Source organism: Lepus europaeus, chromosome 8 (genome assembly GCF_033115175.1).
Source record: "Lepus europaeus isolate LE1 chromosome 8, mLepTim1.pri, whole genome shotgun sequence".
NCBI classification, from domain to species: Eukaryota; Metazoa; Chordata; class Mammalia; order Lagomorpha; family Leporidae; genus Lepus; species Lepus europaeus.
Genome location: NC_084834.1, coordinates 71,455,769 through 71,593,969, shown reverse-complemented (window position 1 = coordinate 71,593,969; position 138,201 = coordinate 71,455,769). Strand labels below are relative to the sequence as shown.

The window sequence follows — 138,201 nt, the reverse complement described above, 5'->3', positions numbered from 1 at the left end:
GGTCTGTTCTTGAGTATATGGCACTATTATTATATCGGGATCCTTTCCAAAATACTGGCGGGAAAGGGAGCGAGCCTTAATGATTAATGAAGTGGTTTGGGAAGAGTATACAGAAATTACCTTAGACGAGGAGGTGGGGAGATGGACCCAGAAAAGAGGTTGACCCTTTTTACCAGGTGTGAGGGCCTTTTGCCAAAACACTCCAGTGGGCGTGTGTGGTGTGGCTAAGACAATAAAAGTTAAAGGGAGGGTATACGAAATTTGAGAGACAAATTGTTGGCTGATGGCTTGTGTTACTTGGTTTAACGCCTCTCTCGCAGCCGGGGTGAGTTCACGGGGGGAAGAGGGATCTGAGTTTCCTCGAAGGATGTCGTAAAGGGGCAAGAGAGTGTTGTTAGGGACCTTTATATAGGGCCTGAGCCACTGAATATCTCCTAAAAGTTTTTGAAAGTCGTTAAGGGTATGGAGGCAGTCTAAGCGAAACTGGATGCGAGGCACGAAAACCTCGTTTTGTTGTAATTTTAAGCCTAAATAGGTAAAGGGGTCTTGTAACTGAACCTTATCAGGGGCAATTTGTAAACCAAGGGCGAGAAGGGTTTTAGTAAGGTCCGTGAAGCAACGAAATAGGTTTGATTTATTTTGGGCTGCCAATAGAATATCATCCATATAATGTAAAATATAAAGATGTGGCCAGCGTAAACGAATTGGGTCTACTGCTTGTGCCACAAATTTTTGACAAAGGGTGGGGCTATTGGCCATTCCTTGGGGTAAGACCTTCCATTGAAATCTTTGCATTGGTCCCTGGAAGTTAACACGGGGAAGGCTAAAGGCGAAGAAAGGACGGTCATCAGGGTGTAAAGGAATAGTAAAAAAGCAACCCTTAAGATCTATAATTATTTTAAAATAACCATTTGGAATGGCTACAGGGGTGGGGATGCCAGGTTGGAGGGCACCCATGGGTGCCATGACCTTATTAACGGCACGCAAGTCCTGTAAAAGGCGCCATTTGCCAGATTTTTTCTTTATGACAAAAATGGGTGTATTCCAGGGAGAATTAGAAGGCTCTAAGTGTCCAGCCTCGAGCTGCTCCTGTACAAGCGCTGTAGCGGCATTTAGTTTTTCTTGAGTAAGCGGCCACTGGTCCACCCAAACAGGAGTTTGAGTATTCCATGTGATTTTATCTGCATGGGGTACAGGAAGGCCAGTGGCCGTTGCTAAAAATCCGAATATCCGAGCCCGTGTTTATCTGTTTTAGAGGGAGTTGTAATGGGTTGAGTTATGCCCTGTCTTGTTTTTCCAAGTCCCGTGCCAGGCACATAATCCATGCGCAGCATTTGTTGTGTGACCACGTTACTAGGGCTGCACAGGATAACTTCCATTTGGGAGAGAATGTCACGTCCCCACAGATTAACAGGAAGGCCTGGTAATACAAAAGGAGTTACAGTGCCCTGATTGCCTTCACTATCCTTCCAGTGTAATACCTTTGAGCTGACTTGGGGGTTATTAGATTGGCCTATACCTTGTAAGTCAGTAAAAGATGCGGTCAGCGGCCAGTGGGTGGGCCAATGATCTTGAGATATGACCGTGGCATCCGCCCCCGTATCTAGAATGCCCTTAAAATCCTTTCCTTCAATAGTAAGGGTTAGTGTAGGTCTATTTTTTGTGATTGGCTGGACCCAATAGGCATCCGAGGAGCCCAAAGGGGTAATGCCTCGGGGCCTGGAGGAAATTGAGGATGTATTTTTAGTAATTAAAGGCATAAGAATTAGTTGTGCTAGGCGGGTGCCCTGTGGAACGGCAGCCACTCCGTTAATAGCGGCTGCTAGAATCTTTATTTGTCCGGTAAAATCACCGTCAATAATGCCAGGAAAAACTTGAATGCCCTTAAGGGTGGCTGATGCTCTACCAAGAATAAGAGCACAGGTACCCGAAGGCAGAGGGCCCCACACCCCTGTAGGGATAATTTGTGGGCCCTGGGTGGAATCTAATATTGTATCGGAGGCGGCACAGAGGTCCAGTCCTGCGCTACCTGGGGTTGCTCGTTGGAGGGAAGTAATTGTTGAGGCATTTGAGGAACTTGTTGTTGGGCTTGGGCCTGAGGAGGGACAAACCGTATCGCCCCAGGGTTTGTCCTTGGATAATTTGGGGCCAGGGGCTGGCCCCTCTGGGAGTTTCCCGGCAGCCTAGGAGGGAGGGGCTGGCCTGAAGAATTAGTCTTTGACCTACATTCATTTGCCCAGTGATAACCCCTATGGCATCGAGGGCACAGGGTGGAAGGAAGTGGCCTACCTGGAGGGGATGGGGTTATATTTTGTGCCATAGGCCTGGTTGATGAGGCAGTGGGACAATCACGGGCAAAATGTCCAGGCTGTTTACAAGCATAGCAAGTGGAGGTTTTTGCGGAGGGGTTGTGAGCCGATTTAAATGCAGCTCCGATAGCCAGACCCATAGCGTGGGCTGATCCCACGCCAGCGCAGAGCCTCACGAATTCTGAAAGGTCATTTTTATGTTTATGAGGCCGAAGAACGTCCTTACAAACTGGATTGGCGTTTTCAAAGGCAAGGTGTGTAACGAACGCGCTTCCACTCTCTCCCGGGCCGACGAGTCTCTCAGCTGCCATATTAAGGCGCGAAACGAAATCACTATAAGGCTCGTCGGGCCCTTGTTGAACTTTAGCTAAAGAGGCGGTGACCGCTCCTCTCTGAGGGAGTTTTCTCCATGCCCCCATGCCGGCAGTGCTAATTTGTGTTAGTAACCCAGTAGGGAATTGGGCTTGTAAATTATTGGAGTTATACGGGGGATCTCCCAAAAGTTTTTTGAGGGTCCAATGTTTTGATGAGACTTTAGTAAGGTTTTGTTGAGCTAACTCTTTACAAATTTGAACATAATCAGCCCTCCACAGGACGTAATCACCCCCGCTGAGAGTGGCTCGGGCAAGAAAATCCCAATCATTAGGCGTGAACCAGCGGGTTTTTTGGTTTTCTAATAAGGCCTGAGTGTACGGGGCGGTGGGGCCGTATTGGGTGCAAGCTGTTTTAAGTTTTTCAATAAATTTGAGACTAAGCCTTTTGTAAGATGACGGTTGTCCATCTCCCGGTCCCTGATGGGGGGCCTGATCCTCTCCCTCTGACCCCGGATCCTCACTGTCTTCCTCATGTTGGTGGGGTGAATTATCCTCATCCTCATCTTCCCCATCAGTGGTAGGGTCGGACTGGCCTTGGGCTTGTCTCCTGGTTACAGGGAAAGCCAGAAGGGGTTGGGTTTTGGGCTTGGTGTTATTTTGCTTAGATCGTGGAAGGGGTCGTTCCAAGGCGAGATGGCGGAGCTCATCATCGAGGGTTCTTAGTTCTTTAAGGAGCTGGATGTGCTCCCGCCTGGCTTGAAGTGACTGCCGCAGAGCCGACAAGTCAGGTATAGGTGGGTTAAGATCGTGGAAGGAGGGGGCGCAAACGGTAAGGGGTAGGTGAGGATTATATGGCGGGGGTTTAGGGGGATCTGGGGCACTATGGGCAGTCTCCTCTCTCTCTTCAAAGGCTGACCGGTCTCGAATAACAGGATATAATTGGCCCGTCTTGTTGGAGAGGGAAGGGGTGGGCTCCTCGATCACATCTGGGGGGTCATCTGGGGTGCCATTATCAGAAACAGGGGGCATATCTAGAATGACAGAAGGGCATCTAGAGGGGGGTTGGGAGCATCGCCGTAGCGTCTCCTCGCCTTCCCTCACCAGGGCGTCGACAGCTTTATCTGTATGCCGGGTTTTTATAATATCATTAATTAGATTCCAATATGAAAAGATGGTAATAGGCACCTTGGCAGGGCCAAAAGTCTCATGGAAATCTTTTAGACAACTTCCAACTCTATTCCACTTAACCTCGTCGATTGTGCCTTCCTTGGGAAACCAGGGACACAGTCTTTCTATATGATCAAAAAACACTTTTAAATCTTTCTTTTTAACCCGAACTCCTCGTGTCTTGAGAGTATCTTTGAGGCTTTTAATGAACATTTCCCGTGACGATAATGCCTGCCCCATGGCTGTCACTTACCTTGCGCCGTCTTCGCTCCTCAGCGTCGACCGATGCTGATGATCTCGGGTGGGCAGTTCCGAGCTGGTCGCACAATCACTTGGATCCAAGTTTTCCTCCTGGAAGGCGGCGTTTCTCCAATCTTACAGGCACTTCGAGCCCCAAGGGCCACACTCGAGCCCCACGTTGGGCGCCAGATGTCCCGACCCGCGGGACAGCAACTGGGGTCGAGTACCTAGAAGGAGAAATGAGAGGGGCAGGAGACACAAGGATGGCAGCAAGACAAGTGCTGATCAAGCTGCAACTTTATTTTTTGAACTGCTCACTATATATCATTGAGGCATGGGAAAGAGGAAGGGCTTGTCTTCGCTACTGCAGTGCTGACGCAATCAAGAAAAACCCGCGGGGCCCTATTACGGGAAGGGGCCCTGTTACGGGAAGCTACAAGATTAGGGAAGGGGGGTAGGGCGGTTACAGGCGCATGGCTTCTACAAGATTAGGGAGGGAGGCAGGGCGGTTACAGGCGCATGGCTTATAGTACATTTTATCTGACACGCCAGGTTTTTCTATTACCAAGAGGTAAGGCCACCTACTGCATGGTCCCTGACAAGGTACCCTTTAATTACCCATAGAAATATTTTTTAACTATCAGTATAGATGATTTGTTTATTATTATTTAATGGTTTGATACTATTAACTATGAGCTTTTTTTAAAGATTTATTTATTTGTTTGAAAGGCAGAGTTATAGACAGAGAGAGGGAGGGACAGAGACAAAGATCTTCCATACACTAGTTCACTTCCCAAATGGCTGCAATGGCTGGACCTGAGCCATCCAAAGCCAAGACCCACGAGCTTCTTCCCAGTCTCCCACATGGGCGCTTATTTGGGGAAACAAATCTCAGTCATTAGAAATTAAAGCATTTTTCCACTGGGATCTCATTCGCAGAGATCTTTCATTGAGGTTTGGTTTTGTTTTTTGTTTTTTGTTTTTTTTTTTTTTTGCCAGAGTGTCTTGCCTTTCCATGCCTAAAATACTCTCATGGGCTCTTCAGCCAGATCTAAATGACGTAAGAGCTGATTCTGAGGCCAGAGTGCTATTTAGGACATCTGCCATTCTATGAGTCTGCTGTGTATCCTGCTTCCCATGTTGGATCGTTTTTTCCCTTTTTGATTCTATCAGTTAGTATTAGCAGACACTAGTCTTGTTTGTGTGATCCCTTTGACTCTTAGACCTATCAGTGTGATCCATTGTGAACTGAAATTGATCACTTGGACTAGTGAGATGGCATTGGTACATGCCACCTTGATGGGATTGTATTGGAATCCCCTGGCACGTTTCTAACTCCACCATTTGGGGCAAGTCCGATTGAGCATGTCCCAAATTGTACATCTCCTCCCTCTCTTTTTCCCACTCTTATATTTAACAGGGATCACTTTTCAGTTAAAATTTAACTAGAACAAAAAAAAAATACTAAAAAGGATAAAGTATTACATTGTACATCAACAGTCAGAACAAGAGCTGATCAAGTCACTGTTTCTTATAGTGTCGATTTCACTTCAACAGGTTTCCCTTTTGGTGCTCAGTTAGTTGTCGCCGATCAGGGAAAACAAATGATATTTGTCTCTTTTGGACTGGCTTAACTCACTCAACATGATGTTTTCCAGATTCCTCCATCTTGTTGCAAATGACTGGATTTCATTGTTTTTGACTGCTGTATAGTATTCTATAGAGTACATGTCCCATAATTTCTTTATCCAGTCTACTGTTGATGGGCATTTGGGTTGGTTCCAGGTCTTAGCTATTGTGAATTGAGCTGCAATAAACATTAATGTGCAGGTGGCTTTTTTGTTTGCCAAATTAATTTCCTTTGGGTAAATTCCAAGGAGTGGGATGGTAAGGTTATATTCAGGTTTCTGAGGAATCTCCAGACTGACTTCCATAGTGGCTTAACCAGTTTGCATTCCCACCAACAGTGGGTTAGTGTCCCTTTTTCTCCACATCCTCTCCAGCATCTATTGTTGGTAGATTTTTGAATGTGAGCCATTCTAACTGGGGTGAGATGAAACCTCATTGTGGTTTTGATTTGCATTTCTCTGATTGCTAGCGATCTTGAACATTTTCTCATGTGTCTGTTGGCCATTTGAATTTCCTCTTTGGAAAAATGTCTATTGAGGTCCTTGGCCCATCTCTTAAGTGGGTTGTTTGTTTTATTGTTGTGGAGTTTCTTGATTTCTTTGTAGATCCTGGTTATCAACCCTTTATCTGTAGCATAGTTTGCAAATATTTTTTCCCATTCTGTCTGTTGCCTAATCACTTTCCTGTTTCTTTTGAAGTACAGAAACTTCTCAATTTGATGCAATCCCAAATGTTAATTTTGGTTTTGACTGCCTGTGCTTCTGGGGTCTTTTCCAAGAAGTCTTTGCCTGTGCCTATATCTTGCAGGGTTTCTCCAGTGCTCTCTAATAATTTTAGGCATGGAAAGCCAAAACACTCTGGCAAAAAAAAAAAAAAAAAAAAAAAACAACTAAATGAAAGATCTCTGCAAGTGAGATCCCAGTGGAAAGAATGGGGCCATCAAAGAAGGAGGTACCTTTCTCTGAAAGGAGGAGAGAACTTCCACTTTGACTATGACCCTATCAGAATAAGATCAAAGTCAGCGAACCCTAAAGGCTTCCATAGCCTTGGCAACTCATGACTAGAGCCTAGGGAGATTTCTGACGCCATAAACAAGAGTGTCAAATTGTTAAGTCAACAACAGAAGTCACTGTGTACTTACATCTCATGTGGGATCTGTCCTTAATGTGTTGTCCAATGTGAAGTGATGCTATAACTAGTACTAAAGCAGTATTTTTACACTTTGTGTTTCTGTGTGGGTGCAAACTGATAAAATCTTTACTTAGTATATACTGAATCGATCTTCTGTATATAAAGATAATTAAAAATGAAAAAAAAAAACCTTGGTGTTAAATTGGAAATTGCATAGAAAATTAATCAATTTTTTTCACTTTTTTTTAATTTAATAAATGTGAATTTACAAAGTGCAATTTTTGTATTGTTGTGGCTTCCCCCCCCCCAACCTCCCTCCCTCCCGTGGCCCTCCCCTCTCCCTCTCCCATCTCGCCCTTTATCGAGTTTCATTTTCAATTGCCTTCATATACAATTTTTAAAAAATATCATGTAGGATCTCTGTCCTTAATGTGCTGTACACTGTTATTTAATGCTATAACTAGTACTCCAATAGTATTTTTCACTTTGTGTTGCTATGTGGGGGCAAACTGCTGAAATCTTTACTCAATATATACTAAACTGATCTTCTGTATATAAAGAGAATTGAAAATGAATCTTGATGTGAATGGAAGGGGAGAGGGAGCGGGAAAGGGGAGGGTTGCAGGTGGGAGGGAAGTTATGGGTGGGGGGGAGCCATTGTAATCCATAAGCTGTACTTTGGAAATTTATATTCATTAAATAAAAGTTAAAAAAAGAAATTAAAGCATTTTTAAGGGCACACATGCAAAATCATATATAATTACACATTAGGTCCCATTTTAAACATTTTGGCTATAGGTGTTGCCTACTTCATGGTTCAAGTAAATTGCTATTAATAGAACATCACATACTGAAACCCGTTTTTCTAGTGACTTTAAGAATGAAGGTCACAGGAGAGAAAATCCTGTGAAGTGATCATAAAAAAGAAATCGCAATAAAGCCACATATTTGAAAATTACAGCTTTTTAAAAATAGACCCAATGAAAAGTAATTTGGAGTCTGAATAGCAATTTCTAATTACTCTGAAAATACAGGTTTGTTGTCGAACAGCTAGAATATGTGACTAAACAAAAAGTACAAAATTTTTTAATTCATTATGTGGATACTTTTTGTATACCCTCTTAGGCTTTGTGTTGTACATGCACATACATGCACAAACTGAACAAACACTAATATAGTACTTACATGTACTAGGCACTATTCTAAGCCCCTACAAATAATATTTCATTTATTCTTTTATGTCATTTAATTCCCATAATGACTCTATGAGCTATATACCATTAGTAATCTCATTTTATAGACACTAATGCTAAGATTACACACTTAAAACAGACCTGGATTTGAACCCAGCCAGTAATTGGCAAAGATATGTCTCTTTGGCAATCCTATTAGAATTGGTAGGGATAATCTATAAGAAAAAAATCTTAGTGCCTTTATGCAAGAAAGATGTGTTTGTCACTCACACTACATACCCATCCAAAATACTATGACTAGTCCACATTGTCTTCACAGCATGACCCAGCTGGACTAACTAGCCTCTATCAAGAACACAGCTGGTCTCCTGGCAAGGGAAAAAGAGGCATGGCAAACTACCAGCTAGCTATTGAAGACTTGACACAGATGTGATACATACCGCTTCTTTGTCTCACTGGCTAATGCAAGTTACATAGTCTTTCCTGAGTTTAATAGGATGGGGATATGTACTTGTGCATGTATGATTTCCACAAATTCATGAGAAATGTGTATTATGAAGAGTATGCATGGATTTAAAAAATATTTTGCACCAAAATAAAATTCTTTTAAATCTACGTTTCTTTGAACTGTTTAAAATACCCTCATATAATAGCATAAAGTAGATAAAGTAGGATGAGGGAAAGGAAGAAGGAAACAACAGAAAGAAAAGACCCTATTCCAATTTAGAGTTAGAGATTCTGAATGCCATTGATTTATGTTGGGTATTCTATTAATCCATCGAGGAGAATGATGACATACGCCACTAGCACTTCCTGTTATTGCTCTGAGAATTTTCAGTTATCGTTGGAAAAGATTTTTTCACAAAAAACACTCAGTGGAATTGTTTATTATTATAGACATTTGCAGAACTATGCAACAGGGTTTCAAATTTGCAAACTCTGCTTTATACATTAAAGGACTTGATCTTTAATGCCAAATATTACTTTATGAAGATTATATTCCTACTAAGAATATATGAATATTTATTTCCTAGCATCCTTAATCAATAAAAGCATTGTCAGAGCTTTTGGCCAGTTTGACAGGCCAAAAAAAGTTATTTTGATTTTAATTTTTTAAATTATTTATATGATTGCATACTTTTTTCATGTTTATTGGCCACATGTTCTGTGAGTCACTGCTCAATCATGAATTTATTTTAATGAACACATTTATTGAACTTTGAAGACAGGCATTGTGTTTATGTCCCCTGATCATTTTTTATCTGGTACTTTCATCTTTTATATAAATTAATAAATGTTTATTTGTGAGTTAAAGACTGTTGTTAATTATGCTTTTAAGAGGATACTTTGTTATTTTTATTCTGTTCTTATACATTTTAAAATACACATGTGTACATTGTATGTTACTCTTTTCCTTGTGGCTTCTATTTAAAAATTTTCTGACCACCCACAGATAAAATATTAAAAATTTTTATATTCTTTTTTTTTTACTTTTATTTAATGAATATAAATTTCCAGTGTACAGCTTATGGATTACAATGGCTTCCCCCTCCCATAACTTCCCTCCCACCGGCAACCCTCCCCTCTCCCGCTCCCTCTCCCCTTCCATTTGCATCAAGATTCATTTTCAAATCTCTTTATATACAGAAGATCAATTTAGTATAAAGATTTGCACCCACATAGAAACACAAAGTGAAACATACTGTTTGAGTACTAGTTATAGCATTAAATCAAAATGTACAGCACATTAAGGACAGAGATCCCACATGAGGGGCAAGTGCACAGTGGCTCCTGTTGTTGACCCAACAAATTGACACTCTAGTTTATGGCGCCAGTAACCATCCTAGGCTGTCGTCATGAGTTGCCAAGGCTATGGAAGCCTTCCAAGTTTGCCGACTCTGATCATATTTAGACAAGGTCATAAAAGACAGAGTGAGGATAGTAACCAATGATCCTAAGAGTGGCATTTACCAGGTTTGAACAATTATACAGTATGAAGTGGGGAAGAGGACCATCAGTACACACAGGTTGGGAGTAGAGCCATTGGTGGTAGAGTAGAGGTTATGATTACAAAGGAATGAGGCCCGAGTGCACTAGACAGGGCCTAGAACAAAGGACAGAGTCATTATTAGAGGAGCTAAGAAAGGTGCTGTCTAAGCTACAAGTAATTTTTCTGATTGAGAGGCAAATAGAACCATCTGATAGAAGGGGCTTGATAATAATCTGGTGGGCTTTAGGTCTTGTAAATTCAGAGGCCCAGACCTATCTATCTCTTCACATGGGGTATATCCTAAGGGAGGTGTGAACCTCCTTGGGGAAGGCACTCTGTTGACTTTCATTACTTGGCTGGCCTGGGAGGAGAGCTGGCCAGGTAAAGGCAGGTGGCATCTCTAACAAGAAATTTACAGTTCTGCCTGCAATGTTGCTGACCCTACTTGACCATCCCCTCAGCTGCAGTGGTCACTTTGGAAGTTGGGCTGAGTGAAGGGCTTTTCAGCTTAGAGCCAATAAGATCTGTGGCTCTGACCTGGGCATCCTTCGACTCCAGGGCAGGTCCATTTCCAGTGATCCAACTCTTGGCAGAGCTGCCAGGGCTCAAGAATAATTTTAGTTTTTACTAAATCCTTCAACCAGACAGAATTTCTGCTGGTGGGTGGTTTGAGATAGAAATATAGTATTTCTTTTGATGTTATTAATTTACTTTTTATAATACTATTGTAAAAAGTCAACTTTTGGGACCGGCACTGTGGCCTAGCAGGTAAAGCCGCCTCCTGCAATGCTGGCATCCCAAATGAGCACCGGTTCGAATCCTGGCTACTCTACTTCCAATCCAGCTCTCTGCTATGGCCTGGGAAAGCAGTAGAAGATGGCTCAAGTCCTTGGGCCCCAGCACCCCATGGGAGACCCAGAAAAAGCTCCTGGCTCCTGGCTTTGGATCTGCTCAGCTGCAACCATTGCAGCCATCTGGAGAGTGAACCAATGGATCAAAGTCCTCTCTCTCTCTCTCTCTCTCTGCCTCTGCTTCTCTGTACTCTGCCTTTCAAATAAAATAAATAGATCTTTTAAAATAATTCAACTTTTTACAATTACTTTGAGATTCTTTTATCAATACTAAGTATACTTGCCATTTTCTTCACATTAATTCTGTTCTTGTACTACAACCACACATTAAATTATTGTGTTAAGTTAAATATATTAAATTATATAAAATTAAAATGGTTTATTGTGACATCTACTGGTCTGTGTTTTACATTTGTAATCATGACAGACCATAGCTTTAAAAAAAAAAAAAAGATTTATTTATTTATTTGAAGTCTGAGTTACAGAGAGAGGGAAGAGACAAAGAGAAAGAGAGAGAGATCCTCAATCCGCTGGTGCACACCCCAAATGGCCACATTGGCCAGGGCTGGGACAGGCCAATAGTTTTAATTAAATTCTCAAAAAGACCCTGGGGCTGTATCTGTGGCGCAGCGGGTTAATGCCCTGGCCTGAAGTGCAGGCATCCCATGTGGGCACCGGTTCTATCCTGGCTGCTCCTCTTCCAATCTAGCTCTCTGCTATGGCCTGGGAAAGCAGTGGAAGATGGCCCAGGTCTTTGGGCCCCTGCACCCACATGGGAGACCCGGAGGAGGCTCCTGGCTCCTGGCTTCAGATGGGTGCAGCTCCAGCTGTTGCAGCCATCTGGGGAGTGAACCAGCGGATGGAAGACCTCTCTCTCTGTCTCTACCTCTCTCTCTAACTCTCTTTCAAATAAATAAAATAAATCTTTAAAAAAAAAAAAAAAAAAAAGGACCCTGACCCAAAATAACACTAAGTGTCACTAATCTAAACGAAGCAGAACCATGGTAACAGAACTCAATGTTTTGCACTAAAGAATTAACCAAATATTGAAACCTTTACCCAATATTTACAATTAAAAAATCATTATTTGCCTTTGCAGGACTCCTTTTTTACAACAGTCTTAAAAAGCCAGGTTTTATGCATTAGTGTTTGTTTGCTTTTAGGACTAGTATTTAATCTAGCTAGAAAACAAAATTCAGCAGCCAACAGAAGAGTGTACTCACAGGATGAATCATCTAAAAAGTCCTGAAAATGTCCATAATGTCAGTCGGATAGTGCGTCCACCTCATCACCTACCAGAAGTCCTGCTGGCCGACTAGAGTTGCATTTCCCAGTTACTCCCTTCAGCCCCAAAATATGTTTGGGTATGTTTCTTGTGTTTTCCTTACTAGCATTTAAGTAGTTTTTTTTTTTTTTTTATAATCACTGTTATACTTTCAAACATAATCCAGTGTCTGACATAGTAAGAACTCAATAAACTTAGCATGTGTATTGTATTTTAACACCTTCCATGAGGGTGGCTTACCTTATGTAGAATTCATATTGTTTTGGTTTATATTGTTTTTTTTATGTTGTTTAATGTCCTTACAACATATTTAGAAAGTCTAGTGCTAAAGAAGACTAAGGAGTGGTGGTTACTAGTTTCTGTCATTCAAATGAAGTAGATCCTGGTCACTTATGTTCCCTGTCCACGGAGGAAAAAGCGAAAGGAAATGAGTTTACACTAAAGTGAAGAGCGAAATGTTAGTTTGATGTGTGCTGTCCCAAACCTGTCCCAGAACAGAGCATCACTTATGCTACATGCTTATTAACGCTGTGCTGTGTGAGAGAGACCGAATGACCATCAAGGAAATAGAGTGGATGTGCAGTCTTCAGGGGAGGCCGCTCCTCTGGCCTTGCAGCGTCTTCAGAGATGTCTGATAAGCCCGTCACATGACTGGTAAGCCTGTCACATGACTGGTAAGGGGCCTCAGGAATGGATCGCTCCTCCTCACCCACCTGTGTTTCAGTCAGGGGAGCATATGCAAACCTTGGAGTCCTCTAATTTTCATACTAGATTAATTTTATTTTTATATTATTTATATTATATTTATAGATTATAATATGTATTAACACATTACTTTATATTAATGTAATTTTCCTACTAGATTAAATTTCCTGCTTGTTTTCTTACTAGACTAATTTTCCTGCTAAGTGCTTTCTCCTTTTCAAACAGCTAACTCAATTATCTGAGGATACTAGACAACTCATTATAACTTTGGGATGCAGCAGATATTTTGTTGAGAGCAACTTTCTCTCTTAAGTTCTCAGTAATTAGGAAAGATAAGCTAGAACCTCTTGGATGGGCAAAGGAACCCAACCTAGGGATGAAGATTTATCATAGAGTTGAAGCAATGGTTTATGTCCATAAACAACTAGCAGTTGACAAAGTATGTATCAGTAAAGTAATTTTTATACACAATTAAATATACTTCATTGAGACTTTGTAGATGGTCAGCTTGGTTATTTCCTTGATTGAAACCTATTCTTCAGGCCAGGCCATGGCTCACTAGGCTAATCCTCTGCCTGCAGCGCCGGTACTCCAAGTTCTAGTCCCAGTTAGGGCGCCGCATTCTGTCCCAGTTGCCCCTCTTCCAGTCCAGCTCTCTGCTGTGGCCCAGGAAGGCAGTGGAGGATGGCCCAAGTGCTTGGGCTCTGCACCCACATGGGGGACCAGGAGGAAGGCTCCTGGCTTTGGATCAGCACGGTGCGCTGGCCACAGCGGCCATTTGCGGGGTGAACCAATGGAAGGAAGACTTTTCTGTCTCTCTCACTGTTTAACTCTGCCTGTCAAAAAAAAAAAAAAAAAAGGAAATCTATTCTTCATATTAAGTCTTTCATAAATCATCCCACAATTGACTTTAAGAAACCTGAAAATTTCTAAGTACATTTCTGTATGTGTATAGGGACTGCTCCCCGTTATTATTTTTTGAGTTTAGTGCTGCCACAATGCACTGGTGACATTGAGACTCTTTAAATAGGCTTTTCAGGGATGACTTGGAGGTGTGTTCCTGGCTGAATTAAGAACTGTCAACATGTAGTCACTTTTTTTTTATAATTGAATGAAAATAGCATTTTTAAGTTCCTCTGTTCTTAGTCTTGCAAGTATAAGCTGAAAACTCAAACCAGAGTAGTTTTCCCCTTCCTCTTAAAATAAAAATTATTTTACTGTTAACTATTTTTTAGTCAATTGAAAATGGATTTGTTTTTAAAGATTTATTTATTTGAAAATCAGAGACAGAGATCTTCCCTCCCCCAAATAACTGCAACAGCCAGGGCCTGGATCAGGCCAAAGCCAGGAGCCAGAAGCTTCATCCACGTCTTCCACATGGGTGCAAGAGTCCTTGGGCCATCTTCTGCTACTTTCCCAAGCACATTAGCAGGGAGCTGGATCAGAAGCAGAGCAGCCAGGGCCCAAAACACGCCCATATGGGATACCTGCATCTCAGGCAGTGGCTTAAATTGTTACACCAACAGCGCTAACCATGGCTGTGATATTTTCTAATTGTAAGCATGTCAACAGCTGCCTGTGCCTTTGTCCATTATTAATTTTGTGGCAAAACAGTCTCTTTTTTTGATAAAGAAATAAGAAAGCTATGTTCTTTGGGTTTGAAAGGCCATTTGCAAGTGACATATTACCAACTAGTCTGTGGGATTTTGTGGTGTGTGTGTGTGTGTGTGTATTAAACATTGCTTTTCCTTACACTAAATGCATTATTTTCTTGAATAAGTATCCTTTCACTGGGACATATAATATTAAAGCTGACTGTTGAAATGTTAAAAAAAAAAAAAAGCCAATTGCTTTGGGAAAGTTATATGTGTGTATCTGGGGAAGTGAACAGAGGTGACAGGGAGAGAGGAAACAATGCATCTAATGTTCCACAGCCTGATTTTCCCCTCAGTCTTACCCTAAAAGAGCATGGTTGGATTAGTTCTGGAACTGTACAAGTGGAAATAATTCCTGAAGCCAATTATTAATTTCAACAACTTTATTACATAAATCTCTCAATCCGCTTTTTAAAGACATCTAGAGCAAGATACCCTGCCTTCTCTCTCAACAACTTTTAGTATATTTACCATTATCTCACCTCAACAAGATTCTATTTAAGCCAAATTCCTCATGCTATATTTAAAATGCTTCTCAGGTACTTACGGCGGAAAAGGACAAGAGTTGTGAACTGACTGCCCTTGCTTCAAAGTGAACTGTACTTCAAAAGTTCGACTTCTAAACTGTCTTTGTTTGTTATTGTTTAGTATTGGAGAGTAGTGTTAGAATTATCATCAGACAAAATAGTTCTGATTTTACTCTTGGTCTTATTTCCTAGGTCTTTCAATACTTCTAAGGCTCTCTTCCGAATCCAACACTTTCTTTTCACTTTCTCTTGGATGCATTACAGAACTTAAAAATAATATGAACAGAATAATTAGTGCCAGTTAGTCTCTTAATTACCGGAAGCTCTGCGAGTCTTGAGATCTGGCAGAGTGAAGCCCTGCCCTGTGCTGCTTCCTCAGAATAGTTCTGGCTATTCTTGCCCTTTTGCTCTTCTATCTAAAATTAAGATCTGCTTGTCATGTTCCATGAAAAAGTCTTTAGGAATTTTTTTTAGTGGCGTTAAACTGAATTTAGAGATTAGTTAAGAAAGAATTGACATCTTAAAAATGTTCATGTTCTTAATCCTAAGTATGGTATATATGAATAAGGTAGTTCCCTTCAATTCCAACTGTATTGTGAATAGATTGCCAATTCTAACAAATGCCTTTTCTTTCTTTTTTTCTCTTAGAATTTTTGATGATACTTCATTAGTAAATTTTCTAATGTAAAATGGTTCTCATATTCCTGGAAAAAATAAAATAGTTCAAGATTAAGTTTCTTCCCAGTTACTGATATTTTATTTTTAACTTTATTATCTTTGTTCCTAAGTGTGATTGGACTTTCTGATGTTGTGCTGATCTATTTTGGATCTCAAGATCAAAGTTATTCTAGCACCACTGACTGAGCTGAAAAAAATATTTTCTCTATTCTTTAGAACTGTTTTTTATAAGACAGGGCTTTTCTTTCTCAAATGCTTTGTTCACAGGCTTATAAAACCATCCAGCGTATTTGCGGACAAGAGAATAGGAGTCAGATTTTAAGCTACTTAGTAAATTTCCTAGATGATTACTGATATATTATTTTCCATTTCTTCTTGAATTGCTTTTCTAAGGGTGTATTTTTCTAAGATATTGTCTGGGCTGATCTCTTTATTTCTTTATCTAGGCTGTTGATGAAAATTTAGGAGACAAAAGGCGAGGCCACTACCTGACTTTGACAAACACCTTGTATTATTTTTTGTCCCTATAGCAATTTGTGTTCTCATCTAATAGTTATGCTAGCTGGACCATATTTTCTAAATTTATGGCCTCATACAACTGAATCACCTCACCTCCCAAGAGCCAAGATAAATTAGAGCTATCTGTTTTTCTTGATCTACCTGGAACTCTTATCCTAACAGATGAGGTTAGTCTGACAGTGTTTATTCTTCTTGGAGACTTGCAGGCGGCTGATCTGCAAAGTGCTTATAAGATTGTTCTCTCAATGTACAGTATTTACTGTATAGAATTTAAACTCACATATCTGTTACTCTCTGAGACTTTTATTGTGAATATCATCAAGAGAGCTTTTCAGGAACAGAAATAGAAACTAAGTAATAGAAAAAACACAATAGAATGAGCCTTGAACAGATTCCTTAAGAAGACATGGTAGGCTGTAGGCAGAGCAAAATCTAATATTCAATCCTGTGTATTTTCCTATTTCCCAGTGATAAATTAAAATGTACTTTAAATTTAAGTCACTGGCAAGAAGCACTGATGAATGTCTCTGATGATGTGCCAAACAGTTAAAAGCAGACTGGCGGTTGCCATCAGATACAACTTAAAAGATTATTATCAAATGTGACAGGAGGGAAGGATCATTTTAGTGGTTTCTTGTTCCGTCCTAGACATTCCAGAGAAAGGAAGATATAGCAACTGCTGCTCTTTTACAATATATTTGTATGGCTTCCACAGCGTGTGTATTGGTGTGTACTGAGGACTTCCGAAGTGTATAACTACTGCCAGCCAGTTCTAGATAAAATTAATTCACAGGTGGTCAGATTACAACCCAAAGGCCAAAGCCATTCCACAATCTATTTTTGAAAATAAAGTTTTATTAGAACACAACTATGCTCATGTGTTTACATATTTACTATGGCTGATTTTGCACTACAATTTCAGTTTCAAAACTGAGTAGTTTTAATAGACTGACTCCCACAGCTAAAAATAGGTACTGTCTTGCCCTTTATAGGAAAAATTTGCTTGTCCCTATTTAAATCATTAAGTCTCAAGAAAGCTGGTGAATAGCTATTTTAGGACAAGTGTTCTTAAACTAGGGCTCATAGATAGGTATCTGGGCCCTATCATTCCAAGAAACGATTTGTACTGTTTATTGTATGTCTATGTTTCACTGACAAGAGGCTTCAATGGCTTTCATCATATCTTCAAGGGGACCTTGTGCCCCAAAATATTCTAAGAGCTAATGCTATACATGAATATTGTTCATTTATTCTCTTGACGGCTTCTGATGTGAAATAGAAGAAATGGCTTTCACAAAACTCACCCCAAAGGAGGTAGCAGATGATGGCTCAAGTATCTGGGTGCCTGCCACCCACAAGGGAGATCTGGATAGAGTTACTGGCTCCTGACTTCAGCCTTCAGCCTGGCCGAGCCCCGGCTCTTGTGGGCATTTGAAGAGTGAACCAGCAAATAAGAAAGTCTTTCTCTCTCCCTCTCTCTCACTTTAAAAAAAAAAATGGACCCAAAAGGTTTCCTGAACTGATGAAAAATGTATAAAAATTTATAAATACTGTCAGCTCAGGGATTTTTTAACATGAAAATTTTTGTAATTCTTGTTATTTATTTTTACTGACTATATAAGTCACACATCATTCATTATCTCTGATTTTCACAGTCTTGCCTGGTGGTTACTAATCTCTCATTTTACGTACACAGTTGCTGAGGCTCCCTGAAGATACATAATTTATTCTAAATATAACTAGTGATAGCAAAGCAAAGATCTGAAACTAGGTGTAATCCCTAAGACCACACATCACAGTGCCTCCTCACTGAAGATTCTTAAATTATTGAGTTGTCTATGACGTTTAATTAGGTAATGTTTGCCATCTGTTTTTTTTTTTTTTTTTTTTTTTTTTTGACAGAGTGGATAGTGAGAGAGTGACAGAAAGGTCTTCCTTTTTGCCATTGGTTCACCCTCCAATGGCCGCCATGGCCGGCGCATCTCGCTGATCCGATGGCAGGAGCCAGGTGCTTCTCCCGGTCTCCCATGCGGGTGCAGGGCCCAAGCACTTGGGCCATCCTCCACTGCCTTCCTGGGCCACAGCAGAGAGCTGGCCTGGAAGAGGGGCAACCGGGATAGAATCCGGCTCCCCAACCGGGACTAGAACCCGGTGTGCCGGCACCGCAAGGCAGAGGATTAGCCTGTTAAGCCACGGTGCCGGCCCGTTTGCCATCTTTAAGTTGAGGAAAATCTTAGCTTATTGCTGCACGGGTACCCTCTGTGCTAGAGGTCCATTCTCACCAGGTATATCACCCAGCTCTCCCCTATGAAATCAAATCACACCCTCAGAGTGCAGTATGAGGCTCCCATCCATGAGGGACTCCTGGCTTTCCTGAGCCTGTGGAAGATTTCCCTCTTACCTGTGCCCTTCCTCAAAGAGATCCGTTTCTCTCCTCTCCTTGTCCTTGCTAAGCTTTGCCTGAACTACAGCTCAAACTTTTGGAAAAGGTAGAAAAAGACAAGTTGCTTCTGCTAAAACCCTCAACAGATGCCCCAAAATTATAAGCCTGGCACCCTTCTCCCTTTTTGTGGAGTGAGAGAGAGAGTGATAATAAGTACTGGTTGGTAAAAAGAACCAATCCACAAACGAATATCTGAATATATGATTCTGTGACAGTCTTAATTACAATGAGAAGCCTTTCAGTTCTTAGGGGAGGGTAGTCATGGATTGAGATGTTATTTTAAGAAACAGGAAACACCTATGTATTTGTGGCAAATTAACACTTGGCCATCTCACAACAGAACAGATACAGATTACCCTCACCAGTGAGGGACAGAAAATGGAGCTTCCAAAGAGCTTGCTACTATGGCCAAAATAGATGGACTGGTGCAAATTAAACAGAACAAAAGAGCTAATGACTATCTATACTTCAGTCTTCTAGAGATTTTCTTGGGCTCCAGGGATTGTAAAGGCAAAGGAGTAACCCAAGGGGAGAGAATATTATGTATCCAATTCCTACCAACAGTCTCTTAATCTTCAGATGACCCCAAATTTATATATATGATGAAAGCTGAAATTGTTATGAAATAGTTTACTTAGGTTATCTGAAAATAATTGCAAATACACAAATGGCCAATATTTACCTTCACTTGCACCTTGCAAATAGAATAGTATTGAATGGGCTTCCCTACACTTTTTCTGATTTTCCCATGAAGAAAGGAGGAACATTTACCTTTTCTACTGGAGATTGCTATTTTAGTACATCAGTCTCTTAAGACTAGTAACTATATATTTATCTGTGGTACCAGTGTTCCAATGTAACTTTTCAACTGTTTTCTTGGTAAACGGCTACTGCTTTCTGGATTTACAAATCAATTGTATGATGTGCAATCTATCATCCTGGGTCAAATTGTCTTTATATCACTTTTCTTGAAGAACATAAGGTCCTGGCAGTGATGTTTGTGCTTCTTGAAGAAGGGAACAGCCCTTCTGGGTAACCTTTCATGAAATCGCAGGAATGGCAGCTGCCCTAATACTAGTCCTAGAGGCAATGACATTTGAGCTGCTGTCGTCTTCATCTTGCAACATCTCAAAGCCAATTATTCATCCAGGTTGTCCGTAGCTTTAATGATGATTACTTTTGTTTCTTGCTGAATTCATAAAACGTATCTTGGCATTTCCAATTACTGAAGCTCAAAAAGACAAGTTTTGTGTGAGTATTGACTGAGGCCCACATCCATCCTAATAATAGAGATCCTATAACTACTAGCCAACTCCCTATAATAAGAAAGAATAAATCAAGTCATTTATTAATCCTATTATTTTAATCACTAAAATCAAATTTTGGATTACCTAAATGAAGGAAGCAATTTACAGCTAATCCAAAATATCATTTTATATTAGACTTGGCTCCTTGCTTACAATTTTACTGTGAATAATATGAAAACTGACAGGAGATAATATAAAAGGATATAATTCTTTCAGCTGAAATTTAGTAGAAATAAAGAATAAAAACGTGTTTGTAACCAAAAACCAAGTTTAAATATGAAAGCAGTCATGGATCCACAAAGTAAAAAGTCTGTGGATAAAAAATGGAGTATAGTTTGAAATACCCACTGTAATCAGCCCTCAAGGCATTCGGATCTGTCTTAAAAGCCCATGAGAGTTTCGCAGGCAAGGAAAGCCAAGATACTGTGGCAAGAAAAATGACCTAAATGAAAGATCTCTGCGAGTGAGATCCCAGTAGAAAGTACGGGCCATCAAAGAAGGAGGTACCTTTCTCTGAAGGGAGGAGAGAACTTCCACTTTGACGATGACCCTATCGGAATAAAGATCAGAGTTGGTGAACTCAAGAGGCTTCCATAGCCTTGGCAGCTCACGACAAGAGCCTCGGGTGATTACTGACGTCATAAATAAGGTGTCAACTGTTAAATCAACAACAGGAGTCACTGTGCACTTACTCCCCATGTAGGATCTCTGTCCTTAATGTGTTATACTGTACGAATTAACGGTAAAACTACTACTCAAACAGTACTTTGTGTGTCTGTGTGGGTGCAGTCTGTTGAAATCTTTGCTTAGTATATACTAAGTTGAGCTTCTGTATATAAAGATAATTGAAAATGAATCATGATGAAGAATGGGATGGGAGAGGGAGTGGGAGATGGGATGGTTGCGGGTGGGAGGGAGGTTATGGGGGGAAAAGCCGCTATAATTCAAAAGTTGTACTTTGGAAATTTATATTTATTAAATAAAAGTTGAAAAAAAAAAAAAAAAAGAAACACCCACTGTAACTGTCTTTTAGATTCTGCTGGTTTAGAGCGTTCCTGTGTTTCCTTAAATTGCGCACACATTCCCTATCCATTCTCTGCCTTGCGGATGCCATCAAGAAGCCGACTCAGGGGAGCACTGGCAGGAACGCAGAAGGCGGGACAAATGAGAGGGAGGCAGACACTGCTCCTGGCCTCCCGCTTTAGCTCAGGCGCCTTCACAACTACAGCTCTGGCCCTTCCCCCACGATCCAGGGCCTATGGCTTCTGCCTTACTCCTTTACACCCAGGACTGTTGACCTGCTTCCCACTTTTGCTAGCCTCTTAACGTCTCACCATCTTTTTTTTTTATTATTCCTTCAACCTGCCTATACCTGTCTGTGCTCCTTGCATTAAGGTCTTATCACTTGAACCATGCTATGGTCTGTGTGTCCTCCAAAATTCCTGTGTTGGAACTTACTTGCCATGTGATAATATTAAAAGGTGGAGCCTTTCGCAGTGATTACGTCATGTCCACCCTTGTGAATGAGACCATTGCCTTCTAAAAGAAGTGTCACATGGCATTTGCCCCTTTCACCATTCTGCCATTCTGCCATGATGCAGCAACTTGTGCCATCTCGGAAGAAGAGAGCAGCCCTCATCAGACACTGACTCTGTGGGTGCCTTGACCTTGGACTTTTCAGCTTCAAAACTTCAAGAAAATCCTCTTCTTTATAAATTATCCATGGGCCAGCACTATGGCATAGCAGGTAAAGCTGCCGCCTACAGTGCCGGCGTCCCTTATGGGCACAGGTTCAAGTCCCAGCTGCTCCACTTCTGATCCAGCTCTCTACTGTGGCCTGGGAAAGCAGTAGAAGATGGCCCAAGTCCTTAGGCCCCTGCACCCACATGGGAGACCCGAAAGAAGCTCCTGGCTCCCAGCTTCAGATCAGCCCAGTTCCAGCTGTTGTGGCCGTTTGGGAGTCAACCAGTGGATGGAAGACCTCTTTCTTCCTCTGCCTTTCTGTATCCCTGCCTTTCAAATAAATAAGGAAATCTTTTTAAAAAATATAAATTATACAGTCCTTATTTCATTATAGTAGCAGGAATGGACTAAGAAAAATCACCTGATGCTGTTACCTGCTGGAACTCTCATCATATTGATAGAGAGAAATAAAAATACTTCCTTTTACTGATTTGAACTTAGCTTTTTTGTGGGACATAGACATTTTTATTTATTTTTAAGCATTTTTATTAATATAAAAGAAGAGTTCATGTATTTCATACATATGATTCTAAGAATATAAGGATTATCAATTTTAGTTTTTACTGGCTAAATTGGAATATAAGTGTTGATAGTGGAAAAAAAATGTGATGAAGGTTCTAATTTACAAATTAAATAATTATGATTTACCCATGCATAGACCTTCATTAATACTTATCCTTACTGTCTCCTAGTGATCCATTTCTTCGACTTAGTTCAAATTACCTTTCCCATTTGAATTTTTAGTATAACCAAGATTTTTCACATACTTTATGTTGGGAAATCATTACTCTGTAATTATTCAAAGGGAAGTAGAGTATATGTCTGCTGCAACCATATAATGTCTTTTTGTAAGTCTCAGCGTTAATAGGTAATAAAAATACTTCAGCATATATTTCGAATCACTATACATTACAGTGGTTGTTTTAAAATTTCTTAAAGGACAAATCAAAGTAAATAATAGGACTCAAATATTTGCATAAGCAAGGTGAACTTTAATTCACATATGATTTTTTCTTAATTTGTACAGATGTCTATGGTTAATCAATCAAGCACCAATGTTAATTTGTTAAAACCTACTCAATATAATGTATTGTAACTACATCTACTATGTATGAATACTCTTCTTGTCAACATATACGTTTCAATCTACATATATATATATACATATATATGTTTTAGAGAAGATGTTTTAAAACTATAGTTAAAAAACAGAAACATTTCTCAAAGTGTAAAATCAGAGTTTTTTCCAAGTCAAATTGATCCCTAAGAAACATTTTTTTGCTTGCTTTCACTCTGACACACTGCTTCTGTAGACTGCCTAGTTTTCAGAGTTGCCTGGAGGGTATTTTATAAACACAGATCACTAGGTTCTATCTCCGTTCTGTGAAGGCTGAAGAGGGATGGGACTATGCCTGATTCATTGAACATTGTGCACCTATCATACAACCTAAGACCCTTGATAATCATTTGTTCAATGAATGAATCAGAATAGCTGTAGGAAGAGTCTAGGAGCTTGTACTTTTGGATGTCCCCAAGCTCCCAATAATTCTGTTGTCCATTCACTTCCAAAAAACACTGGACTTTAACTTAGAATTTTATATCTAGAGGATTTTGTAGGCATTGTCTAACTCTATCATCTCTCTCTCTCTCTCTCTCTCTCTCTTTCTCTCTTTTTGATGGCAAGACCTTCTTTCCACTATTCATTCCTCAGATGACCACAACAGCAGAATCTTGGCCAGGTGGAAGCCAGGACCCAGGAACATATGTGATGGAGATCCAAATAGTTTGATCATCTTCTGCTACATTCCAAGACACATTAGCAGGAAGCTGGATCTGAAGAAGATCAGTTGGGAACTCAAAATAACACTCTAATATGCGATGCTGACTTAACCCGCTGTGCCACTATGTTGGCCCCTCATTCTTTCATGGCTGAATAACATGCCATTGTGTTCTTTGATCCGTTCATCCATCAATGCACACCTACTTGATTCTGTATCTTGGTTATTGTGAATAGTGCTGTAGTGTACATGGAAGTGCAGGTATCTCTTTGATATCTGATTTCATTTCCTTCAGGTATGTACTCAGAGTTGGGTCATGTGGAATATCGATTTTTAGTTTTTTGAGGAACCTTCATACTGTTCTCCATAATGGGTGCCCTAATTTATTTTCCCACCAACAGTGAGCTCACTTTTCTGCAATAAGAAATGCAATTTTGAAAAATTAAAATTCGTTGCTGTGTAATTTTAAAAGGGTTGTCCAAGTATGGCAAAATAAATTAAAGCAGCACGAAAAGATACACCATTGAAGGTAAGACTCTGTTTTCCCTTCCAGTACCCCTGGTGCCACTCCCCAAAAGTAACTATCAATCAATTGTGAATGCTTTCCCTGCAAGTAGCAAAAACCATACTGACATTGTTGTCATTGTTAATTCACACAAGAAGTTCAGATATAGGTGGTCTCAGAGTTCCTGACAATCAAGAACCCTCCCTCATTCACAGTTGCCAGCAATATCACACCTCATTGTCACGGGTGGCTAACACAGCTCCAGACAGCACATTTTTCTTTTAACTTTTATTTAATGAATATAAATTTCCAAAGTACAGCCTATGGATTACAATGGCTTTTTACCCTCCCATAACTTCCCACCCACCTGCAACCCTCCCCTCTCCCACTACCTCTCACCTTCCATTCACATCAAGATTCATTTTCAATTATCTTTATATTCAGAAGATCAATTTAGTATATATTAAGTAAAGATTTCAACAGTTTGCATCCACACAGAAATACAAAGTGAAAAATACTGTTTGAGTACTAGTTATAGCATTAAATCACAATGTACAGCACATTAAGGACAGAGATCCTACATGAGGAGTAAGTGTACAGTGACTCCTGTTGTTGACTTAACAAATTGACACTCTTGTTTATGGTGTCAGTAATCTCCCTAGGCTCTTGTCATGAGTTGGCAAGGCTATGGAAGCCTTTTGAGTTCGCTGACTCTGATCATATTTAGACAAGGTCATAGTCAAAGTGGAAGTACTCTCCTCCCTTCAGAGAAAGTTACCTCCTTCTTTGATGACCTGTTCTTTCCACTGGGATCTCACTCACAGAGAACTTTCATTTAGGTCATTTTTTTTCCCAGAGTGTCTTGGCTTTCCATGCCTGAAATACTCTCATGGGTTTTTCAGCCGGATCCGAATGCCTTAAGGGCTGATTCTGAGGCCAGAGTGCTGTTTAGGACATCTGCTATTCTGAGTCTGCTGTGTATCCCGCTTCCCATGTTGGATTGTTCTCTCCCCTTTTTTTTTTATTCTATCGGTTAGTATTTTCAGACACTAGTCTTGTTTATGTGATCTCTTTGACTCTTAGTCCTATCATTATGATCAAGTGTGAACAGAAATTGATCACTTGGACTAGTGAGATGGCATTGGTACATGCCACCTTGATGGGATTGAATCGGAATCCCCTGGTATGTTTCCAAGTCTACCATTTGGGGCAAGTCTGATTGAGCACAGACAGCACATTTTCAGATGAAAGTTTCCTAAGCAGAAAGGTAATGGATACAGTAAATAAGCTTTCTTTCATGCACATTTCTATTTCATGAGGAAGATAGTCCTCCCCAGAAGTCCCATGCAGATCTCCCCTTATCCTTCACTACTCAGGCAAAAACTGAGTCACTTGCCTATCCCTAAACTCACCATTGGCAAAAGAGAGTGAATTTGGCTTGACTGATCTGATCAATCATAATTCATCACCTGCTGTGTTGGCAAGAGAGAAGGGGAATGGCTACGATGTGGGCAAATACCTGTGATTACCTCAATATTAAATGTGTCTTAATGTCACCCAGAAATTTGCTTTTCATATTTAAGTATATACATCATAAATATTATACATTATCTACTTGTCCTAATATTATATAATTATTAGTATTATAATTTTATGTTAGTACACACTTTACATAATTTACATGCATAAGTTACATGCATCTGGAAAGTTCACAGGCAAACAGGATGTTAGGAGTGGCCAAAACAGCTGAAGAAATTTCAGGAAGATTATAACCCCATAGTACTCAACCAATGAGGAACTGGGGGAGGTACCTGCATGCTACAAAATAAATAACTTGCCGTAACCCACCAGGCACCCAATCTTACAAGACTGTTGCAGCAGACACTCAATCTTGCAAGATCGTTAATAAAGTCTCACTTTTCCTGTACTTCCTGACTCTGAGTCCACTCTTTGGGTGCATTGGTGAGGCCGTTTCTCAGTCAGTTGAGCCATCACCACTGCTTCCCAGGGTCCACATTATCAAGAAGCTGGATCAGGAGCTGGAGCCTGGAGTTGAACACAGGTCCCCCAATGTGGAATGCAGGCATCCTAACCACTAAGCCAAATGCCCACCCTACATTGTTTTAGATAAATGGGGTATTCTATGTACATAGTAAGTACTTTTGCAATGCTAATTGCTATATTTTTTATTATTACTTGTAGTCTTTAAAAAAGAATGAAGGGGGCCAGCTCTGTGGTGTAGCGGGTAAAGCCGCCACCTGCAGTGCCAGAATCCCAGAACCAGAAGAGTTCGAGTCTCAGCTGCTCCACTTCCAATCTAGCTCTCTGCTATGGCCTGGGAAAGCAGTAGAAGATGGCCCAACTCCTTGGGCCCCTGCACCCATGTCAGAGACTCAGAAGAAGCTCCTGGCTCTTGGCTTCAAATCAGCACAGCTCTGGCCTTTGTAGCCATTTGGGAAATGAACCAGCAGATGGAAGACCCGTCTCTCTCTCTCTCTCTCTCTCTCTCTCTCTCTCTCTCTCTGCCTCCCTGTAACTCTGCCTTTTAAATAATAAAATAAATAAATCTTTAAAAAAAGAGTGATTCATCACTTTACCAAAAAAAAAAAAAAAAAAAAAGGAATGAGGATCATTTTCAAGCAGATACTAAGTTTTACTTGACCAGTACATTAAACAATGATACCATCATATTTATTTTGGGCTATTGAATATTCTTGAAGATATTATTTACAGAATTTCTTAAAAAGATATAAGAATTACTGTGGTCTGCATAAAATTCCATTTAAACATAGTGAAATAATTTTGTGACCCACAGCTAGGTGACTAAATGTTTACTCTGATGAATATCTAGCCACAAATATTTTCTATCATGTTAATATGCAGGCAGAAGTAAGAGGGCTAGGCATTACACATTTTTGGTGTATTTGCACAAAATATCATGTTAGCAAGTAAATTTTAAATTATTGACAGACTTCTGGAGAGAAAAATAGCTTCAAATACTATTTGCCTAATTTGTCCTGCACTGAGAAGATGAAAGTTGTTCACAAGATTCTTATGGAAAAGAAGGCCAATAGAGATATTCCAAGTAAAAACAAAGCACTTTTCTTCTAGTATTTGACATAACTGGATGACAAGCATTGGGAGAAAATGAATTGGAGAGATGAGATTCTGATCAAGGGTCTAAGGTAGGTGAATTCAGATTGCCCTTAGCATAGATGACCCATAGTCTTCAAGATCAACTTGTAAAACAGTTTCCACATTTTTAGTGAAAGCTGTAGTTTTAGTTCCATTTTCTCATATGTCTCTTGTAATTTGTCCCCAAATCTTTTACTACATATAAAAATATTTCAACTGTACATAACAAATTATTTAATCAGACTTCATGAACTCTAGCATCTAAACAAGTTGGTGTACGAGGCTAGCATTGTTGCACAGTGGGTTAAGCTGCTGCTTGCGATGCCAGCATCCCATATCGAAGCAATGGTTTGAATCACAGATGCTTCACTTCCAAACCAGCATCCTCCTAATGTGCCTGGGAAGAAAATGGAAGATGACACAAGGCCTGGGTTGGAGTTCCTGGTTCCTGGATTCTGGTTTTGCCTAGCCTAGATCTAGTTGTTGGGGCCATTTCAGGAGATGATCAGAGAATATCAGCCGAAGTGTTGACCAGGGTTTCTCAAAAACAAAACAAAAAAACTTTATACTAACTCAATTGACCCATCAATTTGCCACTATGGACCTAGGGGAAAAATTAGAATAATCATTCAGAATATACTTGTACAGGACTGGAAATGAACAGAAGTCAATACCCTGACGTACTACATGGAAAAGTAACAACATATCACAAAAAACCTGTTACCCCTGTCCTCATCAATAATATTTACATTCAATAGATATAGAGTGAACAATAGCATTGGAGAAAAATAAATAATCCCAGTCTTAATACGAAGAATTTGGATCAAGAGAATCACATGCCACTCCTGATATTGCTACTACTGAGCACATCCCAAGCAACAGCCTGGAGGTAGGAAATGTGGTCCCTTACACCCACTCCTTCACTAAGTTTTGTTGAGTTTTTCTTGGTTGAGGTTCTTTACATTTCTTTACAGTTCCCTGTACTCTTTTATAACTATAATAGCCTCCTTTCCAGATTTTCAATTTTCCAATTCACTTATTCATAGCTATCATAATCATCTTTCTTAAAGACCTTTGTCATCATAATATTCCCTACCTAAGATCTACTGAGGAATTGAAATAAACACTTGAACAAATGGAGACATTAAAAAATCAATCATTAAATGACAAATGATGGAACTCCTTTCTTTTTTCTTTCATTAAAGAGTTATCCATTTATTTGAAAAGCAGAGTTTCAGAGAGAGGGAGAGGGGATAGGTGTGTGTGGGAGAGAGTTCTTCCACCCACTGTTTTGCTTTCCAAATGACCACAGTGGTCAGAGCTGGGCCAGTCCAAACCTAGGAGCCAGGAACTCCATCCTGATCTCCCACATGGGAATCCTTTTTTTTCTAGTGAGATATTCTTTCAAATTTCCTTTTTATTTCACTTGTGTGTGTAAATTTAAATAAATGTAATAACCATAGGTTTGTTTAAAATATTTGATTTATTAATTTAGATACCTAAATCACAAATATGAAATTATAAATTAATTAACTTAAAAATGTTACTTCTTCTTAACACTTAAGGAAAAATATTTCAGTGCTTCCCATACATGTTCTACATCAGTGTTCTTTCATCTTTAGAACCACTTCTTGTCATCCATTAAAAGCAGACAAGCAGATGCCCTCTGGGAGACTCCACTCAAGGAAGATGGTAACTGACAGCCTGAAGTGAGAGGCAACAGGAATACTTTTAACTGGTTCCATCCATGACTCTTCGCCTTAATACATAGACAGTGCTAAAACTTAAATATTCTTATTAGTCTTCACTTTGTACCTATCAGCTGAGTCTAAATGACTTTGGAGCTCTTCTTCAGTAAGAGTCCCCAAATGGAGGTTGGTGTGTGGCACAGAGATTGAGCCACTGCTTAGCACACCATCATTCCACACTGGAGTGCCTGCTGTGAGTCCTGGCTACTCCACTTCTGACCCAGCGTCCTGCTAATACTACTGTGAAGGCAGCAGAAGATGGCTCAGGTACTTTGGGCCCCTGCCACCCACCTGGCTGGACTTCTGGGCTCCTGGCTTGGGCTTGACTCAGCTGTGGTTGTTAGGCGTTTGAGGAGTGAACCAGTAGATGGAGAATCTCTCTCTGTCTGTTTGTCTCTTTCTCTCTTGTCTCTGCCTTTCAAATAAAATCTTTGAAAACTTTTTTTAAATCCAAAAGCATGAAGCAATATTCCTTTCACCATACCTTTAATAATACTAAAGAGCTGAATAGCTTTTAGGTTGTTATTTGCAATCATGCTGCAATATCTACTTTAGCTATAATAATTCAAACCTAATGAGGGTTTACCATACACGGTTCTACAGGCAATATATTATTAGCTCTTTTCTCCTTCTTCACAGGAGAAAATGGGCTTTCTCAAGGTTACACAGAGTATAAGTTTGTAATAATGGAGTGAGAGCTTTCCCACCATGCCAGCATGCTCACATATGCACACATGCACTCAAAGCAGAGCCTATAAATTGGATTATGCTCAGGCGGCAAGATGGCGGAATAGGCAGGGAGCACACTTAGTCCGGGGGGAGAGAAAGTTTAATATAAGTGGAGATACTGCAGGGTCAAGGAAGAGTAGGGGATGAAACAGCAGAGGAAACTCTTCCGGAACTAGTGATTCACAGTGGACCTGCGTGGAGAGCGTGGGAGCCCAAGTTCGGGACACCAGCGGCAGACTCAACGCACCAGCGCTGGAACGCGAGGTGAGCCGAACCTCCATAGCCCGAGATACCAGCAGGCAAGCGGAAAGAGGAGGCTAGAGGGAACGAGGCTTGAAACTCCGTGGGGAAAAGTTCACCAGGCTAACTAGAAGAGAGAGAAAAAAAATAAAAAAAGTGACTGATACAGACACAAGTTTCTCTCTCTCTGCTCACCTCTCAAAGGCGAGCAAGACAGAGCAGGCGCCATTTTGGACATACGTCATAAGCAGGGCGACCTCAGGTCTGCACCAGCCCTGAGCCTAGCAGAAAAACCTGACTCTGGGGGGAGGGGTGAAATAACAGGAGATTAGCATCTAACTTGGCAACCCAGTGGGAGACTGCAGGAGAATTGGAGCCCACACTGAGGGCAGCAGAGATTCCCTGTGTGGTCCTTGGGAAAGAGCTTCCGATCCCTGGCTCCTGTGGGTATATCATTTGCCTGCTAACTACCTCCAATTACGTTCAGCTGTGCGGAATTACTTCCCTTTTAAATCAAAAAAAGAAAGAGAGATTTACCACACCTAACCTGGGAGTGTCATCCTTGACACACCCTCAACCCTGAGGAACCAAACACAGCTCTCAGTCCACACTCATCTCAAGCCTCTAAGGCTCCACTGAAAGCAGACAGTCCACTTAATATAGAGCCATAGTGTAACAAGAAAAAACACCACAGTGAAGAAACCAAATATCTCCAACATGCCAAACAACAAACGCAAAAACCAAGCTAACAAGAACAAGGAAGAAACTATGACGCCCCCAAATGAAAAAGACACCCCAATTCAAGATTATGAAGATGATGAGATCGAAGAAATGCAAGAAGCGGATCTCAAAAAATTGATAAGAACATTAAGAAGTTCTCAAAAACAAATTCTTGAACTACAGAAATCCTTCATGGACAAGATAGAAAATCTCTCTCGTGAAAGTGAAATATTAAGGAGGAATCAAAATGAAATGAAACAACTAGTGGAACAAGAAACTCTGATAGTGACTAGAAATCATAATGAAATGAAGAGTTCAATAGATCAAATGACAAACACATTAGAGAGCCTTAAAAACAGAATGGGTGAAGCAGAAGAGAGAATATCAGACTTAGAAGACAGAGAACAGGAAAGGAAACAGGCAAACCAAAGAAAAGAAGAAGAAATTAGAAATCTAAAAAATATTGTCGGGAATCTACAGGATACTATTAAAAAACCCAACATTCGGGTTCTAGGAGTTCCTGAAGGCATGGAGAGGGAGAAAGGATTAGAAGGCATTTTCAGTGAGATACTAGCAGAAAATTTCCCAGGTTTGGAGAAGGACAGAGGCATCTTAGTACAGGAAGCTTATAGAACCCCTAATAAACATGACCAAAAGAGATCCTCACCACGACACGTTGTAATCAAACTCACCACAGTGAAACATAAAGAAAAGATCCTAAAAGGTGCAAGAGAGAAACGTCAGATCACTCTTAGAGGATCTCCAATTAGATTCACAGCAGACTTCTCATCAGAAACCCTACAAGCTAGAAGGGAATGGCGAGACATAGCCCAGGTACTAAGAGAGAAAAACTGCCAGCCCAGAATACTATATCCTGCAAAGCTCTCATTTGTGAATGAAGGTGAAATTAAGACTTTTCATAGCAAACAGAAACTGAAAGAATTTGTTGCCACTCATCCTGCCCTGCAAAAGATGCTTAAAGATGTCTTACACACAGAAACACAGAAACATGGTCACCAATATGAAAGAAGGTAAAGGAAGGAAACCTCACAGCAAAAGATCACTGGAAGCTCAATTTCTCTTTGACATAGAATTAAACTCTGATTCTCTGTTAAAGCAATGTGTTAAAGTAATCTATTATGTTCTCTTGATGTCTGTTAAATTCTAATTGTTCAAAAACAGCTGAATTTTTATTAAGAGCTATGGGTTATTTAAATATGTGTTTTTTTCAAAAATTTGAATAATCACCTTGTAACAATGATCAAATTTGGTCTATGTTATGTCATGATTTTAAGAAATCTTATTTCAACCAGATATATTGGATTTTGAGCCTTCTTGGCATTCTTGACAGGCATTCAAAAAATCAAAGTTTCAAACAATCTGGTCTCTAAAATTTCCAGTAAATCCTGGACTTTGGTTTTTCCAGTTTGGGCCCAACTGAAAAAATCGAAGGACCTATGTCTCTCATCTTATAGAGACACCAACTAATCAGTCTATTTGGAGTATATTAGAAGGACTGTCAAGATGTGATGTGGTACCAGACTTTAAGTTTCTATAATGGAAAATGCTATTAATACAAATGTTTGAGAATTAAAAAGTCTAATGATCTTGTGTTACTAGACATGATAGTTATCCTAATGAGAAAGCCCCAGAGGCTTAAAGGGTTAAATACTTGTAAAATCCTACAGGTGCTTTCAAAAATACTGTGAAGTAAGCAAGTGCCTCTTGTTGGTTGATGAGTTTATAATTTTAAACATGGCGACTTAAAGTCTTTTGTCATCCACAGTTATATATGATCTGCTGCTCATAAAACTAAAGCGTTGTTGGTTCTGTGTTTAGCTGTCCTCCTATAGGTTCCTATGGACTTTTTCCAGCCACTTTTATTGTATTCAGTATTTTGGGATGGCTCTGTAAACAGATGAAGCCAATAATGTATTAACAGTACCAACTGAGAGAAAGTATGGTTAACTGAGGTTACTAAAAAGAAAAAGCAATTCAAATCAATTGGCAATCTACAAAAAGAGTTAAAGATTTTAAAAGCTATTATTAAAATTGCTATATTGGTCTATTATGCTATGTTATATGTGTGTACATATTGTATGTCCACATGGGGAAATTTTATTAAGAGTTTTATTTTAAATGGCTTATAGATAAGATTGTCCATAAATTTAAGCTGCTAAAATCAATCAAAGATATATTTTAATTTGTGGGACCTGAATCTGTGTATCATATGTTTTAGACTTATTGGTAGAAAGAAACTAAAAACATTTTAGATGGTTGTGCTTAAGTTTACTGGCTAAACAAACTACACCATGTTAGATATTTAAGAGGTGTTTTCAAATACATGATTCTTAAAATTTATAGAAGGCATTGGACCTTCTGGTAAATGTTTTCTTAAGTTGTTATCTAATGGTTGAAACGGTTTGCTAAGTATTCATGTGATATTGCTATTGTCAGCAAGCGATCTAGGACTTGCTCCCTCATTTCTCTATTCTAAGCCCAACTTGTTCTTTCATTTCTCTATTCTCTTCAAGGTAGGAAACTAATTCTATTATGAAGGAATCTGTAGGATGCACAATTTAATCTTTAGACCTTATAAAAGAGATGGCTAACATTTTTCTGCAATAGCATAGCCAAAATAAGAACTCAAATAATAATCTCATAGCTAGATTCACTTCGCCATCAGCGAAGTATACAGTAAGTAGAAAAAACCTCCCTTTCAGACCAAAGGGAAAGAAAGTTTTAAAGTGAGAATATAATTTTCCTCATGGGCATTGTCTACCTTAGAAAAACTACTACAGAACATGCCTGTGACTATAGACTTGTAGTTCAGGCCACCGAAGATTAGAGATGGGACACGGGCACTCCCTTGACTTGCATCCTCTGGTCTGCTTTAACACAAACCAGGAGGAAAAGAAAGCTCGGCATCAGAAGCAATGGGTGGCAGGCCTATTAATGGCTGATCTGTACAGTGATCTGCCCTCAAGGAGACCCAACAGGCCAGTCCACTGCAGTGGCTTTCAATGTGGAAAGCCTGGGCTTCAGCAGAAGTCAGCTTGTGAAGAGCCCTGGCAGCTCTGCCAAGAGTTGGATCACTGGAAATGGACCTGCCCTGGAGTCGAAGGATGCCCAGGTCAGAGCCACAGATCTTATTGGCTCTAAGCTGAAAAGCCCTTCACTCAGCCCAACTTCCAAAGTGACCACTGCAGCTGAGGGGATGGTCAAGTAGGGTCAGCAACATTGCAGGCAGAACTGTAAATTTCTTGTTAGAGATGCCCCCTGCCTTTACCTGGACAGCTCTCCTCCCAGGCCAGCCAAGTAATGAAAGTCAACAGAGTGCCTTCCCCTAGGAGGTTCACACCTCCCCTAGGATATACCCCATGTGAAGAGATAGATAGGTCTGGGCCTCTTAACTTACAAGGCCTAAAGCCCACCAGATTATTATCAAGCCCCTTCTATCAGGTTCTATTTGCCTCTCAATCAGAAAACTTAATTGTAGCTTAGACAGCACCTTTCTTAGCTCCTCTAATAATGACTCTGTCCTTTGTTCTAGGCCCTGTCTAGTGCACTCGGGCCTCATTCCTTTGTAATCATAACCTCTACTCTACCACCAATGGCTCTACTCCCAACATGTGTGTACTGATGTTTCCTCTTCCCCACTTAATGCTGTATAATTGTTCAAACCTGGTAAATGCCACTCTTAGGATCATTGGTTACTATCCCCACTCTGTCTTTTATGACCTTGTCTAAATATGATCAGAGTCGGTGAACTTGGAAGGCTTCCATAGCCTTGGCAACTCATGACGACAGCCTAGGGTGGTTACTGGCGCCATAAACTAGAGCGTCAATTTGTTGGGTCAACAACAGGAGCCACTGTGCACTTGCTCCTCATGTGGGATCTCTGTCCTTAATGTGCTGTACATTTTGATTTAATGCTATAACTAGTACTCAAACAGTATGTTTCACTTTGTGTTTCTATGTGGGTGCAAACTGTTGAAATCTTTATACTAAATTGATCTTCTGTATATAAAGAGAATTGAAAATGAATCTTGACGCAAATTGAAGGGGAGAGGGAGCGGGAGAGGGGAGGGTTGCGGGTGGGAGGGAAGTTATGGGGGGGGAAGCCATTGTAATCCATAAGCTGTACACTGGAAATTTATATTCATTAAATAAAAGTTTAAAAAAAAATAAATAAATAAATTGGATTATGCTGTAACTAACTCAAGCATACATTTTTTTCTGCCCTAGAACAAGTGCTGAGAATCCACAGTCTAGGAAACCAGCAGGCAACGGGGTACGGTGGATGGAGAATGGCTTTGGAGTCGCACAGAAGTGAGTTAGTAACCAGGCCCCCAGACTCTGCCACTACTAGCTCTGTGACATTGGGTGAGTAGCTTTACCTCCCTAGGTCTCAGGTTTCTCATTAGAAAACCATGGATAATACTGACCTTCCAGGGTACTTATTTTTCCTGGAAAAGCAACTCAAAAATTCTGCTTACTTATTCAACTTCCATTCCCTCTCTACAAATAAAGGTCAAGGAATGAGTATAATCCCCAATCAGACATTTTCTTACCTCTAAAGAAGAATGTTGTCTTTTGCTAGAAACTAGTTGGATGTAAAATATCCTCAAATATTAGAACAATATACAAATTATATAATTTTTATAGCTTTTGGCTGAAAATGATAGCCACAAAACTATATTTAAAGTTTTGACATGAAAGGATTCAGACATAAGACAACAATAGTTATGTAGTGACAATGAAGCTCGATTTCAAAAGAAAAAAATGAATCACACATGCTTCAAACAGAATTTACAATCAAATAGATGACAATTAAATTTTCCTTTTCAATTTTACCTGGAAAGTTTTAAAACTCAAGTTTCAAAACTTTCAAAAAATACACCTATATACGCAAAATGATTTTTTGCTTCAAGAGTGAAAAACCATTTATTTTTTAAAAATTAAAACATGTTTATATGTAAAAGATTGCATGCCCTGTATTTTTTTTAACTTTTATTTAATGAATATAAATTTCCAAAGTACAGCTTATGGGTTACAATGGCTTCCCCCCCCCCCCCATAACTTCCCTCCCACCCACAACCCTCCCTTTTCCCACTCCCTCTCCCTTTCCATTCACATCAAGATTCATTTTCAATTCTCTTTATATACAGAAGGTCAGTTTAGTATATATTAAGTAAAGATTTCAACAGTTTGCCCCCATATAGCAACAAAAAGTGAAAAAATACTGTTGGAGTACAAGTTATAGCATTAAATAACAGTGTACAGCACATTAAAGACAGAGATCCTACATGATATTTTTTAAAAATTAATTACTTTTCTATGTAATTTCCAATTTAACACCAGGGTTTTTTTTCATTTTTAATTATCTTGATATACAGAAGATCGATTCAGTATATACTAAGTAAAGATTTCATCAGTTTGCACCCACACAGAAACACAAAGTGTAAAAATACTGTTTTAGTACTAGTTACAGCATCACTGCACATTAGACAACACATTAAGGACAGATCCCACATGGGATGTAAGTACACAGTGACTCCTGTTGCTGACTTAACAATTTGACACTCTTGTTTATGGTGTCAGTAATCTCCCTAGGCTCTAGTCATGAGTTGCCGAGGCTATGGAAGCCTTTAGGGTTCGCTGATTTTGATCTTATTCCGATAGCGTCATAGTCAAAGTCTCTCTCTCACTGTCCTCTCTGCCTGTCAAAAAAAAAAAAAAAAAGAAAAAGAAAAAAGAAAAAAGCAACTACAACGCCCTGTATTTTTAAAAGGACTTAAAAATTATCAAAAGCCGAGAATGGTATTTGCCATTTAACTATTCTGTTGCCAGGGATAAGTTCTGATCCTGAGAGGATGACCCTAGAAAGTGAAAGTCAGCCAATGTGAGCACAGGTCCCTTGATACCCCTTCTCTCTGGCCCCCAGATCTGGGCAGGCTAGAATCCGGCTCTGAGCTTGGATCTTATTTGAAGCAGTTGGTGGCAGCAGGGGCTGTGCCCTGGAAACATCTTAATGCTGACCCTGCCCTGAGTGCATTTACCCCAACCCTATTAGGCAAAGGTGTCAAAGGAAAAACGTAAAAGGCAACTCCTGGCTTACTGAAAATTTCCAGTGTCTCAGTCAAGCTATAGCATGATGAAGAGCGATTCTGCTTTAAAAATCATGTGTTCATAATTGCTTATTGCCTGGACATGAATTGGCTATTCTTTGATGAATGCCTCACATCCTGTGGATTTTAGATGTACAACTTCATTGGTGTTTGTCCTTAAAATCTTGGGTCAATGTTCAAATGTGTCACTAAACATTTTATTCCAACTTTAGAATTTCACTTCATTGGGGGAGAGACACTAATAAGCTTCAGCCTCATTTGAGGAGTTCACATACTTGATACTTGTTTTTCCCTTTTAGTAGATTTTCTCCTGTCACAATATGGGAACTAGTCCTTGACAGTTATTTAAAATTTCATGAGGACTCCAGAACACTGAAGTACTGGGTCCAGATCACAGTGACTGGGACACATTTTGAATGTTCTTTCCAATTCTCTTCTTTACAACACCCACTCTGGGGCTGGCGCTACGGCGTAGTGGGTAAAGCCACTGTCTGCAGTGCCGGCATCTCATATGGGTGCCAGTTGGAGTCCCGGCTGCTCCACTTCCAATCCAGCTCCTTGCTAATGGTCTGGAAAACCAGTGGAAGATGGCCCAAGTCCCTGGGCTTCTGCACCCATGTGGGAGACCCAGAAAAAGCTCCTGGCTTCAGCCTGGCCCAGCCCTGGCCATTGTGGCCACCTGGGGAGTGACTGAGCAAATGGAAGATTCTCTCTCTCTAACTCTGCCTTTCGCATAAAATAAATAAATCTTAAAAAAAAAAAAAAAGCATCATCAGACAGCCCTCCCTCCCATGTCTGTGCCAAAGAAACCCAACCCTTTCTCATTATAAAAATGGTGGACGCCTGAGTTATGAATTAGGCTAATCTGATCAGTTTCTCTCTTGAGCTATTGAACTGAGAGACACGGGCTACAGTCAGGTGGTGATGTGCCTAGAGCTGCAAGGTCAAGTGGAATGAGTGACTAAGGATGCTCTTGATGGTCGTGCATGGGCAACACACAGACAGGAGCTAGATAAGGCAAGGGAAAAGAAATATATAGGTGGGAGTATGTGCAGCCCCAGAGAAAGCCTGCTTCGATCCTGAAGACTTTTCCAACACCCTCTCTTGGGTTCCTTGAGGAGCTGCTCTATCATAAGTCCTCCTTTACTTTAAGTAGCCAGAATGGGTTTGTTTCCGGCAACCAAATGAGCCCTCCGACAGAGTGAAGCCATAGACTTAAAAATTCTACCCAACTTCTTCCACAGAAAGACGGTACTTGGTAATGACGTCTTTGAAATACCTTCATCCAGGATTTGTATTCATCCTTCTGAGACTATCGACATTTACACTTGATGTTAATTACAGTACCAAATTAGATATATATCGCCTTAGAGAAAGTCAGGCTGTCATCTTCTGCAATTCATCCTTTGTGGACAGTGAGTTGTGAAATTTATGACTCACTTTACATTCGCCCTACTCTTTCCGGTGTGAAGATGCTTCATTCTCCTTGACGAAGAAGGATGGTTGCTGAACAGCTCTGCCTTCTCCTGGCATTTGTTAACATTGACCGTCCTTCCCAAGGAACCTGCCTGTCCCTTCCATGCTGATGTTCTCCTTGCAAACACGGCTAACCCAGCTCTGGGGACTTCAGCATTTTTTGTTAAGACTCAACTAATCTGGGAACCAACAAAGGACTATTTCTGATGCATAATCTGTTCATTTACTTTTCTGCCTGAGGGATGAAAGTAAAGCAAATTTGAGAAGATACAAAAAAAAAAAATGTTTTTCCCAAAATAGAGGAGAATGAAAACCAAGTGATTAAAAGAACTGGTTAGTTGAGTAGGGAATTCACCTGGTGGGGGAAACGCACCTGACTACACTCATGCCAAATGGCATGATCTGACATTTCCTATGTGGTCATCTGTCTTTTGGCATATCTAAAGATGTGGCCTTCCATAGTCAGTGTGTACCCTGTTTTAACAATCATAGATTTTACCCTTGTCCTGATGATGGACACACACCACTCTCTTTTCCATAACTGTTCTTCTTAGTGAAAAATAGCCAAGCAAGAACAGTACATGTGGTGGTTACAAACATAGGCTCAGGCCGGCGCTGCGGCTCACTAGGCTAATCCTTCGCCTGCGGCGCCAGCACCCTGGGGTTCTAGTCCCAGTTGGGATGCCAGTTCTGTCCCAGTTGCTTCTCTTCCAGTCCAGCTCTCTGCTGTGGCTGGGAGGGCAGTGGAGGATGGCCCAGGTCCTTGGGCCCTGCACCCGCATGGAGACCAGGAGGAAGCACCTGGCTCCTGGCTTCAGATCCGTGCAGCACACTGGCCGTGGTGGGCATTTGTGGAGTGAACCAACGGAAGGAAGACCTTTCTCTCTCTCTCTCTCTCTCTCTCTCACTCTCTCTCACTGTCTAACTCTGCCTGTCAAAAACAAAAACAAACAAAAAAAACACCACAGGCTCAAAAGCCAAATCGCTTAATTTCATACCAGTTCCACCACTTCACAGCTTTGTGACTTTGCAGTATATGTAACCGCTCCATGCCTCAGTGTTCTAGTATGTAAAATGGGATAATACTAGCACCCATCCCACAAGAGGGCAGCAGGTGAATCCTGGTGTATTGTTAAGTGCTCAGTAAATGTTACTTATTATTATTGAGCAACCACTGTCCAAAAGGCACAAGCTTAGACAGCGTGAGGGGTAAGGCAAAGTTTGCGTCATAATCCCTCCATTAGGAATTTGCTGTTTCTACAGGATGACATAAATGAAGGGGGAAGGAGCAAGGCCCTAAGTCAGATAGGAGTGTGAAATGCAACTGTTCTTCTTACTAGCCACATGACCTTGGGCAAATTACTTAATTTCTCCATGCCTTGGTTTGCTAAAGTCAGGGATAATAATAGGGTGTACCACACCATAAGCACTCAGTTAATTATATATACAAAGCATAGCAGGTTTTAAACTCCAAATGAATATCTATTGTCATTAAGTTAAAGAGAAGGATTTTGAAAATGAGGAATGTTGCTCCATTGTCTCCCAAGTGACTGAAAATACGCAGAAACATGGAGTGAAGCAAAGCCAAGTTCATTTGTCCATGTTCTGCACAGGTCCCCACGCAAAACTGTCCTCTTAAATCATGAGCTCAGGAAGGAAGTAGGAACAGCTAGCACCTTTTATCTTTTTTCTCTTGCCTGCTTTTAGCATTTTTGTCCTTGGTTTTAGTGGTATTGTCTAGGTATGCTTCTCTTTAATATATACTGCTTGGGATTCACAATGTTTCTTAAATCTGTGGCTTAGTATCTTCCAACGATTTTGGAAACGACTCAGCTGTTATCTCTTCATGCCTTCTTCATTTTGCCTAACTCTCTGTCTCCTGATCTCCCTGTCCTTTTAGGATTATAACTATGTAGCCATGACGCTATTCAGCTATCCCTATGTTTTTACACTCTTCTGTGTTTTTCGTCCTTTTGCCTTTCTGTGATTCAGTTGAGATTATTTCCTTCTGACCTATCTGATTCCTTTTCAATTGTATCTAATCTGCTATTAAATGAATGCATTGAATTCTTTAAAGTTATTTTGTTTTCAATTCTAGAATTTCCTTTTTACTTTTCAATTTTGTTTTCATTTCTATCCTCTGCCAAAATTCTCAACGTGCTTTTTAATTTCTCAAACATATTAACCAAAGTTTGAAAAAAAGTCTGTTGACTAACTCCAATATCTCTCTCCTGGTAATGCAACTCTATATTTATTGTCCTCTGTATTTTTTCCCATCTCATCTGCTTATATTCCTGATAATTTTTAACTGTGTGCCAAACATCGGTGTGGAACATTCCAGGATATTTGAGGGTGTGGCTGATGTTATCTTCCTCCAGAGAGGGTTCCTTTTGCCTCTGGCAAGCAGCTGGGCTAAGACAGCAGATGCAGGTTACCAATCAATCAGGCTCCTAGTTTTCTCTCACTCCCTTCAGGATCCCAGATGGATGCCTAAGGAGTTTACCAAAACCCATCCTCCTTGGCAAGCTCTGAAGTCTATTTTTTTTTTTTAACCCTGTTGAAACCCTTGCTCAGACAGGTTCCTTTCTTTGGGCTTCTTGTGGTTCCCTATCTGATCCCCACCACCCTGGTTCCTTGTGGCCTAGATAGCTTTTCTAATTGTTCTCAAAGACAGGGTTAGTTGGGCTACTTCAAAAATCTCGCTCTACCATTCTGGGCAGCAGAACTCTCACCTGTGTTTCTTTGTATATCTGATGACCTTCTGCAGATTTCTATAAAAATAAGTGGAACCATTTCAAACAGCCTGCCACATGAATTTTACTGGGGAAAATGGGTTTAAAGGCATGAAGAGGTCAACAAGGAAAGGTGGAAATATCTCCAGGGAAATCCAAATCTATTCTTTTATGTTATAAATCACATCATCATGGATACCTGGAGAATGTTAATGAAGACTTGGGCAGGCCTTTATTCCTGACCTTTTAGTTTCTGACCCTTTCTAGGGTCACTTTTGATGAGTAAAATAGATTTATTACCATAGAAAAAGGCCACAGCATGGTGACAATCTGTTTTGCTGTTGTTTTAAGAAAACCAAGCCAAATTATAGGGACTACAGGCATGATATTAGCTTCAACCACAGCCTTAGATGTAGGGTAGGACTTAGACGTAATTCAGTAAAATACCCATAAAAGTTATGCAATAAGTACCTTGTAAATTGTTTATTGAAAAAAGTAAATCTCTCTTCTAGACTGTAAACTCATTTGGTCTGATTGCACCAAGAGTTGACAGCAGCTAAAGAGCTGACAGAAACCTTCCACCTGGCACACAGCATTTGGCACTGCTCCTAGGAACCAAACCTGGATGTCCAATCCAGCCAAGCCTTTCTTCGCCTCCTCCGGAATTGGTATGTGCCACTTTCATCTTCATTTCATTAAAAATAGGAAATTCTTTTTGTCTCTGGTTCAGGTGGATCCTTCCCTCTAGGGAAGCTTCCTAAGCCTTACACTGGCTGTTCAGCAGGAAGCAATGCATAGCTACTGTTGAAAGGCAGGTGTCTCTACTTCTAGTTTCTAAGAGACAGGAAACCCCTGTAGTCAAAAAACAAAACAAAAAGCCTTATGAATTCACCAATGGCCCAGCATTCCTCTATCTCAGATGTTATGAAAAGCAGCAGGATGTGTGATGGGATCTTCAATGCTGTACTGATAGATCTACTCTCCTGTGTTAGACCTACTCGACTTTATCCTACCACTTATTGAATGTCTTCTATGTACTGGCACAGTGGTCATTATATACTCACTCATTACATTTTCACAATAACTCTGTAAGACCCACGTTAGTATTTCTAAGCAATAGAAGAGGAAATTGAGGATCAGACAGGTGAAGTGATTAGTCAGAGTTCATCTGGTATTTATGAGCAGGATTAAATCTGAAATCTGACCCTAAGTGCTATCCTGCATTAATTTTCTTCTTAAGTAAAATTCTTCAGAATTACACTATACTCCCAGATGTTCTTTTAGAAAAATTAAATAATATTTGTGGCATGATTTTACTTCTTTGATGAAATCATTTTGCATATTAATCATGATTAGTATGCATATTTAGCAGAGTTGAAGGCACTATAATAAAAAGCATTAATCTACCCATATCCTCCAACCTCAATTTCAATGAATTTTACACTTCAGGTTATTTGCGCTGAGAATGAAAGCCTTACTCATTCAATAGACCATGTATCTTAAGCTGTATATAGAAAAGAGTTTGTTTTTTCTACCTGTAACATAACAAGTAAAAGTAACCCGAACTGATTCAGATTGCATTTAAAGAATTATGCAACAAAGAGTTATGACATTTTGGCATTGTACTTTGCATCTTCATTTTGGGAAAGATAATCCATTCCACAGGAGACAAATTTTACTATGTACACAGAAGGGGAAAAGGAAAGTGTCATGGTTTGAATAGGATTTGGCTTCCTCAGCACATGCAGATGTTTAAACCCCATAGTTCTGTCTTAACAATTAGTGGATTAATGTTAACAATCAATGGATTAAAGGTGGAGACTTGATCTAAATGCCTCCTGGGAGGTGAGCCCAGTGGCAGGTCTTTAGGTAACCGGGGTGTGGGGGGTGGTGGTGAGAGGGGTGGGGGGTGGTGCCATCCCAAGACAGGTCTCATGAGCCAGTTGTCTATATAAGCAGAGTACGCCTCCTGTGTCTCTTGCTGCTTCCTAGCTTAACATGTGATCCTTCCTATGCACACGTTCCACTATCCACCATCCCTATTAGATCAATGGGGCTGCCTGATCCCGGAGAGGCAAGCTTCAAACCTGTGAGCCAAAAGAAAGGGCCTTCCTTCCTCAGTAGCTCCACTCAGGTATTTAACTACGGTAACAAAAAGTTGACTAATATGGAAGGCAAACTTCCTGTATATAGGAAAGACCATATAATTCAAAATTTAAAGATTTCCAGAGTTAAAATCAGGAAAAAGAAACCCAAAAACCTTGATAGAATATAGTAAAATAACAAGCAGATAAACAAATAAACTCTAACTTTTAAATTAAATGTTAATAGTTGTGGGAATATCTTTATACTTTTATTATCGTATTTATTGAGCTTTTTTCTAAAATGGACTCAGAGAAAAATCTCTGGAAATGACAACATAAAATAAGGGTAACAAAGGAGAATGAGAAAAATCAAGACCAGGTGATCAGAAAAAGAAGACATAGGCTAATTTAACCTGAAAGTTAACATAACTCTTACGTCAGAATGTAACTCTGAGTTTCCTAGTAGCTACTTAAAAACAGACAAATTTTTAGACTTTTAGGTTCCCAGAAAAAAAGCAGAGAGATTTCCTATATGTCTTCTGCCCTCACATGCACAACTTCCCCCTCTATCAATATGGAACATTTGCTCAGTCAAGGAACCTACATTGACACATCACTATCACCAGAAGTCCATGGTTTACATTCAGGCTTATTCCTGTTATTGAAGATTCTGAGGGTTTGGATAAATATAGACTGGCACACTCCCACCACTATAATATCACACAGAGTAGTCCCACTACCCTAAAAATCCTCTGTGCTATGCCTGTTCATCCCTTCTCCCTTCCAACCTTGTCAACCACTGTTCTTTTTACTGTCTTCACGTTTTCTGGCATCCACACTTATTAAAGGGAAACTTTATACACTTTTTTTTTTTAAGATTTATTTATTTATTTGAGAGGTAGAGTTTCAGAGAGAGACAGAGACAGAGAGATCTTCCATCCTCTGGTTCACTCCCCAAATGGCCACAATAGCCAGGGCCATAGCAATCCGAAGCCAGGAGCCAGGAGCTTCCTCTGGTTCTCCCAAGCTGGTGCAGTGGCCCAAACACTTGGGCCATTCTCTACTGCTTTCCCAGGCCATTACCAGAGAACTGTATTGGAAGTGGAACAGCCAGGACTCAAACCTGTGCCCATATGGGATGCCGACACTACAGGTGGCAGCTTTACCTGCTAAGTCACAGCACTGGCCTCGATAAGGTAAATTTTCATCAACAGAAAACACGAAATTTTCTCAGAAGAGATGATGATTGTTTTTGTTCCTAAATTCTACAAAAAAATGAGTTACATTATGGGCTCAAGATAGACTTATGAGATAATATCCACAGCAGTTTCCCAGAAAGCACAGGTGGAGAGCTTCTTTGACTATTTCTTATAAAAAAATTCATAAAAGCTGAAAGTCCAAGGTCAGTAAGAATCTTCTAGATTCTAAATCAAGTTTCAAGACACTAAGTAGATCCAAGCTTAAATCTGGGAAATCCAGAGGAGGTGATAGATTAATGTATCATTTACTTACATTATAATTATCGTGTATTTTAACAAAGATCTTTTTTAATCTATTAAAAATTTTATTTATTCAAGAAGTGGAGGCAGGAAGAATGGGAGTGGGCAGAGTTCCTGTTCACTGATTCACTCCCACAACAGCCAGGGCTAGAGCCAAAAGTCCAGAATTCCATCCAGGTCTCCAAAGTGAATGGCAGGAACCCAATTACTTGACTCCTCACCTGCTGCCTCTCAGGGTCTGCCTTAGCAGGAAACTGGAATCAGGAGCTGGAGTCTGGGAATCAAACCCAAATACTCTGATGTGGAATGCAGACAACTGGACTGCTAGGCCAAACACTTGCCCCTAACAAGGATTTTAATAAGCATGTGCCGACACTTCCCACACCTTCAGAAACCCCTGGACCTGCTGGAGCTGGACTCCGGCACCTAACAGGGATTTTAATAAGCACTATAATTTTGCCTGAAGAACTGGTCTTCTGTGGTTTGAAAACTGATCCATATTTTACAGACCAGAAGGGTAGGTTGAGCATTTATTATGCTAAAAAAAAAGCCTAACTAGTACTTCCCCCATGTGGTAGTTGGAGGTAAGGGTAATTTTAGGCAACTTAGAATTAGTGGAAATACTTTGAGAAAATCTCAGTTAAGATTTAAGGATTCACACCACAGCATGTCAGAGCTGGTATAAGGCACGGAAAATCTTAGTGAAAGTGCTTGTAGCTGCCTGCCTTGGACAGAGAAAAACCTGAGTAGAAAAGTAGTAAGATTTCCACCTGAGAAGGCAATCAATACTTGTTGAGTACGTACTACTGTGCCATGAGCTGAGCTAGGCACTTTATGCAGTGTGCCTAATTCAATTGGGTGAGTTATATGTTAAGAATTCTCAAATAAATGAATTGACTTGCTATGTAATAAGAATCATTGACTAAATGAATTTTGGAGAATTATTTTAGTGATATCTGAATTAATGTTCAGCCTTTTTTCTAGCAGTAATTAAATACTAAGTTCACTGGTTTCTTGAGACCATGGCAAAAACAAGCTATGTAGTCAATCAAAAAAATTTTTTTTCCTCCTTGGTACACTGGAAAAATGATTTTTCCATGTTTTCTTTTGAGGCCATGTGACTAGGTAGTGGCCACTGATATATATATCAGTGTGTGTGTGTGTATATATATATATATATATATATATATGATAGTCTATAATCTCTCTCTCTCTCTTCTGTCTCCCATGTGGCCACGTAAGGAGAACTCCAATAAGAGAGAACCACAGTAGGAAGGGGAAAGATGCCTGATAGCCACTTGCAGAATTTGGAAGAGCTGTCCAACATGCATTAAACTTTACATAACTGAAAAGAATTTTTATCACGTTAAGCCAAAGATGGTGGTTGTAATATGTTATAGAAAATAGCTCATGTTACTCTTCCTGGTTTTGTGATACTAAAATGTTACTGTCAACATGGAAGAATCTTCCTACTTTTATAAATACAACATGAATCATAATTCTTTACGTTTGTATGAGATCATTGACACAATTTTAAAAAATGCTGGAGTGTGGAGAGTAAAAATATAACTCCATTTTACAATTCTTGAAACTGCTTTCTTGCTTGTTGGTCAGCCATTGTTTTTTTCAATTCTTCCAGTGATAGTAAAATAGAATCCAAGACCTATCAAATAAAATCTTCCATTGTCTTTTGCAGAATTATTTGAAAATGGGTAAGAAACATTCACAGTACTAGTTGTACCTGAAGCTGTGGTGTCTTATATGCACTATATTTGATAAAAAAATCAATGTCTTCAGCTGGTAAAGAGAAAGCTGGCCTAAAATTTTAAAGATCACTCTCTTAAATTGGTAATGTTTTCATTATATTTTGAGCTTTTTCATGTGTTTGTTGATATATATTTTAATTATCAATTTTTGTAAATAATTAGCTTACTGAATATTCTTATTTGTCCAATGAATTTTATTTTTAATGCTTAATTATTTTAACCTATGTGAAAGGCAGAGCAACAGAGAAAGAGAGAGAAAGAAAGAGAGAGAGACTGACAAACAGAAAAACACAGAGACACAGACAGAGGTCTACCCACCAGTTTACTTCTCAAATGCCCACAACAGCCAGGGCTGGGCCAGGCCAAAGGCAGAAGCTGGGAATTCCATCTGGGTCTTGCACATGGCTGGCATAAGCCCAAGCACTTCAGCCATCATCTGCTTCCTCCCAAGATGCGCATTAGCAGGAAGTTGAATAGGTAGAGGAACAGCAGGGATTCAATTGGTGCTCTGATATAGACACCCTATTCAATAGCTTACTCCACTGTGCCACAATGCCTGCTCCTCCAATAGATTTACATGACTATTTGATGTAGTTGAATAATTATATCATCTTCAAATAATGAGCTTGGCTTTCTGCTTTCAAAAATTGACATTTTATCTTGTCTAATTGTAACAAATATTTCACAACTATTCTAAAATAAAAAGTGATAAGAACATCCTTACCTCGTTGCTGATATTAATAAAAGTCCTCCTAGTACTCATTACATAATATTCTGGAGTTTTGTTTGCGATACATCAGCTTAAGACCAATCCCTTATTCTATGAGTAGGTCTTTAAAAGAATCAGTATGGGGTGGTGGTGGTGGGGTGCCTGTGCTGTGGTGTAGCAGGCTAAGCCTTCACCTGCCGTGCTGGCATCCCATATGGGCACCGGTTCATGTCCAGCTGCTCCTCTTCCAATCCAGCTCTCTGCTTGTGGTCTGGGAAAGCAGTGGAAGATGTCCCAAACACTTGGGCCCCTGCACCCACGTGGGAGACCCAGAAGAGGCTCCTGGCTTTGGATCATCCCAGCTCTGGCCATTGCAGCCATTTGGGGAGTGAACCAGCAGATGGAAGACCAACCTCTCTCTTTCCCTCTCTATATTTGTAACTCTACCTCTCAAATAAATAAATAAAATCTTAAAAAAAAAAAAAAAAGATTCAGTGCTCAGTAGTGCTGATCCCAGGGTCAGCAGCACCGTCTGGGGTTTATCATGGATGTAAGCAAACACCCAGGTTCACAAGGCTCTCATGGCCACATGGGCCACCTATGTACTCAGAAGGCTACAGCAGAGACCACAGTGGCCAGCACTGCTGTGCTCCTTATGTGGAACTCTGCACAGAGCAGCACAGTGCAGGTACAAGGTGTAAACCACTTTCAGCATATGTGAAACTACCTGGACTTAACGCCTTCATGCCCCTCTGCAGCATCTCTTGTGACAATACCACATGCACAGAGTCCAGGGTCCCTTCAAGGAATAAGCTCTGTAAGGAGGGTTCAGTGCTCGGGTTTGCTATCAGGTATATTTGATTCTCCCTGTCTAAACGCAGCTTACCAATCAGGGAACCATTTCCAACAGCAACAGAGCAACATAATTCACATACCACCTTATCAGGTTGCTGGGGGAAGGGAGAAAGTTACCATCAGGTCACATTTTCATGGAGGGGAAAGGAATTTGTTAACCCTTTATCCACACAGAGTTTTTCTGTTGACTTGATTGTAATGAAGCCTTTTAATATACTCCCAGATTATACTTCCTAGTCTTTTATGTAGGACTTCTGCATTGATATCTGTATCTGACATCAGAAGTGTATGTTTTTTTTTAATTGGAAGTATATTTATTGAAAGTTGACCATGCTAAAATTATAAAACATAATTATTAACTGAACGGACTTATATCCTTTTTATTTTTTATTTCATAAATGTGAATTTACAAAGTGCAACTTTTGTATTGTTGTGGCTCCCCCCTCAACCTCCCTCCCTCCCGTGGCCCTCCCCCCTCCCATCCCGCCCTTGAGTTTCATTTTCAATTACCTTCATATACTGAAGATCAACTTAGTATATACTAAGCAAGGATTTCAACAGGCTGCACTCACACAACCGCACAAGGTATAGGGTATTGTTCAACTAGTAGTGTTTTTAAGTTGCATAGTAAAACACATTAAGGACAGAGATCCTATGTGGGGAGCATGTACCCAGTGACTCCCGTTGTTGATTTAACAATTGGCACTCTTATTTATGACGTCAGCAATCACCCGAGACTCTTGCTATGAGCTGTCTAGGCTATGGAAGTCCCTTGTGTTCACCAACTCTGAACTTGTTTAGTCAAGGCCGTGTCACAGTGGAGGTTCCTTCCTCCCTTCAGAGAAAGGCGCCTCTCTCCTTGATGGCCTGTTCAGAAGTGTATGTTTTGTGAGGTGATTTTTTTCCTTCCAAATTTAGACAAATATCAAGGACTTCTCTGGAATAATGTGTAAACATTTTTTCTTGATATTTTAGAAAACTTTAAATAGCTCTATAATTATCTATAGTTTGAAGGGTTGGAAGGCAGTTCTATAACAACTTATCTTACTTCAACATTGTAGGTTAGTTTAGGTTTTCTATTTCTCTTGAGATAATTATTTTGAGATCCAAAGCCCATTTTAATTTCTGCTGTGTTAAAATTATGTCCATTCCTTTTATTTCTATATTTGAATATTTGCTCAATCATGTTATCTTGTTAGACAAGCTAGTGTTTTAAAAATTTTAATAGTTTTTCTCTCCCTCAAGCATCAACTCTTAGGCCGGTGCTGTGGCATAGCACTGCCAGCACCCTGTGTGGGCGCTGGTTCATGTCCCGGCTGTTCCTCTTCTGATCCAGCTCTCTGCTTGTGCCTGGGAAAGCAGCAGAGAATGGCCCAAGTTCTTGGGCCCCTGCACCCATGTAAGACACCTGGAGGAAGCTCCTAGCTCCTGGCTTCAGATCAGCTCAGCTCTGGCTGTTGTGGCCATCTGGGGAGTGAACCAGTGAATGGAAGATGTCTCTGTGTCTTTTCCTCTCTGTCTGTAACTCTACCTCTCAAACAGATAAATAAAAAAAAAAAATTTAAAGAGTCAACTCTAACACATACTTACCAGTTCTACTGCTGTTAACTAATACATTTTAAAAAAAAAAAGACTTATTTATTTGAAAGGCAGAGTTACAGAGTGGCAGAGGCAGAGAGAGAGAGAGAGAGAGCAAGAAAAAGAGAAAGAGAGAGAGAGAGGTCTTCCATCCACTGGTTCACTCCCCAGATGGCTGCAATGGCTGGAGCTGCGCTGATCCAAAGCCAGGAGCCAGGAGCTTCTTCTGGATCTCCCACGTGGGTGCAGGGGCCCAAGGACTTGGGCCATCTTCTGCTGTTTTCCCAGGCCATAGCAGAGAGCTGGATCAGAAGTGGAGCAGCCAAGACTTGAACTGGTGCCCATATGGGATGCCAGCACTGCAGGTGGTGGCTTTACCCATTATGCCACAGTGCTGGCCCCTACCTAATATATTTAATTTATACTGTTGTTGCTATTGCTTCCTTCTTTTTGTGTTCCTGGTTTACCTTGTGGTTCTTTTTATAATTCCTTCTGTTGAAAACTTTGTAATTTTACCATCTTTTGTTTAGTAATGTAAGCATTAGGGCTATGAATTTTCCTTAGAGTTCAGGTGTAACAATACATGAATAGCTACCTATAATGGTTTTTTTTTTTTTGACAGGCAGAGTGGACAGTGAGAGAGAGAGAGAAAAAGGTCTTCCTTTTGCCATTGGTTCACCCTCCAATGGCCGGCATGGCTGGCATGCTGTGGCCGGTGCACCGCGCTGATCTGAAGCCAGGAGCCAGGTGCTTCTCCTGGTCTCCCATGTGGGTGCAGGGCCCAAGGACCTGGGCCATCCTCCACTGCACTCCCGGGCCATAGCAGAGAGCTGGCCTGGAAGAGGGGCAACCGGAACAGAATCCGGCGCCCCGACCGGGACTAGAACCCGGTGTGCCAGCGCCCCAGGCGGAGGATTAGCCTATTGAGCTGCAGCGCTGGCCTATAATGTTTTTTAATCACTGCTTTCTAGATGGTCTGCAAGTTCAGTTATTGTTTATCACTTTTTGTTTCAATCTGAACACTGAATCTTAACTTTTTGTCACTTCCTAAAGTAGCTTGATTTTGTAATTATTTCTTTTTCCTCTGGGATCATTCACATCAGCATATACACATATAAATATATTTTCCTCAAAGATGAAATTCACTCTCCAGTCTTCATCTCTCACTCCAGCTACTGCTCCATTTCTCTGCACCCTTTGTAGAGCAAAGCTTCCAAAGCACTTAATTTTGTTCTCACCTTTTCTTTTCAGTACAAGCCTTCGACCTCACCATTGCACAAAAACTACTCTTTGCAAGATCTCCACAGATCTCCTTGTGAAATCTGATGATCACTTCCCAGTCCTGATTGTATTTAATCTCTTAGCAGCACTTGGCATAGCTGGCTACTCTCAGATCCTTAATGAAACCCTTTCTACTCTTGGCTTCTATGACAAAACACTCTCCTGAGTTTTCTACCACACTCCTGTATCCTCCTTCTTAGGCTCATATTTTGTATCAGCAGCCTGCTGATGCTTACATTTTGGAGCATTGCAAGGCTCAGTCCTTAGTCTTCCTAATCATGAGTACTTGTTGTTTTCACTTCATTCTTCACCTCTTCCATTCCCAGAAGTTTAAACACTACTGCTGACTACCAAATTTATGCCAGAGTACAAAAACTCTCCACTGAGTTCGAGTTATACATCTTACTATTTGACTTTTCCACTTGAATGTCTTATAGATATTTCATAGCTGTCTGTGATATGAATTTGCTCCCCAAAATCTGATCTCTCCTTCCACTGGAAAAGAGAAGGTTGGGCACATGGATACTTTATATTTCCCAGCCTCCATTGAAATTTGGTTTGATCATCTGATTTATTTCTCTCCGGTGAAGGTTGAGTAGCAATGATAGATGTTCTTTGCTAGCCCTAGTCTTTAGGAGAGCAGATGTACCTCCCCCCACGCTTTTCTCCTTTCCTTTGGCTACAGTGGTAACTATTAGAGTGGCTGTGTAGGTAGCAGAGTCACTGACAGCCTGGAATCTGAAAGACTACATGAGACAGAGCTGCCAACCACCCTGATACACTCGCTGCAGACTGTTACATGATGAGGAAATAAATGCCTATTTTGTAAAAGCCATTACCTTCTTTAGTCTCTTTGTTACAGCATTTTAACCTTTTACCTTAGCAGAAATAGAAACTGGTACCAGAAGGGAGGGATGATATCTTAAAAAAAAAAAAGCTTGCATTTTCTCTTTTCCTTTCTTCCTTCCACTTCACCTCCCACCCTTCCCCCCTCCTCCTTCCCTCCCTCCCTCCCTCCCTCTCTCTCTCTCTCTCTCTCTCTCTCTCTCTAGAGAGCACTCCCATTTGCTGATTCACTCCCCAAATGCCCATGGCAGTTGTGGCCGGGTGGCTGGCTCAGGCTGGAGCCAGGGGCCAGGAATGCAATCCACATTTCCCACATGGGTGGCAGGAGCCCAATTGCTTTGACAATCACTGCTTGCCTCCCAGAGCCTGCATTAGGGGGAAACTAGAGGCCAGAGCCATGACACCAATGTGGAATGCAAGCATCGTAATCACTAGGCCAAACGCCCACCACAAAACCTGCATCTTCTTAACAGTCGCATAATCATGCAGAGAAATAGGCAGGAGAGCAGAGTAAAGAGTTTATTTTTCACTCTGCTTGTGTTGAGAAGCCATTGGAGGGATATGATCCTATTGTGGTTTACAAGGAATTACCACAGGCAGCTACTGTGTGCAGGTGGAAAGCTGGTGATACCTGTGCTAGTTCATAAAGTCCTTGCCTGCAGTCGTTTGGAAGTCACAACGCATATCCAGAGCAAGAAAATATGGCTGAAAGAAATGAGAATGTTCGTTCATGTCACTGCTCCTTATTGCTTTTAGTAAGGTATCTTAAGAGAGAGGTGAGCTCAGGCAAGAGTGGGCCGCTCTGTAAGCAAAGTGGAAGGAAATAAGGAAGGCCCCTGAGGGTTAAAAAACGATGGTTGTTTTGTGCCCTAAACATTAATACAAATGAAAGGATCCAAGCCTTGTGGCAAGGATCAGAGCAAGGGCATTGCCCTCGCAAACAACCCTAATATTTCAGCCAGCCCCAAGGTGGCCTCTGTTAAGGTAAGAGAGTAAAGTATGGGCACAGGAAGCACAGAAAGCAAGCAGGCTTAGGAACCAGACGAGGCAAGACCGTGGTTGTGGTTATCTGCACAAGGAACTGACTGGAAGCAATTAGATCAGAAGCCCATTAAGGTTTTAAGGAAATCCAGTTGCCACAGAAACCATGAATCTGGCCTGAAAACGTCTTTCTCTGTTAGATCCTTAAAGCAACATACAGGCCTTTGAATCTGTACTAGGAGAAAATGGGTAGTGAGTTGTGAATGATGCACAGCCTTTAAGGAGTGCAGATGCTCGGATTGTCACTTGTACAGTAGTCCATGGGAGATTATGGACAGCACAGTTCCCCTAGGAGGGTCTTCTCCAGTGCCAGAGCAGAGTAGTCGTAACTGTTGCTTGGCTGGGACTCACAATTGCTATAAGAACACCTGGTGTGCGTCCTTTTCTTAATAGGAGTTTTTAAGAGCAACAGTCCTGTGCCTGTTACCACCAGTGTGTATGGGATGCAGGAAGCAATAGCTTGTTTAATGGTTTCCATGACACTTGACTATGAGAAGTCACTTCAGAACTTGATAGAAAAAGCCTATCTTGCTCTGTGCTCTGCCTGGACACCTGTCCCACCCTTTGCTCTCACAGCACTCAGAATCAGCTCAAAAGTTACCTTCACAATGGTGACCAAACCCCTCCATCTAAAATCCCACCTGGCCTCACTTTCTATCTCCTTCACCTCCCTTTATCCTGAATCCACCTTTTCCCTGTCCGAGCACTCACTGCGGTGCTTCTTCCACGCTGAAATCTCAGCACCTGGAAATGGCTAATCCACTCCAGGCTCTCAACTGATATTTACTGCAACACAAAAACTCATGAAGTAATTATTAGTTTCTGGTTTCTAGTTATTTGAAGTTGTCTTTGCTTCACTGCATTTTGTCATTTATCTGTATGACATGGTGACCAGCGATGAATAATTGTGCACTAGAAAATTAAGATGATCACTCATTACCTAGATATCATTACCTAAGGAAATCTAACCAAGTTTATCCTATCAGGAAAGTAGTCATTATTAAAAGTAAGCTGTTCTGATCTCATTCTTGCTAGTTTTTTTTTTTTTTTTCTTTAAAGACTGAGACAGTGAACTGCAGCTCCCATCGAGAGCTTCCAGTGAGACCCTGGAAGTTCTTTGGAGTCTTCTCATTCCATGATTCAACAAAGATGATGCAGTTAGCTACTGCTTACTACAAGGCAGAGTTCAAATCAATCCAATCCAGTCTACTTAATATTTACTGCACTTAGGACTTGTACTATACACAAAGGATATAGTGACAAGATGGCCACTGTCCTCACCTTGTTTTTGGTGAGCCTAGTGTTCCAAGGGACCAGAGAGGCAATTTCAACACAATACCTTAAGAGCTACTCTAGGGAGAATGCAATGTGATAGTTGCACACACCATAAGCATCTCAGGGGAGCCAAAAGGCAGGAATAGTTCCCTGGGTAAGCGTCAGCTAAGTGCGACCCAGAGGACAAGTGCAGATTGTCCAAATGAAGAAGGAAGATGCATGGAAGGTTTTGTAGGCCAAAGAAAATACATGGAAAAAAGGAAAGGAGGTGTGTTGATGGGTCGTTACACTTTTGCTCCCGATGTTAATTCCAGTTTTGCCCATTACTCTTCCTCTTGTCTTCCCATCTCTACTTTTTTAGCCAGTAGATTAGCCTCATTCTACCTAATCATCCATTGCTCCAGTGGGCTTATTTGTAAATCCAATCCAAGAATCAATAAACAGAGAGAACAGCTAAGGAATAGGCCCTGGAGCCTGGAACAGAGCCTACATGATGCTTACAAAAATTTGATTTTCTGCAGAAAAAATATTTTGACTCCCACATTTTTGGACTTCATTAGAAGGAACTGAAATGGATGACACCAAGCTGTTTGCCTAAAATAATGTCCCAAGCCTGAATTGGCATGGATGTTTCCCGAGATCAAAATAGAAACTTGTTTTGCTAACAGAAAACAACTTGGAAATCAAAGAAGTCATTTAAGTTGGAACCCATTCTTTTTCCTTTTCTTGCAGAAAATTCCTGTTCTTACACACACTAAGACATCAGGCTGGTGAGATCACCCTGCCACAGAACTTTCCATTAAAATTTTGAAGTTGTAGAAATCTCAAAAAGAAAATTAAGACAGAGGAAAAAGTCTGTGATGTGGCAAATTCATTCAACAAATATTTACGAGCACCTACTGTGTGCCAGGCACCGTTCTAGACACTACACAAAGAAACGTGCCCTTGTAGAGTTTGCATTCTAGGATAAAGAAGATACACAAACAAGAAATAAGCACATTGTATGGTGGAACAGAAGCTGCATGGTATGGCAAAAAGCCAACGTAGAAAAAGGAGAAGGCCTTAGGACAGGGCAAGTTGCAATTTTAAATAGGGTGGTCCTGGTTGGTCTCTTCAGGGAGATTACTCTGGGCAAAGACTTAAGGAAGTGAGACTGTGAGCCATGCAGGTGCCTGGGTCCGGTGGCCCCATGGTGGGGTCCTGCCTGGTGTGTTCGTGAAAGGTAGGCCGTGAACCGGGAGACGTGATGCATAGTGGGTGAGGGCCGAGGGGCTGGAGAAGGGGGATGCCTTGATCGCATTTCAGGAGCATCGTAGGCTAATCGCCCATTTTCATTTGAACAGACTAGACTACTTCGCGCTCTGTAACACCAGAGCAACAGCAACTTAAAATGTCTCTGCGTGATCGTTCGGCGCCACGACTCCCGCGCGGTCACAGCCCTCCCCTCGCGGACCGCACGAGCCTCTAAAGGGGCGCCGCTCACTGTCCTAAGTGCTCAGTGCTCAGTGGAACTGGCACTTCTCAGTGGGAACCCTCAGCACGTTTGCTTCTTCGCGACTCCACTGGCCATTTCTTTCCGTTGGTTAGAAAATAAAAAATACTCGCCCGCCTCTGCCAGCTTGCGGGAGAAGCAGAGTTTGCCCTCGCTAATTTGTCCAAGTCGTGCTGTGGTTTCACGAAACGCAGACAGTGCCCAGCTCCAGCCCCCAACCCCCGCGCTGGGTCTGGGGCGTCTCTACCCGCCCCCGGGGAGAGCCGCCGCTGGCTCCCGCGGTCACCACCTGCTCCGGCGGACCCGGCCGAAAGCGCACCTTCGTCTCGGGCCTCTTTTTTTCTCCCCCGCTCCCCCTTTTCCCAGGCCGGGCTTGTAACTTTTCTTTCAGCTTGTAACTTTTCTTTCAGCCCGAGGCTCGCCCCACGAGGCTGGTCCCGCAGCGCCCCCGGGAGGGGCCGAGTGCCCTGCTCGCTCGCCAGGCTCGGAGCGCGGCGGGGCGGGTGCACGCGCCCCCCGCCCGGCCCGGCGCCCCTCCCCGCGGGCGGCGCAGCTCCCCCTGCAGCGCCTCCCCTCGCGGGGAGGGTGGCGGAGGGGACTCCCGGCGCCGCAGACCTGCTCCGGCTGCGCGCGGCGCCTCTGGCTCCGGGAGTGGCAGCGGTAGCCGCGGCGGCGACCGAGGGATCCCGGGACCCGCGGCTGCTCCGCGGAGCCGAGGCGGCGGGAGCGCCTCTCCGCCGCGCCCAGCACCCAACCTGTGCGCGCTCGCCGGCCAGCATGGACGTCCCCTTGGCGCTGGTGCTCGTGTCCTCGCTCTCCCTGCAGGCGGCCGCCGACTTCGACGGGAGGTGAGTGGGGCCTCGGGGCGCCCTCTCCTCCTTCCCGCGCTCCCTTCCTGTCCGCGCCCCCGAGTCCCTCTCCGCCGCCGGAGAGGCGTCTCCCCGGTGCTGAGGTGTGGCGGCCGCGCCGTCTCCGCGGGACGAGCGCCGTCCAGCGCGGCCAGGGGCTGCCCCGCCGCCGGGAGCGCGCGACCCCGGCCAGTCCCGGCACCCGCGCGGGAGCTGGGGCTGCGGGCGTGGGAAGGCGCGGGCCGTGGAGCTCAGCCCCGAGGGCGCGGCGGGGCTGCCAGAGCAGAGGTGACGCGTGGGGGCACTCCCTGGCCGGGACCCTGACTCTTGGTGTAGACTGCTGTTCCGCGGGGGAAACTTCGGGCGAGCGGGGCGGAGCTGTCAGGGCCCTCACAACAAAGAGTGGGGCCGAGGAAGCGGCTGGGGCTTGCGAGGGGGACCTGATGGCCGCCCCCCTTGATGGGGGCCTCAAAATAAAGACTGCGGGTGGGGGGCGCCAGGAGTATATGATGGGCAGAGAGCGCTAGCAGCTCCGCAGACCGCGCCCGCCTGCTGCGTGCTCTGACAGGTCCCGACAACCCCGGGCCGCGTCGCTGCCGCCGCTCAGCGGGCCCTGGCGCGGCCGCTCCCCGCTCCCCGCTCCCGCCGCGGGGTCCGCGCGGGCGCCGGGAGAGTGAGTGACTGACCGAGCGCGGGGATGGGGCGGGAGGCGGGCCCGGCCCCCGCCTGCGCGCACCTGCAGCCCGGACTCTCCCGGCGGGCGCGCGGGGGCTGCAGCCCCAGAGCTCCCGCGGCGCCCCCGACCCCTCGGCGCAGCCCTGAAGCGAGACGCCGCGCCTGTTCCACCTGCACTCTTAGAACGAATCAGTTCCGCGACTGATTGGCTGCCTCGTACCTGGGAGGGGAAAGGACGGGACCCAGTGGAGCGCGGAGGGGAAACGCCCCCGCCTGTGGAGCACCTGGGCGCAGGAAATACGGAGCTGGGGGGTATTTTGAACTTTGGACCTGCGCAGGTGGAGGGAAGGGGAGTTGAAAAGATCAGAGAGTTGAAAGAAAACACGGGTCGGCGCCCGAGGCTGCACCTTTTGTTTTTTAGGCAACTCTTTCCCACCTTTGGGCACGTTGTGCGTTTCTTGTACGCCTATTTACCGCAAGCACGCCACGTGACGTGCGTCCGCCTTTAAAGTAACTTTAACCAGAGAGCTAGAAACCCAATTCCCTTGTGGATCCTCTCGGAGGGAGAAGTCTTTTAGGTGCGAATCTGAGCAAGAAAGCAATTGGCCCAGTCCTCGCAGTTTGTCCAAGCGTCATGCGGTGGAGAAACCAGTACCTTGAAATCCCATACTTTCTGTAGTCATTATTTACATTAGAGAGGGAACATGAGCATGCACTGTCTGAAAGCGCTTCATTTCATTTGGTTTTTGAGGAACCCCGTCCATCTGCCCCTTTCCCAATCCGCCTTTTACTTTTTTTCTTTCAGCTGTGCCACATCTTGTATTGTTTAATACCTTTCAGTTTATGATGACTCAGTACAAACTGCTCCCGCGCCGCCTCCCCCCCCCCCCACCGCCCCCAGGTGTGGGTCTTTGAGGAATCTGTTTTATTTCAGGCTTCAGAATCCACCCTGTGAGTGGCAGCCTTGAGAATTCTGCGTTGTAGCTGGTGCTGTTTCTAGTTGAGAAAGGATGGTGCCCTCGGCTCTGTTCCTTAGCCCCGTGTGCTGATGGTGTATCTGTTTAACTGTCTGAAACCTGCCATTAGATTGTTGGGTGTGGTTTGCCAAGTTTTCTCAAATAACAAAGAGGAAATTATCTTTGATCTCAAGAGGATCCTTATTTATTTTGAATCTGTTTGCTTGGTAGGTGGCCCAGGCAGATAGTGTCGTCCATTGGCCTGTGTCGTTATGGTGGCAGGATTGACTGCTGCTGGGGCTGGGCCCGCCAGTCCTGGGGACAGTGTCAACGTGAGTATCAGACCTGGGACCGCACCTCCCTGGGGGGCGGGGCGTCACGCCACACCTGGGAGTGCTCAGTGCCTGAGCAAGGCTTGGTGCTGAGAGCCTGACCTGGAAGTTTTCTGGGGAAAGTCTCTGACTTCCTATCCTGCCCCTTTCCAACCTGAGCCACCTGTGGGAGAGGGGAGGCTTTGTCATTCACAGAAATGCCATCAAGGACGTTAGTATTTCTCCCCAGTCTCTCTAGCTTCTGTTTTCTCATTAGGCTTACTCCGTTGTTTTGCTACAGGCTGAGATGGGAGTAAGATAATAAGTCTAGACTGTATTTACACTAAATAGACTCTGAGCCTGAGAGTACTTTCAAAATCCACACCATAGCGCTTGTGTAAAGTGGCCCATGTGTAAGTCTTTTGTTTTTGGTTTTTTTTTTTTTTTTTTTTTTTTTTGAGGTGAGGTTGAATTGACAGTGTTCTAAATGGACCACCCAGTATAACCACAGACAAATCTTTGGAAAAACAACATCACTTGGAAGTTCCATGGATAATCAGCCTCGTGTAATAGGTGCCACATCAGGTGTTAGTTTTTCATGATCACAAGTGGATATTTTGATGTTAAGATTCAGAACCTCATCACAAAAGTTTGAGACACTTAGGAAATTCGTTGCCAGCAATCTGTGTAGATCATAAAATTTTATCCCTTTCTGCTAGAAGAAAAAAAAAAGAGTAAAAAAGGAAATCCCCAAATGATTGAGTCAGCTTCCAGGGTGTCTTTCTCTCTTACCTGTTATGCCACAAGGCCGACCCCTCCGAGTGTCTTTCCAGGGCTAGGCAGGCACTGGTGAGGTAATGGGAATTAAGGTGAGTTCCACGTTGGGATATTTGCTTTGTCACTCACCAGGAAAGGGCAGGGAGGACTCACGAAGGGATCAGGAAGGTGAGAACTGACAGTGGAAGAGCCTGCCTTAGAAGGAGGTTGGCAGGATAAAGAGTCAAGTAAATTCGGGTTCCAGAAAGTTCCTCTGCTATCTTCACTCTTGAGGATGCCTGTGATGGTCATCCTTAACTTTGTGAAGGAGGGAGAGGGACAGTCGCCATCTGCCTGAAGCTGTTGCTCTGCTGGGTGCTAGAACGAGAAAGGCACTGATGCTGTGTCTGCTTGCACCCTGCAAGCCCCTGGGATAGCTCCTTTGCACAGCTGGGCCATTGCCCAGGGGACAGGGGGATCGTGCTAACTTGTTCCCAGTAAAGGAAGAACTGCTGGTCCCCTTTGGGGAACTGCTGGTCAACATTGCTTTCAAGGGAAGATGGTGAAAAACAAGAATGATGCCTGGTGCAATTTGGGCTTCTGCCACTCCTCCCACACTGTCTGGAGTATGTGCACAGCTAGAGGCCACAGCTGTGGCAGTGGAGGAGGCCAAGGACCCTCACACATATTCCTGACTATATGTACTTACATGCCTCCAGAGCGAGAAATGCAGGAATGGAGACAGTTTCTTCCTTCCTGGCTCACTTTAATCTGCAGCAGACTCTCAGATCGAATATGCAAGTGCTCTGAGGTATGTGCAGCCCTAGAGCCACACCCTGGCCCAGGCTGCCTTGGCAGAAGGCCCTAGGCATTCATGGACGGCACTTCTCTAAAGGTGGGGGCTTAGGGCACATAGGCTGTCTGCAGGTGTGCTAAGAGCATTCCAAGGAGAAAACTTCTTGGATCTCTGAGAGACTCATCAAACGTGGGATTCCCCAGGAAGCATCTCTAAGAGCTTTTTATTTTTCTATACCATGTAATTAAATTTTATCTGATGTGATCCAGATTTGGGATGAATGTAGAGACCTTTTAAAGTTACACTGACAGTACCAAATCTAAACAACAGATTTTCTAGTGTTTCACTTTTTGCACAGTAACTTTCCTAACAGATACATACACTAATTTACTATGTTGTCATTTTGTTTCTTTTCATTCTTACTATTTTTTAAAAAGATATTTATTTATTCAAGAGGTAGAGTGACAGATAGAGGGGGGAGGACAGAGAGAGAGAGAGAGAGAGAGAGAGAGAAGGGTCTTCCCTCTGCTGGTTTGCTCCCCAAATGGCTGCAACAGCTGGAGCTGGGGCGATCTGAAGCCAGGAGCCAAGAGATTCTTCCAGGTCTCCCACGCGGGTACAAGGGCCAAGCACTTCCAATGCTTTCCCAGGCCATAGCAGAGAGCTGGATCCAAAGAGGAGCAGTCAGGACTAGAACTGGCGTGAATATGGGATATTGGTGCCACAGGCAGAGGCTTAGCCCACTATACCACAGCACTGGCCCCCATTCTTCCTCTAACAGAATCTGAAGGAAACGGCAACTTGACATGAGTTAATTATTGAATGGTAATATTATTAAAAATATGTAGGGTGATTTTTCACAAATCACATTTTATTACTTAATTAGTGAAAGTTTGAAATAGCTCCTAGGCTGGAGCTAGACTGGGGTTAAATTCCAGCTTCATCTCCTCTTGGTTATGTGACTTTGGGCAAGTCATTTAGCCTCTCTGTGCTTTATTTTCTCACCTTTAAAAATGAGTCTAGGAGCAGGTGCTGTGGCTTAGCGAGTAAAGCTGCCTTCTACAGTGCCGGCATTCCATACAGGCGCCAGTTCAAGTCCCGGCTGCTCCACTTTTGACCACTTTTGACTTTTTTGACCACTCTCTGCTGTGGCCTGAGAAAGCAGCAGAAGATGGTGTAAGTCCTTGAGCCCCGCATGAGAGACCCAGAAGAAGCTCCTGGCTCCTGGCTTCATATCGGCTCAGCTCCAGCCATTGTGGCCATTTGGGGAGTAAACCAACAGATGGAAGACCTCTGTCTGTCTTTTTGCCTCTGCCTCTCTGTAACTCTGCCTTTCGAACAAATAAAAATAAAAATCTTAAAAAATCACAAATTGTACATCTCTCAGAGGACCTTAGTGAGGCTTAAATGAGTTATAATTTTTAAAGCATGTCACACTGTTCCTCACACAGAGTAAATACTGCATATAGGTGTGGTAAAATTAAATATAAAGAATATTACTACTAAAACAAGGTTATGGGGCAGAATACACATGTGCAGTCAGATTCTTTGTTCATTAGGCATCATATATACGTATACTTTTTATATTTATGCTGCCAAGATAAAGGTGCTCTGTGTTGGCAGTAAAATAAAATTCCCTTTTAGATCAAAAAAGCCAAATGGTTCTTTACCATGCATGTTGAAGATAGCAAGATTGTAAAAATGAGTTCAAAGATGGATGGTTCCTTCTGTGTGTTTTGTTTTTCCAGAATCTCAGATGGTCCAAATGTCTCTTGTCAGTTCCTAGTTCTGTCTGTGTTTGTTTTGATATAAACAGGTAGAGGAATGTGGGGGCCAGAGGTCGGTTCCAAGGAGCAGAAAAGCAACAAAAGAGACTTAGGGGATGCATGGAGTGGCTCTGAGAACTCCTGAGTGTGTTTAAAAGGAAAGACTTGATGCAATTCAGTGCTTGATCACTGTACATATTCAAGGGAAATGAAGATCTTCAACAATTAAATCTAGTAATAGACTACCCATCAAAATGGCAAAGAGCTTCTAGGAAATGTAACGCAGAAAATGTTTTTGCCTGTCTGACCCTTTTATAATCTCTGAGTTCTCTTCCATGAGGAGCCTGCTCCCTTCCTTGACAAAGGCGTCCTGTGCAGCAAAGTGAAAGGCAACTATTTCCACCCGTGCCCAGAACCTCCCTGTGCACATCTTAGGAGATGCGTGTGTGTAAGCAGGAGCGAGTGGCACCCTTGTTACAGTAATCAGATCAGTGCCATGACCTAGTGCAGCGATGTGTAGGTGAAGGTCTGTTCCATCTGGGTGAGTGTCTGTGGACCCAATATGCATGAGAGTCCAGTATACATACTACACAAAACATGCTTCGTTTCATGTTCACTTGCCACCCTCCTTTCTGCGGACTTGTTTGGAGAGAGAACGACTAAGATGAGGGGGCTGTGTTGCCAAACCTCCGCTTCTGGCTCCTTATTCGAGCCATGAAGCCGTACTCAGCTGGGAGATTTACTAACCTTCCCTTTGGGAATCAGGAGGGGTGGATCAGAGATACCACCCCAGTGGGCATAGAAGCTGCCCTCCAGTTTCCTGCCTGAACCACCCAACAGTCAATCCTAACGTTCCTCCCCTCCCCTACTGGGAAAGCGTGGCCCATTCCAGAAATAGGCAGGTTGTGTTTTCATAGTTCTTTTGTGGGTCATACCCTTGGCTTCTTTCTATTTGATTGTTTTGTGTTCTTGACTTATAAATAGATGTCTAGCTATTGAAAATTCAAAGTTTGATTTTCTAATCGCCTTCAGTTTTGAATGAATATTGATGTGGCTCTTTATTGTCAAGTGAAAATTTCTTATTATGTTCACACACTGATGGTTCCTTATTTCCAGCACACAGCACTTTAATCATACTCAGGAATTGTCACAAAATATTTCTATTTCTTGCTATGCAATTATTCTGTTCCTTAACTCTTCTATCATCTTAATGGTGCATTTCACTTTAATTATATTAATTTTATCTGCTCCTACCAATTGAAGACTGCCGAACAGAGATTTGTCAGAGTTTGTATATTTTATTTTAACAGAATGTGTGTACTGTGGAAACAGTTCTTAGCTAAAGCATTAGATAATTTGGGAACCTGAGTTCAAGTTCTGACTTTTGTACCTGATGAGGTAACTAACATTTTCCAGCTGCAGTTTTCCTATTTTGCAAGCAGATCTTCAGTGGCCTTTGGAGCTCCACCCAAGAACATCCGCGATGTAGAAAGGGATACATAGGATTCAGATATTCCAACCCTGCATGGTTGTCTTTCTGTTCACTTGGAGATTCGGCCATTGTGCGACTTGGGACAGTAGTGTTCTTGTGGAAAGTACTTTCTTGAGGTGCGAAGAACTCAAGCTAGTTCCAAGTTTCAACAAACTTATTTACTTTCTGAGTTCTTTGACTGTTAGTGAGCAGTTTGTGATTTTTGAAGGCAATGATGCGGATTAGGATGGTTTTATATCTTTTATCCTTAAGACTGGAGAACATGCAGATGTTATGTTTCTTCCGAAGATATTGGAGAGATAGAAAACCTACACTTAGATATTGCTTTGTTAGTTCTTTTCTCTCTCTCTTTCTCTCTCTCTTTTAACTTATCATTTATTTGGGAGGCAGAGTTACAGATAGAGGGAAAGAACAGAGAGAGAGGTCTTCCATCTACTGTTTCACTCCTCAGATGGCCATAATGGCCTGAGCTGGCCAATCAGAGGCCAGGAGCTTTTTCCAGGTCTCCCACATGGGTGCAGAGGCCCAAGCACTGCTTTCCCAAGGCATAAATAGAGAGATGGATCCGAAGTGGAACAGCTGAGATTTGAACAGGTGCTGGGAGGTGGAGGCCTAGCCTAGGCTACACCACAGCACCGGCTCCAATTAGTTCTGAATCTCACTTCCTCCTCTGTCTTCCCTGAAGCTAGTAAAGGCAGAGTTAACACAGAGAGAAGGACAGTCACAGAAAGAGGTCTTCCATCCATTGGTTCACTCTCCAAATGGCCACAACAGCCAAAGCTGGGCCAGGCTGAAGTCAGAAGTCAAGAGGCAGAAACTTCTTCTGGGTCTCCCATAAGGCTGACAGGGGCCCAAGCACTTTGGCAGTTCTTTGCTACCTTCTAAGGTGCGTTAGCAGGGAGCTGGATTAGAAGCAGAGCAGCCGGGACATGAACTGGTGTCCATGTGAGTTGCCGGTGTTGTAGGCAGTGGCTTTAGCCATTATGCCACAACGCCAGCCTCTTGAACACTCTTTAAAATAAAAGGAATACATAATAAAGATTGGAATCTTCTTTGAAGGCCACACATAGTAATTTTCCCACAAAGAGGACATTTCTGATAAATATTGCCTTTCTGTTTGTAATCAACAACTATGGCAACTTCCACTGAATATGAATTAGTATTTTATATACTTAACATTTAAAAAAGTTATTTATCTGAGAGGTAGAAAGAGAGACACAGAATGAGAGAGAGAAAGAGAGAGAGAGAGAGAGAGATCCCATCTGCTGGTCTTCTCCCCAGATGCCCACAGCTGGGCTGGGGTTGGAACTGGGTACTGGGAGCTTAACGTAGGTCTCTCACATGGCTGGCAAGGACCCAACAACTTTAGGCATCACTTGCCCCCTCTCAGAGTCTGCATTGATGGGAAGCTAGAATTGGGAGCTAGAGTTGGGGGTGGAACCCAGGCACTCTGATGTGAAGTCGGGGATGTAGGGTCCTTACTGCTAGGCCAAGCATCCATTTCCTACATAGCATTTTCAAAATACCCACACATGATATCAGGCTTTGGAGTAAATGGCAGCAGTGGGTAGTAGGGGGAATGCTGTGCTGTTCAGACCCATTTTGAAGATTGCTGGCAGGGCTCCGGGACGAGCCTAATGGAGCTAAGCATACTTCATTGTCCTGACTTGATTAGCTTCTTCCCCTGATTTTGGGAGGAGAATGCAGAATCTGATTCTTTTCTTTTTTGAGGAGGCATAAAAAATGCAGTACACTATTTTATAATTTCATTTGGCCCTAAGCTTGAATCTGTAGATCCTTAGGAAGTGAAGCTTTTGGTTAAGATTATTGAACTACCACTTTCCTTGGAAGGTTGTTTAAGAACACCATGTACTTTGGGTATCTTCAAGTGGTCTTGGAATGCAGATTCCAAACGAAAATCAGTGTTGAAGAAGCTTGACCTTTGCAAACAGGTAATTTTTGAGTATGTGTATTCTTCAAAGGTAAGTTTCACAGAAATTACTTCTTTCCTTCCTTGCTCTCATTACAACTGATCTTGACATAATACTATTAAGATCCACTAATTTCCTGAGAACTTTATGCAGGGGCATAAAGTTAATCTGAACAGATCTTACCCTTAATGGATTAGAGATTTTAGTGCTTGTCAAGCTGGAAGAAAGGCCAAGTGGAGGGAAGCTCTCTAGTCTTGGCAAGTTCAGCTGCTAGATATGGCCTCAGACACCTGCCACAGGGATATGTCACCTGAGTGTGCCCGTGCACATACACAGGGGCACCAAGGAGGTGCTGCTGGCCCGAGAAAAGACTTGTGATTGTTGCTTGGAGCTTTTGGATAGGCTTCCCTAAGTGGAAGTCTGTTCCCACCCCACCCACCCTCTGGTAGAAACTATAGTGTTCAGCATTTCTATTTGGTGCTTTTCATCTGTAGAACCCGTGTTATATGTATTTTGAGTCAACTGAATCAACTCTGTGCTCTCATGGTGAAAAGGTGAGATGATATTGAGTGATGCCATGCAGTACCCTTCAAGTAAGAGAAGACGCTCACCACGGAAGCTGGGCCTCATTTCTAGGGAGAGAGGAGAGTTCTCATGTCCTAACCTTCGTTACTCTCCCGCCCCTCACATACGAACACTTTTGCCCCTTTCCCATCAATTTTATCTAAGTTTTTAAATTTTTCCCCTCCAATCTTTAAAAGCTAGTTTACTTTCTAAGAGAAAATGCATTAATTTCCTCAAATATTGCTTCTTGGAGCAATAAGTGTTATTGGTTTTCTGTATACATTTCAGAAATATTTTACATACTTAGGAGTGAGTTCCTATACTTGTATCTCTCTAGGTGCCCCGTCCATGAACTGTTTGATACAAATGAAATCATACTGTATCACTGCTCTGTATCTTCCTTCTTTTTCTTAACATGTATCTTGAAGGGCTGTCTTTATCTGTACATGAAGAACCTCCTTTTTTGCAGATTCATAGTATTGTGTTGTATGGCTATGCCGTAGCTTAATATACTGTTTCTTATTGATGGATGTTTGTGTGGATTCTAATGTTTTGCCAATACCAACAATTCTAAAATAATGTTGGATATTATAATGGACTTGTTTTGTATGTGCTCTAGTATTTCTGCAGGAGACATTTTATATGTGATCAAATAGTATAAGCATTTGTAATGTTTATCATTTGGCCACTGATCTGTGACTAGAGAAATGGGAAAGACAGGATGGTAATGCTCAGTAAAGGCTCTGGCAACCCAAGACCCAGACTCAGATCTGTTACTTGACTTTAGGAGACATTTTCCATAAAAACCCTCTGACAGGTCGGTAAAGATCTGTCTGATCTCATTTTTCATTATTTTCTTTGGAGCAGAGGCCACTGGCTGATGCTGGGAGATTGTGGTGGTTTTGCCCATTGGCCAGGGTCTCACCTTGAACTCTGCCTCTCAGTTGTCTACTTTTTAGGGATGTGGTATTATTTTCTTTTGTAAGAAAGATTCATACATTCTTCTAAGAATTGCGTAATTCCTTGACCTATTATTTTTATCCTTTTTTTTTTTTTTTTTGAACAGGCAGAGTTAGACAGAGAGAGAGACAGAGAGAAAGGTCTTCCTTCCGTTGGTTCACCCCCCAAATGGCCACTACGGCATGGCATACTGCGCCGATCCGAAGCCAGGAGCCAGGTGCTTCTTCCTGGTCTCCCATGCGGGTGCAGGGCCCAAGGACCTGGGCCATCCTCCTCCACTGCCTTCCTGGGCCACAGCAGAGAGCTGGAATAGAAGAGGAGCAACTGGGACTAGAACCTGGAGTACCAGCGCCACAGGCAGAAGATTAGCCTAGTGAGCCGTGGCACCAGCCTTATTTTTATCCTTTAGCCATCATTCTTATCCATATGCATGCAATATGTACTTTTTTCCTAGACCTGTGGTTGATTAGAGAGGCACATGGAGAACTCTGAGATCTGAATACTGGTTTTTTTTTGGGATATCTGTTATGATAAAAAGATTTTCAATAGCTACCAAAACACTTTGGTACAGAATACTTTAATAGGATGACTTTAAAACTGTAAGGGTATATCTTTTCAGTAGTTATTTAAATCCTTATCCCAATTATATATTTAAATTGTCTTCTTTTTGAAAAGTGACAAATGAATATTTAGGAAAAAATTTAAAAACATAGCAAATTTATTCCTTTTCCTGATACATAATGCCAACCCTTAATGGGTAACCACTGTTTCTTAATGATCTTTGCAGAGATTTCTAAAGATTTTCATAATTTTTTTCCATAGAATAATAGTATAAAGTACAACATTTCTTGTATTATGCCTTTTTCATATAATTTTACATTTTGGAGACCAGTACTTATCAACTCATGAAAACTGACTTTTTTTTTTCAAGATCTCTTTATTTGTTTGGAAGTCAGAGATATGGAGAGAGAGGGAGAGAGGGAAAGAGAGGTCTTCCATCTGCTGGTTTACTTCCTAGGAGTCCAGGGCTAGGCCTGGCCGAATCCAGGAACCAGGCACTTCATCTGGATCTCCCACCAGGATGGCAGGAGTCCAAGCACTTGGGTCATCTTCCACTGCTTTTCTCAGGCCATCATCAGGGAGCTGGATTGGAAGTGGAGCAGCCAGGACACAAACTGGCACCCATATGGGATGCCGCCATTGCTGGCAGTGGCTTTACCTGCTATACCACACCAGCCTCTGAGTTATTCTTTTAAATGGCTGTACACTTGCCATGTAGGTACCATTATTAATTAATCAATTATTTTTTTAAAAGATTTTATTTATTTATTTGAGAGGTAGAGTTAGAGACAGTGAGAGGGAGAGACAGAGAGAAAGGTCTTCGCTCCGTTGGTCCGCTCCCCAAATGGCTGCAACGGCCGGAGCTGTGCTGATCTGAAGCCAGGAGCCAGGTGCTTCTTCCCAGTCTCCCATGTGGGTGCAGGGGCCCAAGCACTTGGGTCATCTTCTACTGCTTTCTCAGGCCACAGCAGAGAGCTGGACTGGAAGAGGAGCAGCTGGGACTAGAACCTGGTGTCCATATGGGATGCCGGCCCCGCAGGCGGAGGATTAACCTGTGCCACGGCGCCAGTCCCAATTAATCACTCATTTATGCACACTGAGTGGTTTTCATTTTTATTTTGGTGGAATATGCTGTAATGAATGTCTGTGCCTATATCAATACTATTGTACTCACTTAGAAATGTAAGAATTATAGAGACAGCCTCCTTCTATATTAGTACAATAATTGAAGAGGTCTCATTTTATTGTTATAAATTTTCTTAGATAAATATATAACTCAAAGAAGAATAAATCATGAATAATTTTACAGAATGGAAACCTTCTGTTCAGTCATTTTTATATTTGATTCCTTGGAAAGGACCGTAAAATATAAACAGAACCAATTTCCTTATTTCTATTAGTTTATATTGTTTGAGAAAGGATGTAAAGTGGCCTCTAGGTATTCATGCAATGAAACAGTAAAATAAAATTAACAAGGGCCAGAAGGAGAAAAAAGGGGTAACATAAAAGGTGTTGGGAGAGAGGGTTATTAAAATGTGGATATGTGAGTGAGAGGATCCTAAATGTGTTTTCTAACTTGGCTCTTAGTTTTTGGTGGCCAAAGGAAAAACGCTGTATAATTCATGATGTTTGTTGGGCGAAAAAGCAAAACAGGGCATGGGGAAATTATGGCTTTTCCTGCATATGGTTTGGAGAGAAGACTTTCCTGTGGCCCTTTGCAGAGGGGGTTGCAGGAAGGCGTGCAAAGCACTGCAGGAACATTTCTGTCATGAAGCCAGTGGTGGTTTTTGCAAAGCCATTGGATGGCTCCTCTGATGGAAGATGAGGCCCTTACTATAAAAGTGCAGCTCATGCAGAGCTGTTTTGCATGTGATTTAAGAAACAGCATCTGTGTACTTAGTTTTGTGATGGTTTGGCATGACTGTACCCCGAGTATCCAGCTGTGATGTGTGGCTAGACAGTTTCAGGTGAGCCAAGACAATTTCAAATCAGGATTGCCAGCAGTGACCTAAAGCTTGCTGTATTATTTCATAATGTAAAGGTCAGGGCACATTTCTTGTTCCCTTTTCTTTTTTAGTGTATATATTTTGAAGATCTGTCACCAGTTGATGGAGTTGGATCCAGTAACATTAATAATGGAGTGCAAATAGAAATCTCCTCTGCCCTAGTATAAGAAGATTTTGCAAAGAATTAAATGAAAGATTTTTAGTATCAATTTTGTATCCAGTGGATACATAAACTCATCACCATTTTACTGCACACTTAGGTACTTCCATGCAAATTATGCCTGGAAGTAAGAAGAAACACAAACTCTATCTATGCATCATTGATCCTGCTTGCTCTGTTAACACAGATAAGGGCTGGGGAACCCAGCAACAGAATTTTGACCAGTATTCATTTCTCCAGAACTCCTGGTTGGTTTCAGTGTGTGAATATTATCACACTGGCCCTCAACTGTTTTCCTTATCAACCTGGATCTCAAGGAGGGCTGCTTTATATCAACCACTCAGGCCTGCACAGACACAAAACTGAGTTATGTGGGAAGTAAGTATACTACCCAGCACCATCCTAAGTCTTTTTGGCATTGAGGTGTGCAGAAAGACTGGTTCTCAGGTATCCCTGAGGCCAGCTCTAGGCGCAATAGAACCTGAAACCCTGATGAACACAGGCTCTGGGGGAATCCATCTCTCAAACAAACAAAACCAAACAGTAATGTTGAAATATGGCTCAACGTGAGTCCTGAGAGGCCACGAGTTCAGTAAGGGCCCAGCTACTAGGGGGAAGCATAGAGGCCTTTACCTCAGAGGCCACCAGAGTGAACAAAGAATCTAACCTGTCTGAATTGTCCCTCTGGATCAACTCAGAGGGCAGCTAGCTGGGTTAGCATTGCCAAGGCCAGCGTTTTCTGCCTCTTCATGGGAACCAATCAGTGGTCCTCAGAGACAGTAGAATGTACCCAAGATATAGTTTGGCTCAAAAAAGATTTCAAAGTGATGAAACCACCAACTCTGAATAGAAAAATATTAGTTATATAGGCCTAATGTGATTGACAGTGCATCCCTGGGAACTTGCCAGGGCGAATTGGGGTGTAAAAGAAACCTAGTTACTAAAAAAATGAGATAGAGTTTAGTTAAATAATATCAAATATAAAGAAATTTTCTGTTTTTTAAAAGATTCATTTATTTTTTTTAATATTTATTTATTTTATTTTTGACAGGCAGAGTGGATAGTGAGAGAGAAAGACAGAGAGAAAGGTCTTCCTTTGCCATTGGTTCACCCTCCAATGGCTGCTGCGGCTGGCGCACCGCGCTGATCCAATGGCAGGAGCCAGGTGCTTCTCCTGGTCTCCCATGGGGTGCAGGGCCCTAGGACTTGGGCCATCCTACACTGCACTCCCTGGCCACAGCAGAGAGCTGGCCTGGAAGAGGGGCAACTGGGATAGAATCCGGTGCCCCGACCGGGACTAGAACCTGGTGTGCCGGTGCCACAAGGCGGAGGATTAGCCTGTTGAGCCATGGCGCCAGCCAATTCATTTATTTTTCAAGTAAATAGAGTTACAGAGAGGGGAAGAGAGGGAGAAAAGGAGAGAAGGAGAGACACACACACAGAGAGAGAGAGAGAGAGAGAGAGAGAAACATGCATGCTTCCATCTGCTGGTTCATTCTCCAAATGGCCTGCAATGGCTGGGACTAGGACAGGCCAAAGCCAGGAGCCAGGAGCTTCATCCAGGTCTCTCACATGGGCGCAGGAACTCAAGCACTTGGGCCATCTGCTGCTTTCCCAGGCACATTAGCAGAGAGCTGGATCAGAAGCAGAGAATCTGGGAGGCTGGCACTGTGGTGTAGCAGGTAAAGCTGCCGCCTGCAGTGCCAGCATCCCATATGGGTGCCAGTTCGAGTCCCGGCTGCCCCACTTCCAGTCCAGCTCCCTGCTAATGTGTCTGGGAGCACAGAAGATGATGTATCAAGTGTTCAAGCCCTTTATCTACCTGGGAGACCCAGAAGCAGCTCCTAGCTCCTGGTTCCTTGATTCAGATTGGCCCAGCTCCAGCCGTTGCGGCCATTTGGGGAGTGAACTAGCAGATGGAAGACCTCTCTCTCTGCTTCTCTGTAAATCTGCCTTTCAAATAAATATATAAATCTTAAAAAAAAAAAAAAAGTAGAGAAGCTGGTACTCTGACTGGTGCCCATCTATGATGCCAGAGTTGGTTTAATCTGCAGTGCTGCAAATGTTCTATTTTAATACACTACAGCTTTTTTAAAAAATTTTTTTTGTTTCATGAATTACTACTGAGTACACAATTAAAGGGACAATTATTGTCCTAATGGGATCCTGAATAAACTTCCAAATGAAGCCAGCATAAATGAGTACAGTTGGCCCTTTCTATCTGTGGATTCACCCAAGCATTCTTTTAAAAACAGTTGTCTCTGTACTGAACATGTACAGACTTTTTTCCTTTTAATTATTCCCCAAGTAACTATTACAAAAAGATTTGTTTGTTTATTTGAAAAGCAAACCTATGGAGAGAGAGCGAGCGAGAGAGAGCGCGAGCGCTTCCATCCTCTGATTCCATCCTCAAATGACTGAAATCACAGGGGCTGGGCCAGGCCAACGCCAGGAGCCAGGAGCTTCATGCAGGTCTTCCTCATGGGTGCAGAGCCCACGCACTGCGGCCATCTTCTGCTGCTTTCCCAGATGTATTGTCAGGGAGCTGGACTGGAAGTGCAGCAGCTGAGGCTTGACCAGTGCCCGTTTGGGTTGCCAGCATTGAGGGTGGCTTAACCTGCTACACCACAATGTCAGCCCCGCCTTTTATAAATATTACTGTTTTATTCTGAAATTTTAGCAAATGTCAGTTCAGTTAAGTTTTGTGCTGAAGTACACAAAAGGAGGAAACAATTAGGAACTCTTGGATTTATGTTTAATTTGCCGAAAACAATGTTATTTTTCAAAGAACTTAGCATAATTTTTTGCAAATCGGATTTCTTAAATCCAATTTCTGTGAAAGGTCCTTAAATGGTCACTGGTGTGAGTTGCCAAATTTATAGAAACTCCATGGATAGACTTACCAGATATAAGGTCCCTGCTACCCAAAATATTTTTCCAAAGCCTTTGGGACTTTCTATCTTATTTCAGTGTTAAGATTTTATAGGGACTTGATAATTATGTACCAAATGTTTGCATGACAAGTAGCAAAGCCATTAATCATTAATAAGATTACATAGAATTGCAGCTTAGTTAGTTATATTTTTTTAAATGTCTGTGGATGTTTAGAGTTGATTTCATATTGTGTATTCTATGGGAGTAGCTTCTACTGGATGCATTGTTTCAAGTTCAAATGATAATATGAATATTTTAACGTGTTTCACATAGATTGTGGTGGTTTTGAGGTGCTCTTCTGTCCTTTAAATTGAATTTTAAATAGTTGATGAATTAAAAGATTTGTACTCATACCTTGGTTTCTATGGCCAGGAATTAAGACATTTTGATTGATAGTTTCATTTCCAAACTAATGCCAAAGTGTCTTTGAAATAATAACTATTTGTAAAAATTATCTGTAAAGCTAAGAAGAATTAATGTGTAGAGCTTTTCAGTGTTCTGCTCTCCAATCTTGTGGTTAGTTCTGGTGCATTTGTCTGTATCTTTAATACAAAGAAGTGTACTGAAAATTGGGATCATGCAGATTCCTAGTTAATGTGGTGTTCATTGGGTCTGTTGTGCTAGGTGTTGCTGTTAGAAATGTATGGATTTCAGTAGTGGCCTGTGAAGAGTTTGCAGGGTGCATAGAAACTGTTTGACAATGAAAAATATTACCTGAAATTTAAGGTGGGGTTGTAGTGAACTTTTTAGTTATGAGTTTTTCTAGCTGATGATTAGGGCTGGGAGGGAAAAGTGCAATGTCACGGAGGACCTTTCCCTTCCATGCGTGTACCTGGCACTAGTCACCTATGAGCAGGGCTTATGTCATGCGGTGCTGCTTGCTTCCAAGGCTGTGTGCCTCCGGTTTGAATCATAACTGCATGGAGTAACTACGTCAGCCAACTTTGTCTGTTGCATGGTACTATTTCCTTCCAAAGGGCAGGGCATGCATGGCCGGATATTTGGGTATTTTAAAATCCTTTGCAAGGTTAAAATATTCACATGAAGATATGCATACTATTAGGTGGGAAGAAGGCTTACTTTCCCAGTTTCTCATCCCTCATTTTCTTTAGCACCATCCAAAGCCCAGGACTGGCTCCAAATTCAGAAACCTGTGTTGATCAAGCAAGAAGCAGTCCCCAAATAGTTTAGTTTCTCTGTTTTGCATGAATCACAGTTTCATAAAATCACCGAAGTGCTTATTAATTTTAACCATGTATATAGTAAGATGCCTGATGTCACACAAACCCTCAGTTCTGGGGCACGTTGCAGGAGAGGCTTCTGCAGTTGTAAGTTCTAACCGAGGGGCTTTGCTGGCAGTGTTGCATGTATTTATGACTGTGGTCTTTTTACAGTGGATGGAGAGAACAAATTATCAGAATATAGGACAGATTTTTCTGTTATGTGTTACTAATGAATCCTGCTTTACTACCTCTCACAGTGGGGTTTACACACAAAAAAATGCATCTAGGGCATCTTTACAAAACATTGTGGTGATGGTTGCCTGTGAAAACTTTCTTACCCAGCAATAGAGAATAGGCGCTAGAAACTTCTGGAAATAATCTATTGTAGTGTTTACATGGCTTTGATTTAAAATACAGTTTTGTATAGTTTTAAAGTACAAATTTTAGAATATAGGACATTGGCTATAATTTTATGCTAGAAGTCTTAACAGGTGTACATATTTATACCATAAAACTAAGGATAGTTTATGTTAAGTGGGAAAAACATGACCCATCCATACGATATTATAAGAAGAAAATAAACTATACAGAACTGTTTGGCTGCTTGGTACTAATACAACTAGTTAGAAAATAATGATGTTTGCTATTCTTTATTGAGTTGTTTTACCTTTGTTCAAAATAATTACAAATTTTTTCTGATAAATTAGATTATTCAAAATTGGCAATTAAAGAGTATTACAGAAACGGTATCCTTTTATATTTTTTCCTACTTACATATAACCATAATCATAAACAGTTTTCCTTAATATGTGATCCAGAATATAACTTGCTATTTATGCTTTGATTTATTTTCAGCTGTTTGCTTAGATTGTGCCTGATGTATTTCATTATTCTATTTTAAGAAATGTGTCAACATCAAGATATGGTGAGTTCTTTTAAAATTCACAACAACAATAAAAACAAAACACTGATTTGTTATAAACCTAATCAACGTAAAAAAAAAAAAGTAACGATTGCCTTAAAGAACACAAAGCAAGCATTCTGGATCAATTGTTAAGTTATTGCTTCAACTGAATCTTACTTGATTTAGACTGCTTTTTCCTTCTGATATTACCCCCAAAAGAGGCCCCATTCATCTAATTTTAAATTTTACAAAGAAAGAAATTGTAAGTTAGAGTGGATGTTCTATGCTTTAAAGCAGGAAGGCATAGATCAAAAAGAGAAGGGACAAAAACCATCTCTTCTCTTACTTCTCTAAGCATCTCTAGGTTGGTCCATCACTGACCATTATTTCTAGTGCTTCACGTTTCTTCCCTTTACTTCCTTCAAGCTGGGTTATTTATGTATCTTCAAATGAAATGGCTGAACTTTCATGGTAATTCTTGTTGCTATTGACAACCACAGCAGCTATGCCAGAAGAATATGCTGTGGAAGGGAAGAAAAAAAAACTTAATATTTTTCTCCTCAAAGTTGGAGAGAAAAGGAAACATATAGTCTGTAAGAAACAGGTAAGTCAAGACATATCAATTTAAAAATACCAGCCTTAGTTACTAATGGGTCGAAAATTTTAATTTTTTACAGATGTTTTAACAGCATTTAAATAAAAGGATACTGTCTCTAGGAACCAAAAATTAATATTCTGAAAGTGAAAAATTGGTTTGGAAGATACAGTGTCAAAAAGGTCTGAACTATTTGGACTATTGAAGAATAGCATAACTTCAATTATTGGTTCATGTTTTTGTTATAAAATGTTTTAAAATAACAAGATGGTGACTAAAATATGACTATTTTAAACATGTCCTAGATGTTTTTTGTTTCAGAAAAGCACTGAAAGTTGAATATGTGTAAGTCTCCGGGAATGTAACAAGTTGATAAATCCCCAAGTCCAGCCTCCTTACAGAGAAAAGATCTGGAATTTCTTTTTTTGGACATTTGTTTTGCAGCTTTCTACGTCTTAAGGCAGAGAATAGCCAGGATAAGGTGCCAGCTCAAAGGTTAGATGAACATATTTCTTGAAATAATTTTGGCTAATCTATGTCTCGAAAGGCATAACTTCTGCATAATAACTTTACAAAGCTATAAACAAAACTTAACATTCGATGTGTTTAGAGTTGCTTCTTTGTGGGAAAACTGTTCTATAGAGGTGTGCTTATTCTGTTCACAGTTGTACTAAGTTGATTTTGATTCAGTTATACGTTAATCTTTGCCCTTTCAGTTTATAATTCCTTTTCCTGTTCTATGAATCTAATAAATTGACCTCCATTCTAACCTAAAGGACAGTTTATATTTTTAATACTTAAAGAAGCAAATATAAAAAACAAAGTCCACCAAATGAAATTACTAACACCAGCCTATCATTAACCTGAGGGGATTATGTTTCATGTTCATTAATTCTCCGTGGAACAATTCAGGTAAGAAATATTTTTATTGTACAAAATATATAAGGTGTTATAATGGCGAATATGGGTATTCATGCTGTTGTTTTAGTATATACAGGATTTCTTGTTTAAAATATTTTTTGGCAATGAATAATGTCACTTAATAAATCACCTTATGACACCTTAGCAGGAAGCATGCAAAATTCTGATGTTTAATGGAGTTGGTGCCATCAATACAGCGTGTTTTAAATTGATTAATGAATGATAGTATCACATGTCCTAGAAAATGTTTTTGAGGTGGGATTTTAATAAAAACATAGGGCAAAATTGATAGTGTTAGAAATAAAAGTTAAGGAATTTCTTTGCTCAGGGAGACTAAAAAAAAGTCCAAGTGTATGTATCTTTTAGTTATTAACATTTACAGGGGCCGGCACCGTGGCTTAACAGGCTAATCCTCTGCCTTGTGGCGCTGGCACACCGGGTTCTAGTCCCGGTTGGGGTGCCGGATTCTATCCCAGTTGCCCCTCTTCCAGGCCAGCTCTCTGCTGTGGCCAGGGAGTGCAGTGGAGGATGGCCCAAGTCCTTGGGCCCTGCACCCCATGGGAGACCAGGAGAAGCATCTGGCTCCTGGCTTCGGATCAGCGAGATGCGCCGGCCGCAGCGGCCATTGGAGGGTGAACCAATGGCAAAAAGGAAGACCTTTCTCTCTCTCTCACTATCTACTCTGCCTGTCAAAAAAAAAAAAAAAAAATTTACAGGGAAGCTATGGCTGAGACCATGCACAGAGGAGAGAAGAATATGTGCCTTGTCACCAACAGATCTGGGTTCAGGATCTGTGTTCTTATGACTTGCAGCTGTGAGAAAAGAGAGTTAATTTTTCTGAGCACAATTTCCTTAAACCTGCATCACGAATTGTTGCTGACCATAAGTAGAATGCCTCCTATAGAACAGTTCTTAGGAAATGTGTGCTATTGTTAGTGTGTGGTCAACATACAGAATGCAGGTGGAGAACTGGGAGTTACCTCTTGCAAGGGTCTTTCAGGGATACATAGTATAAAGCATATTTTTAGGTACATTTTGTTTTACCATGCGACCTTTGGGAATAAATAATGGTTTGGAAGTAGGAGCTTTCTCCAGTTACTCATTCCTAAAATAAAACCTTTCACTGGCTAGCTGTCTGTGCATCTGAAACATTTCTTTCTCATTTCTCTGATTATATCCATGCACAGCCCTCAGAGTGGAACAGTTGTGATTATCTAACAGTGTTTGCACTTGGAAATGGAACCAGAAGGAAATAGAATGGACTTGTGGAACCTTAGCCGTTAGAGTTACTGTGATTTATCTGACAAATATTTGAAAGCTAAGTTAACTGCTGAGAAGATATAAATATTAATAAAATAGGGACCCTTACTTTTGAGGGGCTCAACTCGGTACATGGTTAGCTGTTATTCCTGGTATGATTCTAAAATAGGAAAGAGGGCAAAAGAGTTGGTGGAGCTTTGGGGGTGGCGGGGCTCGGGGAGAGAATGACTTCCTGCTGAGGAGGATCAGGGAAAACTCCGTGGACTCGGTGTTCAGTAGATGCATTCATTCGACAGCTGTGAACTGAGCCCTCATTACTTGCCTCATCCCAGGCCTACCACTGCAGATACCAGCCCAATAAAGTGAAGCTCCAGGTGTTCAGATTTCCATCACTAACATGGAAGGCCCATGGTTAATAACACTGCGGAGTGTGTTTTAGCACAGGCCATGTTTTGGTATGGGATGCTGCAGGAGCACACCTCAGGGACAGTGTCCCTGACCTGGAGTGCTGGAATTGTGAGGGCCCAGCTAAATCTCGAGAGGTGAGTCACCAAGTGAAGGGCACCCTCTGCGGCCTCAGAGGCCAGAGGGAAGGGTACCTTCCAGGAAATGTAGGACCTTCAATCTAGCAGCTCAGTGTGTGTTTCAAGACTATTGGATGAGAGGTACATGGCTGCTCATGGAAGGCCTTTGGTGTCATGTTACATAGATTAGCCTTTATCCCCAAGTCTAGAGGAACATGATAAAGATTGCAAACAGAGAAATTACATAATATTTTGGAGCTTATAATCTGGTATTAATGGGTCCAATCTAGCACATAAGTGAATGTACTTTTGCTCTGAGTGTTTTCACATCTTTTTAAATACTTGCCAGCGTTTCAAAGGAAATATGGTATCGGGCTGTGTCTAACAATCAGTAGCTCCATGTTGCTGCACTGAATTGCTGGCTGTGAGCTTAGGTAATTACCCTACTTGAAAGAAGCTTGTGCTTCAATTCGTCTAGGGTCTCACTGTGTTCAGGGCAAATGGCTGAGACTTGTAGGTTTCATGCCCGGTTCTGAACTTCCACATGGGCAATTTGGAGAACAACTATTTGAGGCTCAGGACTAGAGGCTATTGCAGTCAACCTACTGAGAGGTGAGGCTTGATTTTAAGTAGTGATGGTAGCGGCAAAGAGAGGAGAGAGAGATTGAGAGAGACTAAGGAGAAAAGACAGTAAGGCCTGCAGCAGCAGGGCATTGCGGAGGTAGCTACTTCAAACTGTGTTTTTGAGGAACTTTCCTAACCCTCCTGAGCTCCGACTTCTTTTTGCTAAATGTCGATAATAGTCCTATTATCATTTTTAAAACGAGGATCAAATGAGAAATCACTGAGAAGGCACTTAGCTGGGCAGCTGGCTTGCATTCAGTTCATAACGTGGTGGCTGGGGTTGTGATGAGGAGGGTTGTGGAGAGTGGAACAGGTGTTATCCAGAAGGATTCCCCAGTTTCTAGCCTGTTTGTGATGAGCTAGACCACATGGAGAAGGTGCAGATGATGGGGAGCAGGTGTAGAAGATGACGCCAGTGTTGAAAGTGTGCATTTGAAGTGCCTGTGGGGCATTGCGGTAGAAAGGTTTGCTCTGTGGTTGGATTGGAGGGCGAGAGCTGAGCGGGACACAGGCTGTGATGTGATGTGATGTGATGTCTTCCCACCTCTGTCCCACTGAAACCTTACTTCCTTCACTTCGTGAACCTCAAGCAACCTTGACTGATGCCGCTACTCCCATGATAGAGGAACAACCTCACACAGGAGAGGAGCGAGGTGGCATAGGCAAAACATTGATTCACACCTGCTAAAATGTTACCTGATAGTTTATAGTTATTGAAAACAGATCTTTCCAGCTTACGATTTTGGCCCACAGTTGAAAGAAACTAATACTTCAATATTCAGTTATATCAAGGGCTGAAAAAAAATATTTTCTACTGCAAATTTTCTTTCCCTTTTTTGTTTGGCTTTTTTGATTTTACATCACTGTTGCTTGTAATTCTAAGCAAATATTTGGCTGTAAGTGAATCATTGTTAGGAACAAATGACCACATTTAACTTTTAAATTTGTATTCTCTCCTAACTCAACATATAGAAAATCAGCCCTAGCTCAAATGCCACTTTCTCTTCTATGCCTTCCTGACTTTTGTAGCAGGAAATATTTTCTTTTTCTCTACTTTTCACTATGACACTTGCACAGAGCCTATTTCATACTGCCTGAGGTTGTGGTTATTTGTGGGTCTATATCATTTGTTCAGCCAGACTGTTAGTTCCATGAAGGGGGTTTAGTCCAGATCAGTTCAGTACACTTGTAAAGATATAAGGGCTAGGCATTTCAATTTAAAGAGATTTTAAAAATCCAAAAGATGAACAAGATGTTGTTTTAATAAAAAAAAAAAAAACTGGTTTTCAGGAAAGAGATTTTACTGGGAAAAGAATACATTTTAATTGCCTGCCTATCTTATGATCTTATTATATATATCATTGATCTTAGCTCTTGCTGAAGATCCTAAAAAGAACTGTTTTCGTGCTTGAAAACACATAAATGTAATCTGGTTGCATGATCTGCTGCTCACAGTCTGTTGATTGTTCACAATTATGACTAGAACTCTGATTCCTAGTACGGGTTCTTCAGGCTGACAGCTGCCTTGTCTCTGAAGGACAGCTTTTGACCAGATGCACCGGTCCCAGTGGACTGCCCTTGCACAGCCTGACCTTCTGCCGATCCTTGGCTCTCTGGCTTTCCCTGCACCTATCCACATGCTGGATTCCTGCTGATCCTTGAAGATTCGGCTCCCATTTCCTCTTAAGAAGCTTCTCGGCCTCGCTGCAGAGAAATTCCTGCTTCTGTACTCTTTCAACACCTTGCACATCTGTCATGGCTGTCTTTGTCAGGAGATTGTTGGACGCCGTCTCAGAGCTGGTATTGTGTATTGAAAGACCTCTAAGTGTAGAGGGGAAGCTCAATTTAAAAAATAACTACGGAAATGTAACATGAGCTGTGTATGAATATACTTGTATATTTATAAATAAATCTAAACTATCCATAATTTATGTTGGATGTATGCACAGGGGCTGACAAGGCAGTGATGAGGGCCGTAAAGTTACTGTGAGGGGTAAAGCAAATCTTGGAGATGGTTAGATCGTATGTTGAAGCTGATCTAGGTATCAGTCCAGCAGACAAGGGGAAGAATGGCATGCCACGTGAAAGTATGAGGATATTAGAGAATGTTATTTTGGTGGGAGCTACTGTTGGCTTGTGTGTTTGTGGATGTGTTTGGAGATGAGGCTGGTAGGATAGGTAGCAGTGAAATCATGGAATGTGGGGGCCAGTGTTGTGCAGCAGGTTAAGCTGATGCTTGTAACGCTGGCATCCTATATCGGAGTGCTGGTTCAAGTTCTTGCTGCTCTGCTTCCAACCCAGCTCCCTGCTAATGCACTTGGGAAGACAGTGGAAGATGGCATAACACTGGCTGTTGCAGCCATTTGGGGAGTGAGCCAATTCTGTCTCTCTCCCTCATTCCCTCCTTCTACACACCATCACCCGAATTCTGTTGCTCTTCCTTTCAAATAAATGAATAAATGAATATTTTAAAAAAATCATGATGGGGCCAGTGCTGTGGTGTAGTAGCTTAAGCCTCTGGCTGCAGTGCAGGAATCCCATATAGGTGGTAGTTCAAGTCCCAGCTGATCTACTTCTGATCCAGCTGCCTGCTAATGGCCTGATAAAGCAGTGGAAGATTACCCAAGTTCTTGGGCCCCTGCACCCCTGTGGGAGACTTGGAAGAAGCTCCTGGCTCCTGGCTTTGGATTGGTCCAGCTCTGGCCATTGTGATCATTTGGGGAGTGAAACAGCATATGGAAGACCTCTCTTTGTGTCTCCTTCTGTCTATAACTCTGCCTCTCAAATAAACAACAACAAAAAAATCTTTAGAAAAAGTTTAAAAGTCATGAAATGTGGTATTTGCATGCTGTACTGTTAAAACTGCTATGATTAAATGAGTAAAAATCATGGGTGTGAGTAAGTATAAGAGAGGAGTGGCTCACTAAAATCATGGGTTAGCAAGATTTTGCAATTTTGGCCTGAGTTGAAGTTGGAGTGATAAAACCCATTGTTCCATCACTTATTTAACTTATCTCTTATAGATGGACATTTAGGTTGTTTCAAATTATTTTTAATGTTCTTCATCAGATGAATTTGGAATTTAATTAGTGTTTTTCCTTTTAAAAAAAATCCAGAAGGCCAAACTGGTAAATGCCTCACATAGTAATCTATGTATAGTCACTAAGTTTATTTAGTTTCTTAAATAGTGTATAGCTCAACTCATTATAAGCTGATTCTTTTAAACATGGATTTTGGCTGCTATAAGAGGTGATAATGGTTACATTAAAAATTTCTAGCCTATTGTGATGATTCCTCAGTAAACCTACTCAAACTTAGTGTATCATATCTTGTTTTCTTTACAAAAAAAGAAAAGAGAAAAGATTACGTATTTATTTGGAAGACAGAGTAAGAAATAGAAAGAGAGAGAGATGTGTTTTCCTACCACTGGTTCACTCCCTAAATGCCTCTGACAGATGGGGTGGGCCAGGCCAAAGCCAGGATTCAAGAACTCCATCCTGGTTGCCCTCATGGTTGACAGGGCTCAAGTCCTTGGGCTGTCCTCTGCTGCTTTCCCAAGTGCATTAGCAGGGATCTGTATCGGAAGTAGAGTAGCCAACACATGAACCGGCACTGTCACATATGCTAGTGTTGCAAGCTACAGCTGAAGACCCTGTGCCACAATGCCAGCCCCCATTTAATTAAAGCAAAATGATAATTTTCAACTAAAAATAATATGTTGCATCAAATCCTAATCATTTTTTATTGAAATCAGATATCTTTAAATGCTCTTTTTTACAGATTTTTTTTTTAGCACTACTTCTTTTCAAAACCTTTTTGGACTTCACTAATCCTGTGTGATTAATGACTGCCTCCTCTGTGTGCTTACCATGCTTCTATATTAGAGCATTTCTGTGCAAGTCTGTCTCATTACTGAATTTACCTATGTAATAATGAAGACTTGGTCTCCTACTCATTTTTATTCCCTTCTTAATTTGTGTCTTAGATGTTTTAATTTTTTAATTTGTATCTTAGACTTTTCCTCCTTGTCTTCATTATAATCTGTACCATCACTAGCATTTTGTTGTTCTAAGTACTCTGTTTGCTTTTTTCTCATTTAGTTTTCCTAAAAACCTATGGAGTGAATGCTGCATGAATCATGTGGAATTACTATTTTTTGAGTTAAAAACTAGCAATCTGGCAAGTTCCCACAGTTCAACCTATGACTTCCATTTGAGAACAGAAAGGAATTGGGTATGCATGGTTCACAGGGTTCCTAGGTGTAGAGCTGGGGATCCAGCAGTCTAATTCTAGTGATTGTGCTCCTAACCCTTCTCTGAAGTGCACTGAAAAGTAAAAAAAAAAAAAAGCTTGTAAGTTAAGTAATAATATTTGGCAAGATATCCATATTATCATACTTCTATTGACACACTTTTCCCATTTTTGTATTTGGAAATTCAATCCATAGAGGGATTGAAATGGTAAGAGTTGCAAATACCTAAATACTCTTCATCTAAAATTGTGAGCATTTTATTCATTTTCTCTACTTTTGTGGCTCCCTCCTTTCCTCTTCCTGCTCCCCCTGTCACTCTCTTGCTGAACCATAGAAATAATAGCACTTCATGCCTGAACACTCCGGCATTCACTTCCTGAGAACAAAGACATTCACCTGCTAACCACAAACTCAGTATCATATTTGACAAATATAACACAGACACAATAACACTATGTAGTGAGCAATCCATTAGATTGCCTCAGTTGTCTCAATAATAGTTTCTATGGATTTTTAAAAATTCAAATCTAATCAAGGATGTTCAGAGTTTTTCAGACTATCATTTCCCCTATTAGCTAGAATTTTTCTATAAAGAAGGGCTCAATCTTCTTTGCTAGAGTCATTTCAGACCTATGGATCATTTTATTATTTACTTGTTACCAATTGCTATCAGTGTTTTTCTTGGTGCCCAAATAATCACAAATGTGGCCATTAGAAGTCATCTAAGCTCCCTTCTAAGTCTTTTTCATGTCTCCACATGATTCTTCAGTGTTTCTCTTTTTTATGATTTATTTCCTTTTATTTGAAAAGTGGAGAGACAGAGACAAAGATCTTCTGTCTACTGGTTCACTCCCCAGATGCCTGCAAAAGCAGGAGCTGGGCTAGGTGAAAGCCAGGAGCTGAAAACTCAATCTGGCCTCCCACAGGGAAACAACACCTGGCACCATTATCTGCTGCCTCCCAGGGCAGGCAGCTGGAATCAGGAGCCAGAGCCAGGACTTGAACCCAGGCTCTCCAGTGTAGAATAAGGGCATCCTTACCGGGTCTTAACCACTAGGCCACATTCCCAAGCCAGGCTTTACTTATTCAGCTTCATGCTATAAATTACTACCAGTTGAGCAACGTTGACTATTTGAGTATACTTCATGACTGGTGAATTACAGGAATGTTAAATTAGAGATGGCCCCACCCCCATCCTAGATGTCACAGTACATCAAAAGAGATGACAGTTCTGTACTTAATTAGTAGTTCACAGTCTAGCTTCTGAACAAAGCAAGCAACAAAGAGATTATTTTATTTTAAAATTCTCTGGGAGAGTTGCTTTGGTTTTCTCATGTTGTGGATTGTGTTATGAACTACAGGTTTTCCTTCCTGGAAGTAATAACTAACTTAGTTCTATACCTGTCATCACTGTTGGTGTTCTCCATACCCTCATCCCTCCTGCCTAGGGTATCTTATTATAATGTCACTCCCCTCCCTTCCAAATCCGCTCCTCATGCTGGCTTTTTGGACCACCAGAGAACTAGTGGGTTGAGTGTGGAACAAAAATAAGAAAATTACATTGAAATTAGTGAATTCACTTAATCTTCTGTGTTTTCCCTTGTTGGGTGATAAAAATGAAGATAGTGTCTGCTTCTCTTCTGCTTTACGTGGCTATTGTGTGGATAAATTTGGTCAGTTATATAGAGTGGGTATTCAGGAGAGCTTTTAATTGTCTTTTATGGTGATAACAATCAGAGGCACTTTTAGTCAGTTTTTACTGCAGCAAGAATTTAGATTTGAGTATAGAATTACTGACACTACACTAAAAGTAGGGTAGTAGGAAAGGTGAAGATTTACCGTCCTCTGGAGACCTTAGGCAGTAGGATTCCTCCCTCTGCGTTTTGTTCTGCATGCAACATGCAATAGCTTAGAGCTCTTTCTGATGGAACCCTATAAAATTCGGCCTTCATTCCCTCCAGGTTCTATTAATACCGCAGTGAGTGTTTTCATGTATTTTTCAGCAGCCTTCTTCCAAAGCAAATTACTCTTTAAAAAAAAAAAAGATTCAAGAGACAGAGACAAAGAGAAAGAGAGAGAGAGAAAGTGAGGGAGACAGAAAGCACTTCCACCCACCAGTTCACTCCTTACATGGCCACAACAGTGGGGGCTGGGCCAGCCTCAAGTTGGGAGCTGGGAAGCCATCCAGGTCTGCCAGGTGGGTGTTCAGAACTCAATCACTTTAGTTCTCACTGCTGCCTCCCAGGGTCTGCATTGACAAGAAGCTGAAGTCAGGAGCTGGAGCTGGAGATCAAACCAGACAGATACTCCAGTGTGGGAGGTGCAGCATCCTAAGTAGTGTCTCAACTGCTGGACAAAATGCTCACCCCACAACTCCTCCTCCTATTTCCTAATGCTCTTAAATGAGTTGTCCATATTCTATGAAGCTTGTTGGATGTAATGAGAGCATTCTGATCGCCCCCACTCCCAGGTTTGTATCTCTCCATTCTCCAGCCCTGTCCTTGCATGCTTCTTTGTCCTCTTTGTTTCTAAGTAACATAACCTGGAGGATAAGGTTCTTTGTCTGCTTTTAGTGGTGCCATGTCTAAATAACAGTAAGATGTAGATTGCAAAATTTACAAATGATTCTTAGGGCTCTATGTAGATACTTTTATTTATATTAATATCATCCTTACTGAGTTACAAACAACACCCGAACTTGGGTTAGCTTTTCCCTTGTGACTCTCTAGAGCTATCATCTGCTTGGGCATCTTAACATGTGCTGGCTTCTCAAATGCTGACACTCGACTCCTTGCATGATTTGCTTACATAAGAAACCTTAGAGGAACTAACGTGGGAGTTGTTGAATTTTCCCCCAACGTATTTGATAACTAACTGCTTCTATCTGAGTTAGACAATACTGTGTAGGCCTCAGATCCCCAGTTACATCAGTTAGGATGGATTTTTAACAGTAAGATTTTAGCCTGAAGTTAAACAGAAGAGGCTTGGACACGTGACATTAAAGAACTGTGTTTGCCCAGCCAGTTGAGACTTGTTTCTTTTTCTAGTTAAAAACAATGATTTAGAGGTTATTTTAAGGGCACTTTGGAGATTGTGCTACAAGCATGTTGGTATATTTTGAGTGTGATTCACCCATTCAGGCTGGTTTGCCTGATTTTGGCTATTGATCTTGGGGAAAAAGACATCTGTCACGTTATCTTGCCTTATTTACAGAGCTACTAAACCATATGTGGATGCCAGGGATGGGGGCCATCAAATGTGGTCCACTGCTTGCCCTGGATCCCCATGAAGATCAGAGTGCAGTGCTGCCTTTTGTAAACAACCAGAAGCACCAAGAGGCACGTTGTTACCTCCAAGTCGTGGCATCTGCTTTCGATATTTTGAAGACCACTGAAAATGGACCACTGAAAATGGATCCCTTCTCCTTTTCTTTTGGGACCTAATGCTGATTATCTACTAGTCACAGAGTGGTGCAGGTTGTAAAGATTGGTTTGTCCTGAACCCCAGAACACGTATTACAGTGGAATGAGATACTAGAAGGTGGGCCAATTTATACACAAGTTAGGAATTATTTTTATCTAATTTTGAAATGGGGTATGTATTTTCTAATCTCATTTCTTTAGATGTAGAAATGAAATTATTTTAGACTCATGCATATATGAAATAACAGGTATAAAATAAATTTGACAAGTTTTATCCATGTGCTGGTATATACTCAAAACACTTCCTTTCTACCTGTATATCCAAAGAAAATCTTTGCTGGCTGAATGATAAACAGACCAAGTCCAGATTCCATGGCCTAGAGATCAAGGACGGTCAGTTAGGAATTGTGTTTGGCTGTATGTAAAAGGGCCACAAATAGTGCCCTCAATTGCTGGGATGTCCATTTAGGGTTACTACTAAGACATCTTCCTCCAAGTCTCTTTCAGTTTCCCAGATCACTTCATGGTCATAAAAGGCCACTGTAATTCAGCAATGACTTTTACATTCCAGACAAGAAGACAGCCCCCCCTGAAAGCAGAATTTCAGATGCCCCACCCAATAACTTCTGCTTGCACTACAATTAGCCAGAGTTAGTTATTTGGCTATCCATAGCTACCAATGAGATATGTAGGGAATGTAGTTTTCCATTGCTAGGTCAATTTTATTGCTGAGTCCTACACTCAAAAACAAAAAAGAAAAAAAGCTATTCTATATTAAAGCTGAAGGGGAAGGGAGAGATTGGTTAAGTCTCTGGCTGGCCTTCTGGATCCGCTGCAGCCTGTCTTTGATCTTTTTTTTTTTTTTTTTTTTACAGAGTGAACAGTGAGAGAGAGAGACAGAGAGAAAGGTCTTCCTTTTGCCATTGGTTCACCCCCCTCAATGACCGCCGCGGCCGGCACACCGTGCTGATCCGAAGCCAGGAGCCAGGTGCTTCTCCTGGTCTCCCATGCAGGTGCAGGGCCCAGGGACTTGGGCCATCCTCCACTGCACTCCCGGGCCACAGCAGAGAGCTGGCCTGGAAGAGGGGCAATCGGGACAGAATCCGGTGCCCCAACCGGGACTAGACCCTGTGTGCCGGCGCTGCAGGCAGAGGATTAGCCTGTTGAGCCATGGCACCGGCCCCTGTCTTTGATCTTATCTGCTGTTCTGAGTATTCTGCACCATAGCCCGTTGAGAACACATCACCCTCATTGAGTATCTCCTGCCCCTACTCTGCTGTAAAGCTTTTGTCTCCCATGCCGTGCTGCCTTACCTCTAACAGACTTCCCGGATCATAGTTCACACATGGGGCCATTTGGAGATCTGAGCTATCATAGCTATGGCTTAGCCCAAATGAATCCCACAGTTAATTTTTCATATCCTCTGTGACTCTGATCCCCCTCATACCTCCCTAGGATGAGACATTGCATAGAACAAATACTCAATATGTACTTGTTGAATTCCAGTCCAAACCTAATGTCGGCAAGATGACAGGAGAAAGTAACTTTTGTGCAACCTTTATAAAAGTTTTTCTTTCTTTTTGTAAGAAGAAGAAAGTGGGTTTTCATCAGCTTTAGGCATATCCTATCATATTTAATAGCTGTCAGGTAATCTCAGGGTTGTTGGTTACGTCAGTGCAAATAGTGGTTTGTTTTAAAATACTGACTCCCTAAACCTGGAAGAAACATTGACAGTCTGGGCCTCTTGGAATGTGTGCATTTGATGTGCTCAAGATTAGGCATTCTGCTGAGGACAAACAATGAAAAAGGGAGGAGGAACAATAAAAACTTTTGTTCCCATAAAGCACCTGCAAGCACCATGCTTGGAATGCCATCAAATGGTCAGGGGGTCAAAGGCAATACAATCTGGGGGCTCAAGGAAACTGTTTCCTGTGTGTGCCCTTCTAACTGGGCTGCTTCGCATTCTCAAGGGTTATCTTCTGTACAACTCTTTCAAGTTTTTAGAGATATTTTCAAATGCCAACTGTTGTAGAGGTTATCACGTTCACTTGGCATGTCACGATCTTGAGTTATTTCCTTTTCATTTTGAATATGCCATTCTGAGGGCCTCAGTGATGTGTGACTATTCATTCAGGTTGTATTCATATATAAATGTTAAGGTTTATGGGATCTTTTTTTAAGATTATTTTTTTAAACTTGCATTTTTTGGTGATAGGGCCTGAAGTCACATAAAGAGTGGCTTGTTTCTAGGACTTGTTTTAAAAACTGCATATAAGGCCAGCGCCGCGGCTCAATAGGCTAATCCTCCACCTGCAGCACCAGCACACCGGGTTCTAGTCCCGGTGAGGGCGCTGGATTCTGTCCTGGTCACTCCTCTTCCAGTCCAGCTCTCTGCTGTGGCCTGGGAGTGCAGTGGAGGATGGCCCAAGTCCTTGGCCCTGCACCCGCATGGGAGACCAGGAGAAGCACCTGGCTCCTGGCTTCGGATCAGTGCAATGCGCTGGCCGCAGCGGCCATTCAGGGGGGTGAACCAACAGCAAAAGGAAGACCTTTCTCTCTGTCTCTCTCTCTCACTGTCCACTCTGCCTGTCAAAAAAACAAAACAAAACAAAAACTGCATATAAACCATCTATCAGGTATACAATTGACTGAAGAATAATATTGAAAGTCCTTCCTCCAGAATTAATCTGTTCTGACAGATCTGAACAAAACTGCTTCCCATTGAATTTATTATATTAAAAATTCTATTTATTTATTTGAGAGACAGCCACACAACACCCACAGAGAGAGAGAGAGCACTATCATTCACCGACTCACTCCTCGGATGTCTGCAATAGCTGGGACTGGACAAAGCTGAAGCTGGAAGCTAGTAACTCATTCCAGGTCTCCTATCTGGGAAGCAAGAACCCAGTTGCTTGAGCAGTCACAGACCCTCCCAGGATCTGCTATATCAGGAAGCTGGAGTTAGGACCTAGAGCTGGAAACTGAACCCAGGCACTTCAGTGTTGGACACTGGTGTCTTTTTTTTTTTTTTTTTTAATAAGATTGGCACATTTATTTGAAAGTTACAGAGAGAGAGGGAGAGGCACAGAGAGAGGTCTTCCATCCACTGGTTCACTCCCCAAATGGCCACAATGGCTGAGGCTGGGACAGAGCAAAACCAGGAGCCAGGAGCTTCTTGCAGATATCACACGTGGGTAGTAGGGGCCCAAGTACTTGGGCCATCATCCACTGCTTTCCAAGGTGAATTAGCAGGGAGCTGAATCTGGAGTGAAGCAGCTGGGACATGAATCTTCACTTATATGGGATGCTGACATTGCAGGTAGAGGCTTTACCCACTATGCCACAATGCCGGCCCTGACACTGGTATCTTACTTAATTGGAGGTTTACCTGCTAGGCTAAATGTCCACCTCCCCCTTTGAATTTTATGCTAAGTGTAAAATCAGAGTTTAAGAATTTCCCACACATATTACCATCTGCACACTGCTCATCCTTTCTGCACGCTTTTTAAATTAAGCACCTCCTGAGAAGCATTGTCTAAGGATCCAGTGCTACAGGGCCCACCTCTGGTGACAAATAAACAAGCAAAGTAGAAAATGAGCCCTGTGGGGTCCAGGTGAGGGAGGGTTAGTGATTGTTGAGTGAGGAGATCTAGAAAACAAAAGACCAACACACACACACACACACACACACACACCAGCTTGGCAGGACTGCTGGAATTTGAAAAAGAATGTTTGAGCATCATCAGAGAGGACACTGTAGCATTTCCCAGGAGAACAGCATGGGCAAATAATGAATGGGGAGGAACAGGTATCGGGGCTTCAACACTGAGTCATTGCTTATTCTAGCCCCTAATCAGTAGTTACTGCAGCCTGTGGCTTCCTCATGTCAGACCTGAGACCTGAGTGTCGTCTTTGATTTCTGAATGCACTCTCTGCCTCGTAGGATCTACAGTCCGTCCTTTGTAGCATCACCATGCTAACATTTCCAGAGCTTTCATTTCCACCAGCTAATTCTCCTGACGATAAACTTACAGCAGCTTCCTGTTACCTACACATAAAGTGTACATTCTTCAGTCTAATCGAGGGAAAGTCGTCTGATACCTCTCCCCCATGAGTGCTTCCCACACTTCTGCCAGCATTCACCATCTCTTTTGCTCAGTGTGTACCCGGAGTGTCCCTTAATGAAATGATGGTCTACTTTGTTGCATAGTTCTCTTCTCCTTGGGTAGTCTTCTCCTGCCTGTGAATGCATGCTTCAGGATCCAATGCAAGCCTCTTCTGAGACTTTCTGTCAACAACTCTGTAGGTTTTCTTATGTGATGGTTTTTTCACAAATTTCATATATGCTATCCATTTGGCTAAAAAAAAAAAAAACGCTGCCTTGAATTACAAGCTCGTGATTATTATCTCTCTTCTTCTGGATTGCAGGATTCTTGAGACCAGTTACATTCCATACTCTCTTTTTCATCTACTTGCAATGCACGGTACACATACTTGTAACAGAGCACAGTTTCTCAGTCTTGTCACCGTGACGTTTGAGGCCAGATAATTTGTTTTGTGGTGAGCTGTCTGAGCACTGTGTTCAGCAGCACCCTTGGCCTCTGCCTGCTACATGCCAATAGCACCCATACCCTTCCGTGTGACAACCAAAAATGTCTCGCAACATTGCTGAAGGGCAACAGTACCCCACACTGAGAACCACTGCCATAGAACAAACAGAATAAATTCCAATCAGACCATGAAAAGGCTTGGGTAAAGATGGACAGCGTTTTGAGCTCTTAAAAGCAGTGGAGCTTGGTTTATAGAAGAGTGTCAAACAGAACTTTCTACTTGCTTTGAGAGGCCAGAGAGCATTATAGATTGAAGAACAATTGTAATGCATCTTAGGGTTAAGAAAGATCAAGATGACAGAAATATTTAAAATTTTTAGTTCTAAAAGGAATTGAATTCTAGTTTTTGTTTCATTTTGAATAATTTTATACTTAGAAATTTATTGGAAATTTATCCAGAGTGCATACCTGCTTTGTATCTTTGGATTAAGAAATACTTTTTGAAGTGTGTTTGAGAGAATGGATTTGAAACTGTGGATATAAGTTATTGAAAAGTTATAACTGTTGAGAAGCATCAGTTATATTTAATGTATAATTTTACTTACTTTTCTTTCTTTTTAAATATTTGAGTATGGTCTTCAAGTTTAGAAAACTTCACAGCCCCAAGTGATACACATACATATACATAAAGTATGCATACGTGTGTGTGTGTAGTATAGTATAGAATAAACAGTCTCTAAGAACTGATTTTGTATCTGCTACTTTGTTGTAAGTTCTTCATTTTTCTTTTATTATCAAACTAGTACATGACATAAATGCTATGTGGTTGGTATGCTTCTGAGATAGAAATAATGCATGATATTCTCTTTTCACAGCTGTGTGCCAGCCACAATGCAAGCATGGTGAATGTATCGGGCCAAACAAGTGCAAGTGTCGTCCTGGGTATGCTGGAAAAACCTGCAACCAAGGTAGGACGACAGTCTGGCGTAAATACGCAGTCAGGAACCTCCTGTATGCCTACCAAACAAAAATTTTAAAGTCTCATCTCAAACTACTTTCCATAGCTATTTGTTCCAAATATGTGAGCTGCCATTTATCCAATAGATAAAAATGATGAAACTTGTTAAACTTTATTTATTTTTTTTTTGCAAAGGACAACTAAATGAATTCTAACCCCTATTCTTTTTCTCTGATACTATTTAAAGTATATTTTGCAGAAGATAATCACTGTATCAGTAAAGTAGAAGCCTTACATTCTGGTACTCTTTGTTCTTCTATTACTAGTTGGAAGCCTCGAGCAAACTGTTAACCTCCTCACACCCTAGTTAGTGCTCTCTTTTTTTTTTTCTCCAGAAAGTGAGTATATACATACAAAATGCAAAACACCTTCTGAAAATGGTTTTATTATGGGCCAGTCCCGATATCTTTATTTTGAAAGTTTCAATTGTCAAATATGTCTAAAGTGCATTCTTGCAGCTAATCAATAGCAGCATTTGTTTCGTTTAAAAAAACCCAAGAAATAGTCAGACCTTCAACAGTGGAAGTCAGGTAGGAGATTTGACTTGAAAGTTAGAGCTTCCTTCCAGCGTGGAGGGCTTTGGTTCTGTGCCTAAATCTCTCTTCGACTGCTGACCAATTTGGATGCCCCTCTAAGAAATAAAAATGCTGGGGGGTGGTGTTGTGGCACAGCAGGTTAAGCCTCCACCTGTGTCTCAAGGGCATCAGTTCAGGGCCTGGCTGCTCTGTTTTTGATCCAGCTCCCTGGGAAAGGAGCAGAGGATGGCCCAAGTGCTTGGGCCCCTGCCACCCACATGGGAGTGCCAGATGGAGTTTTAGGTTCCTGGTTTTGGCCTGACCCAGTCCCTGCTATTGCAGCCATTTGGGGAGTGAACCAGTGGATGGAAGACTTCTCTCTTCCTTTCCTTATCTCTCCCTCTCTTTCTATAATTCTGCCTTTTGAATAAATAAATCTATCTTTAAAGAAGAAAAAAGAGAAATAAAAATGCTGACCACCAATTTAGCAAGTGATTAAAAAATCAGCATCAATTGCTCATGAAAACATTTATCCAACATTTTCAGTGTCCCAGGTATTTTATATGTAATATCCATTTTAATCCTACCACTACATTAGGAAGTAGAGTTTTATTTATTGTAATTAAGGTATAAATAACTTAACTATCATTCCATTTTTTCATTTGAAAAGACTGAAGCTCAAGAATATTGTGTCTTGCCCCAAATCACAGAATTAATTGGTAAAAGAACTTATTTGTCAAATTAGAATTACTGCTGTATTATCCATATTCTTTCTACCATACTAGTTTTGGATGAAAAAAATATAAGTGGAAATGTGATCCTCTGACTCATCCTAAAACAGACAAGGCTTGTTTTTTAAATTGGTTGCAGCTAAATACTTCTATTGGGAGCTAAAAAGCTAGAAATAAAGTTAGGGCAAGATTTCACAAAAAGATAACAGGATAAGAGTCAACTTTTACTTGTTTCTGAAATACTCCCTATCATTTCAGATGTCAAATGAAACAGTGATATGGGTCTAACTACCCCATGAAAACTCACTGATCTCATCTGATACAGAAATGATACTGTTGAAACTCTACCGTTCTTCCGTATTTGAATTTTTCCCAGTCCTCCTTGAGGCGTGTTATGCAAACTAGTGATTTATAGATCTGGTTTTTACAACCATCCAGAACTCTGTTGTTGGAAAGTAAGTGTAATTATTTATCAGATGAAATTCGCACTAGTAAAATGTGGCATGTCCCATGGCAGGAGAAGCTATTCATATATTATCTGCAGTCTGATTTATAGCAGATTCTCCCAATGCTTATTTTCTGTCTTATATTTTAATAACTTGGAATTTATCAGACATTCCTGGGTAGTCTTTTTGAAATAAATGATGCTTTTGTTATCTCAGTTTTGATTTCCCTCCCCCAGTTCACAAGCAGCAGCATGCTCCATTCTGGTTATTGAGTTATCAGCATTTGTTCTAGAATCCTGGTATGCTGCTGCTGCCTTTTTTTTTTTTTTTTTTTTTAAGTAGTCAACTTCAACCCTCAGCAACTTCACTCATTTGTCAGCGCTATGAAATTTTGTTTTCCTAATGCCAGGAATTTACATAAAGAAGACAATTAAAAGAAGCCACTTTCAAAATTGTAGAGAAATTCATTTAAATTTAGTTTAAGGAGCTACCTCAACTTTAACATGCTTCAAAGAAACGAACACTGTTATGGGAATAAAGCTCCCTCACTGGGTATCTCTTATTTTCAGAAAACCTGTTTATCCCATGGTTTTTCCTATAACATGGACCTATCTCCCTAAAATAAAAGATAGCATATGCTGAATTAAAAATCTTGCTTCCCAGAATCATATTCCCTAGGGAGGAAAGGATTGCATTAGTAGCAAATGGGATTTTACACTTGCAAAAATAGTGCTGACACTAAAAATGTCATTTCAAGTCCAGTCTTGAAAATAAAACTCCAGCTTAGAATAAACCTATGTGTTTTAATCGTCTCTTACTTTTCCCTCTTTATATAAAAAAATAAAAAAAGCCAAAACAATGAGTTGTGGCACATTGCTGGGGAAAGGTTTGTGCTTTGGGAGCAGGAACCCTTTGTGGTGTCTCTGGTTTCTGATACCTGAAAATGCTTATTAACGTGATTTGCACATGTTAAGTGCTCATTAAACATTTGCTTTATATAATGGTTCTTAGCCAGTCTCTGAATCTGGACTGAGAGCCCTGTTGATTGCGAGAGGCTACGGCGAGTGACCTGGGTAAGTGTGGGAGCTGCCTGGAGAGCGGCAGCAGAGCCCACTGTCCATCACTGCTCCATAACAAATTCACAATGGCGTCCTCCCAGCTCACACCTCTATAGATGTAGATCCATGCCTCAGAGACACAGGAAATCAAATAGGTTTGTGTGTGCTTGATGAGACAAATACCAAGACATGAATTTGAAATTATTATATAGACCTGGAAATTAGTTTCTGATCAAAAGTAGATTTGGGTCTAAATATTAGCTAGGCAAGTATTCACCAAGAATTTTGTTGTGAGTTATGAACTTTAATTAATAGCCCTCTGGAAACTTGCTGAGGAGAGTAAACAGCCTGAATAAATGAAAGTCCTTAGCCAGTGCTTTCAGGGCTGCCCAGGGAGCAACTAGAATAGCAGGTGAGCCACATTTTGGAACTGGCGTAGTGAGGCCTGCTGGTGGCTGCTGTGTGTCCCTCTCTGGATTGGGTACACGAAGAGAAGATAGAAAATCATAGGCGTGGACTGATAAGTAACATACCCTATAAGGCACAGAAACCCTTCAAGGCAACGAAATTCTAACCCAAATTCTGGCAAAAATCTCTTTCATCATTTACTTCCCTCCACATTCCCCTTAAATTCTCCAGTAATTTCATTCATGCCTATTTTTCCTCTCCTTGAGTCTCTGTACCCATTAAAGTCTTCTTTCTCCCCGGTCAAAAAAAGAATACTATTGTGGATAATAATCTTTTTATAACTTTCCCACTCAGGATGATTTTTAATGTGTAAAAAAAACCTCATAATTTTGAAAATGAAAAACATTCTTTTGAAGTTACAGTGTATTTTATAATAATTTCAGAAGAAACAACTTATGGTGATCAATTACTAATGTTTTGCTATGGCTTCTATTTCATGTTGATTTCCTCATCCCAAGAAAAGAAAAAGTACAGAGCATGCATTAAACTTTAGTGAAAATTCCTTAACCAATTAAATTTGGTAGTTTGAACAAAACAAAGCAAAATAAAGACTATTCACAAATCTGACAGCTCCCAGAACCAGAACGGGTTATAAAGCTAACAAGTAATGTGATCAGACAGCATTAATAAGAAAACAGGTGATACATAGAAAGCAACTTAAATGGCTATAGCCTGATCAACTAGTCAACTGGTTATAACTTAGTTAATTGTTTTTAATCTAATTAATTAATTGGCTACAGGCCTCTTAGAACCAACCAAAACTCAGTTACTGTGATTAAACTCTACCTGGATTTCTGGTCTATTGGGCCCAGTGCAGATGCCAAGGGCAAATCTAAGGCCTTCTACAAATTTTTATTTAACAGACTAGTTATATCTGAAAGTTGATTGTTTTCCCAAGCACAACAATCTAAGTGCTTCAACCCTAATGTTCCTAATGTACAGCCTTATCTTTTGAAGAATATTATGATTTCAACCCCAGAAACCGATTTTCATTTGATTTGAAAGTTTTGCTGTTTGTAACATAATAGTCTTGAAACAGAATATGATTACCTTTTTGAGTCTCTATTTTGAAACTCATCTGCTTTATAATATTTGGTAAACTATTAATGGCAATGGTTAACATTTTTTGTTAACTATTGAAAAGCTTTTTATGTATGTTCTAATTAAATGTGACCTAAATGTATCATCAGTTCTTAGATTTTGATAGCAGCATTGATGATCTTTCATGCTATTATTTAAAGCCTTTAGGCAAATTGTAAATTTGTGCTTAATTTCCGAGTATTTTAAACCACCTTTGTACCACATCAAAATACAGGAAAAAATCTTACGTTGGTTATTTAAGGCTTCATTGTCTCTAAACAGCAGTTTGGTTGTAACGATATTTGAATAATTTTTTTATTATCTACCTTCATTGATAACTAAAACTATGCTTTTAAAAGTGGTCATTTGTTTTTTGGAGTTTAAGAAAACATGGCATGAGAATGATGGAAGACAATAATTTGTAGTGTGCATTATCTTTGGGACTATACTGAATTTTTAGGAAAATAAAAATGAAAGAAGAGAGACTAGAAATACTAGAAATATTTTTGTAAAGTATCTAAAGCATTCTTTTTAAACCCCACCAACTTTATGTAATTGTTTAATATATACTTGTAAAGATTTTTAGGGCTAAAAATGACATCCGTTCAAAGTTGACTCTTATTACCTTCTTCCTGGTGTGAAGACGAGCACGTCTACCCAACGCCTCTTGACCAAGGCAGTGAACAGCCTGTTTTTCAACCCCTGGATCAAGCCACAAGTTTACCTTCAAGGGGTGAGCGTGCGTTGTCTCAGGTGGTCTGCTCCTCCCACCTGCACGGCTTCCTGCAGTTATGTCACTTCTTGCAAATGTTGTGCAGACTGGTGCAGGAGTGTCTAGCCTCCAGCCCGGAGCATGTGAAGCAAGCCCCAGGAATTACTCCCTGGTGCTCATTCTCTGTGACCTGGCGAGCATGGAGCCTCCACTGTCCTGTCAATGCACCACGTATCATTGCTTCTCTTCTTCTCTGGATTTCAATATGTTTTCTAAAAATTAGATAGCAGAATAATTTTGTTTTCATATTTAGGCCTAAAGCCCAAAATTATAGAGCACCTGAAACTGGGGTTTTGCTGCCTTTTGCTAAGTTGATTTTTAAAAGTGATCAAGTCATTTTCCCCACCACCATCTACTTGAGGTGTCTGGTTGCCTAAAGATCAAGCCAAATATCAGAAAACCTAACTTCTGGTTTCAGGATATTATTTAACTAGGTGTTTGGGAGCAAGTCAAAATGTGTTGAGACCTTAGCAAACCAATCAGTAACAGGGGGATAGTAATTCCTACCTTATTTGCCTGCAAGGATGGTATCAGGATAGGAAAACCAAAAATATTAATGTCTTAGTTGTGCTGGAAAGTTTTATAGGAAAGTAAAGTGGTAGCTTAATTCTATCCCTTATCTACCCACAAGTTTACGAATTTAGAATAACTACATTAAAATAGTTTATCAATTCATCGGTTGTGCTGATGCATTTCTGTACCTTCTGCTGAAGGAATTGGAGTAATGGGATTCATTTCAGAGTCCTTGACAATGTAAAGAATAGAAGCTGTGACAGTTGACCTATTGACATCTGTTTGCCTATGACGTCCAATTTAGTCAGAAACAAATCTGCAGGCTTAGGTTTGTGAATCATTGCCCAATTTAAGCTTCAGAGGGAAAAAAATGTCCAAATGCATTAAAATGAATAAACATTCTTTTCCCTAAAAAAGAAGATCCATTGGGTTATCTTAGTCAATGAACTCTTCTAGATTTTTCCAGCTACTTTTTAGTGTCTGCGCATGCTAATAAAGTTTCTGATTCTTCTTTTCCTGAAATGCAGTAATGCTGTGCAGCTTGCATTGATGTTCTGAACCAGCTCCCTTCGTCCCCCTCTTCTCCCACCCAAGCTCCTGAATCTACCAACCTGCTTAAATGTACTCCTGACTGGTAATAGATTCCCTGTAAGAGCTATGTACTTCATAATTAAAGTGTTTACCTGTAAGTGACTTAATCATAAAGATCTATAGTTTGGTGTGATAACCATATGGTAGAACTCATTAAATGTTTTAATTATAGGTTTTCCTTATAACTTATATTACTTTTTAAACGTCCAGAAAAACATAAATTTAAAGTAAAAACACCAAAGATTTGTTTTCTAGGTTCTCTTAGCAACTTTTAAGACTTATTTGAGACAGTGTGATCAAGGAGAGTTTTCATGGCCTTTATGTTGTTCTTCTTATCATTATTGGAATATTACTACCATTTTAAAGCATCATTTTTGAATTTCTGACTCAATTCTGTAATATAAGCATTACTAGGTCTGCAGTCAACAGGTTGTGATGATGAGCGTAGCAGTTACTAGAAGTACCATACATTAACTCATTTTAGAAGGTTTTAGGCCCATAAGAAAATAAGGTAACATTGGCCGGCGCTGTGGCTCAATAGGCTAATCCTCCGCCTGCGGCACCAGCACACCGGGTTCTAGTCATAGTCAGGGTGCCGGATTCTGTCCCGGTTGCCCCTCTTCCAGGCCAGCTCTCTGCTGTGGCCCGGGAGTGCAGTGGAGGATGGCCCAAGTGCTTGGGCCCTGCACCCGCATGGGAGACCAGGAGAAGCACCTTGCTCCTGGCTTCTGATCAGTGGCGGCCATTGGAGGGTGAACCAACGGCAAAGGAAGACCTTTTTTTTAATTTTTATTTTTTGACAGGCAGAGTGGACAGTGAGAGAGAGACAGAGAGAAAGGTCTTCCTTTGCCGTTGGTTCACCCTCCAATGGCCGCCGCGGCCAGCGCGCTGTGGCCGGCACACCACGCTGATCTGATGGCAGGAGCCAGGTGCTTATCCTGGTCTCCCATGGGGTACAGGGCCCAAGCACTTGGACCATCCTCCACTGCACTCCCTGGCCACAGCAGAGAGCTGGCCTGGAAGAGGGGCAACCGGGACAGAATCGGTGCCCTGACCGGGACTAGAACCTGGTGTGCCGGTGCCGCAAGGCGGAGGATTAGCCTGTTGAGCCGGCGCCGGCCAAAGGAAGACCTTTCTCTCTGTCTGTCTCTCTCACTGTCCATTCTGCCTGTCAAAAAAAAAAAAAAAAAAAAAAAAAAAAAAAAGAAAGAAAAAGAAAAGAAGGTAACATTATTACAGAATAGATACTCTTGAGAAAATTGAGGGTAATGAGGTTCCTCACTAGGTTACCAGATGCATTTAATCTTTTGAAGCTCCTTACTTTAGCATAAACCTGGTATTTGGAAAATACTGATAAACATGGATGACTTTGGGACCCTATGTTGCAATTTCTATAGTGGTCTTAAACATTTGTCCTACAAATTGTGAAGTTTTTAGGCAACATCTGCTTGTGGCACATGGGGCAATGGTGGCAGTCACTGGGGACATTAACATCAGCCACCTGCCAGGGATGTCATCCAGCCCATCAGCAGCTGTTAGAATACAGCTTTCTCAAATTGCTCTCCGTGTATCTGGATTCTTAGACACCAGCTTAAAAGGAGTAGAATAGCTAATGAATGTCTCGACATTTTACCCATTGAATGTTTGTTGCAGATTTTCTTCTTTTCCATATTATTTCACAGAGAATGATTCCCAGATTTTTTTTTTCTTTGAATTATGGCATCTTACTGTTGTTTATTTCCTTATCGTTTCTCTATTCTTAACTCCAAAGTGCCTTCCTCATGGAAAGAGAAGGATGAATTTGAGTTAAGTCAGTCCCTAAGACCACCAGCAACCCCATTGTGGACTCTAACTATTCCTTAAGCGATTCTAAGTGGCCTTTCATCCACCAAGCCTGGAGTCAGGTTGTGGAAGAGCTGCCTCTGTTGGGCTTCAGCTTCAGCTTCATGGGCAAAACCTCTGAAGAGTTTTCCATCAGCACACACACTCCTTTTTTCAAGATGCCCAGAGCTATAAACTCTGACCAATTCCCATGAGTAACCCACAGAAATTTCTGTGGTTCTTTAAGAAAAAAAACTAGGGATTCTTAACTGACTCATTTTACAATCCTTCAAAAATTCTTCACTTGAAATGTTTTGTTGTATTGTTTTATTTATTTACTTTTTAGTGCAGAAAAATATTTAAAACGCAAAGTCTTTTTCTAACAATGTACTCAGATTTAAATACTATTTAGATAGTATCAGTCATGGATTTCTCACATCCAGGGAAGGGCAATCTTAGGAATAATAATTAAGTCCTCTTAGAGGATGAAAAAAGATTCTCCAATTCTGATTTTTAGTAAATGTTGAAATGTAAAGTAGAAGAATATGGCTAAGGAAGAGAATTTCTTGCTCACACATTCCTTCTTAATTTTTACTTAAAGAGGAATAAATCAGTATTTTTGATGCTGTAATCTGCAGAACACATCATATTAATAAAATTTTTTGAATTATTCAAAAATGTAGTTCTATTTTGAAAACCCTTGACTTGGAAGAACAACAATATAGTAGAAAATTGAAGAAAGCTTATGAGATGACAAAGGTATTTAGTTTATTTATTTAACCTTTTTAAGCTTTTACTGCTGGGGATCTGCTTACGATTGTGTTAAAGGTAGGAAAAAAACTAAGTTGGAAAGTCAATGAGATATGAAAATATTCTTAGGTGCCATAATTATCTGGTGGTTTCAAAGCATAATGTAACGTGGTGATTTAGTGAAGTAAAATAAGCAGATCAGGCTTAAATTTGTTCAGATTTGAAAACCACTTTGTGACTGGATATGTATATTTCTTATTCAATGACGTGGATTAATAGATAATTACATTATGCTGGTGGTTCCAGACAAAATAGACATGTGGTCACATTTCTTTTTAATGAAGTCTATTTTGGGGGCATTACTATTTCATTGTTGGTCATTATGAGTTTTATGTTCACTTGAGGCAATGTTCAACTTCACATGGAAAATTTTCATATGTGAAATTTATTAATTCATTTATATTGATATTTAAGCCAACACTTCCAAAATATGTAACAATTCATTATGTTTTTTCGTTAGTATTTACATCCATGTGCTCTTCTTAATTGAAAATATGTTGGGGGCAGGATTTTTTAAAGTTCATTTTGTGACTTGAATGCATTTCTGAAGTTTCTCCTTTAATCTGAAATCAGTATAGAATCTACAACACAGTGAGAAAAACTACGTTAGTGATCACTGATCTATGTCGTTCTTTTCTCTGAAGCTGTAACGTTCTTTTGGGAAAGTCAAATCAGTCTAATGAATTATAATCTATACACTTCCCTGTAAAATAAAATATGCTCATGTGATATCTTCTTAAAGAAGACATTGAAAGAGTAAGACAAATTGTCAGGGGTGGCTGGTAGTGGAACCCAGAAGTTTGAGTTGACCGTTGATAGAGTGCCTGTACCCATGAGGAGATTAGTATGCTGCTCTTTCCAGGGATGGTCAGGTAGACACCTGTCTGTGAGGAGAATCTACTTGCCCTTTGTAGAGAGAGTTCCATAAAGGCCATCTGACTCCTGGTCCCTTCTAGCGTAACTAGTGATCAAATTCGGATTGTCTGAACAGGCCTTATCCCTTTTACAAATGATGGTTACTATATCTGGACCTCCTTTTCTCCTTCATTCGTCAATATACAAAAATAGTTCAGATGTTTTACATTAATGCTGAGGCTTTGTGATTTTTCTGCTTCAATCCACATTCTTTTCAGATCTGAATGAGTGTGGCCTGAAGCCGCGGCCCTGTAAGCACAGGTGCATGAACACTTACGGCAGCTACAAGTGCTACTGTCTCAACGGATACATGCTTATGCCGGATGGGTCCTGCTCAAGTATGTCAAGAATCTTAACTGTTTTATAAGTGCTTTGGGCTTGATTGCTGTTATACTCTGGCAACATGCCTTTGTGAAAGTGGCCTTCCAGGCCCTTCTAAGTGGGATATGTGTATGTGTTTATATGTGTGCCTGAGGAACTGAAAATCAAAATAAGTGGCACCCATTTTAGATGTATAATGTTTGTTTACCATGGGTGCCTGTATTAAATTGATTTGGAAATGGTATTCAAACCAATAATCATCAAACTAAGTGCATTTCCTAATTTTTTTTTTCCAATACATTTATCCCTGTTTTCTATCTGGGACTAGAAGAATTATTCTAGTTATAAAAAAACCTTAGTGACTATTTGGGGAGTATGCAAAGAAAATTCATCAGGTCTGTTGAATGATTATAAAATCATTCACAAACATCTCACTTCATTTAATATTTCTTGCTAATAGTATAGAGACTTTTAGACTTTAACAATAGTCTAAGAGTTTTGAAATAAAACTACTTAAACTGAAAAAATAAATGAATTACCATATCTTTGTAGGGAAGAAATGAATTGGTGTTTCCTACTATCATTTGGATGTATTTAAGAGATGGAAAATGCCCTAATATTTTCTGCAGGCTGAATGTTGAATTGAGGTTTTTATTTGATATCCAACAAATAACGCCTTGACTTTAATTTTTGATGATTATCAGTAAGCTGAGTTGTACTTTCTGAAACTTAAAAAGTTGGCTAATTTTCTTTAGGATTGTATAAGCATAGATGGTGTTGTGAGAATGCCCTAAACCTTGTGCAGCTCACTGGGAAATCTCTCGCTGCCCCTCGTGGACTTTAACAGCGAGTTGAGATGGCTGTTTGGATGTTTTGGTTATGAACAGCACTGAGCTTGAGTAATCTGGAAAACATCTTCATTCTACACCGTCCTGGATCACTGGAAAACTTTCCAGATGATCTGTGTGAGATGAAGTTTTACATTTGTGTTTTAAGAGCATCAGCAGTCTTCCTCTTCCACAATGGTGACAGAGCTGGTTTGCTTCTTAGTCACCCTTGGGGAAGTGTGTGTGGCAGAGGTCGGGCGCGTTGCAGCTTTCTGTCCCTCCCTCCGCTGTTGACTTACTCTAGAATGTTGGGTCATCGAGGCCTCCTCGTCTTTGTTGTTGATTCAGTGTCAATGATTTCAAGACAAGTGGAAACCGTAGTTATTTCAGTACGGGTTTCGTTTTTTACCTCTCTTGAGTCAGCCAGCTGCTTTCTTCCCAGGTGCCCTGACGTGCTCCATGGCAAACTGTCAGTACGGCTGTGATGTTGTCAAGGGACAGATCCGGTGCCAGTGCCCTTCCCCTGGGCTGCAGCTGGCTCCCGATGGGAGGACCTGTGTGGGTGAGTTGCAGACTCAAGCACCTCTGTCAGCAGTCTCTGCAGAGTAAGGGAAAGTGGAAGGTCCTGTGGGCAGGGGAAAAGGCAATTACTCTGGGTAATTAGCTGTCCTTCAGCCCACAGCACTTGGCCCAGAAGGAAGGGACCTTTCTTTGCGAATGGGTCTTTGTTTCACGAAAAGTCACAGGTAAGAGGAGAATTTAAGCAGAGGGACCCATATGTGCAAAGGCACTGATGTTCAAGGGAGCTCGATGTTCAGGGACACAAGAAGAGCTCAGTGTTTCTAGAAGATTAGAAGCAAGGGGGAGCAATGAGTGCTGGAGCTGAATAGGTCTACAGAGCTGGATGGGACATGTTGCACCGTAGAGGTTAGATTTTTCTTTTTCTGGTAAATTGGGAAGGCAGTGTAGGAGTGTAGCTCCCTGGGCTCTGGTTTCAAACATGGCTCTACCATATCCTACATCTGCAATCTTAGGCAATAGACTTTCTTCGAGCTTGGGTCTCCATGTTTATAAAATGGGAATAATGCCACATAGGACCATTGTGAGGCTTGAATGAGATCATGTATGTAAAGAACTTAGCACAGTGTCTAGCATGTTCTGGGTATTTGGTGGTATTTGGTGATTCAGGAGTTATTTGTTGAGTACTTTGTCTCTTCCAGACATTGTGCTAAGTGATAGACGGAAATAGACAAAGCAAGCTGATGTTCTAGTAAGAGAGACTGAAAAGAAACAAATACCCAATAAAACCACAGGGCACGCTAAGTGCTAACATGAGTACTAAGACAAAAACTGGAAAAGGTCTACATTAGAAAATAATGGTCAGAGAAATCTAACGTGGATCATAAAAGCCATGTGAAGAATTAGTCAATCCTGTGGAAACATTGCAGGGCACTTCATTGAGAGAGAGATTGGTTTGTATGAGATTTTTAAAGAAAGAAGGCCAGGGCTGGCATTGTGGCCTAGCAGGTAAAGCCACTGCCTGTGATGCTGGTATGGGCACCAGTGTGTGTCCTGGCTGCTCCACTTCAAATCCAGCTCTCTGTTCATGGCCTGGGAGTAGCAGATGGCCTAAGTGCTTGGGCCCCTGCTGCCCACATAGGAAACCCAAAAGAAGTTCCTGGCCCCTGGCCTTAGCCTGGCTCAGCCCTGGCCATAGGCCATTTGGGGAATAAACCGGTGAATGGAAGACCTCTCTCTCTCTCTCTCTCTCTCTCTCTCTCTCTCTCTCTCTCTCTGTGTGTGTGTGTGTGTGTGTGTGTGTCCCACTCTTCTGTAACTCTGACTTTCAAATAAATATTTTTTAAATGAGGAGCTGTGATAACATTTAAAAAAAAATAGAGTCCTTCAAGGACATGGGGAGACAGGTGGCTCTAATTCAAAAGGCAAGCAGAAACAATTGTGAGGTTTTAAGCATAGTGATGATTTGATTTGATGTTTTAGCAAAATAATTTTGACCATCGGAGAATGCTTGAGAGAGAGTAAGATTGATGGGGAGGGATGAGTTTGGGGGCCCTTGTGAGAGTCTGACTCAGCAGGTGGTAGCTTGGAGTAGGGCAGCGGCAGTGAATGAGTGCAGAGAGGGCAAGTTCAGGTAACACTTCCACGGGAGAATGAATGGCACTTGATGATCTGGGAGTTACAGGAAAGAGGTTTGTCAAGGATGACTCATGTTTTAGTTCAAGGAGCTAGGTAGGTACAGGTGTAGGATGTGCTCATAGACCAAAAACAACTTGGTTTATAAGATGAATTGAAATTTGGAGATGTGGAATGTATGTACCCCTTGGGGGCAGCCAGCTGGATCCTGTTTATGGTGAGCCACTGTGTGTCAGGCAACAGTGTGCAGTCAGTTATTGTAAACTCCACTCCGTCTGAACACGCACTCCCTCCTCCTAAGATACAATTAACTTACGTTTCTAGATATTGATGAGTGTGCCACTGGAAGAGCCTCCTGCCCTAGATTCAGGCAGTGTGTCAACACTTTCGGAAGTTACATCTGCAAGTGTCATACAGGCTTCGACCTCATGTACATTGGAGGCAAATACCAATGTCATGGTAAGGAAATCCAGACATTGCTTTGTGTTGTTGCATCCTGTAGCACTGAAAGATCTCTTTACTGTGGTGATGGGTGGGACGTCAGGGGCAGAGGAAGGCACTGTTGATGCTTGTTTCAATGGCTACGAGTTCTGGATCCACATATACTTTATTTTGTTGATCTGTCAATTAGATAAATTTTGTTGAAACTGTATGTATTTTCATGCCATTATATTTATTCCATAACCAAACCTTTTCTTTCCCTACTTCCTGATGCAGATATAGATGAATGTGCCCGAGGTCAGCACCAGTGCAGCAGCTTTGCTCGATGCTACAACGTACACGGGTCCTACAAGTGTAAATGCAAAGAAGGGTACCAGGGCACTGGACTGACTTGTGTGTGTGAGTAGCACTTGTCCCCCAGCAGGAAATAACAGCATTACACAAAGGTCACTGCTAGGGAAAACAAGGAACAAGATTAATTATTAAAGAAGTACAATTCCTATAGCTGCTGATCCTAGTCTATGTTTTATACAAACAACATTCACTTGTTCAGGTAGTTTGCAAAACCAGACTCAGTAATACATTCTAACCTTAAAAAACATTCAGGTTTATTTACTAAAATTCCTTAATAGCTTTACTTTAGCTAGAAAGAAATTATAGAGCCCTCCTTAAGAAATTTTCTTTTATTAAATTCATAAGTAAATGATTGCCATTAGTGTTAGATTGTGATGATAATCTGAATATAGTTTACTTCTTTGTTGTTCTGTTTTATTCCTTCTAGCTGTACTACTAAAAATAATTTTCATATTTATTTCCTCTATATTCAGGACTGTTTTGCTTTTAAAATTTTTGTAAACTGTATTGACTATAGTTTGACTATTGGAATGGTGACTATGTTAATAGATAAAGATGAAAAAAAATACCCTCCCAGATGAAAGTGTTTACAAACCAAAGGCCATAATTTAGCATACATTTCAAGTAACACTAGATAATTTTTTAAATTACTTTAGTAAAATATTTACTGAAAACCATGGGGCATAAAATCATGAGGATTAAAGGATTTTTAAAGGATCATGTAGTCATTTACAGTCTGAAATATGCCCTTCCAGGCAGATTAAATATTGATTCTTTTTGGTGAAGATTATCAAGGAAAAAGAGTCCACAGATGACCTTTGTGGTAAAATGTGATTTTATAAATTAGTGAAAGGGCAGGAAAAAAAACCTATAAAGCAATCTGTAGAAGGTTTAGCTAAATTCTTTCACATGAACTATATATGTGTACATAGAAAGTGTGAATGAGAAAAGTATTAGTCATTAGGCAATTCTAAACATGACTATAATATACATGTAGCCTAGAGATACTTAACATAGAGTCTAAATATACATTTCTCATATTTAAAAAACTTGGAATGTTTACATTTAAAAAATCTCATTGTCAGTTTTCTACTTTATAAATATTTAAAATTCTTTTTGTTGTTAAAATAATATATATTCATTATAGAAAAACACCTTTTTTTTTTTTTTTTGGATAAACCCAAAGGATGAATCAAGGTATATATGAGGGTACTTCAAAAAGTTCAGGCCGGTGCCGCAGTTCTCTAGGTAATCCTCCACCTGCAGAGATGGCACCCTGGGTTCTAGTCCAGGCTGGGATGCCGGATTCTGTCCCGGTTGCTCCTCTTCCAGTCCAGCTCTCTGCTGTGGCCCATAAAGGCAGTGGAGGATGGCCCAAGTGCTTGGGCCCTGCACCTGCGTGAGAGACCAAGAGGAAGCACCTGGCTCCTGGCTTCAGATCTGTGCAGCGCGCCTGGCGCAACGTGCAGCCATTTGGGGGGGTGAACCAATGGAAGGAAGACCTTTTTGTTTCTCTCTCTCACTGTCTAATTCTGCCTGTCCAAAAAAAAAAAAAAAAAAAGTTCATAAAGGAGCTAGCATTGTGGTGCAGTGGGTTAAGTTGCTTCATGGAATGCCAGCATCCCATCTGAGCACTGGTTTGAGTCCCTGCTGCTCCACTTCCAGTCCAGCTTCCTGCTAATGAACCTGGGAAAGAAGTAGAAAATGACCTAAGTGCTTGGGACCCTTCTTCCTACATGAGAGATCCAGATGCAGCTTCTGGCTTTAACCTGGCCCAGCTCCAGCAGTTGTGGCCATTTGAGGAGTGAACCAGAGGATGGAAGATCTCTCTCTTTGTCTCTCCCTCCCTCTCTCTTTAACGCTGCCTTTCAAAGAATAAATAAATTCATCTTTTAAAAAAGTTAATGAAAACTTTATATTAATTCAAATTAATGTCCATTTTCTAGAAACTTTTTGAAGTACTCTTCTATATGAATATGATGTCTGTGTATGTGTATAAACACACCTCTATTATTTGAAAAACAGCTTGACTTACAGTAGGAAATATTCTAAAGGTGAAAAGTAAGACTAGTTGGCATGGGATGTTTCCTCTGATCTTTTACAGTTTAATGTTTTACTTCTTAGGAAGCAATAGTTACACACTAATGTAAGTCTTTTAATTCTTTCAGATATCCCAAAAGTCATGATTGAGCCTTCAGGTCCAATTCATGTGCCAAAAGGGAATGGTACCATTTTAAATGGTGATGGAGGACATAGTAACTGGATTCCCGACGTTGGAAGTACCAGGTGGCCTCTGAAGACACCACATATTCCTCCTGTCATTACCAACCGACCCACTGCTGAGCCAAGAACAAGCCCTACACCGACGCCAACAACACAGCCAACTCCACCACCGCCACCACCCCCCCTGCCAACAGAGCTCAGAACACCACCACCACCAACCCCAGAAAGGCCAACCACCAGGCTGACAACTGAGGCACCAGCTGCCACTACCTCTACAAGAGGGATTACAGTTGACAACCGGATACAGACAGATCCTCAGAAACCCAGAGGAGATGTATTCAGTAAGTCACATAAATGTTAATACATTTTTAGTAGGTGCCTTATGCTGACATTTCAGCCACAGGCTATGTCTTGAGTAAGAATCAAACTCATGAACTAGGTGTGTAAGGTGATATAACCCTATTGGCAAATATTACGGAGAGCTATGTAAATGGTGTAGTTGGGCAGGCAGGAAGGAACGTGTGCAGAAGTGAAAGGAATATCACAAAGTCACCCAATAGATGCCATCTTACCTGGTTGGAATCCTCCCAACAGCCAGATTCACCTGAAGCATTCAGAAATGGTGAGCTTACCATATCCTGTGGGATTTTACTTTTTATCTGTGCATTCACTCAGTGAACGTTCTTGAGAACCTTTCTGTATGCGAGGCCATGTCCTAGACATTGGTCTTATGAACGTCAAACCGAAAAGGTCATGGTCTAGTGGGAAAAGCAGGCACCCAGAAGACCCCTGTTCCATGTTAGTGATAGCTTTGTGTAGGACATCACAGGACTGGAAGGGGTGCCTCGTCAGTCCTTGGATGGGGAGTATTCGGAGAGGGCTTCCTGAGTGAAATGTGGCAAAGGCAATGAGAGAAAGGAGGCATTGTAGTTAGCAGAGACAGCACAGCAAAGGTGCAGAAGCAGTAGGCAGCGTGACCTATACAATAAACCATGGGGACACTGAAGGGTCAGGGCAGGGAGAGACGAAAGAAGCTGCAGCATTACCCTCATTGTGCTTGCTGTTAAATGGTGATTTAATGTAGACTGGAGTAGGTTAGAGTAAAGGCCCCCAGATTTATAGCAGGTGTCTGGGTGCAGGTTGGTACCATCAGTGGAGGTAGAGGCTATGGGAAAAGGAGCAAGTTTTGAAGGAAGAAAAGGTTGTTTCTAGCTACTAGACCAAAAATTAGATTTTAACTTTTATCTGTTGCTTTTTTCCCATTTGTCCTACATCACTTTTCTTTTTCTTTCTTCTTCTTCTTTTTTTTTTTTAATTTATTTGAGATGTGGAGTTATAGACAGTGAAAGAGAGAGAAAGGTCTTCCTTCTGTTGGTTCACTCCCCAAATGGCCGCTATGGCCGGTGCTGCGCCGATCCAAAGCCAGGAGCCAGGTGCTTCTTCCTGGTCTCCCATAGCCTCTACCTCCACTGATGGTACCAACCTGCACCCAGACACCTGCTATAAATCTGGGGGCCTTTACTCTAACCTACTCCAGTCTACATTAAATCACCATTTAACAGCAAGCACAATGAGGGTAATGCTGCAGCTTCTTTTGTCTCTCCCTGCCCTGACCCTTCAGTGTCCCCATGGTTTATTGTATAGGTCACGCTGCCTACTGCTTCTGCACCTTTGCTGTGCTGTCTCTGCACAGGGCCCAAGCACTTGGGCCATCCTCCACTGCCCTCCCGGGCCACAACAGAGAGCTGGACTGGAAGAGGAGCAACCAGGACTAGAACCCGGCGCCCATATGGGATGCCGGCACCGCAGACAGAGGATTAACCAAGTGAGCCACGGCGCCGGCCCCGTCACTTTGCTTTTTCTTAGCTACCTTTGCATTCAGTCCTCTTCTTCTTTGCCATATCCTATTCCCCTACAGTGGCACCAAACTTTATACCATTTTTACTTAATACCTTAATAATTTTTAGTATACAGAAAGAATACTGATGTACATTATGTTTTTAAGATTTATTTTTATTTACTTGAAAGGAAGAGTGGCAGTGAGAGAGGGAGAGACAGAAAAAAAGATCTTCTAGGGGCCAGTGCTGTGGTATAGTAGGTAAAGCCAGCATTGCATATGGGTGCCGGTTTGAGACTTGACTGCTCCACTTCCTCAATGGATGATGCTTCAGATGTTTTTAACAGACTCCAGCAAAAAACACAGTTCAGAGAGATTTTTGTCAGGTGTGTTCTCTTTGCTGTGTGGAAAGCAGTGGAAGATGGCCGAAGTCCTTAGGCCCCCGCACCCACTTAGGAGACCTGGAAGAAGCTTCTGGCTTCAGATTGGCACAGCTCTGGCCATTGTGGCCAACTGGGGAATGAACCAGTGGATGGAAGACCTCTCCCTCCCTCTCTCTGTGTAACTCTGATTTTCAAATAAATAAATAAATCTTAAAAAAAAAAAAGATCTATCCACTGGTTCACTCCCTAAATGGCGGCCACGATCAGGCCAGGCCGAAGCCAGAAGCCTGGAATTCCATTCAGGTCTCCCACCTGAGTGACAGGGGCCTGCCTTGCCAGGTGCATTAGCAGGAAGCTGGTTTAGAAGCAGAGCAGGGGCCGGCACCGTGGCTCACTTGATTAATCCTCCGCCTGCGGTGCCGGTTCTAGTCCCAGTTGCTCCTCTTCCAGTCCAGCTCTCTGCTGTGGCCCAGGAAGGCAGTGGAGGATGGCCCAAGTGCTTGGGCCCCTGCACCCACATGGGAGACCGAGAAGAAGCACCTGGTTCCTGGCTTCGGGTTGGCGCAGCACCGGCCGTAGCAGCCATTTGGGGACTGAACCAATGGAAGGAAGACCTTTCTCTCGGTCTCTCTCTCTCTCTCACTGTCTATAACTCTACCTCTCAGATAAATAAATAAATAAATAAAGAAGTTGAGCAGCCAGGACCCCAACTGATATGGGATGCCGGCATTCAGGTGGTGGCTTAACCTTATGTGCCATAGCACCAGCCCCTGTACTTTTGGGAAAGAAAAAAATTCAAGCACGTTTTTGGTTGTATGTGACTCCCAAATATTTTCCTCTCAGTCACTGTCCATTTAAAAGAGATTGAAATTCTCTTATTCTGCTGTAGTTGTGTACATTTTGGGTAGCAAATATAATTTTAGGGGAATTGGATGGTAGTTCTCAAAAATATGCATCTTATGTGTACAAAACTGTTTCTGATTTTCAATTCATATCTTTGCAATTGTTTCCTCCCTCTCTTTTTTTTATTTTAAAGCTTTTATTTAATGAATACAATTTTCATAGGTACACCTTTAGGAATATAGTGGTTTTTTCTCCCCATACCCACCCTTCCTTCCCCTTACCTGTCCTATCTCCTACTCCCTCTCCCTCTTTAAGATTCATTTTTAATTAACTTTATATGCAGCTATCTTTCTTACTCTCCTTTTTTCCCCCAATCTCTTTGTGATCACAAAATGGGATTTTTATTCATAATGCTTCAGTGAATGTACTATTTACATTTTTCTACTATCTTAAGAGTCATAAAAATCTGCCTGTTTAATGTTTAAAAGGTATCCTGACAGAAATCAGTGTCTTTCTGAGTATTCCTTTTGATATTTTTCCTTTTTAAAAAGTCTTTCTTCCTGTGATTTCTCTTTGTACCAACACATGTGTGAATCAAAAACAGTACCGACGTTCATGGATAGCATTTATCAAGATAAAATTGGGGAACTAGGTGATGCTTAAGAGCATTCGTCCCAAGAGTGTGTGATCAGATGTGCTCCGGGAAGGGGTTTCCTTGATCCTGTGCCAGGGCCTGCATGCCACAGATAGCACTGCCGCTGCAGACACTCCTACCAGCAGTCACATTCCACACCCTGCTCGTCTTCAGCGAAAGCTGCTGGTTGTGTGCATGTGTGAGAACACTCTGGACACTTCTTGCTGTCTTGTGGTTTCAGTATATATTTGAAAAAGGACAGGGTTCTATGTTCTTCATTCAGGACAAATAACTAGTGCCTATTCACTGTGAAAACAAGAAAGGAAACAAAATTATTTTAGTTTCACACCATTTCTTTAAAAAAAAATTTTTTTTAATTACTTATTTTTTTGAAAGGCGGCACTACAGAAAAAGGGAAAGGCAGAGACAGAATGAGAGAGACCTTTCATTCACTGGTTCACTCCCCTAAGGGGCCACCACAGCTGGGGCTGGGCCAGGCTGAAGTCAGGATACCAGAGCTCCATCTGGGTCTCCCACGTGAGTGTCAGGGCTCCAAGAATCTGGGCCATCTACTGCGCATTAGCCTGGGGCTGAATAGGAAGTGTAGCAGCCGGGACTCAGCCAGCGCCCATATGGGGTGCTGTCATTGCAGGCAGTGGCTTAATCTGCTGCACTACGACGCTGGCCCTCCTAGACCATTTTTCCAGTGAATATTTTCTTCACTTCTTAAACCATCCTTTTTCTACCCAGATCTGAAGACAGAATTTGGCTTGACCCACCTCATGAATTTGCAGGTGATATTAATTATGGCCACAATCTGCCCGTCTCCTACAAATAACCCCGTATCACTGTTCTGTTTTTCTTTACATTGAGAGATTTTTTTGAAAACATTTATTTTTAATTAGCAAATGGCAATTGCATCTAAATATGGGTACAATTTTTTTTAGAGGAAGAAGTTGTAAAGGAGAGCTTTTCTTTATATGTCTTGACCCCCGAGAAATGACTTAAAGGTATTCTAAAAGAAATTCAAGGAAGAAAACAAAACGACTTATAACAAGAATATATCTTTAGTTCAGACTGTCCCCAAACTCTAGACGTGTCTGTCAGCTGACTGCTTACCCTCTCCACTGGGAAGACGATGGATGTCTCCAAAACTTCCCAGCAGGCTCTGCCCTCGGTCTTTCCCATCCCAAGTCATAGTGCCTTTATCTCCTTTTCAAAGGCCAAATAGCATGGAGTCCTCATAACTTGCTCTTTTTATATTCACATCCATGCTGTAAGGAAGTCTTGTTAGCCTTATCTTCAGATTGTCTCTAAAATGTGATCCCTTCCCACCATCCTCCATGCTAACCTACCTCCTTTTCCCATTCTCCACCCTGGCCTAAGTCATCTCTTCCCGAAAGTTCAAGTCCAAAGTCCCTTAACCAGATGACTTGTGGAATATGGTGTTTTTCAGACTTTAGAACAGTGTTAATCATTCCAAGTTGATTGTCCCACAGTGAAATGCATTAATGTCAACAAAAAGGGAACTTATTATTTCAGAGATAATATATCCGAAACATGTGTTAGGGGATATTGAAGTGTTCCTGGAAAACTGAAATTAAGAGATAAGTTTATTTGGGGCAGATATTTAGCCTAGCAGTTAAGATGCTCATTAAGATACCTAGATCACATGTGGGACTGCCTGGGTTCAATTCCTGGCACCAGCTCCTGATTCTAGCCTCTTGCTAATGCAGACCCTGGAAGGCAATGGCGATGGCTCATGTACTTGGTTTGTGCACTTCACATGTCAGACCTGGATTAGATTCCTGACTCCTACCTCCAAACTTGGCCCAGCCTCGGATACTGAGGGCATTTGGGAATGAACTAGCGGATGGGAACATGCTACATGCTATCTTTCTCTGCCTCTCAAACAAATAAAATGTTTAAAAATTTATTTTGGCACAAAAGAATTTTGAAATCCATGCACCGGATTTTCATAATACCATTTTTTTCTGAAGACCCCTTGTATTTCATAACTCTTGAAACTACTTCAAATAATTTTTACTTGATGCTTTTGTTATTTAAAAGTTGACCTGCGTTAAGGCATACAACTTTCTTAGTGCAAGAAAGATTTAAGAAACAGTCCCTTAAAACATGCTTTCTGAAGGTACATTAGTACGATTTACACTGGAGATTTTTGTCCTTTTACTATTCTCACAAAGAAAGGGGTACAGGGGCCAGCACTGTGGCGTAGCAGGTAAAGCCGCTGCCCGCAGTGCTGGCATCCCATATGGGTGCTGGTTTGAGTCCCAGCTGCTCCACTTCTGATCCAGCTGTCTGCTATGGCCTGGGAAAATAAGAGGATGGCCCAAGTTCTTGGGCTCCTGCACCCATGTAGGAGACCCGGAAGAAGCTCCTGGCTCCTGGCTTCGGATTGGCACAGCTCCGGCCATTGAGGCCAATTGGGGAGTGAACCAGCAGATGGAAGACCTCTCTCTCTGTCTCTGTCTCTCCTTCTCTCTGTGTGTAACTCTGACTTTAAAATAAATAAAAATAAATCTTTTTTTTAAAAAAAGAAAGGGATACAACACAGTAAATAAAGTTACTTAAACTTTAAGTGGTTGGATATAATAGTTACAATCTTTTGACATTTGAATTTGAGGCCTAAATATTTTTTTCTAAATTGCCATTAAGTAAGTATTCAAATGCACTATTCTTAAGAGATCTATTTATTTATCTATTTTTAACTTTTATTTGTTTCTTTCCTTGAAAGGCAGAGAGACAAGAGGCAGACACACAGAGAGGTGTTCCTTTTGTTGGTTCACTCCCCAAATGCCCATCATACTCAGGGTTGGACCAGGCCAAAGCTGGAAGCCTAGCACCAGATCAGTCTCTCACGTGGGTGGCAAGGATCCAGTATTTGAGCCGTCACCTACTGCCTGTATGTGTGCACTAGCAGGAAGCCAAAATCGGAAACCTAGCTAAGATTCAAACCCAGGCACTCTGATAAGAGTTACAGATATCCCACATGTCAATGTCTTAGTCACTGCACCAAGTGCCTACTCCAAGGTCTCTTTTTAAATCATCCCAAATGATCCCCAGTATCTCTAAAAGTGATTAAATCCCTTCTAATAACTCTTTCTACTCTCGGGACATTCTTCCTTACATTTGGGCTAAGTTCATGAAACATGAAACTACCACGTATACTTTTAAATATTGTCAGATACTTAAGGTAATGAACAGAGTCCCCAGATCCTGTATTCCATGTACTCAAGGAATACTTTCAGGAAATGACTCAACTGTTTCTTCTTTGGGCTCAGCAATTTATGTTTTAGTATTCTTTTCTTAGAAATACTGTCTTTCAACCCACCTAGCAATTTTTGGCTGTGCCCTTTGAACATTCTTTGCTTTTCAAATCGGTCTCAAACAGTGGGATCAAAAGATACTTAATAGTCAGATCTGACCTGATACTGATCACAAGGGGAGTGTTTTTGTTTTGTTTGGTTCATGTTTTGTAATCTAAATCATTGGCCTCTGTCATGAAGTGTGTTATAGTGCAGATTTGTGGGCAGTTATTTAATCCCTAGGAATTTTCCTTCAAATGGTCACACAGTGCCTGGTACATAAAAGCACTCCAAGATATTTGTTGAATGGAGTGAAATGGAATTTTACACCGGGTGCAGTGTCTTTTCATTCTCTGTAAGTAATCCTTCATGTACGTAAACTAGCTAAATTTCACCTGTTGAATCTGATAGTTCTTCCCCAAATGACCATGGCCTTTCTTCTTATCCTGATGTAGCTGATGAAAGCCATTGAAAATACACATTCTCTAGAAAAGTCAAAGCCTAATATACTTACAAGTTTTAAGAATGATGTGGAGAAATAACAAAAGACCCATAAAGGGAATATAAAAATAGGGTGGAAGCATTTGGAGTTGAGAGTTTTTAATTACTCCTAAGGATAGAATACATTTGATCAGCAGACATGGTTTTGGTTCTCACCACCGTTATTTATGAGTTATGTGACTTTGGCCTAGCTACTACGCTTTCTACCTCAGTTTTCTCATCTGTAAAATGGAGAAAAACCTCCTAGCCTTCCTTTGTCACAGATTGGTTTCAAAGACAGGTAAAAGCATTTGTGAATTATTCCTAAGATAGGTGAAACACTACTTGCTATATTTATTTACTATAAATAACCCTAATGGAGAGGATCTCTAGAGTAAGTGTTAAGGAAACAATCTTTCATGTGTGATTTGAAATATTAAACATTTTTTATATGGAGCGCTTCACAAATTTGCACGTCTTCCTTGTGCAGGGGCCATTCTAATCTCTGTATCATTCCGATTTTAATTTTTGTGCTGCTGGAGACCTAAGAGCATATGTTTTTTAAAATATTTTTTTATTTATTTGAAAGTCAGAGTTACACAGAGATAGAAAGAGAGGCAGAGAGAGAGAGACAGAGAGGCAGAGAGAGGTCTTCCATCTGCTGCTTCACTCCCCAGTGGTCTTCAACGGCCAGAGCCAGGAACCAGGAGCTTTTTCTGGGTCTTCCCACAGAGGTGCAGGGGCCCAAGGACTTGGGTCATTTTCTACTGCTTTCCCAGGACACAGCAGAGAGCTGGATCAGAAGTGGAGCAGCTGAGTCTCGAACCGGCACCTATATGGAATGCCAGCACTGCAAGCGGTGGCTTTACCTGCTATGCCATAGTGCCAGCCCCTTTAAGAGCATATTTTAAAAATTATTTTAATTTGAGGAATTCTAATTATTTTAGATCATGTGACTGTAAATATAATCAAGTACATTTTCAGGGCTACTGCTATGGGCATTATCTGAGCAGCATTAAAGTCCCCTAATACAGCATGGGATTATTATTCTTTCATGAATGGGACAGACTAAGTGTTTCACAGAGTGTGTTTCAGGGACATTCATTCTCTGTCCTATTATTGCAACTGTATGCCGAAAAATGTTCTGAGGTCAAATGTATTTGAGAAATCCTAGGTTTAGCTGTGTTAAGTAGTTTTGTTAACTGTAAGACTTCTTAATACTTTAATGTGCTAAGGGTCATTATAAATCTCTAGGAGAGGCATATACGAGCGATGTGCAATGTTTCCCGAGTGGATTTAACCATGGGATTATTTAACTCTTGGGATTAGAGTTCAGTGCAGCTGATTTCAGGCCAGGCTGTGCTGAACTAAAGAGCCTGGAAATCACCCTTCACAAAACCCTGTTGCCCTCACTAATTAGCTCTCATTGCATGTTTTTTTGAGACTAATGGGTTGATCTTGTATTCCAAAATAGCCTAGTGAGATGGATGGGGGTTGGGTGGGCCGAAGGGTACTGGGCAGACTGAGAGCCAGAAAAGCAGACTTAAGCAGCAGGATGCCGCGTGGGCACCAGAGTTGTGCTGCAGGGAATTTCTACAAAGTTGGAGACCAAGAACCAAAGACGATAAGCTGGTGTCAGAGATGGTTAGAGTTATTTCAGGGCAGAGAAAATAAGAAAAAAAAACTATGCAGAAGCTCATGACAAGAGTCTCGGGTGATTACTGACGCCATAAATAAGAGTGTCAATTGTTAAATCAACAACGGGAGTCACTGTGCACTTACTCCCCATGAAGGATCTCTGTCCTTGATGTGTTGTACTATGAGAATTAACAGTAAAAATAGTCTTCAAACAGTACTTTATACTTTGTGTATCTGTGTGGGTGCAAACTGTTGAAATCTTTAGTATATACTAAGTTGATATTTGGTATATAAAGATAGTTAAAAATTAATCTTAATGAAGAATCGGATGGGAGAGGGAGTAGGAGATGGGATGGTTTGAGAGTGGGAGGGTGGTTATGGGGGGAGGGGAAAATCTGCTATAATCCAAAAGTTGTACTTTCAAAATTTATATTTATTAAATAAAAGTTTTCTAAAAAAAAAAAAACTTACATAGAAGCCAAAGTAATGGGAGTTTGGGGGAAATATATTCTGGTTTAGCAATATAATAAATGAAATATTATTCAACTATTAACAATGGTGTGTTCTGAAAAATATTTAATAACTTGGGAAAATAGACATGCATAAAAATCCTAAATGAAAAAGTCATAGAACTATGTATACCATTTGACAACAAACATATACAAAATACACATCTGCATAAGTATGTATGTATATAAAAAGACTGAAATAGTAACCATGGATATGTTATCCAGTTTATGATATTTTGGGTAGGTTTAATTATTAGTTATTTAATTTTAGTTATTTAATTTTGTTATCCTCAAGTAGTAATTTTTAAACTTTTTCTCCCCATTGTTACAGCAAGCAGTAATTTGTTATAACAATGTTTCCTTAGAGCAGGCAGTGACAATGGAATCCCATGCTCTCTAATAATGGAAAAGTGAGTTGTGTGTTTTGAAGAGGTGCCCTGGGGAATTTTGATCCTTAATTTTATTAATTTAAATTTTTTAAAATTTTTTTGACACAGAGAGAAAAAGAGATGGGTGGGTGAGGAGAGAAAGAGGAAGAGAGAGAAATCTTCCTTCCATCCACTGGTTCACTCCCCAAATGGCCCCAACATCTAGGTCTGGGCCAGGCAGAAGTCAAGAGCCCAGAACTCCAGCAGGGTCTTCCAAGTACTTGGGCTGTCTTTCACTGCCTTCCCAGTCACATTAGCAGAGAACTGGACAGGAAGCAGAGCAGCTAGACCCCCAACCAGCTGTCTAATATGGAATGCCAGTGTTGAAAGTGGTGGCTAATCTGCTGCACCACAATGTCTGTCCCTTAGTCATTTTAATTTTATCTTGACATACTGGTTTTTCAAAATTCAGTAAAAGTTTTAATGACTTTTATTTTTACCCTTTCAAAATTTTCTTTGCAATTGAGTATGTCAGATATGTCCAGTTTTAGCTAGGAAATTCTTATTACCACAAGGAGTATAGTATCACTTGTACTAGCTAGCAATTATTTTTCCCCTCCAAAGTCTTTTCAGAAGCCTGTTTGAATCAGAATGACCTAGGATGCTTATTTAAGATGTAGAATCCTAATCCCTACAACATGTTTACTAAATCAGACTCTAGGAGAGTAGTTCTTGGTCTTTAATGAGTATACACATCACACAAGAATGTGGTTAAAACCAAGATGCTGATTTGGTGGGCCCGAGGTAGGACCTAAGATTCTATGCTTGTAACAAGCTCACGAGTAAAGCTACTGATCCGTGGACCGCTCTTTGGGAGCATGGCTGTCTTTACCACGATGGCAGCTAAACCCAGCAGAAGCATGCAGTGAATGGAGACAGGTTTGGCCAGATGTAGGATGCTGAAAATAGAGCACTTGTGTCTGGGCATCTGTCCACCTAGGTCATATAAAATAAACAGGAAAGGTGTTGTAGCAGCAAGATTATAGAATATAATGTGATTAGCATGTATCAGGTGCTCCTATGAGTGCCCATACCCCAGGAGGAACCTCATCGCTGCTCTGTTGCTGTACAGCGAAAGGCTATGTTGCAATTCCAGAGCACCAAGTAAGAAGCAGCAGCTTATTTATTTTCACTGATCGCTGCTTTGCTGCATTTTGTCCTGAGTTTCTTTCCCTCGTTCCCCTTTTACACATTTTACAGATTCTGTGGCTAGTTCCAACTTGCTCTTAGTCATGGAAATAGGATGGTCTCTTTTTCTCATTCTGTGTGATGATGAGTAAAAAATTGTTTCTGCTGAGGGGTGAAAAGGTCTTCAAACTAGTTTGCTCTCCAGTAAACAGTAAGGCCTACAGAGACCCAGAGAGATGTCTGATACCTCCCCGAAGATTAAATTTTTGCTCATGTTTTCAAGGAGTGAGTTGTAGCTGCTTATGGGTCAGAATTCAGTACAATGAATTCTGAAAGTTTTCAAAATTTTTGATTTATATTTTAATTGGATCCCATACTGGCTGCTAAAGAAAAAACAGTCTTCTCTGGAAAGTATAAATTGAGTTCTTGTTGAATGTGACCCAAATCAAAAGTCAGATTTTTTAAGTTACATGCACATTTTTTCCAGAGAGTTAAAATTAAAAGTATTATGATTTGGAGCATGATATTAACTCTTTCTATTCCTTTGTTTCCTCTTCTGTAAGTCAGAGATAATGGTAGTATCTACTTCATTGGACTGTTGTGAGAATTAGGGTGCATATAAGACTCTTAACCATAGTGGTTGGCACAAAATAAGAATGTAATAATTATTAGCTGTTACTAGTGCTGCTGCTGCTGCTGTTGAATTAACTTATACAGTAATAATAGAATTTCCTACTCAATTCATAAAAAGGTAGCCCAATGTTATGTTCTAGTTCTGAGTTTATATTTTTCAGATGCTTTTTATTATGGTTTATTACAATTTTAACATTATTTTTCGCTACATAGATCCCTTTGAAGTGAGTTGATTTGCCAGTGTGAGCCATTATGTGAGCAGAGAAAATGAAAACAGGAACTTACTACTTTATATATGAGTCTCCCTTGCATGTTACCATATAATTGGAATATTAGATTTTACTTAGGTGTTTATAGTACCAAGTTAAACCATTGTGATGTTAAAATAGCGACATCACCTCAATCTCTTTAATGTGAAAATGACAGTAGCCTTTTTAAAGGTGAGTCTGTGAAGATGGGGAACTCGCATGACAGATCAGATGAATAATATTAGAAATACAGCTTTTTTCTTCCTTTAAATAGATTCTTTGGGCCTGAGCATGTTGACATCTGTTCCCTACAGGAGGTACTCTAGAAGGTGTCTGTGATCCTTACAGTCTTGTTAGAACAGAAGCACCATTCAGAGATTCTCTTCCCCTGGGTTTCTCCAGAGAGTTGTTCTGCAGCTTCGTTAAAGCTGCATACAACAGAAAGGAGAGGTAGGTGGGTCGCAGAACTGAGGAGCCATGTCTGTATTCTGCCTTTCACCAGATAGAATTTTTCCAGTTCTGCTCTGGACTATCAGCCCAGAGGGGGCTTTTGAACATTGTAAATTCTTCCCATGAGATTAGAGCTTTGGCAAAGTCTTATTTCTATGGAGCACAGAAACCCTTTTCTTCTCACCAGTCATCGGTAGGTGGTTAAGAATTTTCAAGAATAAGAGTAAAGAAATTGCAGAAATTTATTTTCAGGCCTTTTACTTCTTTTTGGTCAATTAAAGCTAAAATCCATATATCCTGCCTCTGGAGGGAGAGGAAGGGAGCAAGTACTTCCTATAATCTTTGTCATCCATTCCCACCCTCAAACCTGTACTCTCTAAAAATTTCTGTCTTCTACCAGAATGAACCTTCAGAATATTAGGAGAGTTACTGTGTTCCATTCTCTTCAACAAACTAGACCCCCAAGCATAGGAAGAATGTGAAACAGTGTTATATTTAATCTCTTAGTCCAGCAAGAAAGGCCAGAACTGGCCTGGGCAATGTCATGAGAACAGACTTAGAACAGAGACAGAATCTGCAAACCTATCTTGAGCAAATAATGCTTCTATTTTGCTACAGTTACTCTTTGCAAGAAGTGGGCAGTGGGAGGTATGTATGATAATATTTACATTGACTTCTCAAAGTTCTCTTTAATCAAAATACAAATAACAGTCATACAGTTCCTCTATAATATATGCTCTCACAGAACTTTCTTCAGATGTTTTAGGTAAGCTTTTTCATAATTAAATTTGTTTCTTTTTATAAACAATCTTAAAAAATATTGAATTACAAAAGATAAAATGAATCAACAAGTAAAAAAAAATCACTTTAATTTTCAGTGCTTAGCCCACCACTACCAGCATTTTGGTATACTGATTTTCACTCTTTTTTCATGTATTTCACTCTTATTTTTAAAGATTTATTTATTTATTTGAAAGGTAGAGTTACAGAGAGAGAGAGAAAGAGAGACAGAGATCCTCCATCTGCTGGTTTGCTCTCCAAAATGACTGTAACAACTAGGGCAGGGCCATGTGTAAGCCAGGAGCCTGGAATTCCATCCAACTCTCCCATGTGGGTGCAGGGGCCCAAGCACTTGGGCCATCTTCCACTGCTTTCCCAGGTGTCTTAGCAGGGAGCTGGATCAGCAGTGGAGCAACTGGGACATACACTGAAATCTCATGCTGTCATTGCCATCGTTTGCTTGACCCCGGCCACAGCGGCAGCCAGCCCAGTCACTCTTTCTCTTGTCCCTTTTGTTTCTCTTGAGATGATAAGCTGATACTACTTGAGTGATTTTTTTCCACGACTTACTTCATGTTTTCACATACACTGAAATACTCCAGGGAGTGGGTAGTGTACCTTCTCTTGACGCTTCAGTAGGATGCTCTTAACTCATAGTGGTATGTGTGAGGAAGGAGAATTCGTGAAGTAGTTGTGAAATGTCAGAGCAGAGCCCCAGCACTGTGAGACCCCACAGCTGCTGAGTGTTTCGGTCGCTGCATTCCCTGGGACATTTCCCAGCGCAGTGCATGAAGGTGTGCAGGATCACCCGAAGCTAAGCGCAATCGTTCCTGAAGCCAAGTGCCTCAAATACTGATGAACAGCTGATGCTTTGCAGGTGGTTAGGTGACTAATTCTTTGGGTTGCTCTTTTATAAATGTATGATCTCATCTCTTCCTTTCTCTTAAACCTCATCTCAGGCTGCTTTCTCCATTTCTAAGTGTCTTCTAGCCACCACCAATTTCTTCCTCTAAATATTCCAACTCCGTTCTTTGTAACTGCGGCCCACAGCCCTTCCCCCTACTCTAACTCCAGGCTTTCTGCTTGGAAAATTCCACATTCTTCCCCTTTCAGCTTATTTTATTTGTTTGTCTTTTTATTTATTGTCTCTTTTAAATTTGAAAGAGAGACAGAGAGATCTTCCTCCTCCTGGTTTACCCACTAAATGCCTGCAGCAGCTGGGGTTAGGCCCGGCCAAAGCCAGGAGCCTAGAACTCAAGCCAGGTCTCCCATGTGGTGGCAAGAATCCAAGTACCTGAGCCCTGCCACCTCCCAGGGTGTGCATTAACAGGAAGCCAGGATTCAGAGCAGAGTGAGGACTCTGATGTAAGCTGCAGGTGTCCTGACCCCTGCGTGCCACCTGCCTGCCCTGCCTCTCAGTGTAAGTGTTGCTTCCCCAGAGAAAACCTCCTTGACTGCACTTTAGAAAAGCAGGCCCCTGGAGCCAGGAAACTGCACGATCCACCCTCATCTCCCTGACTCAATTTGCCAATTGACAGTCTTTCATTGGGTGACAACGAGGAGCTTAAAAAACTGTCATTCCTTCCCTGTAATACGGTCCTGCAAAAGTTGAGATACCCCACTTCACAGACAATTTGGGTTACCACAAGAGAAGGGAACAAAAGCGGAATTGTTGAGTAGAGTGTTTATAGCTCTGTGTCATGGGAATTGGCGCATGCTTGCCTACAGTTTTGTCATATTTCCAGTAACCAGCAGAGCAGCCCCTTCTCAGGCCTCCAGAGGAAGGGGAAGATGTAACTGGATGATGTTGCTGATCAGGTTGAGTCCCACGTGTCGTCTGTCATCTGTCGCAGCTTCTTCCATCCCTGTCCTGCGGGTTATGTGTTGTGAGAAGGGAGGGGGCTTCACGGCTTGATTCTTTGAAATAAAAAGAAAACAAATCAGTAGCGGTAAGCTAGAAACAGTTAGTACAAATATTATTAGATTGTGACTTAATTTAAAAATTTTGCTAAAAATAACAGGAGCCATCACTGAAAAGTGTACCCTCTTGAATGATGTGTGTTCCGTGGTATTCTACATGTTTCACTCCCTGCCTTATATAAATAGAACTAATTAATGGAAGTTCTGGCAAAGAGAAGGGAGTATTCCTTGGCCTTTGGCCAACAATTCCTCTTACCACCGCCACCATTCCAACACATTCCAACCCAGTTACTGTTCATGATGGCTTCTGGCATTTTTCCTTCTAGGCCCTTTTCAAAATTTAGAATTACCAGGCTCATTTATCTCCATGTTTAGTGTCTGCTTCTCTCACTAGAATTAGAACTGGGGCCATGTTGGTCTGGTTCACCCCACTCACCCTGTCTCCACGGTGCCTATTACAGTGCCCTGCATTTGGTTGGTAGATAGGCATTGAATGAAGAAATAGATGATTTAAATGCATCAGTTATTTTTGAAATGGGCTTTTAAGCTCTGTCCCAGTTGTGTCATTTGAAGAAAAGTGTTGACAGAATGCATGGGTTCCTGAGGGGATCTTTGCATTCACTCAGTAAACACTTCTTGAGTGCCTGTCACCGGGTCAAGCCCTGGAAATGCCACATGGATAAGATGTGACCGATGCCCCCTAGGAGCTGAGGGACTGGCACATGTGTGTGTGTGGATAACCACACTTCTTTATGAAAGCATGCAACAGAGGCGTGTAAACACGAGCTGTCGGAGCACAAAGGAAGGAAAGGAGCCACCTGGAGCATGAGGATTGTCACGGAGGCAGTGGCATTTATGCTGGGCCTTGAAGATGGGATGTTTGGCAGGTTAATTAGCAGGCAAGAGAGCACTGGGCTTGGAGTCATGAGAATGAATATCCTGTTTGGACAGGGTTGTGTATCTTGGTGGGAGGATTGCAGATGTTGCACCAACAAGTTTGGATTTAGTTTTAGAGGAGCCAGGGCACCTACTTAAATGAAGGATGCATGGTAAGAAATATCTATTAGAATGCAACAGTAGACAGGGCTCATTGGAGGGGAATAGATGCTGTGGTTCCAAAACCAAACCATACTCTACAGTTGCAGGCCTGCGTTGGTAGTTGCAACAGCCTTAAAGTAAATACCAATGCACCTTCCATGGAGGTAGATTTTAGACTTGCGTAGAGATGAACATTTTGGTAGAACTTGAAAGTTCTTTTAAAGTGTATTCTACAGATGAAGACTTTTACAGTATGTTTATGTTGAATTTTAGAAACTTTTGAAAATTATTTTTTGAATCACACTGGGATCAATGTTACAATATAAATCGCTGCAGAACAACATGGATTTTCATGTGAGATGTAGTTAGGGATTTTGGGTTGTTTCAGAGGAGTGAAACGCCTCAGTTTTTCCCTTGCCCACTTCCTTAAAATAAATCTCTTTCTATGTGTATTAAAAAAAGAGAAAAAAAAGTAATGCCTCAATACCTCATAAACAAACCAATACATTAAAATTCTTTCTCTTCCAGTTCCACGGCAGCCTTCAAATGATCTCTTTGAAATATTTGAAATAGAAAGAGGAATCAGTGCAGACGACGAAGCCAAGGACGATCCAGGTAGACACTTGCGCTCCTAGTACTGTTAAAATGTCTTCATTTATTTTCCTCCATTTCCTGAAAATGACTTTTAAATTGTACATCGTTTGGTATCATTTGGGAAAATGCTGCATCTTTTTTGATAACTCAGTTTCCACTGAAGTTAAAGCAGTTGAGCAGAAGTAATTATGAATCATCATTTTCTTTTTAAAAAGGTATTAAAATAGTATTTATATTGTGAGAAGGAAATCGTATTTTACAAGTGACAGTGTAACAGGGTCATCATTTGGCAACACCTCTGTGTTCTATTTTTACAGCTGATTGTACAGGCACAATTATGCTGAGAAAGTATTCATGTGACTTCCTTTTGATCTCATGGAAAGAAGTTTTGGTGGGATAGTTAAGTGTGGACAGGAGAGAACACTGGTGCAGATGCTCCGAGTTTACAGATCTGTTTTTGTTCATTGACTGTGATCTATTCCTCTTTCTGGTCATTTCTTTGTAGGTGTTCTGATACACACTTGTAATTTTGACCATGGACTCTGTGGATGGATCAGGGAAAAAGAAAATGACTTGCACTGGGAACCCATCAGGGACCCTGCAGGTAAAGCCATTGTCATCTGACTCTTTCTGGTACACAGTCCAGTTCAGTCCTCCTGAGGAGCAAGTGCTACGAATCAAGTGTACTATAGGGTGTCTCTGTGCTCACTTAATGAAGAAGGTCAGAATAAAAAAACATGCCTAGCATTTTTATTTCTTTTTTTTTTTTTTTTTTTGGAAGTGAGTCAAATTTGTTAGGTCTCAACTAGTATTATATTATGGGAGACAAGTACTTAATTAAAAGGCCAGCTAATTTCTCTCAAAACTTTGGTAAATTAAACATTTAAACTCATTCTGGTATAGACTTCTCAAGTTATTCCCAGGAATGAAGGAAATGACATGTAGTTATATCAACCATGCTAGTGGTCCCTGTGGAAGGTTCTATAAAGTTGTGATTATCAGTCTGACAAAAAAATGCACTGTAAATTGGATACTGGCAAAAATAGCCATGTTACCAGCACTTATTTAACTAGAGGATACTAGAAAGGTGGATTTGGACATAGTCCCCTGGGATGATTTTTAAATTAGACAGTCCCTCTTAATCTCAAGTTTCAGGACTTGCAAGTTGTTTTGTCCTCGAGTTTCAGGAAGCGAAGCTACACATTGTTGTTGTTTTCTTCCCCTTGGCCAACTGAATGCAACAGTGAGGAGTTTGATTTATCTTTCTCCTTTTTTTGTACTCTTGATATTAGATTGTAAGAATAAAAGATAGAAGATGTGAAGAAAAGGTGTGTTATTTCATTTATTTTAAAAGCTTATTTCTTAATTACTGTGCCTTGGGTATAGATAAAACACAGAACATAAAAGTTAACTTGAAAAAGGAGTGTTTTTCAAACTTTAGTGTGCACACAGATCAGTTAGGGTCTTGTCCCATGCAGATTCTGTGTGTTTCTAACAGGATCCCTGGAGATACTTACGGTGCTGGTCCTCAGTGTACATTTTGAGTAGCAAGTTATTAAAAAATGTGTCTAAAACGTATTCATGAGCTCTTCTAAGAATGCAATATAACATTTAAAAATAAACATTTTAGGTAAACTTTAAAAATATGAGTATTCAATAAACTAACATTTCTTTGAGTTTTTAGATTTCTTTTAGTTTGAAGGGAAAATATCACTTAACACACTAGACAAAGTATGTTGGCTCTCATTCTTAAATACTCTCCTATTTAAGGTTACCTCTGAACAGGACAATGCTATTTTTGTCACAACTGTATGTGAATAAGAGAGAAAAACAACACAAATTTAGTAAATGCTGTAGTCCTAACTTATTCATCATCTCATTAATTTATTGAATCCTTTGTCCATCCTGTGAGTGGTTAATATTCTTTATTTCACAGAGGAATTATGGGTGCCCAGAGATGTTCATGCCCCAGAGCTAGATAGAGGTAGAATTTCTGACTTTATGTCCAGGTCTCTGTACCACCCAGGCAGCTTCCTCGGCAGTTTGATCCCCAGGACATCTGCAGCGTTGTTCTGAATTTGTCACTGTCCCACAGTCCGGCCTCAGCTATGTGGCAGTGTGCAGCAGATCCCAGGAATGTAGATTTGACTGCATGCTGACCTGTGCAGTTTGCTGCACGACTCTGGCAGTCGTGTGTGATAGAATGGTGAATAATCTTTATAATCATAATGAATAACTCTTTCAGGTAAGGTGCATTGGGGAACAAATTCAAGCTAAATTCAGACAGCTTATTTTATTTATATGCTGACAGTCTGTGTAATATATTTGATTTTTAGAATTTGAACGCTATACTTTAGAACAATTTAGGACGACTTCAACATTTTTTATTATACATAAATTTTTGTGAACCAAATTCCCCTTGAACGTTTGGTGGATAAATGGAAGAGGGTTGGAAATTAGGGTGGTAGACAAAAAGAAAGAAAAAAAAACCACCACATTTGGAATGGTCGTTGGGCTGTTTCAGTGCAGAACAGATGGACAGGAAGTGGTTGCTGCTTGGGTGACTGATGACTCCTGATGATTGGCTCTGGCCCCTGGAGGATGCTTTTCAAGGCTGGTTTAAGTTTTCCCAGCCCCGTGGTATTGAATTTAGATATTGAAGACACATTGACCTAACTAGTTGATTCAGAGCTGGAAGGGAAAGTGATTGTGTGTGCTGGCGTGGCCAACATCATAAAAGCTAGGTTAGGGATACATACAAGGTATGGCTTATGGCTTAGAACCCAGCTACACAGCTTGGGGGTGGAGGGAAGGTGGGACTGAGCGCTAAATGTGAAAAACTCTAGAATTTGAGTGGATAGTTGAATCAGTATGAATGCTGTTGCTACCAAAAAGATGGGTCATCTTCATAGAAATCTGGTATTTTTCCAGAATGGAAAAATCCATTTTTGGTTCAGTGGTTAATCCACTTGTACTTCTTTTTGGTTTGAGAACTGTATGTTACTGAAAAGAGAATGACTTGGAAGGAATGGTATCTTGAAGCCTATGGAAAACAGGTAAAGAAACCATAATGTTTAGTCTGGAAAAGATGTACTAGAGCAAGGTTGCTTTTCTTTTTTTTTTTATTTTTTTATTTTTTTTAATTTTTGACAGGCAGAGTCGACAGTGAGAGAGAGACAGAGAGAAAGGTCTTCCTTTTGCCGTTGGTTCACCCTCCAATGGCCGCCGCGGTAGGCGCGCTGCGGCCAGCGCACCGCGCTGATCCGATGGCAGGAGCCAGGTGCTTCTCCTGGTCTTCCATGGGGTGCAGGGCCCAAGCACTTGGGCCATCCTCCACTGCACTCCCTGGCCACAGCAGAGAGCTGGCCTGGAAGAGGGGCAACCGGGACAGGATCGGTGCCCCGACGGGGACTAGAACCCGGTGTGCCGGCGCCGCAAGGCGGAGGATTAGCCTAGTGAGCCGTGGCGCCGGCAAGGCTGCTTTTCAAATAATTGTCCCAGAGTTAGAGTTGTTCTCTGTGCCCACAAGGAGATGAGAGGTATGAAAAATGGGTGAAAGCTGCAGGAAGTATGATTTTGGTTCACTCTTAGAATGAACTTTGTAATATGCAGAGCCATCTGAACAGAGAGCAGGCTGATATAGAAGTAATGAGTTCTCTGTGCTGGAGGCATCTGACTGGGTGACATGTGGCCAGGTGTTATTGAAGGCTTTTTTGCATGTCACATAAATGTTGGATTTGCACATCTCAAAGGCCAGCTCTGAGAGCCTCTGATTCAGAATGGAATGTCCCAGGCGATCTCCAGTGTATTATTGAGTAGGCTTCTAGCTTAGAAATCAGGATGGGGAGCTGGCGCTCTGGGTTACCTTCAGGCGCAGCATACCATATGGGCAGCAGTTTAAGTCCTGGCTGCTCCACTTCATATCCAGCTTTCTGCTATGGCCTGGGAAAGCAGCAGAAGATGGCCCAAGTATTTGGGCCCCTGAACCCAAGTGGGAGACCTGGAAGAAGCTCCTGGCTCCTGGCATCCGATCAGCTCAGCTCCAGCGATTGTGACCATTTGGGGAGTGAACCAGCAGATAGAGGATCTCTCTCTCCCTCTCCCTCTCCTTCTCCCTCTCTGTCTCTCTAACTCTGCCTTTTAAATAAATAAGTAAATATTAAAATTAAAACAGGATCGAGAGAGCCAAAGATGGCACAGAGCTGGCACAGAGCGGGAAGGAATGCACAGTCTATGTCAGGGGAATTGCATAATATACCAGGGAATTGTAACCATACCTGAATAGGAGAATGCTAATGTGTGTGTGTGTGTGTATGTGTATCACATGCAAAGAACAGGATATAAGCAATTATATAATTTCTGCCTGTTATTCTAATTACCAAATTGCTTACTTGTTTCTATCCATATTAAACCATTTGTAAAAGAATATATATTTGGGCCGGCGCCGCGGCTCACTTGGCTGTGGTGCCGGCACCCTAGGTTCTAGTCCCGGTTGGGGCACCGGATTCTGTCCCGGTTGCTCCTCTTCCAGTCCAGCTCTCTGCTGTGGCCCGGGAAGGCAGTGGAGGATGGCCCAAGTGCTTAGGCCCTGCACCCGCATGGGAGACCAGGAGAAGCACCTGGCTCCTGGCTTTGGTTGGCGTGGTGCGCCTGCCGCAGTGGCCACTTGGGTGGTTAACCAACGGAAGGAAGACCTTTTTCTCTGTCCGTCTGTATATTTGGGTTTCTAGTTAGACTTATTTTAATGATATACGGTTCTTTTCAAGATCTAGACTGGCAAATACTTTCATATGCTAATATAAGTTCTAAGGAAACTCTCAAACTTGAAGCCTTGAGAAGCAACTCAAAACATGTGAACTTGCAAAATGCCCTTCTTGGTGCTACTAGGTTTTATTTATCACATGCACTCTTGAGCCTAATTGTGAGATGTAAGATTAATACATCCCTCTGAGAAACAGAAAATTGTGCTGCTGACAGATGTGCTGTGCTCCAGGTAGGTAGCTGTGGCCCTGAGGACACTCCTTTCTCCCGTAGATGGCAAGGCTAGGCCTGGGGCTCATTCCTGGAGCTATCATCCCTGGAGAACAAGAGTTAAAAGCAACCAACTCAGCACCCTGTCCACTACTGAAAGCTACAGGAGTTTCCTAAAATAACTCCTAAGTATGCTAGTTTGTACATACAACTTTAAAAACATTATTTTGAAATACACATAAATGGGAAAATAACAAAAGTGGAAGACCCTGCCATCTCTGGCTTCCATCCACTCTCCCCAGATACAGCCAGTCTCTTGTTATCTTTCCAGAGAGATATTTTTGCACACAACAGCACCCCCCTCTGTACCTTGCTTTTGTTCCTTAATGATATTATCTTAGGAGTAAACCAGAACATGGACTTGGAAGCCAGGATGACTGGGCTGAAGCCTAGCACCATTGTTTACTAGCTTACTAGCTTTGACCTTAAGCAAGTTACTGAAATAGGCATGATCAACATATTTAAACCATTTTAAGCCATGTTTGGCCTAGAGCTACCGTTGAAATGGTATTAGCCATGGAGGTTGAAGATTGCCCTGTGTCAGTCCTTACAAAACACCTTCATCCATGTTTATGGCTATTACTGTTGGTCACCAGATGTCACACAGAGTATGTAACCACCCTGATACAGAGGAACATGCCAGCCTGCTGGTGGTTCAGACGGTGCTGCAGTGGATAACCCTGTATTTATATTGCTTTATATTTGTTTGAATATATCATATTTGTGGAATAAATTCCTAGATACAGAATTGCTGGGTCAAGGGAATTTGCATTTGGAATTTTGATAGATTTTACCAAATTGCCATTCATAAGAGTTGTAACAGTTTATATACCCATCAACAATATTTAAGAACCATCCCAGCGCCAGCGCCGCAGAACAACAGGCTAATCCTCCACCTTGCAGCGCCGGCTCACTGGGTTCTAGCCCTGGTCGGGGCACCAGATTCTGTTCTGGTTGCCCCTCTTCCAGGCCAGCTCTCTGCCGTGGCCCAGGAGTGCAGTGGAGGATGGCCCAAGTACTTGGGCCCTGCACCCCATGGGAGACCAGGAGAAGCACCTGGCTCCTGCCTTCGGATCAGCGCGGTGCGCCGGCCGCAGCGCACCAGCCAAGGCAGCCAGTGGATGGTGAACCAACGGCAACGGCAAAGGAAGACCTTTCTCTCTGTCTCTCTCTCTCACTATCCACTCTGCTTGTCAAAAAAACAAAAACAAAACAAAACAAAAAAACCATCCCAGCACAGATACTGTAAAATTTGTTTTTAATCTTTGTCAAGCTTGTAGGTGAAAAGGCAAGTCATTTTTACTTTAATTTGCACTCATAATTGTAAAAAGTTGACCAGGTTTTCATATATTTAAAAGACATTTTTTCTCTAATGCCTCTTATTTTTCCTTATTTTTTAGTATTGACTGATAAAAGTTATCTATATAAAAAGGAAAATGTTCCCTTTTTCACGTGTTACAAGTGTAGTCTAATTTTTTTGCTTGCTTATATCTTAAAAAAGTAAAAATTTGGGACCATATGCTCTCCAATAAGAAATTACTAAATGATTAACAACGTACTTACAGCTATGAACTGTGTATATTTTCTGACATAAAATGGCTGTGATTTATCAATGTTGCCAATTTAAAGATTTACTTGAAAGTCAAAATTAGAGAGAGAGGGAGACAGAGATAGCTCTTCCATCTGCTGGTCCACTCCCCAAATGGCTGCAACAGCCAAGAGCCAGGAGCTTCACCAGGTGTCTCCCATGTGGGTGCACAGGCCCAAGCACTTCCACTGCTTTCCCAGGTGCATTAGCAGCTGGGACTCAAACCCTGGGACTCAAACCAACACCCATATGGAATGTGGCATCACAGGCAGTGGCTTTACGTACTATGCCACTATGCCACCCCCCAATATTGCAAATTTAGTATTATTTTTTAAATGTTCATATTTATATGCATGTATTTGAAAAGTGCAGACATCAAGATGTTAGAAATGTCTCTTGGTTATGGGTTTATGGTTTATTTAAATCTGTATGCTCTTCTCTTTCTCTCCCAGTGGACACAGATTTTTAGGAAAAAAAATTAAGCAATTTGCATTGGAAGGGTAAATGCCAGCAAACCATAATGATTTTATTTCTTCCTGGGCTGTTTTTTCAGGTAGACCATAAAATACAAAGAACATCACTGTGAAACTCCCTATACCTTCCTTTTACCAAGGAGTTAACGGATTAAAGTAATAGACTCTATGTTATTCTCTTTGTTAGTTGCATTGATAGAGTACCAACCAGTATAGAATTAAAATTTAGGGGTGGGTATTATGGCACAGCAGAATAAAGCACTACTTAAGATGCCCACATGCCATGTTGCAGTGCTGGTTTCAGTCACAGCTCCTCCACTCTTATGCAGTTTCCCGCTAATGCATCCTGGAAGGCAGCAGAGGCAGCCGACATTGGCTGAAGAGCTTGGGTCACTGCCACTCTCACGGGAGACCCGGTGGAGTTCTTGGCTCCTGGCGTTGGCCTGACCCAATCCAGGCTGTTGAAGGCATTTGGGGAGTGAACCAACAAATGGAAGATTTCTCTCTCTGTCTCCCTCAACCCCTCTCACTCTGCCTTTGAAATAAATAAGTCTGTTAAAAAATTAAATTGTATCATGTAGCTTTCTGATTAAGTTTTCCAGTATATATTATTTATTCTCCCTGCATCTCAAAAATATCTTTGATGTTATACTTTTTTTTCTTTTTTTTTTTTTTTTTGACAGGCAGAGTGGACAGTGAGAGAGAGAAAAAGGTCTTCCTTTTGCCATTGGTTCACCCTCCAATGGCCGTCGTGGCCGGCGCGCTGCGGCCAGCACACTGCGCTGATCCGAAGCCAGGAGCCAGGTGCTTTTCCTGGTCTCCCATGCGGTGCAGAGCCCAAAGACTTGGGCCATCCTCCACTGCACTCCCGGGCCACAGCAGAGAGCTGGCCTGGAAGAGGGGCAACCAGGACAGAATCTGGCGCCCCGAACCTGGTGTGCCGGCGCCGCAGGCGGAGGATTAGCCTATTGAACCATGGCGCCGGCCCTGATGTTATACTTTTAAACTGAATGAAAATATTTAATATAGTTTTGTATTTGATCCAATATTTTAGAATCAGAAGTGAAATTTTTATGTAAGAAGAAACTTGCTTGGGAGGCTGGACTGGTTTTTCCCTTAGTTTCTGTTCTAATTTTATAACATTTCCTTAATTACAAAAGGAAAAAAATTCTTCATAGTAAAAATGGAATTTAATGGTTAAGGTATGCATATACCACATCACAGTTCCTGGGTTCAGTTCCTGGCTCCATTTCCCAACTCCAGTTTGCTGCCAAGGCAGACCCTGGGAGGCAGTGGTGATGGTTCAAGTAATTGGGTTCTTGCAACCCACTTAGAAGGACTCCCTTTAGAGCTGGCCCTGGCTGAGCCCCTGCTGTTATAGGCATTTGAACCAGCAAAAGGGAGCTCCATCTGTCTCTGCCTCTCAAAAAAAAAAAAAAAAAAAAAAAAATTAAAACCAAAACGTTGTTGCCCTCAGAGCAGCTCTGTAGAGGAAGGATAATTGTAACCTCATTCATCATGCTTAAAATTTTAGAGTTCTAGATACTCGTAGAAAATGATTAATTTGAATCTTATCAGGAGCCTTGGTTTGTCTGGTTGTCCTATTTGCTGGCAGTTTTGCACAGAGCGACATGAGTATGAATTCCATAGAGATTTAACATCAGCTTTGTTTTCTTAAAACTTGCAGGTTAACTGTAGTAACCTCATATCTTAGTCTTTATCACAATACCTGTATTGATTCAAAATCCTATAGGGAGACATTTAAAATCCATGTAAATATTTTGGGCCCAAATATTATGTGGGTTGATATGTTGGGGAAAGGTGTGGGCTGGTGAGAGGAAGTAAGAAATTGTGTCTGTGTTTTTAGTGATTTAAGTATCTGAGTCAAACAACTGTCTCCCTACAGTTTCTTGCTATCTTCTTAGAACATCATTTATTCAGGCTGGCGCCGCAGCTCAACAGGCTAATCCTCTGCCTGCGGCGCCGGCACACCAGGTTCTAGTCCCGGTCGGGGCACCGGATTCTGTCCTGGTTGCCCCTCTTCCAGGCCAGCTCTCTGCTGTGGCCCGGGAAGGCAGTGGAGGATGGCCCAAGAGCTTGGGCCCTGCACCCGCATGGGAGACCAGGAGAAGCTCCTGGCTTCAGATCAGCGCAGTGCACTGGCCGCAGCGTGCCAGCCGTGGCGGCTATTGGAGGGTGAACCAACGGCAAAGGAAGGCCTTTCTCTCTGTCTCTCTCTCCCACTGTCCACTCTGCCTGTCAAAAAACAAAACAAAACATCATTTTATTCATTCAACAAACAACTTCAAACACCTACTTCATGCTAGGAGTGTAATGCGAGGTGTGGGAGAAAGAAAGGTTCTGACTTCAAACTGCCTTTTGGGTGCATTTAGCACCGTGCCTAGGACATCATAAGCATCCCAGCCCTGCCAAATCACCCAGGGCCTCCGAGAGACCAGAGGGGACTTGAGAGAGGAGAAGACATTCCAATCTTGGGTTTTACATAAATGAAGTACCAGCAAGAGATGATGATTTCTCGTTTAACTGAGAAGGAAATGGGTTTCCTACCAAAGCAGACACATGTGTTCAGCATTCCAACCTCATTTTTCCTGTGGACACATAAGTGTTGAAGCATCATGTTTTTCAGCTGGCTGACATGAAGCAGCCTGAGAGAAGTGTCGTTTGTGCAGAGTTGAGTTTCAAAAACACCACTTCGAACTCTCCCTGGAGACGCAGCAGCGCCCTCTTCACTGTTGCTTAGACTTAAAATTGTAGTTCCCTGACAACAGAGGGATGCAAATTCCATAGCCCTAGGTATCTGAGGACATCACCAAAGGAACCTGTCTAACGTGGAAGTTCTAATTAACATTTTGTGTTCGGGCATTTATATGTAAAGGAATATATCCCTAAATAACGTCATAGGTTTGTTTCAACAAAAAAATATTTTGAAGTACTTACCTCCAAAGAAAACTGGTGCTCTTGGAAGATGGGTAGGGTTTCCAAGACCCCTCTGCGTCCTTCCAGAGTTAGGTATATACCAGTGTGAGAGGCATGGCGATTTCTAGTTTTGTTTTTTTTTTTTTGTTTTGTGTTTAAAGATCCTTCCATCTTTAGAGATTCAAAAATAAAGGGAGGAGAGCATAAACAGATGGAGTCCCCTTTAAATCAGCGTGTCCAAAGGTGGATTGTCCACGCAGGAAATTCTCCCGGGCAATTTGGGGTCACCTCTACCAGATCCCCCAGCTGATTCTGCTGAGGGGTTAGGCAACACAGACATAAAGCACTGAGGGTCAGGAGATGCTGAATGGGTGTGTCTGTGGACACTGATGTTTGTCTCAACATTTTCCCTGGGGATACTCACAGTGCTCAGGTTTCTGATGGTTGTGTATCCTTGGCGTAACTTCTCCTCTCCAGGAGCAGAGTGAGTGAGAGTTTTCTGTAAGCACATGCAATTTAAGACAGGCATTGAAATAAGTCGTCTGGAATTCTTAACAGAGGATTGTCACAGTCCAGAGTTTGTTAAAACAAAGAAAGCAAGCTCCTGCCCAAGCTGTTTGTGCTCGCAGGGGATATCATCACGTACACACGGTCCTGCCTTTGCCATTGCAGGTGGACGGTATCTGACCGTATCGGCAGCCAAAGCCCCAGGGGGAAAAGCCGCTCGCTTGGTGCTACCTCTCGGCCATCTCATGCACTCAGGGGACCTTTGCCTGTCCTTCAGGCACAAGGTGGAGGGGCTGCACTCGGGCAGCCTCCAGGTGTTTGTGAGGAAACACGGGGCCCACGGAGCAGCCCTGTGGGGAAGAAATGGTGGCCATGGCTGGAGGCAGACCCAGATCACCTTGCGAGGGGCTGACGTCAAGAGCGTAAGTAGATCCGCAAAGGAGGCAGAACCTGGGAGCTTTTCCTTTCATAGGAGAACTCTGGGGTCTGAAGTTGAAGAGGCCTCGCTCTGCTCTGTGAGTTCAGGCTCAGACAAAGGTTTGCGTTCCTCTGGGCATGCTGGCTCCACTCATTGCCTCTTTCTGTAATCCCGTTCTGCCTCTTCATCCTCCTCCATTGCAACCTGTGCCTCACCACCATCCCCACCCGCGAAGACCCTCTTCAATGAAAAAAAGAAAAAATGAATAGAAAAGTAAAAACAATTCCTGGAGGCTTCAAAGGGCAGGGGTGGTGAGCCTAACGATGCTTCCTTTCCCTTTTCCTTCTAACTTTTACTACCATAAATTAATATGGAGATGGTTCTTTAAAGTCCATTTTCCCCCTTTGCTCCAGAGATCAAAGTGGGATCTCTAGAGTGGGAACCCACAACTGCAATTAGAAAGCACTCTTCTGTTCAGGACAGGATGTGGGAAAGACTTGGATTGAATAAATTTTATCTTATGTCTTAGGTAGCAAGAAAATAATCTACAACAAAATGGATGAATGCATTTGGAAAAACATCATTTTTATGTTATTGCCTGTAAACTTATTTTGTTAGGAAATTCTGCATCAATCTCTAGGTACAGTTTTCCAGAAACTATTTTAGAAAGAAAAAATCGACTTCATTAATATAGCTATTATCAGAGTAATATGATTTTTTTCTTAAATTTTTCTTAGTATTACAGTATTTGGAGAAATAAAACAAGATAAAAAACTGTTTCAAATTATATCATTGATGGATTTGAATCTTTTTTAAAACAAATAGAGGTTCTCTACAGAAGATAAAATACTAGAAGAGTGAAAGGTTTTATTTTCTAACAGTGTCATTGGATCATGGTGTTTGATTTATCCCATTTTTGGCAACAAAGCCACATGAACCAAAAGGAGGAACTAAGAAACACCTGAGACAGACTGCATGATTCTGATCTTTCAGAGATGTGGCGCTTCACTTCTGACCCTCATATCCCATCACATTCTCCTAAGCTTGGTTACCTTTGACAAAAGTACATACTTTGTATGCATTCATAAATTCAAATAGACTACAGTTTAGAATGGCTTTTTAAAGAGTAGTTGATTCTGAGCAATGTGCTCTGATGAACAACTTCCTGATGCCTCAAGTGTCTTTTAAATAACAAGCCTTCAGTGACACTGGCAACTAGGTTCTGTTCTTTCCTCCTGTTAAATAAGTTCCAAATTGAGGTTGGGGGAAGGTTGGCCTTTGTTTTGCTGAAAGAGCGGGCATTGGAAAAGGGGCAGAGGAGGCTTGACTGGTGTGTGCGTTCTCTCCCTAGGTCATCTTCAAAGGTGAAAAAAGGCGTGGTCACACTGGGGAGATTGGATTGGATGATGTGAGCTTGAAAAAAGGCCACTGCTCTGAAGAACGCTAACAACTCCAGAACTAGCAATGAACTACTGTGTTGCTCCCTCTTCTTTTTTCCAATCCTCACCTTCTCTCCTCTTCTCCCTCTTGACAGGCTTAAGAGAAGAGTGGGTCAGTCGGTCAGGAGAAAGTCTGGTTGGTGACCCGTGTCTCAATGGCCTGCTTTTGCAATCCCAATGAGCAGTGACAAGGGTACCTGTAGACACATATAAACCACCTTTTGGTGTTGCCTTCCACCCTATGTCTCTTTTAGGAAGGCCTTTGGTGTGGTGATCCATACTATCTTTCATCCTGGTTACAAGATGCTCCTTGTAGCAAAATATGGAAGTTTTCAAAAGGAAACTGTGCAAGTGGCCATTCTGTTGTCTGTTGAGTGTCGCACCATGAGTAGTATTGGCTTCCCTTAAGATGAGATGTACAACGTGCTTGTGAAATCGGTTTATCCTCTTCATTTTAGTTAGTTCCGGCCTGACCTGAACTCTGACTTTTACTGTTGATTACTTTGTAAAAGAAGGGTGTGTAATATATCGAGATGCATCTATTCTTGTTACCCGTATTTTTCTTTTAAAGACAATTATGTAGAGTGGGCACGTAACCTCTCGTAAGTAGTATTGTGCTTTGTGTAAATGTGCTATTGATATTAAGTATTTACGTGTTCCTAAGATTTACAGACTCTAGTTGCAAGGTAAAAGGCAGCTTGTGATCTCTTGAGTTAAAAAACACATGGTGAAATGTCATTCGGTTCTATGACCTTGTATTGGAAGCAAAAGAATATCGGCAGAAGTGTCAGGTTGTGGTAGAAGAGTGATGAATTTTTCTAATGGCCTTGAGTTTGATCTCTATGAAGGATAGTAAATCATTCAGGGAGACAAGAAACTGCAGTTAATCCAACTATTACAAGTTATACTTTAAGACAAACAGCTTTTACCATCATAACATGGCTTTCGGGTAGTTTGTGAGAAGCATTGTAAAACTTCCGGTTGTTTCAGAGAAAATATCTTGTTGGTGGAAGCAGAGTGAGAGGAAGCATGGGGAAAGCGCCATGGGACAGATTTTCATCTTGCTTTAAATTGATGCAACTTAGGCAGGTGTAGCTTGTAAGTTATGAGCTGTATCAAAATGGAAGAAGATGCAAGTCCTGGGCTTAGAGGCATTGGATGTGTTGGAATGAGCTCTATTTCGAGAAGCAGGATAAGATTGGAATTGTAAGATCCATGAATGCCCAGTGATATTTCTTCCTTGCATATTCTACCTTTATTCTAAAAAAAGAAAAAGACTTAAAAGGCAACTTACTCCTGAGGCTTTTCTTCATTTCAGATTAAGTAATCAAAATATTTTCTGCTGTTTTTGCCAGGAATCACAAAGATGATTAAAGGGTTGGAAAAAGAGATCTATGATGAAAAGATAAAGGAACTGGGATTATTCAGCCTGGAGAAGAGAAGACTGAGGGGCAAACCCTTGATGCTTTTCAAGGATGTGGAGGGTTGGCACAGAGAGGACGGTGAGCAGCTGTTCTCCATATGCACTAAGAATAGAACGGGAGGGAGCAGGCTCAGACTGGAGCATGAGGGAGCGTTTCC

The 138,201-nt window shown here is 41.4% G+C and overlaps 1 protein-coding gene and 1 non-coding gene across 6 annotated transcripts; one reads left to right on the top strand and one right to left on the bottom strand.

Annotated features, from left to right (window-relative positions):
* Positions 1–56,068: 56,068 nt before the first annotated feature.
* On the top strand, positions 56,069–137,895 carry NPNT (nephronectin). 5 transcript variants are annotated; one of them, XM_062199777.1, is made up of 14 exons: positions 56,069–56,154; positions 58,017–58,117; positions 75,189–75,239; positions 91,176–91,268; positions 96,260–96,349; positions 101,257–101,376; positions 102,629–102,748; positions 104,665–104,799; positions 105,058–105,180; positions 107,304–107,699; positions 124,162–124,248; positions 124,733–124,831; positions 134,929–135,185; positions 136,533–137,895. In XM_062199777.1, exons 1-14 carry the CDS (start codon positions 56,084–56,086, stop codon positions 136,626–136,628), a joined length of 1,839 nt encoding a protein of 612 aa, XP_062055761.1. In that variant the 5' UTR covers positions 56,069–56,083; the 3' UTR covers positions 136,629–137,895. The 5 variants fall into 5 exon arrangements, with proteins under 5 accessions (XP_062055761.1, XP_062055762.1, XP_062055763.1 ...); XM_062199778.1 differs by lacking the exon at positions 75,189–75,239; XM_062199779.1 differs by lacking the exon at positions 96,260–96,349.
* On the bottom strand, positions 115,307–115,415 carry LOC133766108 (U6 spliceosomal RNA). Its single transcript, XR_009866662.1, has one exon. It is a non-coding gene; the product is annotated as a U6 spliceosomal RNA (small nuclear RNA).
* Positions 137,896–138,201: the final 306 nt, after the last annotated feature.

Bases quoted from the DNA above. Each gene is read 5' to 3' on its own strand.
- NPNT (XM_062199777.1), top strand. From the start codon at position 56,084: ATGGACGTCCCCTTGGCGCTGGTGCTCGTGTCCTCGCTCTCCCTGCAG. The intron at 56,155-58,016 runs GTGAGTGGGGCC...TTTGCTTGGTAG, and splicing joins GCCGCCGACTTCGACGGGAG to GTGGCCCAGGCAGATAGTGT. The intron at 135,186-136,532 runs GTAAGTAGATCC...TTCTCTCCCTAG, and splicing joins GAGGGGCTGACGTCAAGAGC to GTCATCTTCAAAGGTGAAAA.